The 118,775-nt window shown below is 42.4% G+C and overlaps 1 protein-coding gene across 1 annotated transcript; it reads right to left on the reverse strand.

Moving 5' to 3' along the window:
• Positions 1-36,613: 36,613 nt before the first annotated feature.
• LOC117504384 (sodium/potassium/calcium exchanger 2-like) lies at positions 36,614-107,401 on the reverse strand. The gene is made up of 13 exons (XM_034163857.1): positions 106,450-107,401; positions 96,744-96,893; positions 95,792-95,900; positions 92,632-92,638; positions 83,028-83,031; positions 74,710-74,760; positions 74,308-74,350; positions 66,171-66,248; positions 54,425-54,600; positions 50,201-50,446; positions 46,371-46,460; positions 37,208-37,374; positions 36,614-37,070 (listed from the first exon to the last, which is right to left on the reverse strand). Exons 1-13 carry the CDS (start codon positions 107,374-107,376, stop codon positions 36,821-36,823), a joined length of 2,298 nt encoding a protein of 765 aa, XP_034019748.1. The 5' UTR covers positions 107,377-107,401; the 3' UTR covers positions 36,614-36,820.
• Between the last annotated feature and the right edge of the window lie 11,374 nt (positions 107,402-118,775).

Below are 118,775 nucleotides of genomic sequence, written 5' to 3' on the forward strand. Positions count from 1 at the left end.
TATAAGATGTCTGAAATTCATTTTGCGTTTATTAAATTCCATGCAGCTTAAACGTAGCAGACACAGATTATTTATGTGGAATATTTGTTTTAGCAAGTGTTCAGGGTCTCTACTGCCATCTATTGGCCAGTAGTGTTCATGGCAGTATTGAGCATAAGTATTGAGATATCTCAATATCCTTTTCACGCCAGAGAGTTGTTGCAGCCTCTTGCTGCAGCTGATGAAAAGAAATAAAAATGTACATTTTGGTTGTACAATGTTAATTTACAATTGTCATCACGTTTTCTCTCTGTGCTGTTTAAACCATAGCAACTTTCTGGTGCACAAAGGATTATGGGTTAGGGTCTGAGAGTTTGGGTGCCAGTAGATGGCAGTGTTTTATGCATTTTGACCCCGCTTATATCAGATGGTTGTCTAATCACAACTTGACTTTTGGCTTTTACAAATGGCTTTTTTACATATAAAAAATGGCATATTTTACAAAAGCACATTTATATGTAAACACCAACACACATCTCACATTAACGTGTTGATTTTTACATAGAATGAATGAGTCAAAAAATCAATGTTAGCGGAGGCTCATTTTACCCATAATCCCTTTGGCATCTGTCCGTGTTTGTTACAAAACTTCAGAATTAGTGCATTATTTAAAATTAAAAGATATGTGTTATATTTTAACTTTGTACAAATGCCAGAATTGACATTAATGGAGTTATTCTATCCAGATTAATTTGTTTTATAAATCAAAACCATAAGTCAAAACTGCTATATTTTCCAAGACCTCTGCCTCATGACAGAACTGCTATATATTGTTAAGGAATAATGATGTGTGTGTGTGTGTGTGTGTGTGTGTGTGTGTGTGTGTGTGTGTGTGTGTGTGTGTGTGTGTGTGTGTGTGTGTGTGTGTGTGTGTGTGTGTGTGTGTGTGTGTGTGTGTGTGTGTGTGTGTGTGTGTGTGTGTGTGCGTGTGTGTGTGTGTGCGCAAGTGAGGGCATGGGTGCGTGCATGCGTTTGTGCGTGTATGTGTTTTCCATTGTTTCCCTTCCCTTTCCCTTCAATACCAAATCATCAAGACCCAAGATATATGAGATATAATTTCATGCCACAAACCTCCAGGGCACCAACCATGACCTGACAATAACAAGGTGGATTCAAGTGTTAGCAAGTACCCAAATACCTGTGTCTGCCAATACTAATTTGGGTACTTTTCCCATCTTCTGCTATGAAATATACACTTCTGACATATACACACACCCCCAGTTTCAGCAAATTTGTCTGAGGTGAGTGAATAATCTAAAAATTAAACATTATGTCACTGCACCACTAAAGTTTATCAGCTAACGTTAGCATTAGCATTTAAGTGCAGGATGCTGAATCAATCACTCTGTTGTGCTGAGTGAACGTTTTATATTTAGAAATTGTTCAATCTATTTAATTTTTACGAAATAAAGCTACACAGTTTTTTCATAGTTACTGCTGTGACGACAAGAACAGTCTCAACTTTAAATAACCTCTGACATACTTTCACTTTTAATGCTCTGTGTGCTTCTTACCCTGTGAGCTGTGAAACACACACACGCACACTCATCTTCAATCGCTTAGTTCAATTAAGGGTCGTGGGGGGCTGGAGCCTATCCCAGCAGTCATAGGGCATGAGGAGGGGTACACCCTGGACAGGAAAACTAGTCAATCACAGGATCACATGTAGACAAACAAACACATTCGCACACACTCCTACAAACAGTATTTAAACTTTCCAATCGACCTAAGTTGCATGTGGGAGGAAGCCGGAGCATCCAGGCAGAACCCACGCAAACACGGGAAATACATGCAAACTCCACACAGAAAGGCCTCAGGTGGGAAGCGATCCCACGGCCTTCTTGCTGTAAGGCAGCAATGCTAAGTAACCACTAATCCACTGTACTGCCAGCTACTTTATCAATTAAGTGGGAACAGTGGGAAGGAAAAACTCCCTTTTAACAGGGAGTTTTTCCTTCCCACTGTTGCCAAGTGCTTGCTCACAGGGGGTCGTTTTGACCGTTGGGGTTTTTCCGTAATTATTGTATGGCCTTGCCTTACATTATAAAGCGCCTTGGAGCAACTGTTTGTTGTGATTTGGCGCTATATAAATAAAATTGATTTTTATTATTTTTTAGAAGTAAAATTTCTGGATACCAGTCCTTTAGGAATGTCTTCTTCATGATGCCTTGTCACCCTGTTATAACAACCCCAATTCCAATGAAGTTGGGATGTTGTGTAAAATGTAAATAAAAACAGAATACAATGATTTGCAAATCCTCTTCAACCTATATTCAATTGAATACACCACAAAGACAAGATATTTAATGTTCAAACTGATAAACTTTATTGTTTTTGTGCAAAAATTTGCTCATTTTGAAATGGATGCCTGCAACATGTTTCAAAAAAGCTGGGACAGCGGTATGTTTACCACTGTGTTACATCACCTTTCCTTCTAACAACACTCAATAAGCATTCGGGAACTGAGGACACTAATTGTTGAAGCTTTGTAGGTGGAATTCTTTCCCATGCTTGCTTGATGTACGACTTCAGTTGTTCAACAGTCCGGGGTCTCCTTTGTCGTATTTTGCGCTTCATAAAGTGCCACACATTTTCAATGGGCGACAGGTCTGGACTGCAGACAGGCCAGTCTAGTACCCGCACTCTTTTACTATGAAGCCACGCCGTTGTAACACGTGCAGAATGTGGCTTGGCATTGTCTTGCTGGAATAAGCAGGGACATTCCTGAAAAAGATGTTGCTTGGATGGCAGCATGTGTTGCTCCAAAACCTGGATGTACCTTTCAGCATTGATGGTGCCATCACAGATGTGTAAGTTGCCCAATGCCATGGGCACTAACACTCCCCCATACCATCACAGATGCTGGCTTTTGAACATTGCACTTGTAACAATCTGGATGGTCTTTTTCCTCTTTTGTCCGGAGGACATGACATCTGAAGTATTCCTGAGCCCACGCGGTAAGATCCTTTACAAAATGATGTCGGTTTTTAATGCAGTGTCACCTGAGGGATCGAAGGTCACGGACATTCAATGTTGGTTTTCGGCCTTGCCACTTATGTGTAGAAAGGTCTCCAGATTCTCTCAATCTTCTGATTACATTATGGACTGTAGATGATGGAATCCCTAAATTCCTTGCAATTGACTGTTCTTAAACTGTTGGACTATTTTTTCATGCAGTTGTTCACAAAGTAGTGATCCTCACCCCATCTTTGCTTGTGAATGGCTGAGCCTTTTGGGGATGCTCTTTTTATACCCAATCATGACACGCACCTGTTTCCAAACAGGTGTTCTTTGAGCATTCATCAACTTTCCCAGTCTTTTTTTGCCCCGTCCCTACTTTTTTGAAACGTGTTGCAGGCATCCATTTCAAAATGAGCAAATATTTGCACAAAAACAATAAAGTCTATCAGTTTGAACATTAAATATCTTGTCTTTGTGGTGTATTCAGTTGAATACTTCATTGGAATTGGGGTTGTAGTCATAGTAACATGATTTTGAGTTTTGACTTGTGATCTTGATTCTTTTACATTTTTATTGTAAATGTGCACTGTGATGTTGTGTACCGAGTTTCATTTTAAATCTTTTGCGGGTTCTGATCTGTTCAACACTTTGAAATTCTCTGAAACTGCTTTATAATAATAATAACTAGAATAAGAATAAGAATATACTTCATGAAAATGTTGATAATATACATTTACTTCTGTAAGAACAGAAACACAGGTCCATAAGTATTTGGACAGTGACCCTACGAAATTTTACGCCCAAACCTCACCACAATTAATTGAAATCAACCTCAGTATGTGGTTGTATTTCAGAATTTAAGCCGTAATTCAAGGGTTGTATTTAAAAAAAAAAAAAATCACATTAGCCATTTACAAATTACAGCCGACACATACAAATGGAAGCTCAGACATATCACACGTTCTAACTCTAAACGGAGTTATATGACCAATAATGGTCAAATTTATCCTCACAGATGCTGCTTTGTATGAGTCATTCAAAAGGTTTTAGCCACTAAATCAAACAGATGTCTCGCCTGACAAATGTTTTCCCGCCTTTTCACTAATTCCTCATATTGTTAGCTAATCGGCTCAGCCAAAATTAAAATGATATCAACATCCTGTCTTTTCAACTCCATTATATTATGTTCAATTGTTCAAATCTCCAACTGTCTTAATCCTTAACAAAAGAATTCCTTTCCACACAACAATAAGGATATTAAAGAACTGCCACGTTTCCTGTCCCCCCACAGCTTTATATTAGAGCAGAAACACGGAATGTAATCTGTTTAAATCATTAAACCCCCAATTTTTTGTGCAGAAATATTAGGCATATTTTTTTTAAATGTCCAGATATTGCTCCTTTAAACAAATTTATTTCAAATAAATAAATGAATATGTTTGTAAAAGCACTTGACCACAGAATGCAGTTGCTAATGACTGTTCAAAAATATAATTGGTGTAAACACCCGATGAAATAAATTAAATATAATAATAATATTAATAATAATAATTTTACTATAAATTGCAAGTGACCACCAAAAACAGTTTAACTGAAAAATATCTATTTCTGAATTTGAAAACTGATCACACATATAACATATTTGCAAACATACAGTGGATCCGGAAAGTATTCACAGCGCTTTGCCTTTTCTATATTTTATGTTACAGCCTTATTCCAAAATGGAGGAAACATTTTTTTTGGCCCTCAAAATTCTACTCACAACACCCCATAATGACAACATGAAAAAAACTTTTTTTTGATATTTTTGCTAATTTAATAAAAATAAAAACTGAGAAATCACATGTACATATGTTTTCACACCCATTGCTCAGTACTGTGTTGATGCACCTTTGTCAGTAATTACAGCCTCAAGTCATCTTGAATATGATGGTACAAACTTGGTGCACCTATCTTTGGGCAGCTTTGCTTATTCCTCTTTGCAGCACCTCTCAAGCTCCATCAGGTTAGATGGGGAGAGTCAGTGTACAGCCATTTTCAGATCTCTCCAGAGATGTTCAATCAGATTCAAGTCTGGGCTCTGGCTGGGCCACTCAAGGACATTCACAGACTTGTCCTGAAGCCACTCCTTTGATATCTTGGCTGTGTGCTTAGGGTCATTGTTCTGCTGAAAGATGAACTGTCACCCCAATCTGAGGTCAAGAGCGCATCTTCTGCTCAATCTTGACTAGGTACCAAAGTAAATATACCATAATTTACTTTAGTACGTTGTGCGGTCTTAGTCTGTTTTTATGTTACTGGGACTACGGATGAAAATTAGCATCTTGCTACAATCTGGCAGATTTACATGTAACTATGGCCATTAATATGCACTGTCCCATTTCAAATAAACACATATATATATATATATATATATATATATATATATATATACGAGGTCTATTAGAAAAGTATCCGACCTTATTATTTTTTTCAAAAACCATATGGATTTGAATCACGTGTGATTACATCAGACATGCTTGAACCCTCGTGGGCATGCGAGAGTTTTTTCACGTCATTCGCCTGTGGGCAGTCTTTGAGTGAGGAGTCGCCCACCTTCTCGTCGATTTTTTCATTGTTTAGGAATGGCTCAGAGACTGCTGCTTTGTTTGATCAAAATTTTTTCAAAACTGTAAGGCACAACTGAGTGGACACCATTCGATAAATTCAGCTGGTTTTCGGTAAAAATTTTAACGGCTGATTAAAGATTTTGGTCTGGTAGTGTTGCCGTAAGGACGGCCCATGGCGCCTGACGGCGATCTGCGCTTCGAGGCGGCAGCGTCTCACCGTTTCAAGTTGAAAACTTCCACATTTCAGGCTCTGTTGACCCAGTAAGTCGTCAGAGAACAGAGAACTTTCAGAAGAAGTCGGCATGAGGAGTTTATTCGGACATTCCATTGTTAACGGACATTTTGTAATGAAAGAACGTGCGGGCAGAGTCGCATGTCAGGCCGGACCCGACGGCGGGGGGTTGCGACAGGAAAAACACCTCCGTTGGAAACCTTAACGGACAAGTTGGAACATGCCCAAGCTGTTAAACAATTTCTCAGTTACTCACTTGTTGAAAGCCATCAAAAGCCGCCTGAATTTTACAAATGGTTTTCAACACGGAGGTGTTTTTCCTGTCACGGCGCACACAGATTCACCGAGCCGTCACAGAAACGACTCGGCGAATTTGCGTGCACGTCTTTCATTACAAAATGTCCTTAAACAGTGGAATGTCTGCATAAACTCCTCATGCCGGCCTCTTCTGAATCTTCTCTGTTCTCTCACAACGTCCTGGGTGAATTAAGCCTTAAATTAGGATGATTTCAGCTTGAAACAGGCCGACGACGGCGCCTGGAAACGCTGCAGGACGTCCCGCTCCGTGGGAAGTCCTTACAGCGACAGAAACACCCCATAAACTCTCATCAGCCGTTAAACTTTTCACCGAAAACCAGCTGAATTTCTCGAATAGTGTCCACTCGGATATTCCTCACAGGTCCAGAAAAAAGTTTGATCAACACACGCCGTCTCGAGCAGCGTGTGAAACAAAGGAATTCAGCCGAGAGGGCGGGACCACATCTCACTCAAGGCCTGCCCACAGGGAAATGACGTCACCGACACGCGTGAAAAAACTCACGCATGCGCACAAGGGTTCAAGCATGATTGGTGTAATCGCATGTCAATCAAATCCATATAGTTTTTTTTTTTTTATAAAACTGCCGGTTAGTTTTATAAGATACCTTGTGTATATATATATATATATATATATATATATATATATATATATATATATATATATATATATATATATATATATCTCCCAGTTCCTGCTGTTGAAAAACATCTCCTCAGCATGATGCTGCCACCACCATGCTTCACTGTAGGGATGGTGCCTGGTTTCCTCCAAAGGCCCTTCTCTCCCAATCACTTTAGATGAGTGGCCAGCTCATGGAAGAGTCCGAGTGGAGCTGAACATCTTTCATTTACATATAATGGATAAATAAATTAATAATAAATTTTCAAAAATATAAAAAAAAAAATCACTTTGTCATTATGAGGTACTGTGTGTAGAAGTTTGAGGGAAAAAATCTATTTCATCCATTTTTGAATAAGGCTGCTACAAAAAATGGAAGAAATGCAGCACTGTGAATATTGTCTGGATGCCAGTTTTTGTTTAGTTTTATGTTTTGTTTTGTTTTTTCAAATGTTTCCGGAGCAGTCAATTGGTTAAAACTAACTTTCAGCACACTGTTCAGCTTCAGTTTTTAACTCTTGCACACAATTATGTCCCTTTTAAACACTATTTTATGACATTTATTGGGTTGAAGGTTAACTTTTCGTCGTGGTACCTGTGATTTGGATGGTGTTGTGCACCGGGTAATGGGAAGGACGCCGGTTGCCGTCTTATGTCAGCACGGCGGTGAGCTTATTGTTCTGCTCTGGACAAGCGTCAGTGGGGGATTAGCAAAGTGGCGGCACATGTCACGGAGTGAGAGTGTGGACCGGATTGTTGCTGACACACGACTCAGCGTGATTCATCTCAGCATCAAGGACAGAGCAGCCCGACTCTTAAAGAAGAGTTCTGCTTGTACAACATAGGAGTTATTTCTAAATGTTTGGTTTGTCATGTCTGATGATGAAGAAGTTTATTTTTTGGGATTTCTGCACTGGGATTTCTGAAATCCCAGACCTCCACTGTCTGGGATTTCTCAGATACCAGATCAGTCTAAGGATCTTTACTTGTGTCCAGTGTGTTTGTCATCAGTGTGCAATGAAATTCCCACATTAAACAAACCCGCACATCAGCATCTGTAGATCGACCCTGGATGTGCTGAAGAATCCCATCCGGGAATCGACCAAGAGACCATTTTCCTCGTCACCGAGGGATTGAGATGACAATATCAATAGTTAAGTGTTTTCCACTATTGTTGCAAAAATAAATAAATAAAAAAAAATAAATAAAAAAAATTAAATCCCTTCAAAGCTCTTTATTTCAACACGTGTAATCTAAAGGATTATTAGCTGAGCATGAAGTCTGTACGGGAAAATATCAGACTGAGGTGTTGACAGTACGGACCGAGCAAGTGAGGTTATTAATTTGTTTATTATATGGCTGTTACATATAAACATGCAAACTTACAGAATCACCTGAATATGGTGCTGATGGTGTTGGTCTCATTCACTTTCTTCACCTCCATGAAGAACCAGTGTTGTATAGTAACGAAGTAAAAATGCTTCACTACTGTACTTAAGTACGTTTTGGGAGACTTTGTACTTTACTTGAGTTTTTTAAATTTAGCTTACTTTCACTTTTACTTCACTACATTTCTGACCTTAATTGCACACTTCTACTCTGATACATTTTCTATGCACCATGCCGTTACTCGTTACAAAAAAACACACACACACACACACACGAAAAAAGTCATTTTTTCACCCAGAGACACCACTGATTACTAGTGACTGCAACGAAGTCAGGCCGATTTGTCATGAGGCATGTCCGGTAGGCTTTTTTGCAATTGCGCACTTGTGGGGTGTTTGTCAGGAAAATAATCATTTCTCTGCATTGATTACAGACCTGCAGCGGGTCTGTAATCAACTTTTCTGCAGCGCTGCTTTGCTTTGAACCTTGATCCAATCGAAGCAGTGCTTCGATCTACGATTCGTAGATTCATTGTTTAATTTCGCTTTATCCTAATTTTTTCCCCTCTAAAACCCTGAAGAGCATATGTCTGCGAGTAATATATATATATATATTTTTTATGTTAAACCGACCTGTTATGGTCTTCTGAAACAGTTGACAGATGTATTTTATAACTTAAAAACGGGACCGATGCTAATGCGTTAGCATGTCTATGGTGTTTTCAATGTTAAAGTTAGCATTAAGCTGTTCGCATCAGCACGTTTGTGTTGATTTGTTTTCTGTATAATTAATGGCTCAGCGTTCGTTGTCATAAGAGTCAAATTGTAATTTCTTTATTTTTATTCATATATTAATAATAGCAACAACAATATTTATTGTTCATAAATGTTCATTTTTAAACAAAATCTGAACAACAGACGCTCATAATTACAATTAAAAGAAAACAAATATTTCCCAAACAGCTCCCAATGCCAGCTGATTACCACCTACATATTTCAGTAGAAACAGTTCAACTATAACACAACTCAGCCACTTTCATCTAATACATATCTGGAGAATACCATTTCTTTGTATAAATATTTGAATCGGTTGATATCTGGACATCACTTGAGTGTCTCAAGTAGATTATTCCATTTTTTTAGGACCACAAATGGAGACACAGAAGCATTTCCTGGTCATCCTACTGCCAGCAATTTTAAAACGATACAAACACCTTAAATTATATATTCCTTCTCTTTGCGTAAAATATTCTTGAATTCTAAATAGTAATTGTTTATTTTTCACTTTATACATCAATTGAACAGTCTTGAATGAAATCTTATCATAAAGTTTTAATATCTTAGATTTAAAGAACAATGGATTGGTATGATCCCGATACCCTGCATTGTGAATTATTCTTAATGCTCTTTTTTAAGGATGAATAATGGTTGCACTGTAGTTTTATAGTTATTGCCCCAGACTTCAGCACAGTACGTCAAGTAAGATGCAATCAATGCACAATACAGAGTGTGTGGTGATGTTCCATCAAGAATGTGCTTTGACTTATTTAATACTGTAATACTTTTGGATGCTTTCTTTTGAATATGTTGAACATGCTTGGTCTGCAGCCAGACTTTTGACACAAAGCAGAAAGTTTGACCATGTTACACCCATTTTGGCATCCCTTCACTGGCTTCCTGTCCCAGTGAGATCAGATTCTAAGGTTCTGCTACTAGTCTATAAAATTGTTCAGGGACTGGCACCTCCCTACCTAGCTGACCTAATTAAACCTTACGTACCGGCCCGGGCTTTGCATTCTCAGGGTGCAGGACTACTTTGTGTCCCTAGGGTGAATAAGAAGTCTGCGGGTCACATAGCTTTCTCTTATTGTGCCCCTGTTCTGTGGAATGATCTCCCTGCATCAATAAAACAGTCAGATTCTGTAGAGACTTTCAAGTCCAGACTTAAGACGCACTTATTTTCTCTTTCGTATGGCTATCATACTGGCATAGTGTAGTTCTGCACTTTTTACTGTTTTAATTCATTTTATTAGGAAACAGAGTGGGCCGCGGCCTCAACTTTACCTAAATTCTTTTAGTGAAGCTCAGGGCTAGTGGCTGGCGATCACCTTAGTATTTCTTCTGTTTTTCTTGTTGCTTAATGCTGACAAATTATACTGTATTTCTTGTCTTCTTGATGCCTGATTCAGTTTTTTCTCTCTGTTTAAGGTGCAGCTCCATCCAGAGATGGGTGTGGTATTTGTGCTGGAGACCCTCCTGTCCTGTGTACCAACAGCATTTCCTGGATATTCATTTGTGAATTGTCCTGTAAATTATGTTTGTAGCATGGCCCAAGCAGAGGGTCACCCCTTTGAGTCTGGTCTGCTTGAGGTTTCTTCCTCAGAGGGAGTTTTTCCTTACCACTGCTGCTCTTGGGGTTAGTAAGGTTAGACCGTATTTGTGTGAAGCACCTTGAGGCAACTCTGTTGTGATTTGGCACTATATAAATAAAAATAAATTAAATTAAATTCATTAAAAGAGTAAAAAGCATAGTAGCATACTATGCCAGTATGCTAGCTATACAAAAGGGAAAATAAGTGTGTCTTAAGTCTGGACTTTAAAGTCTCTACAGAATCTGACTGTTTATTGATGCTGGGAGATCATTCCACAGAACAGGGGCACGATAAGAGAAAGCTCTGTAACCCACAGACTTCTTATTCACTCTAGGGACACAAAGTAGTCCTGCACCCTGAGAACGCAAAGCCCGGGTCGGTACGTAGGGTTTAATTAGGTCAGCTAGGTAGGGAGGTGCCAGTCTGTGAACAGTTTTATAGACTAGTAGCAGAACCTTAAAGTCTGATCTCACTGGTACAGGAAGCCAGTGAAGGGATGCCAAATTGGGTGTAACATGGTCAAAACTTTCTGCTTTGTGTCAAAAGTCTGGCAGCAGCGTTTTGAACCTTTTGACTAATTGTGTTTTTAGCTTCCTGCTTTTAAACAAAAATACGCATTGCGAACTGATTGTCGTGGTGATCGGTCCGGATATGGGAAAATATCCAACCAGTAATCAGCCAATCAGAGCACACATAGCATCGTAGCCATATAATAATGTATTTTGAAACATGTTTGCTGAAGGGGATGATGGCAGCAGACGCTCCATAAAGCATCTGAGCAGACTTCCATTTTCTCCATCATGGCTTAAAATGTGAAAAATGGCCACATGAGGAAAACATGATTTAATAGTGATGAGAAACAATCTATAACTAAAGACAAACTGACTCTGTGGCAGCTCACTGAATCATGTAAATGTTATATTGGTCTTTATGACTGTGATCAGAGCAGAATTTAGTTCAGCAAAGTTCACCTGACTGCAGTTTTAATGGATTACTTTCCACAGCAGATTCACACAATAAAAACTTTCTCGACCTGTGCAACCCAACATCCTCAGTAGGTCTGTGGTAATCCAGGCTGAAGCCGTTTAATCAGGACGGGAACTCGAGCTGTCCCTCACCAGCTTGCTGTGGCCTCACTCATTATCTTACCTCCCTTTGTAACTCGCTGTAATTCCCCCTCTCATGATTGATGATGTCGCTGTCTGATTACACCAAGACAAAACCCATCGAAGATCATCTTTCCCTCCAGCGGCCAACTCCACGAGCTCCACGAGGCCTGCTGGAGATGACGATTGGGTGTTGGTGTGCAGCCATGATGAGTTACTGCCACATGCATGAGATCTTCACATGATACAAACACACAAACAGAGTATAGACACACCTCAAAGACAAGACGTTGGCATCATGTGTATGTTTGTGTCCAATCACGACTCAAAACCTATTCTGTGACTGCAGCTTGATGAGCCATCGTCAACATTTTGAGCCTCATTGACTATTTTTTTTAACCTTTATTTAATCTTGTTCCTCCCACTGAGATCGAGACCTCTTTGGCAAGAGAGACCTGGACAATTATAAAGTATCCAATTCACCGAACCTGCATGTCTTTAAATGTGGGAGGAAACCGGAACACCTGGAGGAAACCCACAGAAACAAAGGGAGAACATGCAAACTCCACACAGAAAGGCCACAGGTGGGAACTGAACCCATGACCTTCTTGCTGTGAGGCAACAGTGCTAACCACTAAGCCACTGTTTGCATGTGTAAAAATATGGAAGTAAATCTGTGCCATCAGTGTTGGAATTATAATTTTTAAGGCTGAATGTTTTGAGCAACAAAATCAGAGTTTGAAGTTGAATTTCTAAGGTTGAATTTGTTTCTCATCAAAATCTTCAGCCTCAAAAATGTCAACCTAAAAAAAAAAAAATTAAACCTAAAAAAAAACCCAACCTCAAAAAATTCAAGCTAAAAAAAATTCAACCTAAAAAAATTCAACCTATAAAAAAACCCAACCTCAAAAAATTCAACCTCAAAAATTTGAAAAGCAGGGAGAAGCAATCGATCACTGTCTCAATTATCCAACGTTTAAGTATGGAAGTAAATCTGGGACGTTGGATGATTGAGACAGTGATCGATTGCTTCTCCCTGCTTTTCAAATTTTTGAGGTTGAACTTTTTGAGGTTGGGGTTTTTTTAGGTTGAATTTTTATTTATTTATTTTTTAGGTTGATTTTTCGAGGTTTAAATTTTTTTTTTTTAGCTTGAATTTTTCTCTGTTGCATTTTTTTTTTTTTTTTTTGGTTGAAGTTTTTGAGGCTGAATAATTTGATGTGAAAAACATTCAACCTTAAAAATTCTAATTCCAACTCTGATGGTACAGATTTACTTCCATATAAAAAGGGGTGCAGACAAAATAGTTCCCTCAAAAAAGTGCATGTGGACTTACTCATGGTGCGCACCGAGGACTGTGTATTTCCAGTGCACAAAACAGCATGTACCACCAGTTTGCCTTCATGAATATGCAACGTGGAGTGTGTCCACCAGAGTGAGCAAAATCATGGTGGCCATGTAACTAGGTGAGGTTTGCACGCACAATGAGATTTATTTAGATCAAAAAGAAATTTAGCAGGTTCTTATTGAGTCTGTAAGCTGCACATTTGAAACCTGTGAGTTAACTTACTGTACTTGACAGAGTTGTTTTAGAACTTGAGATATCAATTCTTACTCAAAAACAGAATAAAAAACTTTCATTGGAAATGTCTGGCACAATGGAAACAGTTTAAATAAAGCTTTATGTTGTGCTTGTTTCATTAAGAACAAATTCTTCATGAGGTCACAAAGTACATTTCTGTGCAACAGTGCTGTACTTGAAGATCACTTTCACATGATGTCTTTCATGATAACTGGTCAAAAAAATGTGTTTCTCCAATTTGAAGATAATTTATTAATACAATTTACAACTATAATAATAATGAAATGTTTGAAATAGCAGGCAGTACAATGACGTAGTGTTTAGCACTGTTGCCTCACAGCAAGAAGGTCATGAGATCAATTCCCACCTGTGGCCTTTCTGTGTGGAGTTTCCATGTTCTCCCTGTGGTTGCGTGGGTTCAAACTTCAGGTGGGCTGCCATGTGCTTTTTACTAAGGAGTGGCATCTGTCTGGCTGCTCTACCATACAGGCCTGATTAGTGGATTGCTGCAGAGATGGTTGTCCTTCTGGAAGGTTCTTCTATGTCCACAGAGGAATTCTTGAGCTCTGACAGAGTGACCGTTTAGTTCTTGGTCACCTCCCTAACTAAGGCTTTTTCCCCCCAATCGCTCAGTGTACGGGCGGCCAGCTCTAGAAAGAGTCCTGGTGGATCTGAACTTCTATTTACAGATGATTGAGGTCACTGTGCTCATTGGAACCTTCAAAGCAGCAGAAACGTTTCTGTACCCTTCCCCAGATTTGTGCCTCTGTTGACCTCCTGTCTCAGGGGTCAACAGACAATTCCTTTGACTTCATGCTTGGTTTGTGCTCTGACATGCACTTCATATGTTGGTGATTCTTAGACTACGGGCACTTATTATGTCCTTTGATCATGCTGTATGAAAAACAAAAAAAGGGGGAAATTTCACACTTTTATAGTTATCTTTACAATGAAAGTGTTTTAAGAAATTTGTTCTAGTAGTCTATGATGACTTTTTCACCTTTTTTCAGCATCATTATATGCAAATATTGCCGTTTTGTGCTTGTCCCACACCCAGACTTTTGATCTTCAATGATAAAAATGAATGGTAAAAAAACGTTTTTTCTAATGTTTTAAAATATCTCTGAATAAAATATCAGTAAAATAATCAAAACATAATTGGGGTATTCAATGTCATACAACTGTTGTGATTTTTTAATCAAAATGTAGTTGTCCCACACTATTGCCGTAATTTCCACCACAACACTGTAATGTCCCTTTAAACAGTTTGTATGAAAGATTGTTTGGGTAGTTTCTATGGAGATAAACAGTGACATCAGAGCACATGTATATAGCGCCAAATCACAACAAACAGTTGCCCCAAGGCGCTTTATATTGTAAGGCAATGGTGTGGTGGAAATTACATTTACAAGGCCAATAGTGCCCGTAGTTAAAGAATCACCCATGTAGACAGGTGTATGTCTTTCCAAATCACATTCAATCAACTGAATTTACCCCAAGTGGACTCCAATTAAACTGCAGAAACATCTCAAGGATGATCAATAGAATCAGGATGCACCTGATACACATGATTTTTTTTTTGTTTATTTTTAATAAATTTGCAAAAATCTCAAAAAACGTTTTTCACGGTGTCATTATGGGGTATTGTGCATAGACTTTTGAGGGAAAAAAATTTATTTAATCCATTTTGAAATAAGGTTCTAACATAAAAATATGTGGAAAAAGTTGAGCACTGTGAATACTTTCTGGATGCACTGTATGTAGATTCTAGCATGTTTTACACACATACAAGGCCATTTTCAGTCAAGTGGTCCCATTTGTGATGGAGACTCCTGTTTGATTGAAGTGAATCTATCGACATGCAGCCACCAAGACACTGATCAAAGTGTTTGTGAGGAGCTTCAGTGTGGAGCTGCACAAACACTGGTATAAAACATTAAGGTCGAAGGCTCCTCTGGTTCAGATCATGTCCCCGGCCTGTTTGGGACAAATCAGGCCGGGGACAAACCCTATGCTCTTTTTAAGAGAGACAGTGAGCCTCAACTCTCCGTGTGGCAGGTGGAGAAAGATCCTTCATTATCCATGCCAAGGTGGACAAAACAAGCCCAGGAGCTGCTGCACCTCCCCTGGAGTTTTGTTTCCTATGTGCCAACACAAGGCAACATGGGAGCATCGCCGTGCTGCGGCGCTCATCTCTGACCTCAGTGAGTGCAGGTCGCTCGCAGAGTCACATTAAACTTTCAGAGGGCCCAAAGGTCCCTGTCAGGAGTGTTAACAGCACCATTGTCCCAACTCTCCTGACTCAAAGGGCCAAGTGTAACGAGGCACCTGCACCTTCACCCCCCCCAGTGTTCACGACCGCCCTCCTCGACCCACAGATACAGTGACACAATTCTGCAGCTCTTGGCTGTCTGTGTCCGTTAGAGAAGACAAAACAAAGAAGCTCATATATAAGCAAACTCAGGAACTTAATCACACACAAGTGGGTTTTTTTTATGGAAATCCTTCATAAGCATTGTATTGATGTTATAACAAAACAGATGAATTTGGATTGTGCCTGGGTGATACGTCAGACATACGGAGGACAGGAAACCGAACAGGACCGACTTGAATGAGCAGCAATTCTGACTTGAAATCCATTGGTGAAGCTTGTTTTTTTTGTTTGCTTTCTTCCAATGAGATGTGAGATGATGAGCTGCTGGTGTGCTGTGACAATGCTCCAGGAGGATGCTCTCTTCCATGGTTCAAATTATTCAAATAATTCAAATTATGGGTGAGGGTTCTGACCCCATAACTAATAACTTAAGAAAGGCTGGATGGACTTTCACAAAATGAGGTGGGAATATGATTTGGGCTAGTGATTTCAGAACCTGAAGTGGCACAAAATTAATGCGTGCCAGGAATTTTGAACATTTCTAAATTCATGCACAATTTACCAGTTTAGAAGGAGTTTGCTCATTACACACAAATTTGTGTGCCAGTGTGGGGATCAAATTTGTGTAAGTGTCAAGGTGCCTTAAGTTTCATCCACATCTGGTCCGTATTGTGGATTTAGTGGGTATTTGATTTTAATATTGAAAAGCCCTTTTGATCTATATTTTGTTATATTTTAGTTTCTGCAAAGTCACTTCCAACAGGTCTTCGACTTTGAAAATTGTTTTGAAGGTAAAAATTTGTGGAATTAGAATGTAGTGTCAGAAGCACATGTTCGGTGGACATGAACTTCACTACCTCATTCATCTGGAACTGCCTTTGAATGAACAAGTAAAATAACAGCATAATGCAGCAACAGTCCTAAAGTGGTGTGATGCACTTTGCAACACTTTAGCAGTTTGCTTTCTATGATAAACCTTTAACTTGTAGGGGAAACCGGTGCATGGTGAATGACGTGGCACGGTGAATCAGTAGCTATATCTGCAAAACTATATTTGCAGCAGTTATGCCATATTTTTATGCATCCTTTAAGGGTAAAACTAAGTGGCAAGTGAAGTCAGTTTTTCCTATCAAAAGTAAATTTTGTGGATGTCAGTGTCTATGTATTTATTTCTCACAACAGAGGAAAGGTGGCCCAAAAAATTGTTTAGTTAGAAGACTACCCCGTCCAACTGATAACCATGTGTTATGTCTTCTCCAGACTATTTGATAACATGACTCGTGTGTGTCACATGCACCCGGGGCACAGTGAATCAGTCCAGAAAGTGATTTACTAAGCCCCAATATCAGGTGGATGACAAATATTACTTCACTTTGTACGCCCTGTTTACACCAATGTCCAGTGGTTGGAGTTCTTTTGTTAGTCCTCCCGGAATGATGGCAAACTCCAAATTAGTTTTCTTGACGTGGTTTTTCACAGTAGCGGTAAGATGGGTGGGCATGGAGTCGCAGATCAACAGGGACAGTGATGCCTGGAAAAAAACATCCGGTCTCTTTACATACACTTCTCTCAGCCACTCACTCATTTTCTCCTCATCCATCCAGCCCTTTTGATTGGCCTTAACGACGACTCCGGCCGGAAACGTTTCTTTTGGCAGCATCTTTCTCTTCAAAATTACCATGAGTGGTAGTTTCTCTCCATTACCATGGCAACCAAGAACAACAGTGAAAGCCGACTTCTCATGGCCTGTGGTGGGTATGGATACCGTGCTGGTCCCCTTCTTTTCCACAGTATGGTTCATGGGGATGTCAAACGTGAGGGGGACCTCATCCATGTTGGTGATGTGGTTGGGCTGGATCTTTTTTTCGGTAATCTTGTGTCTGCAGTAGGTGCGGAAGATGGCCAGCTTTTCTTTGTAATCCGCTGGGAGTTGCTGCGCCACGGTAGTCCTCGCGCGGATAGAGAGCTGATGCCTTTTCATAAAACGAAAGCACCAAGACGGACCTCCGTCAAAGTTTTCAATGTTCATGTCTTGTGTTATCGTTTTTGCCTTCAGCCGAATGGTGACTGTAGAGACACTTCTCCCGGCTGTTCTTTGTTCAATGACCCATTGCTCGAGTTGGTCTTCTAACAGTGGCCACCTCACTTTGTTTCCACGGAAACTAAGATTGGTCTTTTTAACTTGGTGCAGTTCATTTTCTTGTTTCCTCTACTTTCGTACCATAGATTCATTGATCTTGAATTCTCTCGCAGCTGCTCTATTCCCATGAACAACCACGTAACTGATAGCCTGCAGTTTGAATTGTGCCTTGTAAGCATGTCTCTTCGCTGGCGCCATTTTCGGGGGTCCTTAGACAAACAAATGTTGTTTTGCAGGATACCTGTAGTATACCAGCACCTACCAGAGGAGTGGCGGAGGTAAGTGTACATACCATGGACTCTTCTCTGATTGGTTTATCGCTGGCAATTTAAGGGTTTTAGGTGGGCCTTATGGTGCGGAAAATACAATACAATATATATATATATATATATATATATATATGTTGTAATAGATTGGTAAAACAGGTGCATTTTCATTCCTTCTTATGAGTTAGATAATGTATCTGCAAAATTATGTTTTTTTATAGATGTAACATCTCATCATAATCTAATTTCAGGTTCAGAGGCCCTGCACGCAATGACACGCATTGACACACAATGTTTTCGAATAGGTTCCACAAAGTTCAGGACTAGATCACGCAAGTGGCACAAAATTAATGCGTGCCAGGAATTTTGAACATTTCTAAATTCATGCACAATTTACCAGTTTAGAAGGAGTTTGCTCATTACACACAAATTTGTGTGCCAGTGTGGGGATCAAATTTGTGTAAGTGTCAAGGTGCCTTAAGTTTCATCCACATCTGGTCCGTATTGTGGATTTAGTGGGTATTTGATTTTAATATTGAAAAGCCCTTTTGATCTATATTTTGTTATATTTTAGTTTCTGAAAAGTCACTTCCAACAGGTCTTCGACTTTGAAAATTGTTTTGAAGGTAAAAATTTGTGGAATTAGAATGTAGTGTCAGAAGCACATGTTCGGTGGACATGAACTTCACTACCTCATTCATCTGGAACTGCCTTTGAATGAACAAGTAAAATAACAGCATAATGCAACAACAGTCCTAAAGTGGTGTGATGCACTTTGCAACACTTTAGCAGTTTGCTTTCTATGATAAACCTTTAACTTGTAGGGGAAACCGGTGCATGGTGAATGACGTGGCACGGTGAATCAGTAGCTATATCTGCAAAACTATATTTGCAGCAGTTATGCCATATTTTTATGCATCCTTTAAGGGTAAAACTAAGTGGCAAGTGAAGTCAGTTTTTCCTATCAAAAGTAAATTCTGTGGATGTCAGTGTCTATGTATTTATTTCTCACAACAGAGGAAAGGTGGCCCAAAAAATTGTTTAGTTAGAAGACTACCCCGTCCAACTGATAACCATGTGTTATGTCTTCTCCAGACTATTTGATAACATGACTCGTGTGTGTCACATGCACCCGGGGCACAGTGAATCAGTCCAGAAAGTGATTTACTAAGCCCCAATATCAGGTGGATGACAAATATTACTTGTTGAAGAAAAGGAAAGCAGCTGGTGCAACACAGAAGTAGGTGCTGAAAAGTTTAATAAGGTGCTGAAAACATAGATAAAGACTAACGTTTCGATGTGCAAATCACATCTTCATCAAAGCCAATTATCAGAAAATCCATTTTTGCTGGTGATGCGAAACCTTCCTTGGATGGCGATCACCTCTTCTCTTTGCTCTCAGCAGTCCCATCTGCACAGCAACCTGCAGGAGCGTGTTCAGAGAACCGTGAAGAGCCAGAATCCCTCAGGTCCTGCACGCTGCTCCGACTACACAAACATATTTACAGTGGGGTAAAAAAGTATTTAGTCAGTCCCTGATTGTGCAAGTTCTCCTACTTAGAAAAATGAGAGAGGTCTGCAATTTTCATCATAGGTACACTTCAACTGTGAGAGACAAAATGAGAAAAAAAACAAATCCAGAAAATCACATTGTAGGATTTTTAAAGAATTTATTTGTAAATTATGGTGGAAAATTGTCAGGACTCATGGTCGCGTGACACAGAAGGTGTTTGGACACAAATGCAAACTGTCGGATGATACGGTGTAATAATAATCTTTATCTTACAGACAGTCCAGGGTCCGGTACACAGAAAGGCATGCCGCGTAGCAAAGGTACAGATGAGGGCAAGGCAAAATACATGGTCAGGAACAGGCTGAGGTTGAAGGCACAGTGAGACACAATTTCAGAGTCAGAGGCAGAGAGCAAAATCCGGAAAAGCAGAACGAGGTCAAAAAACACTGAGGTATACGAGACGAGAACAGGGCTGGAACGAAAATACGAAGATTAACGAGCTGGCACCACGGTGAGGGAAGTGAGCGCTAAATAACAGGTGATGAAACAAGGTGCACGTGTGATCGGGTTCTGGAAGGAGGTGTGGCTGGATGCAACAAAGATGAGGGAAGCAGGTGCAAGATAGTGCAGTGGAGACAACACAAAGTGGAGTGATGTAAGATGCAAAGACACGTGAGCCAGAGTAAGGAGCGTGAGTGGATAAATACTCTAAACAGACAGAATGAGTGAGGGATGATGACATGAGACAGGTCCAGTGACGTGGAGTGAAAACGAAGCAGATCAAAAGCAAAAGGAGTCAGTGAATGAAAACCAATGGTGAAAGTATAACTTGCCCACAGACCAACAAAAGGAAACGTGAATCGAATAAAGGGCAAACTAGGAACTAGACCTAAAAATAGCACAAGAATAATAAGACTAAAAACACCACTTGAACTGAATCTCAATCTGCTATCACAGACAGAGGAAATAAGACAGAACCGATTAGAAGAAGAACAGAAACAAAACCAGAACCTACAGTAAAACAATGGAAAGACTAGAACCAATGATCGCAGAAATCAAAAAGAATACAACAAGATAATAAAACACCAAAGATACATAATAAATGCAACCAGAAAAAACATAATACAAAATGATCAAAAGGGTAACTAAAAGAATCAAATCCGGGGAGGCAGATGACAATAGGGTAAAACCCATAACCTCGCCCTGAGCCCGGACCCACCCTGACAGTACCCCCCCCCCCTACGGCCGACACTGATGGCCGAGAGACCAGAACCCCCACAAACCCCAAAGGGGAAAACAGAAACACAGAAAAACCCCGGCGGACAAAGTCGACCAGAGGCCAGCAAATGAGACCAACACAGAACACCCCCCACCAGCACCGCAGGGGGCAACCAGAGCCCACCAAATAAGGGAAGGTGGAGGGGGACTGGCAGGGGGGCCACGGAGGTCGGAGGACGACCACGCAAGTGGACACGGACAGAAAAACCATCGGACATACAACTGAAAACAGAGACCCCGGGCAAGTCAGGAGGTCGGCCGTGGGGAGACAGCGGGAACCTGGCAAAAAATGGGTGAGGACACAGGAAACAAAACATCAGGAACACAGCGCCCCTGACCAGGAACCAACTGCCGGTGATCGGTGCAGCAGAAGAGACACATCGAAGTAAACAAAGAACAAATAATCATGCGGGCGTGTACAAGAAAGGACCACAAAAATCTGATGATCCAACAAAAATACATTCCAACCAATAAGAACCAGACAAACCAAGAAAGCAACCACGCAAACGACGAATTGATGAGGGGAACAAAAAACTCCAAACCACTATTACCAGAACCTAACAAAGGAAAAAACCAACATAAGGACTTATCCCGGAGGTAAATAGTCGTAAACAAACCACAAAATGAACAGGGGGGAAAGAAAACAGAGAAAAGGCATGAGTAACAAACTGACTTAAGAAGGGAGCAAAGAAAGTGAAGAAACCAACCAAAAAAGATGCTGTCAGCGCAAAAGAACCTAACCAGGCTAGTAAAAGAATAGGGGGAACCATACTGTGAAAAAAATCAGCTGTAGCCGGAGAACCATCCTATCACACCATACTAGGGGCCAAACAAAAATGGAAAAATCACAAAAATAAATGGGGAGAAGGCCAAAATGGAACCTTAGCCTGAAATAGGAGTATGACCAATGAAAAAAGATTAAATGAACCCCTAACAACACCCTGAAAACCAGACAAACAAACACAAGAACTAACCAGGGCCCAAACCAGAAAGGCAAATGAATGTAAAAGACGAATAAACCATGAGAATGTGCTCTGGAGGTGGCAAAAAATTGGTAACTTATATAAAGACCTTAGGGAGACTTTAACAATACCATAAAGTGGGGGAAAGACCCTTATCATTCTTAAACGTAGACAGACCAATATGGGGGTCCTAATACATAAAAACAAGGAAGTGATGGTTACTGAAGTACCAAAATTATTCAGTGAAAACAAAACTGGACATTGATCACAGACAATGAATGGTCTACTTTTCAGGGAAAAAGGAAAATAACACAACCACAATAATAGTCCAAAAATAAGAAAGGAAAAACTCACAGTCCAGATGGAGTCAGAGGGCCGTTCTGATGCAGACTCTGATGAGCAAGAGGGCAAAGGAGACTCAGAAGGCATGTCCTCGGACGAAGACCCCTGTGGAGAGCATGCTGGAGAGATGATCTGGGGTGTGCACGGAGTTGATCCCACCGATGACGATGATGAAGCCGTGTGTGTAATTACCACTCTGATTGGTGACGTTGCTAACTGTGGAGCAGCGCGTGCCATGACTGCGTCATCCGGTGCCGTTATCAGGTGAAGAGCAGCACGCACCGTGATTGCGTCATCCTGTGCCGTGATCAGATGAGGAGCAGTGCGCACCGTGATTGCATCGTCCTGTGCCATGATCAGATGAGGAGCAGTGTGCACCGTGATTGCGTCCTCCTGTGCCGTTGCCAGATGTGGACCAGTGAGCGGCGTGACCACATCCTCCTGTGCCATGATCAGATGTGGACCAGCGCGCGGCATAACTGCGTCCTCCTGTGCCGTGATCAGATGTGGACCAGCGTGCGGCGTGACTGCGTCCTCCTGTGCCGTGATCAGATGTGGAGCAGCGATGCATGCTGGAGCCGGGTCTGCCATCCTCACCGATGCATTAGCAGGGGGGGGTGTCACCGCAGTTTCTGTAGTGCGCCTCAGAACGGAAAGAGCCGTTCCTGATGGCTCCTCCAGCAACCCAGGACACGAGAACGCTGGAGGGCAGTCAGGCAACATGAAGGCTTTGGACACCAAGAGTGCTTGTGATCTGCGTGGTGCAGGGACCGGAGGCAAACGGGGCATGGAGTCCGAACATGGCTGTACCGCTGCTCTGGTTATGAGACTTGGCACCGCCGACTCCCGTACCAAGATGTGCCGTGGAGCTAGTTTAGGTAGCATGTCATGTGTACTCGGCACGGATGAAGGAAGCTGCGGGGCCTGTAACGTCAGCGGGCGTGACGTCACCGATGAAGGAGCAAAAATCTGAGGTGGCGCGACTGCCGCAGGGGATAATATGATGGTCTTCGGCGTGTTTGACAAGGCATCATGGATTTCGGGTTCATATAAAAAGTCCATTGGGTCTTCCACACATGGAGGAATTTGACCTCGCTCAAACTGGGCTTTAATATCTGCCAGTTCCGGGAAGGCTGAGATGATATTAGGCTCCGCTAGAAGTAACTGATCGAGAGAGGAAAAAATATGTTGCTTGGGTCGCTGTCCTGATTTGCCCAGAAATTAAAAAAATAAGTCCTGTATTTTAAACAGCGTCTCTGCTGTGGCCTGAAGCGCAAATCCCGCCGACTCAGATGAGGACTCATCGGCGTCACAATCTTCATCCTCCTCATCCTCAATGTCCTCCCATTCCAACTCACTGTCAGGAGGCGGCAGTGTGGCCGACAGATATGCCTCAGGGTGTTTCACCCAATCAGGAAGTCTTTTTTCTGCAAATAAATCGTCCACCCTCGAAGGTCGGGGAAGACCTTAAATAGCCATGAGTGAGCCTCCAGTAACTCCCAAGCTTGATCCAAATAATCAAACTTTTCTCTCGGGGAGAGGACGCCATGAAAGCACACACACAAAAAATTTCAGATCAGCAAAAACCTCCTTGATAGTGGAAATGTCAGAATCCGTCAAGGCTAAGTTCATAACCAGGTGAGAGCCTGCTGCGTCCATGTTCAGGCCAGCTCGTTCTGTCAGGATTCATGGTCGCATGACACAGAAGGTGTTTGGACACAAATGCAAACTGTCGGATGATATGGTGTAATAATAATCTTTATCTTACAGACAGTCCAGGGTCCGGTACACAGAAAGACAGGCAGCGTAGCAAAGGTACAAATGAGGGCAAGGCAAAATACATGGCCAGGAACAGGCTGAGGTCGAAGGCACAGTGAGACACAATTTCAGAGTCAGAGGCAGACAGCAAAATCCATAAAAGCAGAACGAGATCAAAAAACACTGAGGTATACGAGACAAGAACAGGGCTGGAACGAAGATACGAAGATTAACGAGCTGGCACCACGGTGAGGGAAGTAAGCGCTAAATAACAGGTGATGAAACAAGGTGCACGTGTGATCGGGTTCTAGAAGGAGGTGTGGCTGGATGCAACAAAGATGAGGGAAGCAGGTGCAAGATAGTGCAGTGGAGACAACACAAAGTGGAGTGATGTAAGATGCAAAGACACGTGAGCCAGAGTAAGGAGCGTGAGTGGATAAATACACTACAGACAGAATGAGTGAGGGATGATGACATGAGACAGGTCCAGTGACGTGGAGTGAAAACGAAGCAGATCAACAGCAAAAGGAGTCAGTGAATGAAAACCAATGGTGAAAGTATAACATCAATCAATCAATCAATTTTATTTATATAGCGCCAAATCACAACAAACAGTTGCCCCAAGGCACTTTATATTGTAAGGCAAGGCCATACAATAATTACGTAAAAACCCCAACGGTCAAAACGACCCCCTGTGAGCAAGCACTTGGCGACAGTGGGAAGGAAAAACTCCCTTTTAACAGGAAGAAACCTCCAGCAAAACCAGGCTCAGGGAGGGGCAGTCTTCTGCTGGGACTGGTTGGGGCTGAGGGAGAGAACCAGGAAAAAGACATGCTGTGGAGGGGAGCAGAGATCAATCACTAATGATTAAATGCAGAGTGGTGCATACAGAGCAAAAAGAGAAAGAAACACTCAGTGCATCATGGGAACCCCCCAGCAGTCTAAGTCTATAGCAGCATAACTAAGGGATGGTTCAGGGTCACCTGATCCAGCCCTAACTATAAGCTTTAGCAAAAAGGAAAGTTTTAAGCCTAATCTTAAAAGCAGAGAGGGTGTCTGTCTCCCTGATACGAATTGGGAGCTGGTTCCACAGGAGAGGAGCCTGAAAGCTGAAGGCTCTGCCTCCCATTCTACTCTTACAAACCCTAGGAACTACAAGTAAGCCTGCAGTCTGAGAGCGAAGCGCTCTATTGGGGTGATATGGTACTATGAGGTCCCTAAGATAAGATGGGACCTGATTATTCAAAACCTTATAAGTAAGAAGAAGAATTTTAAATTCTATTCTAGAATTAACAGGAAGCCAATGAAGAGAGGCCAATATGGGTGAGATATGCTCTCTCCTTCTAGTCCCCGTTAGTACTCTAGCTGCAGCATTGCATTGCAACATGCCCACAGACCAACAAAAGGAAACGTGAATCGAATAAAGGGCAAACTAGGAACTAGACCTAAAAATAGCACAAGAATAATAAGACTAAAAACACCACCTGAACTGAATCTCAATCTGACATCACAGACAGAGGAAATAAGACAGAACCGATTAGAAGAAGAACAGAAACAAAACCAGAACCTACAGTAAAACAATGGAAAGACTAGAACCAATGATCGCAGAAAACAAAAAGAATACAACAAGATAATAAAACACCAAAGATACATAATAAATGCAACCAGAAAAAACATAATACAAAATGATCAAAAGGGTAACCAAAAGGATCAAATCCGGGGAGGCAGATGACAATAGGGTACAAACCCATAACCTCGCCCTGAGCCCGGACCCACCCTGACAAAAATAAGTATTTGGTCAATAACAAAAGTTCAACTCAATACTTTGCAACATAAACTTTGTTCGCAATGACAGAGGTCAAACGTTTCCTGTAAGTCTTCATCAAGTTTGCACACACTGTAGCTGGTATTTTGGCCCATTCCTCCATGCAGATCTCCTCTAGAGCAGTGATGTTTTGCGGCTGTCACTGGACAACATGGACTTTCAAGTCCCTCCACAAATCTTCTATGGAGTTGAGGTCTGAAGACTGGCTTGGCCACTCCAGGACCTTGAAATGATTTTTATGTGACACCCCTTCATTGCCGAAGCGGTGTGTTTGGGATCACTGTCATGCTGGAAGACCCAGCCACATTGCATCTTCAATGCTCTCACTGATGGAAGGAGGTTTTGTCTTAAAATCTCATGATACATGGCCCCGTTCATTCTTCCCTTAACACAGATCAGTCATCCTGTCCCCTTTGCAGAAAAACAGCCCCAAAGCATGATGTTTCCACCCCAATGCTTCACAGTAGATATGGTGTTCTTGGGATGCAACTGAGCATTCGTCTTCATCCAAACATGACTCATTGAGTTTTTACTAAAAAGTTCTGTTTTGGTTTCATCTGACCACATGATATTCTCGCAATCCTCTTCTGGATTATCCATATGCTCACTGGCAAAACTCAGATGGGCCTGGACATGTACTGGCTTAAGCAGTGGGACACGCCTGGCACTGCAGGATTTGAGTCCCTCTCTACGTAGTGTGTAGCCTTTGTTACTTTTGTCCCAGCTCTCTGCAGGTCATTCATCAGGTCCCTCCTTGTAGTTCTGGGATTTTTGCTCACCGTTCTCATGGTCATTTTGACCCCACGGGATGAGATTTTGCATGGAGCCCAAGATCAAGGGAGATTATCAATGGTCTTGTATGTCTTCCATTTTCTTACAGTTGCTCCCGCAGTTGATTTATTTACACCAACCTGCTTGACTATTGTAGATTCACTCTTCTCAGCCTGGTGCACATCTACAATTTTCTTCCTGGTTTCTTCGACAGCTCTTTGGTCTTGGTCATGGTTGAGTTTGGAGTCTGACTGTTTGAGGATGTGGACAGGTGTCTTTTATACAGATAACGAGTTCAAACAGATGCCATTAATACAGGTAACAGGTGGAGGACAGAAGAGTTTCGCAAAGAAGTTACAGGTCTGTGACAGCCAGAAATCTTGCTTGTTTGTGGTTGACCAAATACTTATTTTCCACCATAATTTACAAATAATTTAAAAAAAAAATCCTACAGTGTGATTTTCAGGATTTTTTTTTCTTATTTTGTCTCTCAAAGTTGAAGTGTACCTATGATGAAACTTACAGACCTCTCTCACCTTTCTAAGTAGGAGAACTTCAATCAGGGACTGACTAAATACTTTTTTACCCCACCGTACCTCACAAAGAGATGCTTTCATCCCAATGTCTCTCTCAGGTGTTGGACGTTCTAGATTCTCAGGAAACGTCTGCACACAGCTGGACAGTCTTTGACTCCCCAGAGATTTCAGTTAAAGCAAAACTAGAGCTTCCTCCAGCTCTGCGTGACCAGCCACTGCTCTCCTGTCAGTCACAGCCTCCACAGGCATCTGTGAGATGTGAAACATTTTAAATCTCTCACGTGCCTGTGTCAAAGTGTTAACCAACATTTTTCAAAGTCTCGCGTCATATCAGAGAGAGGTGCATTCTGGCCATGTCTATAGTACTATTTGCCCAACAAGCACAATTTAGTGCCCTATTGGGATATCCCATAATCCCTTGCATGTCATTGCAGTCAAAACAACATAGAGAAACCACATGGCGACACATGCAAATGAACATTATACTACCAAAATGTGATTTGTTATGCTTTTCATCATGTTAATAAGAGACTGCCTGCATGAGACCCTGAAAACGTGCTAAAACAAATATTCCAAATAATCCGTGTCTGCTACGTTTAAAATGCATGGAATTTAATGAACGCGAACCGATTTTCAGACATTTTATACAGATATATATTACTCTGGCACAAACTGGTCAGTGTTGTAAAGGACAATAAGCAGGACGTTAAAGAGCAAACTTCACTTTCTCCCGGAACAACATGAACATGAAGCAATCGCCGCTCACAGCAATTCCCACTGAAAATAATGGAGAAACAACCTGAGCTTCTTGCATATTTACATAAAACAAACACAATAACAACATCTAAAAACCCAGACAATATATTCACCAGAGTTTTAGGCACAATATACAAAGAGTTTTATGTTGCAATGTTAATGCTGTTGTCCATGTGCAGCAGTTAAAGTGCAGCCTGATCAGAGCGTCTCAATGCATTTCTCAATGTTACTGACATCTCGAAGCGCGGCAAACTCTCTGAGGTTTTGCGAGATTTGAAACCTCAATTGGGCGAATACTAATATTTTTCACATCAAAGTAGTCATTAATGGTATTTCTGGAGAGCAGTTTATGACTACAATAGGGCAGCACAGTCTTGTTTGGGGGCAGGCGCTAAAGTGGTAAAATATGACACATGAGTGTCATAGTGCTTATAGTTAGGGCTGGATCAGGTGACCCTGAACCATCCCTTAGTTATGCTGCTATAGACGTAGACTGCTGGGGGGTTCCCATGATGCACTGTTTCTTTCTCTTTTTGCTCTGTATGCACCACTCTGCATTTAATCATTAGTGATTGATCTCTGCTCCCCTCCACAGTATGTCTTTTTCCTGGTTCTCTCCCTCAGCCCCAACCAGTCCCAGCAGAAGACTGCCCCTCCCTGAGCCTGGTTCTGCTGGAGGTTTCTTCCTGTTAAAAGGGAGTTTTTCCTTCCCACTGTAGCCAAGTGCTTGCTCACAGGGGGTCGTTTTGACCGTTGGGGTTTTACATAATTATTGTATGGCCTTGCCTTACAATATAAAGCGCCTTGGGGCAACTGTTTGTTGTGATTTGGCGCTATATAAAAAAAAATTGATTGATTGATTGATTGACATGATGTAATTTCTCTACTTCCTGGATACAAACCACACCCTTTTCAATGGGGTTTTGGGCAAATTACACACAAAGTGAAAATGCAAAGAAAAAGTGACAATGCGGTGGGAAAGTGGACATGTGTTGCCGTTTGTTTATGATCCGGAGCACAAACGTGTTGAGGCGGTTTTGCAGTTGAGAGAACAGAGCTACCCTGGTTAGCTGTGTAGGCTAACACTTACCGACATAACGTCTCCTACCTCCTCGCCTTTTCTTCTCCACCGGGAACTAAAAAAAATAAAATACTTTTCGCGACTGTTTCAGTGATTGCAGCTGAACACAAAACCGTAGTTATGTTTTGCATATAAAAATGGAGGTCCCCCTAAGTGGTCAGATCCCGCAATATTACAGAGGGTTCAAACGAAACTACGATCTCCTACTGTGAACCAAAATTGGTAATCGTAATAAAGCCATTCTTGTTATTTTTTCACTTTTGTCATTGTTTCATGCAAAACTCTGGTATTTTGTACAACACTTGTGGCATATCTATGGATGGGTGATCAGTAATTCTGAGCAAAATACACATCATAGCATAATGGACAGCACGGTGGCTTAGCGGTTAGCACTGTTGCATTACAGCAAGAAGGTCATGGGATCGATTCCCACCTGTGGTCTTTCTGTGTGGAGTTTGTATGTTCTCCCCGTGTTTGTGTGGGTTTCCTCCGGGCGCTCCAGCTTCCTCCCACATCTAAGAACATGCATGTTAGGTGGACTACAAATTTCAAAGCTTGTCCAGGTCTCCCTTGTAAAAGAGATCTCGATCTCAGTGGGACTAACCTGGATATATAAACACTTAAAAAAATGAAAACAAATCAACTTAATTTACCTTCTTTGTCTTTTGGCTGTTCCCATTAGGGGTCACCACAGCAGATTAATCGTTTCCATCTCACCCTGTCCTCTGTATCTTCCTCTGTCACACCAACCACCTGCATGTCCTCTCTCAGCACATCCATAAACCTCCTCTTTGGCCTCCCTCTTCTCCTCCTGCCTGGTGGCTCCATCCTCAGCATCCTTCTCCCTATACCCTGGGTCCCTCCTCTGCACATGTCCAAACCATCTCAATCTCGCCTCTCTGACTTTGTCTCCAAACCGTCCCACCTGAGCTGTCCCTCTGATATGTTCATTCCTAATCTTGTCCATTCTCGTCACTCCCAAAGAATCAACTTCATTTACCATTAAAACATATTTAACTGAATTCGTAAAGGGACGTGTACTCACTGCAGTCAAATTAACTGCAAGATTTACTGTGTACATGAAAAATGCTGGTAAACAGATTGAAAATTAAAAAACAGATTTGTTTCGTTATGATTAGGTGACACAATTTTTATAATTACTATTTTTTTTATTATTATTATTTTCCATCCAAGCTTACTTCTAACATTGAACTTAGGCCAGATTTTTTTTTGTTTAAATATTTAAATATTGTGGATTTGAGAATAACACAATTTTTAAAAGGAAAACTGATATATTTTTATAGTCATTGCAGTGGTTTGGTTTAAAATTAGGTGTACTGATTTAACTTACATATGACACTGTTTTTTTTTTTACAAATATATTGTAAAAATATAACACAACTGGGATACTTATAATCTGACTGTTGGGTCGGTGTTTATTATTAGTCTTGTGTTTATTTCTGATTGCTAAAAATGACCAGCAGTAAAAAAAAAAAAAATTAAGTATGCCTGATCATCGCTCTCTGCTGCCTCCTGTGGGCATGAAGGGAACAAACTGCAGCATCCATCCTGTACAGTGAGACTTTGGCCACGAGGAGGCAGCAGGTAAATTGTTGTCCTGTTGGATGCTGACTGTATAAGCCATAAAGGAACTTTGGCACATTTAATGAAATTGCATTAGATTTTAGAAAAAACAATTCAGGCTTCTTCATATCAAAATGTCTAAAATTATACTTAAACTCACAGTGAAAGTCATCTCGAGTATGTGACATGAATAATATCAAAGCCAAACAATGGGATTTTTGGCGCCATCTTCTGGTGAAAAATAAGTATTGAACCATTGAACCAGTTCATACACACGTGGACAAAATTGCTGGTTTCCCTTGTATTTTATGTACACATTTTAAAATGTGGTCACAAATAAATGCAAACAAAGCAGTTTTGTTTGAGCAAAACATTTTTTTAAATGTCCAAAGTCGCTTGGCAACAAGAACAAAACAAAATCTGCACAATGGACAATTTCTCCCATCCCTGCCACGGGAGCCTGTCACTTCTTCAGAGTTGTCCAGGGTGTCTTGGTGGCTTCCCTCACTACTCTCCTTCTTGCAGGATCACTGTTTTTCACAAGTGCCTCATCCAGGCAGATTTATCACACAGAACCATACTGTTTGTATTTCTTAACGATTGATGTAAATAACATTCAAGATATATTTTGTGACTTGGAAATTTTCATGTATCCATCCCTTGTCTTGTCTAAAGAAAACTGTCTGTAAAAGTGATGATTTACTATAAATTCATCAAGCGGTGCCAATAACTGTGTCCAGTATAGATTTTATGTCAAGAATTTTCATGGCAGAAGCGCCTTAGTCAGGGAGGTGGCCAAGAACCTGATGGTCACTTTGTCAGAGCTCCAGCATTCCTCTGTGGAGAGCGGAGAATCTTCCAGGACAACCATCTTACCAGCAATCCACCAATCAGACTTGTGTGGTAGAGTGACCAGATGGAAGCCACTCCTTAGTAAAAGGCACATGGCAGCTCACCTGGAGTTTGCCAAAAGGCACTTGAAGGACTCTCAGACCATGAGAAACAAAATTCTCTGGTCTAATGAGACAAAGATTGAACTCTTTGGTGTGAATGCCAGACATCATGTTTGGAGGAAACCAGGCACCATCCCTACAGTGAAGCATGGTGGTGGCAGCATCATGCTGTGGTGATGTTTTTCAGCAGCAGGAACTGGAAGACTAGTCACCATTGAGAGAAAGATGAATGCAGCAATGTACAGAGACATCCTGGATGAAAACCTGCTCCAGAGCGCTCTTGACCTCAGACTAGGATGACAGTTCCATCTTTCAGCAAGACAATGACCCTAAGGACACAGTCAAGATATCAAAGGAGTGTCTTCAGGACAACTCTGTAAATGTCCTTGAGTGGTCCAGCCAGAGCCCAGACCTGAATCTAATTGAACATCTCTGGAGAGATCTGAAAATGTCTGTGCACTGACGCTCCACATCCAACCTGATGGAGCTTGACAGGTGCTGCAAAGAGGAATGGACAAAATTGCCCAGAGATAGGCGGGCCAAGCTTGTGGCATATTCAAGAAGGCTTGAGTAATTGCTGCCAAAGGTGTATCAACAAAGCATTCAGCAAAGGGTGTGAATTTTTAGGTACATGTCATTTCTTACTTTTTAATAAATTTGCAAAAAAAAAAAAAACATTTTCATGTTGTCATTATGGGGTGTTGTGAGTAGAATTTTGCACGAAAAATGAATTTACTCCGCTGTAACATAAAATGTGTAAAAGGTGAAGCGCTGTGAATACTTTCTGGACACAGTGCGTCTGTAATATGTTTTATATTTGTGACAACAAACTATATTATTCTGATACATCAGATTTGACACCATAAATGAAAGTGACTGTAAGGTTGAAGTGGTTCATTATGTGTTATGAATGTGTTAAAGCCACTCATGTATTAATGTAGTTATTTTACTTATTCAAAGTATCAAAGTAGAGGAAAAGACAAAAAAAGTTCACCTCTGCAACAGCGACTGTGATCTTGGGTTCGATATCCATCATCTGACCTCAGCCTGTTTGAGTCTGACGGGTTTAAAACAGTCCAACATGATGGCAGTGTTGCCTCTTGGTAGTATATTCTCTTTGACAAAAGTACATTTTTGCACCCCCCCCCCCCCCCCCAAAAAAAATAAAAAATAAAATAAAATAAAAATAATTGATCTGATACAAAATGAGCATTTTTTTTTTAATCATCGTTAACACATACAAATGAAAATTGCAGCTGACATCTTTTGAACTCGGTCACAAATGTCTACACTGTACACCTAAATCAACCATCATATTGTTTCAAAACTGGAATAAATCACAGTTATCAGTTTAAAAAAATAATTTATTGCAGCATGGAGTTTCGCTGTGAAATACTGTTCGTGTCTATACATGTCTGCATCCAGTTTAATCCATCAAGATGTTTTCCCCCTTTGCAACTAAAACAGTCCAACACACATCGTTAAACATATGGACATGATGAAACATTGTTTCGTCACTAACACCACGTTTTTTCACACACTGATCACAAACAACTATTTGAGCGAATATTGGAAACAGTTTGAGGCGGAACAGATCACAAGATACAAACCTGGAGTTGTATCGCACAGTTTATAAGGGACACACAGTGAATGTGCACCGTGAGTGCGAACACTGACACAGTTGACCTCTTACAGTCGTACCTGGAATCTTCCAGAAGCATCATGATCAAAGACTGAAGGAAAAGTCCACCCGAAAGACATGGTTTTATCAATGCACTTGCTGTGCCGTTATGCCTTTATGCCCAATTTGACATGATGTCAAACTACCAGTTTGACATCACAGTCAGCTACGAAATTCCACAGAATAAAAATACTTAAAATATGCATTTTAGTAAATATATATACACACACATACTTTTTTTTCTTTTGCTTTAAAAAGAATTCCTTCTACACATCTTCTGGTAAATTTGCCTGAAACAAAATGACTATCTAACTAGTTCCCCCCCACCCCCAGACAAACAGTCAAACCAACCAACATATAACAAACACAAACTTGGGTGTCATAAGAATTATGGTATAGATGCTCCTTTAACTGCCATTGATAAAAACAGTGTTTGGACACTTCGGGTCTTATTCATAACCATTGTTTACACACAAAATGCGAGCTAAAAAAGGTCCACGACAATTTAAATGTATACACTGTGACATATAAAAACAAACTTGACTGTAGAATGTATGTATCAGTGCAGAAACTATGACCCATACATTTTGGAGATGGTGAAGTCTGAAAAATACAAGTGGCATCATTAAACGGATAATGATGCTGTGTGCCAGTGAGTCATAACTCAGACATTTAATTTCACTTATACATCTACATTTATAAAAATAATAATAATAATTCATTTAAAAAAAAAATCAGTGACACTGATTGTGATATCATTCATGATACAGTAGTGTTCAGAATAATAGTAGTGCTACGTGACTAAAAAGATTAATCCAGGTTTTGAGTATATTTCTTATTGTTACATGGGAAACAAGGTACCAGTAGATTCAGTAGATTCTCACAAATCCAACAAGACCAAGCATTCATGATATGCACACTCTTAAGGCTATGAAACTGGGCTATTGGTAAAAAAAAAAGTAAAAAAGGGGGGTGTTCACAATAATAGTAGCATCTGCTGTTGACGCTACAAACTAAAAACTATTATGTTCAAACTGCTTTTTTAGTAATCCTGTGAATCACTAAACTAGTATTTAGTTGTATAACCACAGTTTTTCATGATTTCTTCACATCTGCGAAGCATGGAGTCAACCAACTTGTGGCACCTTTCAGCTGTTATTCCACTCCAAGATTCTTTAACATCATTCCACAATTCATTCACATTTCTTGGTTTTGCTTCAGAAACAGCTTTGATGTCACCCCACAAGTTCTCAATTGGATTTAGGTCCGGGGATTGGGCAGGCCACTCCAAAACATTAATTTTGTTGGTTTGGAACCAAGATTTTGCTCGTTCACTAGTGTGCTTGGGGTCATTGTCTTGTTGAAACACCCATTTCAAGGGCATGTCCTCTTCAGCATAAGGCAACATGACCTCTTCAAGTATTTTGACATATCCAAACTGATCCATGATACCTGGTATGCGATATATAGGCCCAACACCATAGTAGGAGAAACATGCCCATATCATGATGCTTGCACCACCATGCTTCACTGTCTTCACTGTGAACTGTGGCTTGAATTCAGAGTTTGGGGGTCATCTCACAAACTGTCTGCGGCCCTTGGACCCAAAAAGAACAATTTTACTCTCATCAGTCCACAAAATATTCCTCCATTTCTCTTTAGGCCAGTTGATGTGCTCTTTGGCAAATTGTAACCTCTCCTGCACATGTCTTTTATTTAAAAGAGGGACTTTGCGGGGGATTCTTGCAAATAAATTAGCTTCACATCTACAATGATCTCCAATGCTTTAAAATGGACAAAAAAACAGAGACGCGTGGAAGAAAATGGAAAACAACCATCAAAATTCATAGAAGAATAACCAAAATGGCAAAGGCTCACCCATTGATCAGCTCCAGGATGATCAAAGACAGTCTGGAGTTACCTGTAAGTGCTGTGACAGAAGACAGCCTATAATTTTTTGCACCTGCGTTTAAGTTTTTCCCTCTCCAATCAACTTTTTAATCAAACTACGCTATTCTTCTGAACAGTGTCTTGAACATCCCATTTTCCTCAGGCTTTCAAAGAGAAATTCATGTTCAACAGGTGCCTGCTTCATCCTTAAATAGGGGACACCTGATTCACACCTGTTTGTTCCACAAAACTGACAAACTCACTGACTGAATGCCACACTACTATTATTGTGAACACCTCCTTTTCTACTTTTGTTTACTAATAGCCCAATTTCATAGCCTTAAGAGTGTGCATATCATGAATGCTTGGTCTTGTTAGATTTGTGAGAATCTACTGAATCTACTGGTACCTTGTTTCCCATGTAACAATAAGAAATATACTCAAAACCTGGATTAATCTTTTAAGCACATAGCACTACTATTATTCTGAACACTACTGTATATGCCATTATTCCATACAAACTGTGTAAATGTAAAATACAGAAGCCAGCTCAGTCATTTAATTAAACTACACTTTTAGCAAAACTTAAAGCAATATGTCTCAAAAATCGAAAATGCACAACAAAACAAATGAGGAACGAATGGGAGGAAACTGGAGTCAACGTCTGTGACCGAACTGTAAGAAACCGCCTAAAGGAAATGGGATTTGCATACAGAAAAGCTAAACGAAAGCCATCATTAACACCTAAACAGAAAAAAACAAGGTTACAATGGGCTAAGGAAAAGCAATCGTGGACTGTGGATGACTGGATGAAAGTCATATTCAGTGATGAATCTCGAATCTGCATTGGGCAAGGTGATGATGCTGGAACTTTTGCTTGGTGCCGTTCCAATGAGATTTATAAAGATGACTGCCTGAAGAGAACATGTAAATTTCCAGTCATTGATGATATGGGGCTGCATGTCAGGTAAAGGCACTGGGGAGATGGCTGTCATTACATCATCAGTAAATGCACAAGTTTACGTTGATATTTTTGACACATAGGGTCAATGTCATGGCCTGCAAATAGTCCAGATCTTAATCCAATTGAAAATCTTTGGTGGAAGTTGAAGAAAATGGTCCATGACAAGGCTTCAACCTGCAAAGATGATCTGGCAACAGCAATCAGAGAAAGTTGGAGCCAGATTGATGAAGAGTACTGTTTGTCACTCATTAAGTTCATGCCTCAGAGACTGCAAGCTGTTATAAAAGCCAGAGGTGGTGCAACAAAATACTAGTGATGTGTTGGAGCATTCTTTTGTTTTTCACGATTCCATAATTTTTTCCTCAGAATTGAGTGATTCCATATTTTTTCCCTCTGCTTGGTCTAAAAAAGTAACCGTTACTGACTGCCACAATTTTTTTCCTGATTTCTTATAGTGTTTCTTAAAGCCAGAAAGTTGCCATTTGAAATGACTTTAGTTTTGTGTCATGTCTGTGATCTGCTTTTTTTTCTACAAAATTAAACAACTGAATGAACATCCTCTGAGGCCGGTGATTCCATAATTTTTGCCAGGGGTTGTACCCTCTTCTCTGTTGGTCATTATTACCTCCCATCAGTCAGAGGAGGCAACACATTAAAAAAGTAAAATAAAACAAAACTGGCAATGCCATAACCTCCTATGAAGGTTCGCCAATGACTCCATTCCTGCCTTTGTAAATTGTATGAAAAGTTGTACATCAATCATGACAGGTTGATGCTAATCATAAGTACCAGAAGTCTATGCTGTAAGAAAATGTGGGCTCAACCACACGCCTCTAACCATGTGGCAGGTCAACCTTCTGACATGAAGCTTTTACCGTCGAACACAGTCCGGTCGCTATTCCTGCATTTTTCGTGTCACCTCAGATGGAAACGGGGCAGATGAGAATTCGCTCTTCCAGCAGGACGCTGAGGATGAGGAAAACAAAGTACAGTACAAACATGGTAAGGCCCAACTTCCTGCTCATCCTCCAGCGACAGGCGGCGATGGCGATAATAACGAAGAGCAACATGAGAAAGAGAAGCACGATGGCGCAGAACAGGCCATTGGAGCTGACAGTTACCGGCTCGCCGTTATGGATCAGTGTGTAAATGAGCCATGGAATTGGCAAGCTAAAAGGAGAGAGGAGATGTGATGTGTTTCTGTCTGTTACTGTGTAGAAACACCATAAGTCTTTTGGAATCATTTAGAAATGCACTTCACAAAATGATTTAGTTTGATTGTTTGCGTCTCTCTTTCTGGCACTCACCCGACAGTGATGTCAAAGATGTTGCTGCCCACTGAGCTGGACACGGCCATGTCGCCGAGGCCTTTGCGGGCTACAATCACACTGGTGATGAGGTCGGGTATGGATGTCCCTGCAGCCAGAATGGTCAGCCCCATGATTTCTTCTGAAATGCCCACAGTTTCACCCACCTGCACGGAGACACGGGAACACACAATATCACCTCAGTCCAGGATTACTGTATTATTGTCCTCGGCGAAGCTTGTGTCTGTCTACATCTGTGCAGAGCATATAGTGAACTGGTAATATTTATTCATTTACGTATTCAATTTTTCCAATTTATTTAATCTTTTCCCCTTTACATTTCATGGATTAAACTGGTCATGGGCTTCTGGGACCCTTAAGGTACCATTAAAATCACAAAATATAGTACACTGAAAAAAGAACCAACTTAAAAAGCATTGTAATTGGTAAAACCTGAATGAATTAAGTTGTTTGAAATTACGTTTACGTTTGTAACTTAACTTGCAAATTTAAGTTCAAACAACTTAATTTTTTTTTTTTTTTTTAGAAACTGTAACGCTTTTTTAAGTTGGTTCAACTATTAGTAGCAGGTAGTAGTAGCAGTGGTAGTAGCTGTAAAAAAGTAAACACTTTTTCAGGGAGAGACCCAAAACACTGCACATTATTTTACATTTTTAATAAACATAAAAAATACTGCAGTATTCTGAAGTATGTCAGCCTCCCATCGTGCCTATAGCTAGTGGACTGTTATTAGTTTCTATGTATTATTAGTTGTAAGGGCCGGTTGTGATTCCTTGTGGAATCAATGGATATCCGATTGCTGCACTTGAGAAACTGCACACGGAATTCGAGTGTCTGGGTTTGTGATTGTCCTACATCAAGAATAATATCCAAGGATTCAGTATCTTTCTGGACTTGGCCATCTAACGTGTATCTGTATGTGGTTAAAGTGTTAAACTTCTAGAGACATTCACTCATCCTGGCAGTCAGCAGTGACATACATGTCTTTCGGTCATCTGCCTTTGAGACTGAGATGTACATGGGAAGGCCTTATGGAGCCATGAGGTTGCTGGACAGAGGTATTTGGCGATGCCAATATCTTTGCAGGAGAATGAAGGTACCAGTCTTTAGGGTGCCTGTGCTTCATGTCTCATTGTATGGGTGTGAGACTTGGATGATAATGAGTAAGTCAAGGCAAAGGCTAGATGTCTTTGATACTGGGTCTCTTTGAAGGATCCTTGGGTCCCACTGAAATGACTTTGTGTCAAATGGGTGGATACTCTGTGAGAGTCAGATGAGTAGTATCACTCGTATTGTGAAGGAGTGTCAGTTAGGGCATTTTGACCATGTGGCATGAACTCGGGTGCCTCGGTGTTGATCCCAGCAGCTGGAGAAGGCCAAGGGGATGTCCACATTTCACTTGGCTGTGGCACATACAGAGTTACTTTTGAGAGGTGGGGGATCTACCGGTTGACTGCCTGTGTTACTGCTGTCCAGGAGCCGAGGCGGGTCCATGATGTGGTGAATACAGCAACATGGAGCACTAGTGCACGCTCTCAAACCTGACCTGCTGGTAGCTTTTATATTACATGCATTCATTCACTCTATTTGGGGCTGTATAGTGTTTTATAAATGATTGTTGCATTGTGCTTTACAAAATCAATACAAAAAAGCAGTTAAAGCACATAAAATGCAACTGTTCACGTGAAAGGCCCACTGATGGCGTGGGCGACCCCTGTCTGTGGCACTGACACCTGTGCGGCTACACATATGAGTGCAAATGAAGGTCAACTATGCTTGAAGACTGGATCTGAAGACCCATATATATATATATATATATATATATATATATATATATATATATATATATATATATATATATATATATATATATATATATATATATATATATATATATATATATACGAGGTCTATTAGAAAAGTATCCGACCTTTTTATTTTTTCAAAAACCTGATGGATTTGAAACACGTGCTTGCATGAGCAAACCTTGAACCTTCGTGCACATGCGTGATTTTTTTCATGCCTGTCGGTTGCGTCATTTGCTTATAAGCAGCCTTTGTGTGAGGATGGGTGGAGTCTCTTGTCGTTTTTTCTTTGCAAGGAAATGGCGGAAGACTGGAGCAGCGCGACCATCAAATTTTGCCAGAAACTGGGCGACAGCCAGGTGGAAACCATTCGGATTATTCAGACGGCTTTCGGTGACAATCCTCTGGGCATCACACAGATTAAGGAGTGGTACAACCGGTTTAAAGACAACCGCACAACGGTGGAGAGCGCGCCACGCTCCGGGCGGCCATCAACATGCTGAAATGACCAGATCATTTCCAAAGTGAACGCTGTGGTGATGTGGGACCGTCGTGAGACTATCCGAGAAATTGTGGAAGAGGTGGACATCAGCACTTTTTCGGCACATTCCACTGTGACAGAAGATTTTGCCATGAAAAGAGTTGCAGCGAAATTCATGCCGATGGCCTTGGCACAAAGCTGATGGTGGAGCAAAAGCGCCTTCGTGTTAAAGTCTCACAAGACATGTTGTGACATGCTCACCTCTTCCACCATTCGGACGATTCAGACGGCTTTCGGTGGCTTTTCAGTCATGTGACTATCCGAGAAATTGTGGAAGAGATGGTGAATCACAGGGCACAGTGTAGCTATATCTGCAAAACTACATATACGAGGGCTGTCAATAAAGTAACAGTCCTTTTTATTTTTTTCAAAAACTACATGGATTTCATTCATATGTTTTTACGTCAGACATGCTTGAACCCTCGTGCGCATGCGTGAGTTTTTCCACGCCTGTCGGTGACGTCATTCACCTGTGAGCACTCCTTGTGGGAGGAGTCGTCCAGCCCCTCGTCGGAATTCCTTTGTCTGAGAAGTTGCTGAGAGACTGGCGCGTTGTTTGATCAAAATTTTTTCTAAACCTGTGAGACACATCGAAGTGGACACAGTTTGAAAAATTAAGCTGGTTTTCAGTGAAAATTTTAACGGCTGATGAGAGATTTTGAGGTGATTCTGTCGCTTTAAGGACTTTTCACGGTGCGAGACGTCGCGCAGCGCTCTCAGGCGGCGTCATCAGCCTGTTCAAGCTGAAAACCTCCACATTTCAGGCTCTACTGATCCAGGACGTCGTGAGAGAACAGAGAAGTTTCAGAAGAAGTCGGTTTCAGCATTTTATCCAGATATTCCACTGTTAAAGGAGATTTTTTTAATGAAAGACGTGCGGACGGATCCGCGCGTCGGGACGCAGCCGACGCGGTGCGGCGGCACAGGAAAAACACCTCCGTGTTGATAACCATTTGTAAAATCCAGGCGGCTTTTGATGGCTTTCAGTGGAGTGAGTATATGAGAAATTGTTTAACAGGCAGGACATGTTCCAACTTGTCCTTAAGGCTTTCAACAGAGGTGTTTTTCCTGTGGCGGAGCGTCGCGGCGGCTGCGTCCCGACGCGCGGACCCGTCCGCACGTCTTTCATTAAAAAAATCTCCTTTAACAGTGGAATATCCGGATAAAATGCTGAAACTGACTTCTTCTGAAACTTCTCTGTTCTCTCATATATATATATATATATATATATATATATATATATATATATATATATATATATATATATATATATATAATAGACCTCGTATATATATATATATATATATATATATATACACATTGGTGGGCACAGTTCTGATAACCGATAATTATTGAAGATAATGTTTTCATTATTGGATTATCTTTTTAGATAACTTTAAAAAACATTATCGGGCTAATGATCTCGCGATAAATTTTTGTCCGATAATTTTTAGTCCGATAACGTGGTAAATAAAGCTGAACAGCTACAAACATTTATAAAATTTAAAATAGGTTGAGCACCTCCCTGTTAAATGTTTCGTAGCAGATGTGTAGTTCTACCCTCTACAAAACAGAGGAGCGCTGCTTTATCCTCTGCTGCTCCTCTGCTGCTTTTTTAAACTGCTCTATCCTCTACAGGCAAAGGAGAACTGGTCACCAAAAAAAACTAATTTCTTTTAACCCCATACTGATACGCAGGCAATATCACCCAAGTCATCCAGAGGCATACATTTTTAACTTATGGTTCAAATAATAACCAAACTAATTTCGGACATCCATCCATCCATCCATCCATTTTCTTCCGCTTTTTCCGGAGTTGGGTCACAGGGGCAGCAGCTCAAGCAAAGCTGCCCAGACCTCCCGATCCACCTCCCCCAGCTCTTCCGGGGGAACCCCAAGGTGTTCCCAAGCCAGCGGAGAGACGTAGTCCCTCCAGCGTGTCCTGGATCTTCCCTGGGGTGTCCTCCCGATGGGACGTGCCCAGAACACCTCTCCAGCAAGGCGTCCAGGGGGCATCCGGAAAAGATGCCCGAGCCACCTCAACTGGCTCCTTTCGATGTGGAGGAGCAGCGGCTTGACTCCGAGCTCCTCCCGAGTGACTGAGCTCCTCACCCTATCTCTAAGGGAGTGCCCAGCCACCCTGCAGAGGAAACTCATCTCGGCCACTTGTACTCGCGATCTCGTTCTTTCGGTCATGAGCCAAATCTCATGACCATAGGTGAGGATCGGAAAGTAGATCAATCGGTAAATCGAGAGCTTTGCCCCCCTACTCAGCTCTCTCTTCACTACGACAGTCCAATAGAGCGACCGCATCACTGCAGATGCTGCACCGATCCATCTGTCGATCTGACGCTCTATCTGTCCCTCACTCATGAACAAGACCCCGAAATACTTAAACTCCTCCACTTGAGGCAAGGACACTCCACCAACCTGAAGAGGGCAAAGCACCTTTTTCCGGTCGAGAACCATGGCCTCGGATTTGGAGGTGCTGATTTTCATCCCGGACACTTCACGCTAGGCTGCAAACCGCCCCAGTGCATGCTAAAGGTCCTGATTTCACGAAGCCAACAGTACCACATTGTCTGCAAACAGCAGAGTCGAGATTCTGTGGTTCCCAAACCAGACCCCCTCTACACCCTGGCTGCGCCTAGAAATTCTGTCCATAAAGACAATGAACAGAACCGGTGACAAAGGGCATCCCTGGCGGAGGCCAACGTGCACTGGAAACAGGTTTGACTTACTACCGGCAATGCGAACCAAGCGCCTGCTGCGGTCGTACAGGGACCAGATAGCCCTTAGCAAAGGACCCCAGACCCCATACTCCCGGAGCACCCCCCACAGGCCGCCCCGAGGGACACGATCAAAAGCCTTCTCCAGATCCACAAAGCACATGTGGACTGGTTGGGCGAACTCCCATGAACCCTCGAGCACCCGATGGAGCGTGTTGAGCTGGTTCAGTGTGCCGCGACCAGGACGAAAACCACACTGCTCCTCCTGAATCCAAGGTTTGACTATCGGTCGAATTCTCCTCTCCAGTACTCTAGAACAGACCTTACCGGGGAGGCTGAGGAGTGTGAGCCCCCTGTAGTTGGAATACACCCTCCGGCCCCCCTTCTTAAACAGAGGGACCACCACCCCAGTCTGCCAATCCAGAGGCACTGTCCCAGACCGCCACGCGATGTTGCAGAGGCGTGTCAGCCAAGACAGTCCCACAACATCCAGAGACTTAAGGTACTCAGGACGGATTTCATCTACCTCATGAGCCTTGCCACTGAGGAGCTTTCTAACCACCTCGGTGACTTCGGCCTGGGTAATGGATGAGTCTGCCTCTGAGTCCCCAGTCTCTGCTTCCTCTTCGGAAGACGTGACGATGGGATTGAGGAGATCCTCGAAGTATTCCTTCCACTGCCTGACAACATCCCCAGTCAGGGTCAACAGCTCCCCACCCGCACCATAGACAGTGCTGGTGGAGAGCTGCTATGGACACCCTTGTGCTCGAACATGGTGTTTGTGATGGACAAACTCTGACTAGCACAGAAGTCCAACAATTGAACACCACTCGGGTTCAGATCGGGGAGGCCGTACTTCCCGATCACCCCCCTCCAGGTCTCACTGTCGCCGCCCACGTGGGCGTTGAAAACCCCCAGGAGAACAATGGAGTCCCCAGTCGGAGCGCTATCTAGTTATTTAAATTAACGTCATGTCTGAAGTTTTATAAAGTGAAAATATCAGATATATGTTTTAGTTTTAAAGTAATGTGCTAGTTTTTAAGGTTTTATTGTGGACATGCTGTGTCCAGGTGCATTATGGGTAAGATAGGGTAATCCCAGTTCACGACATGAGAAATGCATTTCAGACACTCTGATCAGGCTCCACGGACAACAGCATTAAACTCTACTGCCTAAAACTCTTGTGAATATATTCTCTGGGTTTACATTGTCATTGCGTTTGCGTTTATTAAATTCCATGCATCTTAAATGTTGTAGACACGGATTATCTGGAATTTTGTTTTGGCAAGTTTTTACGGTCTCTACTTTAATTTACATTTCTTATTTTTTACAAAAACTCTCGATGGAAGACATCAAAGTTTAAAAAAAAAAAACATTACAAGACAGGTCTGCGGTGTTTGCACAGGCACAGTGCGAGAGGTTGGACGTTTGTAACTCTTTAGCAGCGGGATACCCTCATGACCAATATCAAACAGGTTTGATTTTCATCTGACCATACGATCCCCGATCAGGCGGTGGTCGTGAGTTGTTAAACGCAGCTCGTTACTCCATGTATACTAAACGATGCAGGACGAGCGATTAACCTGAAACTCAGTGCGATCCAAAAAATCCTCACACAAATGATAAATCAGTTGAAAAAGGGTCAAAACTCGCACAGCGTAAACCCAGCTTAAGTACTGAACGTCTGGCACCAGTAGATCATGGCAGTGTTCTATTTATTTTTGACACCGGTTATATCAGACGGTTATCTAATTACAACTTGGCTTTTTTTTTTTTTTTTTTTTTGAAAATGCCTGCTTTTACAAATAAAAAAATGGAATATTTTACAAAAGCATATTTATCTGTAAACAACACATGACACACGTCACATTAATGTGTTGGTTTACATAATGAATGACTCAACCAAATCAGTGTTCGCGGGAGGCACATTTTACCCAGAATCCTTTGCGATCTGTCTGTGTTTGTTACAAAACTTCAGAATTTGTGCATTATTCAACATTAAAAGTTATACGCATGGCTGCATGCAAATGAAAAGTTTTTGACTGAACATTTTCCGTGAGTGGACAGACTGTGCGGCAAAGCCTCAAAATCATCTATGGGGGTCCGGGGGCATGCCCCCACCCCCCGGAAATTTTGAAAAAATGGTGCAATTTGGTGCATTCTGAGTGCAATTTGGACAGTTTTCCTTTGCCTAAAACAGTGCTATTTGACTCTTATCATACTGCCAAAAATGACTAAAGTGTATTAATTTCATCACAATTTATTTACTATTTTGTATGACAGTATGTGTACGTAATAAGTTAATCAAATCCTAAGTGTGTCTTACAAAATAAATAAATTATTAGAACCTTTATGCTATTACCTGGTAAAATAAATAATACACTTAAAGACACTAAAAGGCATGATAAGTATTGCCAATGAAAAGTCTTTTTCCCCGTTGTTGAAGCTTATCTCTTCTTCTGTCATGTAGGGCAAATGAAGTTCCTTCAAGCGGCATCCCACTTCCTTGGTCATAAACTCCCACACTTCTGGCAAATACTGGTCATCAACCCTGTACATCTTCACCTCTCTCCAAAGACTTGGTGTGCGGATGGATGGCATGTGGCCGTAGGCCTTCTCCACATTGAGTAGGTCCATGATACCTACATACTTCAGCACCTCAACCTGCAGTTCTACTGGCAGCAAGTCCATGGCTGTTATTAGATAAAAAAAATGGAAGTCTATGGTGGCATTCTGCATTCATGTTATCTGTGCGGCACTGCTGAGTTTTCTTTTTTAATGTTTTATTTAATTTGGAGATCACTTTTTGGGGGAAATTGTAAATATATTTAGGTATTGTAAATTAACTGCAGTTGTATTTACTGTCAATTAAGCAACCACTGAAGATATGTGCACTGGGGTGGGATTTTTACTTCTTCCCACTCCCTTTCAAACTTTCTTGTCATTTTTTGTTTTGCTTCTTTTTTGATCTTGTTTATTTTTTCATATGAGTGTAGAGGTACAGAGAGTACAAAGAAGCTTTGTTCATTTGATTTGCTTATATTGTTAACTGCCATGATACTGGAATTGACAACTAAGTTCGAAATAAAAAAAAAAAAGATTGATTGATTGATTGATTGATTGAACCACCAGACCAACTGAATTTGAAATAAAGTCTTGTGAAATACTGTCACCACAATCCAGCACTTTCAAATGCCACAAGTTTTAATATAAATGATAAAAATCATAACCAATGAACACTTTTACAGTATTAGCATTTATTTTACTTCAAAATATTTTATTTTACAAAATATATCTTGTCATTTTTGAATCGATTAAAGAGTAAAAACTTAATAAATCCGTTGTAAGTACTAAAAGAAGTTTATGTAGAAAGCAATTTAGCCAGAAAGTCGAGAGGGGGAAGTGTTGACTTTTTTAAGTACTTGAAAGACACTGGACTCATCGAGAGGATTTAGTACTGCTATAATGGACTGATGCAGCAGGTGGCAGCAGTGCGATGCCACTAAGCGCCGTAGAAGAAGAGAGGGGTAAGTTAGATTTCATCACCGGGACACGCGTTTGGAGAGGGGTGCGTTTCATGTCAAAATAAAGCTATAAAGTGTGAAAACAGTAAACAGGAGCTTCCAGCAGTGGGCAAGATGTTCAAAGACAGAAGTGCTGGCTCCTTGGGTCTGTTGTCGCTTTTGATGCTACCAGAAGCGATCGTGGTGTTAAAACTGTAAATCAGCTTGTTAGTAGTTGCAAATGTACCAGAGACAATACTGGAATTTATCGGTTATCTGTAACTTCCGATACTTTTTTGGGTGATTTATCGTTTTATCTTTATCAAAGATAACTTTTCAGTTACCTGATTATCTGTTGTCAAAGTAAATTTTTTGGTTATCTGTGCCCACCACTGTATATATATATATATATATATATATATATATATAGCTTGTTTGTGAACAAATGATTCACTGTGTTCTGACAGTTGTTTTGTTTTACGTTACGACGTTACACTGACACCCATAAACCACTTATAGAGCAGGCGGAAACTACTGTCAACAGACTCTGAAGTATCTACTGACCTGATGAGCCCACCACACCATCAGGTAGGAGAACACTGCAATCCACAGGATGGAGCCAATAAACGTGATGGCAAAGTACCTCTTAGATGCCTGTAAAAGGCAAACAAAGTTCAGAAAAACAATAAAATATCTGAAAGCACATCATGAAAGTGCTCTGCAAAGGTTTAACTAGGCCTGGATGATATATTGATTTTATCGATTAATTTGAGTTTTTTGTTGCGGATGATTTAAAAAAAAAAAGAGTTTTTTTCTCCTCTTACTGCAGCGCACCTTTTTGTCCCCAGGACCTTCTGTAGCTCCCCTCTCCCCATCCTGTTTCCTTCACACAATAACAAACATGACTAACCCTGAATGAAGAGCGAGTTTCGTTAGTGGTTTGGGATTGCTGCGACAGGCGTAGAACAAGTGACTGCAGGCTGCAAAGTTTGTCTAAAGCCCATTGCAACAAAACACAGCCACACAACAAACTTATTCCAGCATCTAAAACAGAGGCATCCAGCCGCGTGGGAGAAATGCCACACTTTACGGGGGGAACAAGAGCACAAAATCATTTATACCAGGCAGCACTGTGGTTTAGTGGTTAGCACTGTTGCCTCACAGCAAGAAGGTCCTGGGATCACGTTCCACTCAATCTTTTCTATGTGGAGTTGGCATCATCGCCCAGGTTCCCACCGGGTCCTCTGGCTTCTTCCCACTTCCAAAGATGTGCAGGTTAGTGTGAAAAGCTAGTATCTCACGGAGCGGTGAATGCTGTTGGACGTAGCAAATCACGGGTTTCGTCAGTGCTTGAAAAAATGTTGCAAAACAGTTTTTCATGTCTCAAAGACTTTGAACATGTTCAAAATTTTCTTTTAACATGTTCAAAATTTCTTTGCAAATTTATTTTTCCGCAAAGAGCTGTAAATGTTTGCAAACAGTTGCAACACATGTCGCTAAAGTTCTTTTTGGTTCGCCAAGCAGTCTTGACATCCCCGTCTTTTCTTATTTTCTTCCTCTTCTTTTGCAGCCAGACAAAGCAATTCTTCCTCAAGAGGAGCAAACCGTTGTGCTTCTTTCTGACAGGACGTCATTTCCATATTCTAGAAATCCATCTTGTAGATACGAAGCATCAACAGGCAAGTCTTCTGAGCTCCGTCGTCCACAGTGGTCAGGAGAAATCTGAATGCTGGAGAGGGTTTGCTTATAGGGGTGGTTCAATTCCAAGATTCGCCTGACATTCGACTGGTATTTTCAAAGGAGTTAGCAAAAGGTCCCAAACATTCCCAAACAGCAGCAAAAGACTGGCAAATAGTTGGAAATTGTTGCAAACACTGTCGCTACATTTGCTAACAGTTGCTAATGTTCACCAACCGTCTTTCGCAAACACTTTTGCAAACATTTGCGCAAATGTTGCTAATTGCCACTAAAGATGACAGAATGTCACTAATGACAGAAGCAAACCCTGATTTTTGCTAGCATTCATCAGAAAGGTTGGCAAAACCAAAAATCTCAATGTTCGTCGGCATTCGCTGCTCCGTGAGATTCCAGCTTAAAGTGACTGTCGGTGAAAGTGACTGTGTGAATGTGTTTGTCTTTCTACATATGTGCCCATGCGATAGACTGCTGTCCTGTCCAGGGTGTACCCCATGTCTCACCCAATGACTGCTGGGACAGGCTGCAACTTGCCATGACCCTTAGTTGGAATGTTTATACCATTAATTCTCAAAAATGTATAGCAGTTTATTTTTACATTAAAACAATTACAATCTATTTTACAACTGCTCCACTGGTCTAGTCAGTTTCTGAGTCAAAGACCAAGTTAGTTTAGAAATAAGCTTTCCATAGCACTATATTTATTACTATGATTAAGGATACAAAGGGTTCAGATGCAAAACCAGCATCTCAGTTGTTTTTAAACGGAGAAAAATGCCGTTTCTATGGGGATTTAAAGGAGAACACATTTGAAAATGCACGTCTAATCAACCAAGTGCATGTTGGCCTTAGTAAAAAAAAAAATAGTAGTTTTGGAGGTGCTGGGTTTTGCATCTGAAGCCTTCATATGTTTAATGGAACTTCACTGCTGGAGCTCACCTTACTTCCTGTAAATGAGGTGCATTCAAAACGTATCCAACCTTTGGCCGCGATTATGTAACATGAGTTCAATTCTTGCTGGTTGCTGTGTGCTAGGCCTGCTGTGCAATGGTGTTTTCAGCTTGATGTTCACTACTCACTAACGACAGTACTGATGGCAGTAAGGCCGGACGTCGCCTTCAAATGTTAGAAAACTTTTGCAATTTCCATTGCTGTGACTGGACAGAATAACAAACCTTTCATGGTTTGTGGCTCTGAAGCAGGGCAAAAGACTGCCTTCCAAACTGCATTCAGGTGGGAACAACTCCATTGCCGGGAGTGCAAATGTTGTACATGCCTGAAGGCAGCACGAGTCTGTGAGACCTCCTCCAACACCGAGCATCCACTGCCGAATTATTGCCCCAGTGTTCACTTGAGCATTCAGAAGTTTGTAAATCCGTATGTAACCGATGGCAGCAGTATGTTGCAATAATAAGGTTGCAAAGATCTTGAGAGAGACTTTGCTTTTGCTCATAATGAGATGTATCTTGTGTGACACATTGGTAAGTAGACACCTGTTAATAGGCCATCAGTTGGGACTGAACCAGCCGATATTAATTTGCACTGACAAGGGGCAGGACTGCTTTATAATTACTGATAGATTTCAGCTGTCTTGGCATGTCTTTTTGCACCTTCTTTTCTTCAGGTGTTCAATACTTGTTCCCTGTGTCATTTCACATTATTATGTATAACTTAATTTATGGACATCTATGGTATGATTTCTTTGTATGTGTGGATTGTTCCCGACATCTGGTGAAAAGTTCATGTCAGTAGCACCTTTAAAAATATATTTTCTGAGAAAAATGGTGACGTGTTCAATGCTTAATTTACCTGCTGTATAATAAAGTACTACTTTAAGAGCAGGAAACTGACAATGTGGATAATAGCATTTGTTTAATTTACTCTCCGATGACACTGCGACAACAACAGACAATCCTAGTCTTCAGGGGCATCTTGTCCTGCACATTTTCCATCTCTCCCTGCTTTTCCAAAAGCTGATGAGTTTCTTTCGGTGTTTGGTTGCTCTTGATTGGCTGAGCCCACTTGAATCACCAAATTCACCTGAGGACAGTGGTTAGGAACCATCGTGGACATTACAGTAGACTGCTGGAAAAGGATGATAGTCCAAGCTACAAAATTCATAAATGAGGCTGGAAGCATTTCAAAAAATATATAAAATGATTCATACGTTTTTTTTTCCTCTTTATGACGCATTTTTGGACAGATGTGACTAATACTCCGGTCTGACACATAGTCTGGAAAGTACAGTAGTTACACTTGCTGATACACAAGCTGATGTTTAGTGGAATCCATTCTGCCATGCAACCGGAGAACATAAATAATCCACACACACGGTCAAGCTCTTCCAATGCGTTTCCTACCTGCTCTCAGTGACACTTAGACAATGGAAAGACTGAAAACGCATTGCCTGGTCGAATGAAACTCACTTTATTGCTGTGCCCTTCAGATGGCAGGCTCAGTAGTTTGGTGTCAGCACAGATCCAGCCTGCCTTCTAATAACAACTCAGGCTGTTTCTGGTGGTGTATTATGTGACAGCTGTCAGTCATGTGATGCTTTGATTGCAATACTGACTAAGATCACCTTTCTGAACCTACAACATGAAGAATAAAAGGCAATATGAAGGGAAATGGTCGTCCAACGCAGTACTAAGATAATACTTGTTGTGCAGTTGCCGTGGCATTGTCAGGGCGGGTCTTACAGGATTACGGACATCAGGTAACGTGAGCCATAACGGAAACATGATGGGCAGCAGGAAGAGGTAGGTGGCCTGCTTGCGACTGGTTTCTGGCCAATCTAAAGACAGCGGCTCATTCTCCTCTTCTTCCTCATCCTTTTCCTTTTCCTCCCCATTCTCGTCATCACCGCCACTCCTGCTCGAGTCACTGCTTCCCTCATCGCCACTCTCATCCTCAGTGTTGTCGCCTGAGCTCTCGGAACCTGATGGCTGCAAAACAAAGCAAACACATGCTCAGGAAACTGTGTGTGTAGGTGCGTGTGTGTGTGTAATTCTACATAAACTAATTGTTATCTCAGCATACTATGAAAGCAGCTTGACTTGTTTAAGCTCCGCCCCAGTCAATCAGAAACGAGGAGGCCTGACAGACGAGAGGTGAAACATCGAGAAACTCAAGCAAGTCAGATGCCTTATATCCATTTACATAGTACAGCATGACCTGGACGGATAAGAATCATCACTCTTTACCAAAGTATTCATTCATTTTAGGGGCTGAATATACTTTTTAATCCAAAATCACAACACTAATATTCAGTCTCAGATGTTAAAACAGATTGTACAAAGTATCTAAATATTTTATATATTATATTTCAACTAAATATAAATAAATATTTTAATTGTCCTGGTTACTTAGTGTATCATAACAAACAGCACAGCCCAAGCAAACATAAAATCCTGCAGCAACAATCAGTTTGTTTGCAAAAAATCTAATTTATTTGCCTGCCACACCCACCCTGCAAAAACCAGTTGCTCCAGTATGTCACACCTGAATCACACCATTCATTCATTCATTCATTCATTTTCTGCCACTTATCCAGGTCCAGGTCATGGTGGCAGCAGACTAAGCAGCTCATCCCCACACTTCCCTATAGGGCTGCCACAATCAATTATTTTTGTGACTAGTCGAGTAATCGGATCATATGTAAATTGCGGCCTATCGCACCAGCATGCAGCTGCTCTTATATAACCATCATTAACTTCAAGCTTGACGTGTTTAAGGTTTGTGCCAACTAAAAATAAAGACAATTAAGATGACAGTTCATTCAACTATTATTTGGAAACAAAGTCGTCCACTGAAGAGGAACATATTTTTTTTAGCACTGTAACGTAGCATTATAAAACATCAGCGTCATCACATTTCCTATTCAAACATGACATCACTGTTATAATGTTACAGCAAACACACAACATATGTGTGCTAAAGGTGCTCTGACACGAGCATGCCTGTGGCTCATGCAATACCATGAACGTCATTGTAATGATTCCACCCGCTGTGTTCACAGCTGGATGTCATTCTTTGTTCTACCGGCTGCCATGCGCTCTACGCTGGATGCTGTGTATACAAAATAATTATTTTGTGGCACATTAATCATTTTTTCTGCAAATTGGCCGTTGAAAACGGCTCTAATCACTTCCTGAATCACAGAGGAGTCTGCAGCCGGAGCCGTTCACGCGCGCAAGCATGCACGCACCTAACAAGCTGCAGAAAGCATTTGGAGCTGTCAAAAATGGTAATTATTTGTCATGTTTACCTTGTCATGGCTTGATAAAACAGTTGCATATACTTTCCTTCTTGTGTGCAGCTGTTAAAGTATGTTGATAACAGATTTAACTTCTTGTTATAATCCTTCAGATGAGCTGCGCTCTGATGCGACCCGCTGACATCACTGCTCGCTCTATTCACTTCTTGTTTACTCCACATGATGAACTGCACGTCATGATGGAGATTAGATCGCGCCACATAGCACGACATTTGTGCGTGAAAGATTTTTTGAACATTTCAAAATTCTCTGTGCGCAATAACACGCACAGGCGCCACTCTCGTGTCCTGTCTGCACACGTTAAAGACGAGTTTACTCTCCAGCACAACACAGGTTGTGCTGTTGTGTGAATCAAAAACATGCGCTCGTGTCAGGGCACCTTATGGCTAATGAAATCATCATTGTTAATGTTTACAGCTAAGTAAGTAGCTCAGTATAGGCGTTAATGTTAGCAGCTAACTAACCAGTTAGCTTACTGAGACGACTCACTTCATGAGAATCAGCAAACAACGTGTTTCCTTCTCAGATGCTCCTACATCACTGTTGTACTGCTGTGGAAAGCAAGTTCTGCTTTGCAGATTTTGCATGTTTCTCTTTAATTTGGTTAAAATGCTCCCAAACGTTTGAGCTTCGTTGTCGGCTAGCCCTGATATTCTTTGGGCATACGTTTTCCAGTGATATCACAGCTGACCCAGATTACCACGACTGCACATGTGCGTCAAGGACAAAAACTCAGCGGAAGATACAGCAGCAGTTTTGAGAGAAAAACAAAGCTTAAAAAAATAAATAAATGATGTTGATTATTAAATTAGTCATCGACTGTTTTGATAGTCAACGTAATTGCGACTAATCAACTAATTTGGCAGCCCTACTTCCCGATGCAAAGCCAAGTCCGCTAACTCTTTCTTCCCAAGCAGCTCGGCAATATAATTCCTTCAGCATGTCCTGGGCCTTTTCCAGGGTCTCGTCATAGTTGGACAGGCCTGGACAGGCCTCCCTTGGGAGACAATCATGGGTCATCGTCAACAGATGCCCAAACAACTTCAGCTGGCTCCTCTCGATGTGATGAAGCAGCTGCTCTACTCTGAGTGCATCTGGGATAGTCCTCACTAGGGCTGTGGCTACCAAATATTTTTGGAATCGAGTGTTATATTAATTATTTTATCGATTAATCGAGTAATTGGATAAAAAGTACTTTTGTTTTTAGTACTTTTAGTTTTTAAATATCAACAGCGGCAGAGCTCTCCCTAAGCAATGGCACAATCTTGCTGTGCAGAAGTTTAGAGCATTCCTTCTCTGTTTTCCTGGGTAATTTTTTTTTTTTTCACGTCATTATGAGTTTCTGAGTTTTTTCAGTCTGTGAAATCCTAAGTTTGTGGACAGGCTGGACACCAACAAAGACAGTGAGAGGAAATAATTTTTTTTTTTTAAATTGTAAAAAGTAAGCAAAAGAACACAACAAAAATATGCTTTATAAAGAAGGTGATCATGATGGCGGCGGTAATCAGAGAAATATGCAGAGTTTTACACAAGTTAAGGTGTTTATTGAGGAAGCGCAAATTACATCAGTGTACTTGTGCATGTGTGAGGGAAAGCTATAAATCTACATGCAGGTTGAATGATTGTGAGGATTTGCATCATAATTGTCACCTAGCCCCCAAACCAGGAGCATGCAGGGGGCCCGAAGCCACGGCAATCACCACATGGCACAGAGCATGCCGGCCCCTGTGAGAGAGGACACGCACTGCAACGTGACCAGTGCCATGCACTACCACAGGCCAAGGCATGACCACAGGGACCACAGAGCAGCTATCCCGTGAGGGTGCAACCAACCAGCCAACAAGCAGGAGCTAATCTGTGAGCATGAGATACAGGACACAGGCCCACCAGACAGGAACAAAAACTCTATAGAGGAAGTGGGGCAATACCCCATCTGGGACTGTTACCTGGGCAAGAACCAGAGGTGCCTCCAGGTACTGCTGCGCTGCACAGATTACAGCTCCCTGTGTCAGAGCCAAAAGGAAGGCTCCTGCTGGCTGCTGGTGCCTGGCATGCACCGATTAAAGCTGCGTAGGAAACAAGAAACTCTCACACTGTTCGGGGGGGGGACCCCCCCCCCCAACAGCTGCCAGACACACCATCCAGGCCAAACCGCTTTATGACTTATACATACGCTGACTAAAACCTTTGTATCTCGTAAACTGTCTAACTCTGCATTAAAAATGCCTCCATGTAACCTTGCAGCTGGAAAAACACACCGTTTCTGCTTGGTGTCCTCCTTTTTTCCTCCCTAGCAAAAACTGTGCTAGCATTCTCTGTTCAGCGAGTGTTTTCATTGGAAAGGCTGAGATGTATTCATGTGTGTGTGTCTGCTTGCTGTGCCCCTGCCCTAGCTGGTGTGCAAAAGAGCACCTTCAGAACTGCTCTGGTCACACACTTATTCAAAATCCTGCTGTGCTGACTTTGACTTTGCATGTGTCTTTGAGGCCTCGAATTAAAAGCCTGTTATTTAGAGAATCAGTCAATTCGACTTTTCATTTCCACAAACAGCCTCAGACAGTCTAAAGTCCTTTTTTGCCTCCACACCGCCCATGGACCCAGCAGGCCCACTAAATGTCAGGCATTGGGGGGGCGTATCTCAGCTTACCTTTGTTGTTTCTGCCTGGTCAGCAGGTTTTTCAGTTTTCTCATCATTTTTTGGAGGCTGTGAGGTGGAGGCCTCAGCAGCAGCGCCCCCTGGTGGACCAGTAGAATCACTTGTCTGCTCAGCCTTTGGCTTGAGCTCACCATCTAAAAGAAGAGGGAAGAACACAAAGCCAGAAATTCAGTGCAGGGTAAGCAAACACGGAGTAAACAAGTAAGACTCCATTTTAAATCCAGTCAATGTCTGTTTTATTTTTAACTTTTGAATGAAGTCAGGTCAGATATGGCAGCATACATTGGTGCTGTATGTTGCCATATTCCCATGAACAGAATTCCATTTGGTCCCAACCTTGAGACCAAAAACAATGTTTTTTTAAGGATTTCTTGGTCCTGACTGTCTTCTTTTTGTAATTTAAGTTTAAACACATAACAATCAACCACACAACCAACTGCTTCACTTTGGAATGATTCCAAAGTGAAACGGTTGGTTGTGTGGTTGTGATGCATCTGTAGAAGGTCTGTGATTTTTAAAATGGTACATCTGCATAAGTGGGCCATACGACGAATTTGAATTATTTTAATATTGTGAACTTTTTATAAAGTTTTTGGTCTTGACAAGATGTATGAACTCTGACTAATCTTCATCTGTCAAAAATCATCTTGAAATGTTGACAAAAATGATTAATTATAGATGGATCTTTTTATCAGAGCATTTTAGTAGTTCATCTTGTAATCACAAAATATTTCCATCAAGATTTAACAAAAAAATGTAATAATCCATATCAACAACATCACAAGCTGTTTGACAAAGATAGGTAGTCAGGTCTAGGGGCATGTGCTGGTTCTGGGCAGTGCCACATCCATCAAATTATAGCACCACCCTGGGTCATAATTGGTTTGAGTAACTACCCAGGCAGTCAACCGGTTCATCCACACTTACCAAATATAGCCATCTATCTGCTACAGCTAGATGATACATGGGCATTACCTTGGTCTTTTCAACTTTATCGGGTTCTCAGCATTGAAATGCCTGCATACTGGATCATACTCAGGGAAGCACACCACATGAACATGGTGTCAAGCTGATGATCCTTCACAATGCAAGTAGCACACCTCACTAAAGTCTCCCTAAGAAACCATTTATTTGACACAAAGTAATTCCAGCTCTACCAAGGGTCCTTCAAAGAGATTTAGTATCAAAGACATCATCACCTGAAATGACTGGTTACCATCCAGGTCTTACAACCACACTGCAAGATTGGAAGCACCAGGACTCCAAGGAAGTGGACATTTGATCCCACAAACAGATACACTTTTAATGGGTGAGTCCAACTAGTCATCCAAAGTCTGGACCTTAGTCTTGAGCCAGGACAATGACAAACCCACACATTCAGCCTCATAAGTGCTGCAATCAGGGCATCCACTGATTCAATAAAGATCAAAGCATCTCATCGACAATAGGACCCAAGTCGTTGGACTCCATGGTCTTACCCAACACTTAGTCCACACAAGCCCTAAAAAGAGCTGGAGCCAGAACACGTGTCTGATGAATGCCAGAAATAAGTGTGAGGAAGTCGGAGATTCTTCCTTTTGTTAATCCAGGTGATCCACCCTTCCTTTTGTAGCATGGTGGCCTTGATTAGACCTGATTAAATAAAATATATTAATCCTCTCTCAACCACAAAAACCCAATGATGCAGAGACTGCATTTCCACCTCAGTGGAGAAATTCCTATGTCATCTGGAGATCTTCAGATAAGTTTTGGAGACATCACCCCATGGTCTAACACTGCCTTGCAGAGAAAAACAAGGTTGTAATTCGTGAACTACATGACATGATAATGGCTTAACGTCAGAATCTGAAGCTCTCCAGGACAGGAGATACCCAAACTTTTATGGTCAAGATAAGACAGGACCTCTCCTCATCCGGGGGGGGAACCCTTCCCCCACGACCAGATGGCCATAAATCGTTGATTCTTCACAACTAACTTTTATCTTGAGTAAAACAAAGAGAAGACCTTTGGTTTGAAATAAGAATTTACATCAGTATGTCTCTCATTTATATCTAAAGACTTATAATGTTGTTGCATTTATTCAAATGAAATGCCTTGCATGTAGTCATTCCATTTATTGATGTGCTCATGTTAACTGATGTGTGTGTGTGTGTGTGTGTGTGTGTGTGTGTGTGTGTGTGTGTGTGTGTGTGTGTGTGTGTGTGTGTGTGTGTGTGTGTGTGTGTGTGTGTGTGTGTGACCTTTCTGCAGCTCAACAAAAATATAAACACAACACTTTTGGTTTTGCTCCCATTTTGTATGAGATGAACTCAAAGATCTAAAACTTTTTCCACATACACAATATCACCATTTCCCTCAAATATTGTTCACAAACCAGTCTAAATCTGTGATAGTGAGCACTTCTCCTTTGCTGAGATAATCCATCCCACCTCACAGGTGTGCCATATCAAGATGCTGATTAGACACCATGATTAGTGCACAGGTGTGCCTTAGACTGCCCACAATAAAAGGCCACTCTGAAAGGTGCAGTTTTATCACACAGCACAATGCCACAGATGTCGCAAGATTTGAGGGAGCGTGCAATTGGCATGCTGACAGCAGGAATGTCAACCAGAGCTGTTGCTTGTGTATTGAATGTTCATGTCTCTACCATAAGCCGTCTCCAAAGGCGTTTCAGAGAATTTGGCAGTACATCCAACCAGCCTCACAACCGCAGACCACGTGTAACCACACCAGCCCAGGACCTCCACATCCAGCATGTTCACCTCCAAGATCGTCTGAGACCAGCCACTCGGACAGCTGCTGGAACAATCGGTTTGCATAACCAAAGAATTTCTGCACAAACTGTCAGAAACCGTCTCAGGGAAGCTCATCTGCATGCTCGTCGTCCTCATTGGGGTCTCGACCTGACTCCAGTTCGTCTTCGTAACCGACTTGAGTGGGCAAATGCTCACATTCGCTGGCATTTGGCACGTTGGAGAGGTGTTCTCTTCACGGATGATGCGAAGGAGATGTGTTGCACTGCATGAGGCAAATGGTGGTCACACCAGATACTGACTGGTATCCCCCCCCCCCCCCCCCAATAAAACAAAACTGCACCTTTCAGAGTGACCTTTTATTGTGGGCAGTCTAAGGCACACCTGTGCACTAATCATGGTGTCTAATCAGCATCTTGGTATGGCACACCTGTGAGGTGGGATGGATTATCTCAGCAAAGGAGAAGTGCTCACTATCACAGATTTCGACTGGTTTGTGAACAATATTTGAGGGAAATGGTGATATTGTGTATGTGGAAAAAGTTTTAGATCTTTGAGTTCATCTCATACAAAATGGCAGCAAAACCAAAAGTGTTGCGTTTATATTTTTGTTGAGTGTATTTTGCCGGAGTACTGAAACAGTAAACAATGAACAATTTTTTTGTTTTTTATTTTTTTACAGTTAAGTACAACAAATGTATGCAAAATGACTGTAAGACATTTGCACAAGATGTTCAACAATATTGCACATAACGCTGAATAACTCTGTTCATTATGTATTCATCCTGCAGAAGGGTGAGGAATTACAGTGAGGAAAATAAGTATTTGAACACCCTGCGATTTTACAAGTTCTCCCACTTAGAAATCATGGAGGGGTCTGAAATTTTCATCTTAGGTGCATGTCCACTGTGAAAGACATAATCTAAAAAAAAATCCGGAAATCACAATGTATGACTTTTTTAATAATTTATTTGTATGTTATTGCTGCAAATAAGTATTTGAACACCTGTGAAAATCAATGTTAATATTTGGTACAGCAGCATTTGTTTGCAATTACAGAGGTCAAACGTTTCCTGTAGTTTTTCACCAGGTTTTCACACACTGCAGCAGGGATTTTGGTCCACTCATCCATACAGATCTTCTGCAAATCTTTCAGGTTTGGAGTTTCAGCTCCCTCCAAAGATTTTCTATTGAGTTCAGGTCTGGAGACTGGCCAGGCCACTCCAGGACCTTGAAATGCTTCTTACGGAGCCCCTCCTTAGTTGCCCTGGCTGTGTGTTTGGGGTCATTCTCATGCTGGAAGACCCAGCCATGACCCATCTTCAATGCTCTTACTGAGGGAAGGAGGTTGTTTGCCAAAATCTTCCAATACATGACCCCATCCATCCTCCCTTCAATACGGTGCAGTCGTCCTGTCCCCTTTGCAGAAGAGCACCCCCAGAGTATGATGTTTCCACTCCCATGCTTCATGGTTGGGATGGTTTTCTTGGGGTTGTTCTCATCCTCTAAACATGGTAAGTGGAGTTGATTCCAAAAAGCTCTATTCTGGTCTCATCTGACCACATGACCTTCTCCCATACCTCCTCTGGATCATCCAGATGGTCACTGGTGAACTTCAAACGGGCCTGGACATGTGCTGGCTTGAGCAGGGGGACCTTGGTGCCCTGCAGGATTTTAAACCATGACAGCATCATGTGTTACTAATGTAATCTTTGTGACTGTGGTCCCAGCTCATTGACCAGGTCCTCCTGTGTAGTTCTGAGCTTTCTCAGAATCATCCTTACCCCACAAAGTGAGATCTTGCATGGAATCCCAGACCGAGGGAGATTGACAGTCATCTTGTGTTTCTTCCACTTTCTAATAAATAATAACAGTTGTTGTCTTCTCCAAGCTGCTCGCCTGTTGTCCTGTAGTCCATCCCAGCTTTGTGCAGGTCTACAGTTTTGTCCCTGGTGTCCTTAGACAGCTCTTGCTATGGTGTACAGGTTGGAGTGTGATTGACTGAGTGTGTGAACAGGTGTCTTTTCAACAAGTAACAAGTTCAAACAGGTGCAATTAATACAGGTAAAGAGTGCAGAATAAGAAAAATTAACAGGTCTGTGTGAGCCAGAATTCTTGCTGGTTGGTAGGTGTTCAAATACTTCTTTGCAGCAGTAACTTCTTCTTCGTCTTTCGGCTGTTCCCGTTAGGGGTCGCCACAGCAGATCAATCGTTTCCATCTCACCCTGTCCTCTGTATCTTCCTCTGTCACACCAACCACCTGCATGTCCTCTCTCAGCACATCCATGAACCTCCTCTTTGGTCTCCCTCTTCTCCTCCTGCCTGGTGGCTCCATCCTCAGCATCCTTCTCCCTATATATCCTGGGTCCCTCCTCTGCACATGTCCAAACCATCTCAATCTCGCCTCTCTGACTTTGTCTCCAAACCGTCCCACCTGAGCTGTCCCTCTGATATGTTCATTCCTAATCTTGTCCATTCTTGTCACTCCCAAAGAGAATCTCAACATCTTCTGCTCTGCCACCTCCAGCTCTGCCTCCTGTCTTTTTGTTAGTGCCACTGTCTCTAAACCATACAACATAGCTGGTCTCACTACTGTTTTGTAAACTTTCCCCTTCACTCTTGCTGATATTCTTCGGTCACAAATCAATCCTGCCACCTTTCTCCACCCACTCCACCCTGCCTGCACTCTCTTCTTCACCTCTCTACCACACTCTCCATTACTTTGAACAGTTGACCCCAAATATTTAAACTCATCTACTTTCACCACTTCTACTCCTTGTAACTGCACTATTCCACTGGGCTCCCTCTCATTCACACACATGTACTCAGTCTTGCTTCTACTGACTTTCATTCCCCTTCTCTCCAAAGCATATCTCCACTTCTCCAGACTAGACTCAACTTGCTCTCTACTTTCACTACAGATCACAATGTCATCTGCAAACATCATAGTCCATGGGGACTCCTGTCTGATCTCATCTGTCAACCAGTCCATCACCACTGCAAACAACACCTTGAATGAGTCTGTCATTCCGACTGCGCATCTCACCGCTGTCACACTATTCTTGTACATGTCCTGCACTACCCTAACATACTTCTCTGGCACTCCAGACTTCCTCATACAATGCCACAACTCTTCTCTTGGCACCCTATCATAAGCTTTTTCTAAGTCCACAAACACACGATGTAACTCTTTCTGTCCTAATCTGTACTTTTCCAACAGTATTCTCAGAGCAAACATTGCATCTGTAGTGCTCTTTCTCGGCATGAAACCATATTGCTGCTCAGATCTTCACCTGTTTTCTGAGCCTAGCTTCTACTACTCTTTCCCATAACTTCATGATGTGGCTGATCAGCTTTATGCCTCTGTAGTTACTGCAGCTCTGCACATCACCCTTGTTCTTGAAAACAGGAACCAGCACACTTCGTCTCCACTCCTCAGGCATCCTCTCACTTTCCAAGATTTTATTAAACAATCTGGTTAGAAACTCTACTGCCATCTCTCCTAGATATTTCCATGCCTCCATTGGAATACAAATAAATTATTTTAAAAAATCATACATTGTGATTTCCGGATTTTTTTTTTTTTTTAGATTATGTCTCTCACAGTGGACATGCACCTAAGATGAAAATTTCAGACACCTCCATGATTTCTAAATGGAAAAACTTGCAAAATCGCAGGGTGTTCAAATACTTATTTTCCTCACTGTATATAGTCTGATTGCCACAGGCAGCAAAGACCTGTGGCATTCTGTGGTGCACCTCGGTGGTCTCAGTCTATGGCTGAACGTGCTCTGACAGGATGTCAATGTGGCATGCAGGGGGTCGGAGATGTCATCCAGGATGCTGAGCAGTTTCCTCAGCATCCTCCTCTCTGACACCTCCACCACAGACTCCAACTCAATCCCTTACAACACCAGAATGGCATTTCCACTTGCCTGAAGATGTTCAGCCCTGACACCACAGTTACCTACAACTTTACCTGTCCTCAGCTATTTACACCACTTTTGCAATCACACGGTGATTAGTTATTTACAACTGATGTTTGGATGAACCATCAGAACTCTGGCACCAGAGATGTCCATTCTGCATGGGTGTTCAATGACTTCCCATGATAACACAATCTCTTTATCTATACTCCTGGTATTAGCCACAATCAAACAACTTGTAACCCCTGAGTTGTTGTAATATCTAGGACATTGGGCTATTTACACCATAGCTGCCACATCCATGGAGACCAATCACCCACAATCACAGAAATGTTACACTGGGGGCGTTTTCAATCATCAAACAAAGCTGTGAGCAAAAAGTCTCTCTCACTGAGATATTCCTGAAGGCAGTCAGAACATATCATGAGAAAACAGACAAAGCACTCAAACAATCCCAACAAGAATGCCTTAAGTCTGACCTCATAATGTGATCATTGATATGGGTGACATCTGACACCACTGGAAGGAGCTGGTCTGCCACAGAAACTGCTAATCTCTCAGTGCTCTGGAGTGACCACACAAAAATTAGATGTATCCACCAAGGACAGTATCTGTAGGCAGCCAAATCTGCAGACTACAGAGAGTGCTGCCACTGCAATGTGAAGCCTTCCAAGCATTCAAAGCAAGTTCCAGGTGACAGTCCAGTTGATCCACCTTAAAAACGTACAGCCTTTGGGTTTCTTAAAGATTTAAGTCCTAAAACGCATTTCCTAAAGTCCTAAAAAATTTTATTTGTTAGCTCACGTCCTGTGCACCAGCATGGACTCCCAAAATTTCCTGTATATTTGTATTTTCAACTGTGTCGGTAGCATGGCCCAAGCAGAGGGTCACTCCTTTGAGTCTGGTCTGCTTGAGGTTTCTTCCTCAAATCATCAGAGGGAGTTTTTCCTTACCACTGCCGCCTGTGTGCTTGCTCTACGGGTTGGTAAGGTTAGACCTTATGTGTGAGATACCTTGAGGCAACGTTGTTGTGATTTGACACTATATGAATGAAATAAATTGAATTGATAGCTTTTAAATCAGGGATTCATGACATGACATAGCCAATATAGTCAATACTGATGTTGTCTGGAAAAAAATGAATAATGAATATTTCGCCTGAAGGGAAAAAAATTCACACAAATAGACAGACTTGAACTACTATCTTCAGTGACCCATACAGTCGATGATAGCGACAACACAGATCACGTGGAGGTTTCCTTTGACTTGCACAAGAGATGCTGGGAGGCACACGGTGACAGCCAATCAGAATAGAGAGACATGGTGACATCAGCTAGCTGCTCGCTGGAACAAAATAATAAAAAGTGGTGGAAAAAGCTCTGAAACAGCTTAAATTTGTTTAAATCTAATATGTTTCTCATATACTTTGTAAACATTTGTAAGAAATAAACACTTCTAAATCTAAAAACACAGTTTCTGCAACCAGACAACACCTCTGATGTGATTCACAAGACATCTTGTGGATGTAGTGTGCACGCGCTGTGCACACAAGGCCAAAGGTAACTTCCAGTAATTTCAAAACCTCATGCATATACACACACACACACACAATCAATCAATCAATCAATTTTATTTATATAGCGCCAAATCACAACAAACAGTTGCCCCAAGGCGCTTTATATTGTAAGGCAAGGCCATACAATAATTACGTAAAAACCCCAATGGTCAAAACGACCCCCTGTGAGCAAGCACTTGGCTACAGTGGGAAGGAAAAACTCCCTTTTAACAGGAAGAAACCTCCAGCAGAACCAGGCTCAGGGAGGGGCAGTCTTCTGCTGGGACTGGTTGGGGCTGAGGGAGAGAACCAGGAAAAATACATGCTGTGGAGGGGAGCAGAGATCAATCACTAATGATTAAATGCAGAGTGGTGCATACAGAGCAAAAAGAGAAAGAAACACTCAGTGCATCATGGGAACCCCCCAGCAGTCTACGTCTATAGCAGCATAACTAAGGGATGGTTCAGGGTCACCTGATCCAGCCCTAACTATAAGCTTTAGCAAAAAGGAAAGTTTTAAGCCTAATCTTAAAAGTAGAGAGGGTGTCTGTCTCCCTGATCCGAATTGGGAGCTGGTTCCACAGGAGAGGAGCCTGAAAGCTGAAGGCTCTGCCTCCCATTCTACTCTTACAAACCCTAGGAACTACAAGTAAGCCTGCAGTCTGAGAGCGAAGCGCTCTATTGGGGTGATATGGTACTATGAGGTCCCTAAGATAAGATGGGACCTGATTATTCAAAACCTTATAAGTAAGAAGAAGAATTTTAAATTCTATTCTAGAATTAACAGGAAGCCAATGAAGAGAGGCCAATATGGGTGAGATATGCTCTCTCCTTCTAGTCCCTGTTAGTACTCTAGCTGCAGCATTTTGAATTAACTGAAGGCTTTTCAGGGAACTTTTAGGACAACCTGATAATAATGAATTACAATAGTCCAGCCTAGAGGAAATAATGCATGAATTAGTTTTTCAGCATCACTCTGAGACAAGACCTTTCTAATTTTAGAGATATTGCGTAAATGCAAAAAAGCAGTCCTACATATTTGTTTAATATGCGCTTTGAATGACATATCCTGATCAAAAATGACTCCAAGATTTCTCACAGTATTACTAGAGGTCAGGGTAATGCCATCCAGAGTAAGGATCTGGTTAGACACCATGTTTCTAAGATTTGTGGGGCCAAGTACAATAACTTCAGTTTTATCTGAGTATCTGAGTGAGTCACACACACACACACCCTCCTGTAGAGTGCATTAAAAAGAAAACAAACTATTGATTATGGAATTCCGCCCCAGGTGAATATGTTAACATCATTAAAATAAGATGCAATTTTGCAACACGTTTCAAAAATAAAGCTACATTATAATGTTTGTATTTCAGCAGAAACTAAATTTAGTCCGTTTTGTGGAACGTAAAAGGCCATACAGCTTTAAGTGTGGAGGTGGGAGTGGACCACACTAGGCACCGGCGGTGTTTCTGGAGGGTGGTGCCGCACCGCCCTCCAGAAACACAATTCTTGGTGCTCCCCTGTAGTTGCAATGGATGAGATTCCAAACGGCTTTCCTCCATCCACTTCATAATGTAGGCTGGCTGCTCTCCAAAAAAAAAAAAGGCAGCACCAGAGAAATTCCCAGTGTGCAGAAACAATAGATCATTTTTGGTGTCAACTTTGTGAAGACTTTTATAGTGGCTTGAGTACCTAACCCACCATTAACTCTTAAATAGGGAGTTATCAGGCTGGAGGACTACCTACTGTGCCAGATGCAGTTTAATGCTGAAACATACTAAGATATAGGTCAGATTATTGCCTGTAATACAATATGTACCTTTGTCAGCAAAGTGCATATATTCGTTGTTTTGCAGTTGTGAATCTTGCGCCATCTCGCGGTCCGTGACTCACGTGAGAGGTCAGTTTCAGCAGTGTTCCATTTCAGGGCACAATATAAACAAACCTCGTAAAGTGTGGACAACGGCAGAAGTCCATCACAGGTGCTACACCTCCTCTAGATAACCCTCTCAACTTGGGAGAACATGTCATCATAATCGCCCGTGAACTCGCTGGATCAACACCATCCACATCCTCGCTAACAACTGTTTACATGCGATGTCAGACGCTGGAACTCTGCTGGCACCGTGGTGCATTCTGGGAAGCGCAGGGGGCCGCCAGGGGGATTATGGGAAACAAAGAGCTGAATTATGAAAATCTCGGAAAGTGAATACAAATTTCGAGACAACAAAGACCAAAAAAAAAAAAAAATTTTCTACAGCTCTGGATTTTGCAATACGTCTTTGATTTTCATCCCTTTTTTTCTCTCTTTTGAAGCTCTGAATGTTGATTTTGGTGGTGAATTGGTTTTGAGTCACAGCATGTTACTGATACTAGGGGAGCTATGACCACAACCTTTGCACCCCACTAGGACTAGACCAAACCAACTTTTTTTAGGTTCCTTAGATGAACACAATCAGGATGTTCCCAAAAATAAAAACTGGCCTCAAGCCTGTTATCCAAGATGGCGTCCAAGATGGCCACCAAAATAGGGCTTTTTCACTAAAACACCTTTAAACAATATATAAACAACTTCCTACTATGTATTTTAATGATGAGAGTCTATTGGTGGCCATTTTGGTCGCCATTTTGAATCTTAAACGCATGAATGAATTTAGTTTCGGCACAAATACGTTTGCTGTGACCTGCAATGGTCTTCCCATTGAATCTCTGTGATATTTAAGTTGTTTATAGGTGTTTCAGTGAAAAACCCCATTTTGGTGGACGCCATATTGGCTAACTGGCTTGAGGCCAGTTTTTATTTTTGGGAACATCCTGATTGGGTTTTGGGGTCATCTAAGGAACCTAAAAAAGTTGGTTTGGTTTAGTCCTGTGGGGGTGCAAAGGTAGTGGTCGTAGCTCCCCTAATATGACTAAACCTGGCGGACTGTCTGCGGTGTACCTTGGCTCTCGCCCAATGACCACTGGGATGAGCTCCACCCCCCCAAACCTGAATAATAACAATTCATTGTAAACATATTTCCAAACACATTTCCATCCATGAAGAACTAGCACATTTCCATTTCTCCCACAGATGTTTCACTGATATAGTTGCTCACAGAATTAATTTTGTTTTCATCGTTACTGTTAAAGCAAATCAACATGGACTCTGAATGACAAAAATGATTATGCTGTGGGGCCAATACGAGTTGAAGTGCGAGTGATTGGAGTGTTTGGAGATGAATGCCACCCAGCTGAGGGATTGATTTAGCCTCATTGAGGACACTTCAGGCTCTCCACAGGCTCGCTTCTCTCTGTGACCGACTCTGAAGCAGCTCATTACTACAGACTGTGACGCACCAACATTCTTGATTATGGTGATTGTGGAGAACAACATCCTTCAACTACGACCTTCGACGAGACCAGCAGCGAACACAGCGACCGGTATTTACTGCATGCTGAATTTGACCTCGGGATATTGTTGCCGTCGCCACTCAAAGTGTCCGCGCTGGACTCACCTTCAGAGTGTCGGCGCTGTGACTTGCGGTCTGATTTCTCTGTGACGGAGACGTTCAGAGGCTTTACTTTGTTCATCACTGCAATTAAGAGAGAAATCACTCACACAAGTCTCATGTGACACTTTTCTGAAATGACCGGATACTCTTCTGAATGCAAAGTTTTGTGGAAACAAATCACATATTGTTAACTGCACATTCACAAACTGGCCCTTTATTTATATATATATATATATATATATATATATATATATATATATATATATATGAAGATTTGCATTCTACATCAAACTGCTGTTAAGAGAAAAGCTGTTTGACAGCATAGAATATAGTAATCTGCCAAATTCTTGTCATCAAATATGTACAAATATAAAAAATAGGGCAGTCTTGTCCAATTTTTTATACATAGGACAATTTTCTGTACTCTTTACAACGACAGGAGTGCAGCTGGATGTAGATCTTAGAAACAAACATACCACATTCCAACAGAAACACCATCCCAGAGGAACACAAACGTGCAAATATTCCACAGAAACACAGCATGATGAACCACGATGCATCCCACACAAACATGCTACTATCCCACAGAAGCAGAAATATGACTCTAGGATACAGAAACCTATCACAGAGAAGAAACATGACATGACCCCATGCAAACAGAAGAATGACACCATCCATCAGAAATAGTGTTGTCCCACAGAAGAAGAAACATGCCGCTACTACAGCAAAACACACCAAGATACCAGAGAAGAAACAGCACTATCCCAGAGAAGACTAAACATGACATGATCCCAGCAAAACACATCATCTTCTCACAGAAGAAGAAACACAGCATTATCCCAGAGATAAACAAACATGGTTTATCTTTATTTGATTCTATACCAACAAAACTGTTTAAGGACCTGTGACCCACTCTTGGGCTGACTGTGCTGGAAATTATTAATCTCTCTTTAACCTCTGGATCTGTTCCTAAATGTTTAAAATCTGCAGTGATTAAACCATTACTTAAGAAACCTAATCTTGACCCTAGTGTATTGAAAAATTATAGGCTGATATCAAATCTATCATTTTGCTCTAAAATTCTGGAAAAGGTGGTTTCACGGCAGCTCGTGGACTATCTTACTGAGAATAATCTCTTTCATTCACTGCAGTCTGCTTTTAGAAAATATCATTCCACAGAGATGGCTCTCACTAAAGTGGTGAATAATATTCTGCTTGCAATGGATTCGGACACCACTACGGCTCTGGTGCTGTTAGATCTCAGTGCTCCATTTGATACCGTGGATCATCATATTCTACTTCATAGGCCGGAGAATCATTTTGGGATTACTGGGAGTGCCCTTGCATGGTTGACATCATACCTGACCAGTCGTTCTCACTGCGTTTTGTACAATAACACTACCTCTAACCTTAGTGACATGAAATTTGGGGTTCCACTGCAGGCCCCCTGCTTTTCTCCCTTGGGCACATATTGCGGCATTTTGGGATTACCTTTCATTGCTATGCTGATGATACTCAGTTATACATGCCGACAACTGCTGGTAATCTCATCCACATAAAATCCTTAGAAGATTGCCACAGCACGACCCCAAAGAAGAGCACAGCACTACCCTCAAAAGCTGAAATATGACACTAACCCAACAAACCACAGCCCTATCCCAAAGAAATGTGTCACTATCACACCAAAACACTATCCCAGAGAAGCACATCATTATCTCAGAGAAGAAGGAGCATGGTACTGTCCCATGTAAACACAGCACTATCTCAGAGAAGAGACCCACAGAAGGCAAAATATTGCACCACTATCGCACAAAAACACACCACTATCCCAGCGAAACACAGCACTGTCCCACAGAAGAAGAAACACAACACTATCACAGCAAAACAGCACTATCCCAGCACTATACAACACACTAGAAACAAGACATTATCCCAGTGAAACATATCATTGTCCCACAGATAAAGAAACGTCACTATCTGAATGGACTGAATGGATCGGACTAGCACACCAGCACTATCCCACAAAACCAGAAACATGACACAATCCCAGTGAAGCATATCATTGTCCCACAGAAGAAGAAACATGTCACTCTCACAACAAAACACATCACTGTAATACAGAAAAAAAACATGATACTATCCCTGTGAAACACATCACTGTCCCACAAAAAAGAAACATAACTCTATCACAGTGAAACGTATCACTGTCACACAGAAAAAGAAACAGCAGCTGTAGCTGAGTGGACTACACCACTCACCCAAAAGGAGGTGTAGAGGTTCCTGGGATTTGCTAACTTCTATCGGAAGTCCATTTGGAATTTCATACGCTTACTTCACCTTTGCATGATTGTACCTCTCCCCACAGCGCTTTGGTCCCCTGAGTGTGATGCAGCCTTTTGTGAACTCAAGCACTGTTTCACTTCTGCTTCGGTGCTCCCAGATCCCAGTCAGCAGTACGTGGTCAATGTGGATGCCTCAGACACTGGGGTATGGGCAGTCTTGCCACAAATTAGCCCCGCTGATGCTAAGGTCCATCAGTGTGCATTTTTGTCCAAAAAATTTTCCATCGCAGAACAGAATTATAACATTGGTGACCGCGAACTGCTGGCCATCAAGGTGGCCCTGGAGGAGTGGCAACATTGATTAGAGGGGCTCAAGAGCCATTCCAGATCTGAACAGACTTTAAGAATTTAGAATATGTAAAGACTGCAAAACATCTGTATGCCAGGCATTTTCTTTAGCCGCTTTGACTTTGTGCTGTCCTATCACCCCGGTTCCAAGAATGCTAAACCAGACTCGCTTTCTCGCTCATTCAACCCCGATAATCTCACCAATGAGCGTAAAACCATTCTGCTAGCTAAATGTTTTATCTCTGTTCTCCCCTGGGCTATTTAAGCCAACATCAAAGCGGCAGCTGAGACCATCTCCCCACCTTCTGTTTGTCCTCAGGGGAAATTTTATGTCATGAGTCATTAAGGAGGGGAGGTTACTGAATGGGCTCATACCAACAAAGGTTCATGTCATCCAGGTATCAACAAAACACTGTTGTACAGCAACAGTTTTGGTGACCATGTCTGTTAAAAGATGTCAGGGAGTTTGTGAATGCACATCAGATGTGTGCTATGTTTAAATCATCTAATCGGAACTCACAGGTTAAATTATCACCACTGTCTGTACCCAAGCAACCACGGACCCATATAGCAATAGATGTTGTGGCCGATTTTTTTAAGATGGCACATTTTATTCTCTTGCCAAAGCTTTCTTCAGCCAAAGAAATGGCCAAGGCAGTTAACGCTTCTGTTTTCAAGGTACCATGGTTTCCCTCTAGACATCGTGTCTGACCGGGGCCCAGAGTTCATGTCCCAGTTCTGGTCAGAGTACTGCAGACTCCTGGGACCTACTGTCAACCTGTCCTCCAGCCATCACCCCAGTCCATGGTCAAACAGAACACATCAACCAGAATTTGAAGAAGGAACTCCGCATCATGTCCTCCCAATATCCAATGTTCTGGTTGGAACATCTACTCTGGGTGGAATTGGCATATAACACCTTACCATCTTCTTCTTCAGGTTTCTCACCATTCCATATTGTCCATGGCTTTCAACATCTCTATTTCCTCCCACAGACTCTGATTCCTCAGTCCCATCTGCATTGGCCCTGGTGAGGAGGTGCAGGAGAACCCGGGAGCACGCCCGTCGAGCCCTCAACAAGTCATTGGTGGTGTACAAGATGTCTGGGGATCTCAAAAGGACTCTCACTCCATCCTACAGCCCTGGCCAGAAGGTCTGGCTATTGAATAAGCACCTGCCGCTGTGTTTGGACTCCAGGAAGCTTGCTCCCAGCTTCATTGGACCCTTTCCTTTCCCCAAGGTGGTTCACCCAGTGGCTGTCAGGCTGAAACTCCACAGGTCCATGCGCATCCACCCTACATTCCACATCAGACATGTCAGTCCAGTGAAGTACAGCATGCTTTGCCCTCTGGCCAAGCCCCCCCGCCTGCCTGGTTCAACGACAGCGGTCCTGCATTGACTGTGCGGTGGCTCCTGTCTGCTCATCGTCTGGGCTGGGGGATCCCGTACTTGGTTGACTGGGAGAGGTATGGTCCAGAGAACAGTCATGAATCCCATCTCATTTTGTTTTGGACCCTGGCCTCATTCAAGATTTCCTCACCCTGCACCCTGACGCTCCTGGGCCATCGGGGGCTGGCCTTTAAAGAGGGGAGTGATGTGACTGTGTTCCTGTTTGGTTGTTGTATTGTTTGTTTTTGGTTTGTGTTCATGTTCGCTGTATGCTCTCATCTTGTGTCTAGGTGTGATTTTGCAGCTGTTTGACACACCCCCTTCCTGAATTTTCCCTCACACCTGTCCCTCATTTTCCTCCATCACCATCTGCACTATTTAAGCCCTCTGTATTCCTCATGTGTTTGCCAGATCATTATTCCTTTGTGTCATTATTCCAGCCTTCCTCATAGTCCTTGTTTTGCCATTTTGCCACACCATGTTTTTGGACCTTTGCCTGTTTTTTGACCTTGATTCTTGTCTCACGATTTGGATACTTCTGCTGTTTATTACCCGCCTTCCCGTGTGCCGACCTTCGCTTGGCTTTATATTAAACCCTTGTTCTCACACCACGCATCTTGATAAGTCTTGCAATTGCGTTGTGGATTTTTGTGCCCAAGTTCATGACAAACATAACACTATCATAGCACAACACAATCCCAGTGAAACATGGCACTATCTCACAAAACCAGAAACATGACACTATTCCAGTGAAAAATATCAGTCTCTCAGAAAAAGAAACATGTAAAAATCACAGCAAAACACAGCACTATACCACCAAAGACGAAACGTCAATAATACACCAAAACATACTGTAGCACCATGCCACAGATGAAACATGTCACTATCCAAAATAAATGTAACACTATCCCACAGAAACAGAATAGCGACACATCCAGCAGAAATATAGCACAATCCCACAGAAACACACATTATCCCACAGAAAAGAAACACCCTATCCCACAGAAACACAGCAAAGTGCCACCAAAGAAGAAACATGAGACTATCCCACAGAAACACCAAAATAGCCCACAGAAGCAGAAACATGAAATTATCCCACAGAAACATGAAGCTATCCCACAGAAGCAGAAACATGAAGCTATCCCACAGAAACATGAAACGAACCCACAGAAGCAGAAATATGAAACTATCCCACAGAAACATGAAACAAACCCACAGAAGCAGAAATATGAAACTATCCCACAGAAACATGAAGCTATCCCACAGAAGCAGAAACATGAAGCTATCCCACAGAAACATGAAACTATCCCACAGAAGCAGAAACATGAAGCTATCCCACAGAAGCAGAAACATGAAGCTGTCCCACAGAAACAGGAACATGAAACTATCCCACAGTGGTCCAGATTTGGAGTAGGATTGATGTGCAAAATTAGCCTGAGTATCATTCAAACCTATGTTTCAGGTAACTGATTGAATATTTGATTAGTTTGAAGTAGATTATTTTGAAAATCCTACATAAATTACATGAATGTTATCCTGTTTAAATTTACAATATGAAAAGTAGCATAATTTTGCATTTATTGATACAGCCTAATGATATAATTAAGAAAAAATATACCCTAATAGGGAAATGTGCAGTGGGTATGTCAGACACCAGTGTGTAATGCAATACCTAACACCCCCAAGAGGTATGCACTGTGGATGAGGTGTAGTTCAATAATGTCAGGTATGGCAGTAGAGCAGGTCGCTGAGTGGGCTACCAATTTGTAGACTTGGGTTTAATTCCTGAGCACTCAGACCAGATGGTTCATTTCCATTGTCATCTCTCTAGTTTTCCTTCCAAAACAAAAATTTTGTTCCCAGTTGTCGATTGCGATCTCCTGATTGGACATGTATGGGTGGGGTGCAAAGTTTATCTGATATTTTTGAGGCATTATTTATTTATTGCGATTCATTCTCTTTGTGACACATGCTAATTTACACACACAAGGAAGTCAGCAGGTTAACATGTCATTTACACATTTATTTGGACTGTTTTGTAAACCTGGCATAGCACGTTCATACGAAGCCATCGTATCGAAGAAGGTGCCAGAAATTTAAGAGGCATTTACTCGTTCCCATTGTAGCATTCTTAAATTATGATTTGATTGTCAGAATTAAAAATATAATGCCTTGCAAATACACTCGGCCGTATGAGCATTGTGTTCTTTATCATTTGAAGTTGTTTAATTGCTAATTAAGATCCTATTGTCTAACATAAAATTTGTACGTTCAAATCAAAATCATTTGTTCATGTTGTGCAAATCGAGGAATATTTGTAGATCACCGTCTGTGCATTTGCAGTTATTAATGAGACAAATTTAACTGCACAGGAAGTTAGCTTTGAGTGAGCGAACGTTAGTGTGCCAGCTAATGTCCGCAAATGTCTTATAAAGAAACATGACTTCAGAGGTGTTATCAGGTTACAAAACAGCATTTTCAAATTTTAGAAGTGTTTATTTCTCGCTAGCTTTTACATAATATACCAGAAACGAAGCTGTTAGCAAGTAGCTACACCAGGAAGTGACATCACCATGCTAACCTCAGCGAAATGTCTTGCAAATAAGTTCAGAGGTGTTATTAGGTTCTAAAAACAGCATATTCTGTTTTAGAAGTGTTTATTTCTCACTAGCTTTTACATAACATATGAGAAACATACATATATTAAAAACATGGAAATATAGACCTGGAATGGACGTGCGCGCCTCAATCTATTAGCGTCGCTCAAGACAGGAAGGCGCCAGTGGAGATGTGGAGATCATAAATAATAAACTGACCGCTTTTTTGCACTAGCGTCACTATTTCTTAATGGATTTTAATAAATGTAGGCTTGTTTTAAAGCCCTTTTAAAGCTCTTTCCAATGAAGCTATGCATGTGTGGGTGAAAAAAAACCTTTATGTAAAATGCAAAACTGTGCTGTGAAAAAAAAAAACCTTTATGTAAAATGCAAAACTGTGCTGCTTTTCTCGCTCTATTGTCGCTATTTGTTAACAGATTTTAATAAAAGTAGGCTTGTTGTAAAGCCCTTTAATTGCTCTTTCTAATGAACCCATACATGTCTGGGTAGAAAAAAAGTGTTTTATGTAAAGTGTGGAAATTTGGGGAAAAATATACCATTCTGTTCATTTACTGTGATGTTTTTTTTCCTGTCATCATAATTCTCAATGGATTTTTATAAATTAAACCTTGTAAGTTGTATTCAAGCTGATTAAAAGCTCTAATGAACCCATACATGCCTGGATAAAAAATCCTTATGTATTAAAATATAAATCTGAAGTATGCCTTGCCATTGTGCTCATTTACCTTGCTGCTTTTGCCACTGTAATATTATTGCCAGTCTGTTAATGACAACAACATATGATTTTTACTAACATTTTATTCCAAGTAGATATAAAGCCATTCAGAATTTATGACTTTTGACCCTCAGTCAGGGTAAAAAGTACCTCCTCCATCCCCTCCAACCAACCACACTTAAAATTTAAATGTACATATCATATTAAACAACACTACAAGTATATATACATAAATAATAAACCGTTTTTGTTTCCGTATTTGTATTCATGTGAACGCAGCTTAATGAAAAAACTTATGGCGTCGAATTAACGTCTCAGTATATCGATATTAAATTATGACTTTAAAATAGACTTATTTTACAGAATTACATTAAGACTCTTGTATAGTTCATTTTAGTTTTCGAGAATTTGTTTTTGTAGTTGGTGCAGTTGATGGTGAAGCACTGGCTGCCTTTTTTCCCCTCATTTCACTTCTGTTTAACAGGTGCCTTAACTGGCTCAAGGCGCTCTCTCCACCATTAGTAATGGCCGCCGTGTGGCACACCGCTAGTCACGTGACATCCATTCCAGGTCTACACTTCCATGTATATAAACACACAAAACGAAGCGGTTTTGAAGAGACCAGCAACTGACATCATGGTGCAGCTCTACTCTGATTGGCTGTCACTCGCGTCACTCAAAAACAAAATGGATCGGACTGAAACAGAATGTGACTTTTTAACCTCTTAAAATCGGTCAAGATTAGCCATCTTTGAACTTGTCCAACGTCTGTGTCCCGAGAATGTTACCTGTGAATTTGAAGAGTCTGGCACGAATAGTACTGGACTTATGCTGAGCACAGACAGACGGGACAGATGGGACAGACACATGGACGGAGGAAAAGCCTTCTCAATACCCAACAGACATATTTGATGGCCTCGGTTAAAGAACTAATTTTCCAACCTTTTAACCGCAACAGAAACACAATGATATGACATCAATAACATAGAACCACCTGGCACATACATGCCACCATCTGACAGGAGAAAATCACCTGGCGATCCCACAGAAACAAAGTCCATCATCAAACAAAGAGAAACATACAACGCACTGCCATCTGACTGCAACATCCAAAATCACTTCATCCATCATATTTTCAAATGCCAACTAAGCAAACAAACGAAAGCATGCTTACAAAAAGACCCGCTTACCTTTCCTCTGCACTGACCCCTCCCCTCTGACATCACCGTTAAAGCATCTCTCTGCAATGCAGCAATAACATTTCACACAGTAAGTCTGCTGCAATTAGAAGAACAAGTGAGGACAACGGACATGGGTGGGCTTGAACTTGGGACCATTTTGCTATGAGAAAAGTGTTATGCCCTAACATGTAAAATGACCCAAAAAAAGAGGATGAAGGAAAATATTCATGCCTTCTGACCTACAGCACAAACCTGAATAAATTCAATTTATAACAACATAAACACTGCCAATCATACCATATGTGAAGCGTGAACTATGAAAAGTTGCTTTGGTAAATTATTGTCTTCATCAATTAGCTGAACTACAGAAAACTGACAGCTAGTATGATAACCAGTAATTGAACAAATACCATACAATCCCTGGTTCAGGGTTTAATTATTTATTTATTTATTCACACAAGAGGAGTGGAATCCATATTTCTGCAATTATTGCAATGTTACAACGTACCTCATGACAAAAGGTTTGTGTGGAACACACACAGAGAACTGTGCACACAGTTGTCTGCGTTCAACCAGCAGAATGCAGCATAATTATTCACCAGTTTGCTAAAACAACATGGATGAAATGCAACAATAAATGTTTGAAATATTCACTCTTTATATTGTATTCTCGCTTTTTTCAATAAAGGGTTACAAGGGAGCTGGAGCCGATTTGAGTAGCTATGAGGTCCTTCAAAATAGGTGTTTGATGATGCTGCGATCTCTTTGCAGAAGAATGAAGTTCCGAGTTGTTGGAGTCCTGGTGTCCTGCTTCCGCCGAAGGCCAGGCAACCTTTCTGTCCCTTGGTCTCCAACATGCATGAGCTCCAACAGCACCCCAAGCCCCACAAGCCCTCCTTGTGCAGGTGTGACATGAATGGAGAAGGCCCACCCAAGGGGAACACAGACGAAACACCAACCCCCACCCAAAAGCTCTAAGAGCAAGGAAGCCACAAGAGCCCTCATGAAGGGTACAAACAGACAATGGTGGACTCCCAAGCACCAGAGAGCCCACAGACAGCAACCCAGCACTGCAGAGGAGCACACAAGAGAGGCACCAATTGATGAAGTCACAAACACAGCATGCCCACCAGGGGGATGGGGGACAGGGAAACCCAGCCTACGGCCAGAATGGGGACACAGTAAGAAATGGCAATTGAGAGGCCAGCCAAGCCCCACCACCCCACAGTGACGTGGCTCAACACCAGCCACTGGACTGAATAGCAACCCAACTGGCCCAGCACTAAAGCCCAGGCCCCTGAGGGCACCCAGAGCACACATGAATAACCAGGCCACACCCCTTATAAGTGTGACACAGGCCCACCCACTGCAGGGGAATCAGAACCCACCCAGTGCATGAGCCAGCAGCCAGCAATCCCCAATTTAGCCCCCAGCACTACCATATAAAACAGCAACTGCCCAGGACACATCCTGACACCAACCTGGCAACAGACCCAAGAAGTGCGCCTTGACCATCTAGGTCCCACACCGTGGCACATCGCCACCCAGAGCAGTTCAACTCTGTGCCAGTTAAAGTTCTCAAGCTACCAATGCCACATGACATGACAACAAACAAGTCATAAGGCAGCAGTAACAAGATCCAGGACACATACAGCAATAGAATTAGGACTGGAGTAGCGCAGTAAGTACAGAACACAACACTTGATGTTCCTAAGTCCATCTCTTTTTGACTGCAGTCATCTTTTCGGCAGATTGGAAATTAGCAAGAAGGTTCTTTCCTCCTCCCCTCTGGCCTCCAGAAACATTCTCCACATCTCCTTCTTTGCGCAACAGCAGCTCAATTTCTGCTGGCACCGTGTTGGACAACAGCAATGGTGGCAATCACCAGGCATTGACTGATCCAGACTGGAATTTGGATTTATCATCTGCATGTTTGGTTGCCGTTTCTGACACAAACCCTGGGCTTTGGACCAGTGCTCAGAATGCACCGACACTGAGTTATAAGACTGATATGTTCCATTAATTTAACCCTCTGGCTGGGACCAAGCTTTACTAAATTATAAATAACTTTTTAATGATATGAGATAGAAACTTACTTTTTTTTGTTGAAAAGTTAACTCTGCAGACTTTCAATCCACCATCGGCCATCTTTGTACTCCTCATAGAAGCTGTGTGATGATGTGCGCAATGTGAGTGTCCAAACGGAATTGGTTCACCATCACATGGTTTTCCAAAATCCAGTCGTAGGGCAGATTTACCTCACGTGATAAACCAAAGATCATTTTCAGGAGTGATATGTTACTAGTTGGCCCGTTTGAATAGCCCCTAACTCCTCCTGCGCCATTACACACAGCGAAAGTGAAAGCAGACGGAGAGCCTCGCATGACAATCTCATGTGCTCAAACAAAGAGTGTGTAACCATCAGGATTGCTCCAATAGTTTGCATTTGAATGTTACTGGATTACTCTGTGGCTCTCTCCTTCTGGCGTAAAGCATTGTTTACCATATCAATGGGGTGAGGGAGAGGGGCCACTCCTCAGACAGGAGCAAAAACGCATAGACCATTTTGAATATATTGTTCAAAATGTGCATTTGTGTTTATTGTTTGAACTTTTTTGTTGTACAGTCTTTCACACAAGACCCCAAATTACCTTTATAAAGTGTCAAAACAGTTGTTTATTATAGTTTGTTGTGGGTTTTGAATAAATGTGTGTGGAAAATTATTTTTTGCTTCACTTTTTCCTTTATTTTTGATTGTACTCCTTTATTACACTTATAAAACACAACACAAGCATATATATAATGAAAGAACAGGTTGTCCTGAAAAAAAAAGACATAAAACTTGATTGTGGGATGCAGGAAGAGCTGTTAACAGCAATAATAAAGCATTTATGCCAGGCGAGTGAACTGTCCAAAAAATGCCCTCGGACCCCAGAGGGTTAATTTGACCATCAATCAATTTGTGCAGGTTCAGAGAGCACTGAACTTTAGACCTGGCTTTTGCTGGTCTAAACGCTTTCTGGTGATGGAGGATAGGAAGCTCTGTGCCCGACCACACGCAGAGGTGCACAAGTGGAATATTATTACATAAAGGACTGCTTAGGCTGGAAATTAGCAATGATACATGCTTTGGCCTTTGTTCTGCTTTGTGCAGTGTGTATATGATAGGGACCGTTTAATCCTTTAAAGGTGTAAGCCTTCTCTCCACCTGTAAGTCTAAAAACTGGATCACAGCTCACAAATGCACAAACCACAATATGATGTTCCACACCTGAATTTTAAAACAATGAAAACTTTAATGTCGACAGCGCCGAAACCTTACGACAGTGTGAGGACATGTGATCCTGCTGTACAGAGGACAGGTTCCACTGCCTCTCTTCTTCTGCAGAGATAAAGCTTGGCCTGCTGGCTCTTATCCAGGTTTTATGAGCATGCATTGAAAAGCTGATTAAGGATCAGCACCGACAACATGCTGTGAGAGTGAGGAACATGACATGGTGAAGCAGAGGACAGCCTGAAGGTCGCTGGGATTCATTACCCTTGTGTGAGAGAAATGGATTGATCACAACTCAGACTCCATCAACGTCTCTTCACCCAGCAGTTTAATGGAGCATGACACAGTCAACCAAAACAACAAAAAAAGACAACAGGCTACAGGTAGATGTTTTTTCTTAGCTTTAACAGCAGCGAACTAGAGCGCCGCGCCCATAGAGCGCAAACCTCCGCCAACACTAGATTGGAATTCCACAAATTTTTACCATGGAAAAAATTTTCAAGGACAAAGTCCTGATAGAAGTGGCTTTTCAGAAGCTAAAATATAATACAAAATATAGATCTAAAGGGCTTTTCAGTGTTAAAATCAACTATCTGCTAAATCCGTAATACGCATCAGATGCGGATCAAACTTCTTCTATTCATTGAGAGTGCCAGTTTGCACCTTATTGTCACAAATGACAGTGACTGAGATATAATGTAAAATATACATTAAATAGGGGTTTCTATGTTACATTTTAAATGGTCACAAAATCTGTAATCTGGATCAGATCCAGATTAAACTTTGTAAGACAATATTGAGTGTCAGTCTGCACCTCACTTTCAAATATGAGAGTGATTGGAGCGTGTTTGTTGCAGATATAATGAAAATATACATTCTAATCCAGTTACATCTGTTCCGTAAATCTGAATGGTTAATCGTGTGAGATTTCTGACCATAAAATATTGCATTGACGGTGGCAAAATATTCAACCGTTTCAAGTTGGATGTATTACTCCGCGCCCTGGTTGCGTTGCTACGCAGATGTCAATAATGGCGCTGTCAGCTGAGAGCGAGAGAAACTAGTGCAGCGAAGACGATGCCGAAATGGGTGAATTTAATCTATTATCCGAAAGTATTGATGGGGATTCTGACACAGAATTACTCAATGCAGTTGACGAGATGGAGAAATCTGTAGGTCTGCTCACAGAATTTTCAGTTTGGCATGAAGACGCTGTTGCTATGGTAAGCTTTGCCAACCGAATTACTTACAGAAAAATAAACCGTGCAAACTATGGAATTGGATTAGAATGGGAAGAACCCTGTTGTGTTTGATGATTTGCGGATGTTAATGCTGGATTATGGTCCCAAATATCCGGTAAAACTCAATTTGCGACTTTAAATCCAGCATTAATGTCTGCAAATCATCAGACACAACAGGGTTATTCCCTAATTAAATGGGGTTTTCAATGTTAAATTTAAATACCCACAAAATCTGTAATCTGGATCAGATCCAGATCAAACTTTGTCAGGTGATAGTGAGTGCCAGTCTGTACCTCTCTTTCAAATATGAGAGAGTTTGGGGTACGTTTGATTAAGATACAATGTCAAATATACATTAAATAGGGTTTTCAATGTCAAATTTAAATGGCCACATAATCTGGATCAGATCTAGAACAAACTTTGTCAGTTGATAAAGGATACCATCCTACATAACACTCTTAAATATAAAAGAAATGTGAGCTTTTTTTGTCAGATATGAATTTTTGAAAATTCATTCAATGTTAAAAATAGGGAATTTTCCAAGTTTCCAAGATTTTTCCAAACTTTGCCCTTTAACCTATGGTAAATGGACTGCGTTTCTATAGCGCTTTTTCCATCTGCATCAGACACTCAAAGCGCTTTACGCATCAAATACCTCACATTCACCCAATATCAGGCTGCTGCCATGCAAGGTGCCCATTACACACCAGGACTAACTAGGGGATTAAGGACCTTGCCCAAGGCGTTGGGAAAGTGTAGTGACACGGACCCACAACAGGGGGCGTAAATGAACGGACAATGGATAAGCCAAAATACAACAATTTAATGTTGTGAATGTGCACAACGGAAAAACAGACAAATACAATTTAGAATAACAGTCAATAATACTAGGTGACGTGTGGGCAGGCTCGAGGATAGAAGATGCCTGTCCAGAGAAGAGCCGGGCCCCACACGCTTTCCACTGCCAGCGGATCTGGAGCACACCGGAGCCACCAAGCGCTGAGTCCCCAGGTGGCCACTGCCTCCTCCGACTGTCAGATCTGGTACTGCTGGCAGGAAGAACAGGACAGGTGATGGTGGGTGCGTGAACACCCAGCAAACAGTCAGAAGAGGGTGGGAAACACCTCCACCTCTTAATCACAATATTCCAGAATTAAGTGCAGATCCTGTTGGTATACTTAGTAGTCCCCAACCGAGGAGCGGAGTACGTCAACTCCCCAACACACGACTACTCCTTACGTACAAACAGGTTCGTCTGCAAAAGTAATGTTACACACAGAAGCAAAGATGTTACTACTGTTGTGTTTACTCAGGCTGAGCGGTTTACCTGACGGGTAGACGATATCTCGGCAGGGAGGTGGAGTTGCTGCCCGGCTTATATGGGATGTGGTGATGAAGTGGTGATGAGTGACAGCTGTCAGGTGGTAATGAGTGGCAGCTGTCATTCCCGGCTGCACCCTCTCGTGCCTGAAGCCCGCCATTCAGGCAGGACACCCTCTGGTGGTGGGCCAGCAGTACCTCCTCTTCAACGGCCCACACAACAGAACCCCCCCCTCAACGGGCGCCTCCCGGCGCCCGACCAGGCTTGTTAGGATGTTGTGTGTAGAAGTCGGCCAGGAGGGCCGGGTCCAGGATGAAGCTCCTCTTCACCCATGAGCACTCTTCGGGTCCATAACCCTCCCAGTCCACCAGATACTGGAACCCCCGGCCCTTTCGACGGACATCCAGGAGCCTGCAAACCGTCCATGCTGGCTCCCCGTCTATGATCTGGGCAGGAGGCGGCGCGGGTCCGGGGGTGCAGAGTGGTGAGGAGTGGCAGGGTTTGATGCGTGACACGTACAATACGGGATGAATCCACAGTGAAGCTGGTAGCTTCAGCTTCGCAGTGAAGCTGGTAGCTTCAGCTTCACTGCGGCTGGACTGAGGACTTTCAGGATGGCATATGGTCCAATGAAACGGTCTTTCAGCTTTTGGGATTCAACATTGAGTGGGATGTCCTTGGTGGATAGCCAAACCTCCTGCCCGGGCTGGTATGCAGGGGCCGGGGAACGCCGGCGGTCTGCATGGGCCTTGGCCCTCGTCCGGGCTTTAAGCAGAGCAGAGCGGGCAGTACGCCACACCCGACGGCACCTTCTTAGGTGGGCCTGGACCGAGGGCACGACGACCTCTCCCTCAATGAGCGGAAACAATGGGGGCTGATACCCCAAACATACCTCAAACGGGGAGAGGCCGGTGGCAGATGAGACTTGGCTGTTGTGAGCGTACTCGAGCCAGGCCAGATGGTTGCTCCAGGCCATCGGGTGCGTAGAGGTCACGTAGCGGAGGGCCTGCTCCAAATCCTGGTTCGCCCGCTCTGCCTGTCCGTTTCGTCTGGGGATGGTACCCGGACGAGAGGCTTACGATGGCCCCCAGTTCCCTACAGAAACTCCTCCAGACTTGTGAGGAGAACTGGGGACCCCGGTCAGAGACAATGTCAGATGGAATCCCATGCAGACGTACGACATGGTGGACCAGGAGGTCTACTGTCTCCTGGGCCGTCGGGGGCTTCGGGAGGGCCACGAAGTGGGCCACCTTGGAGAACCGGTCCACTATCGTGAGGATGGTTGTCATGCCCTGGGACGGCAGGAGGCCCATGACGAAGTCCAGGCCAATGTGGGACCAGGGGCGATGAGGCACAGGTAATGGCTGGAGGAATCCCTGTGCTCGTTGATGGTCAGCCTTGCCCCTGGCGCAGGTGGTACAGGCCTGGACATACTCCCGGACGTCGACTTCCATGGATCCCCACCAGAAGCGCTGCCGGACCACTGCCATGGTTCTTCGCACCCCTGGGTGGCAGGAGAGCTTAGAACCATGACAGAAGTCCAGGACTGCAGCTCTGGCTTCTGGTGGGACGTAGAGTTTGTTCCTCGGGCCAGTCTCCGGGTCCGTGTTCCGTGCCAGGGCCTCCCGGACGGTCTTCTCCACGTCCCAGGTGAGGGTGGCCACTATAGTGGCCTCGGGGATGATGGTTTCTGTTGGATCTTACAGCTCGGTTTTGACTTCCTCTTCATGTACCCGGGACAAGGCGTCGGATCTTTGGTTCTTGGTCCCGGGGCGGTAGGTGATCCAGAAGTCAAAACGCCCGAAGAACAGTGACCAGCGGGCTTGCCTGGGGTTCAGACGCCTGGCAATCCGGATGTACTCCAGGTTCCGTTGGTCCGTGAAAACCATAAATGGTACTGCGGCTCCCTCCAACAGGTGTCTCCACTCCTCAAGAGCCTCTTTCACCGCTAGGAGTTCCCGATTGCCGACGTCATAGTTCCTTTCTGCCGGGGTCAACCTGCGGGAAAAATAGGCACAAGGGTGGAGGACCTTATCGGACTCCCTGCTCTGGGACAGCACGGCTCCGATCCCTGAGTCAGAGGCATCCACTTCAATGACAAACTGGCGGCTAGGATCGGGCTGCACCGGAACTGGTGCAGTCGAAAACCGGCATTTCAACTCCCTAAACGCGGCTTCGCACTGATCCGACCAGGTGAAGGGGACTTTTGGGGAGGTCAGGGCTGTCAGGGGACCAACAACCTGACTGTAACCCTTAACGAACCTCCTGTAGAAATTTGCAAAGCCGAGGAACTGTTGCAGTTTCCTACGGCTTGTCGGTTGGGGCCAATTTCTCACCGCCGCAACCTTGGCCGGATCAGGAGCGACGGAGTTGGAGGAGATTATAAGCCCCAGGAAGGACAAAGAAGTGCGGTGGAACTCGCACTTCTCGCCCTTCACAAACAGCCGGTTCTCCAACAACCACTGCAGGACCTGACGTGCATGCTTGACATGAGTCTCAGGATCCGGGGAGAAGATGAGAATATCGTCTAGATATACGAAGACGAACCAATGCAGGAAGTCCCGCAAGACGTCATTTACCAATGCTTGGAACGTCGCGGGGGAATTTGTGAGGCCGAACGTCATGACCAGGTACTCAAAATGACCTAACGGGGTGTTGAATGCCGTCTTCCATTCGTCTCCCTTCCGGATCCGAACTAGGTGGTACGCATTACGAAGATCAAGTTTTGTAAATATTTTGGCTCCATGCAGGGGCGTGAACACTGAATCAAACAGGGGCAATGGGTATCGGTTGCGAACCGTAATCTCATTCAGCCCCCTGTAATCAATGCATGGACGGAGTAAGCCGTCTTTCTTGCCCACAAAAAAGAAACCAGCACCCATCGGGGAGGTGGAGTTCCGGATCAGCCCGGCAGCTAACGAGTCCCGGATGTAGGTCTCCACTGATTCGCACTCTGGACGTGAAAGGTTGTACAGCCTGCTGGACGGGTACTCGACGCCCGGGATCAAATCAATGGCGCAATCATACGGACGGTGTGGGGGAAGAGTGAGTGCCAGATCTTTGCTGAAGACATCAGCAAGATCATGGTACTCCTCAGGCACCGCCGTCAGATTGGGGGAGACTTTAACCTCCTCGTTAGCGGTCATACCGGGGGGAACCGAGGATCCTAAACACTCCCGGTGGCAGGTTTCGCTCCACTGAGCCACAACCCCAGATGGCCAATCAATCCGGGGATTGTGTTTTATCATCCATGGGAAGCCCAAAATAACGCGGGAGGTAGAAGGTGTTACAAAAAACACAATCTCCTCCCGATGATTCCCAGACACAACCAGTGTTACAGGCTGTGTCTTGTGTGTGATTAAAGGGAGAAGGGTGCCATCTAGTGTCCATACCTTCAATGGTGAAGGAAGGGCCACTAGAGGGAGCCCCACTTCCTTTGCCCATCTGCTGTCCAACAGATTCCCTTCTGACCCCGTGTTCACCAGTGCTGGGGCGTGAAGGGTTAGATCCCCACTCAGGATCTTAACTGGGAGTCGCGCAGATTTATGTGCACACCCCTCGTGCGTGTTATGACCCGCCCTTAGCCCAGTTTCTAAGGGCGAGTGTTGTCGTTTTGGCCGTTTGGGACAGTTTTTCTGTATATGCTCTTTTGAGCTGCAGAGAAAACACTCCCCGCGGGCCAGCCTCCTCAATCTGTCATCTGATCTAATTTTGGCCCTGCTCGTTTCCCTAACATCAGCAGGGGGAGCTGTTGCCGCACGGAGCCCTCTGGCTGTGGAGCGTGGAGAAGACGGCTCCCTTTGGGACCTGGAAGGAAGAGGGACGGCTCGTGCCTGACCACGCCCTTCGCCCCGCTCCCGTCGACGTTCTGCTAATCGGTTGTCTAACCATACTACCAGGTCGATAAGCCCGTCTAAATCCCGCGGCTCGTCCTTAGCCACCAGGTGCTCCTTAAGGACCAGAGACAGTATGTTTACAAAGGGTGGGTGATCGAACACCAGTCTGGAGGAGTCTGCCTCACCTCAAAGCAGATTAATAACATAAGCCACCCGGCTGGAGTCTGACGCGTACATAACGGGACGCTGTGCAAAGACGAGCGAACACTGCATCAGGAAGTCTGCGCACATCTCTACACAACCTCCGTACGGCTCCGGAGGGCTTATGTATGCTTCAGGGGACGGAGGGGGGGTTCGTTGAACGACCAGTGGAATATCTGTATTCGGCGCCTGAACAGCAGGAGGAGGTGCTGCAGCAGCGCCCTGCGTGCACGCTTCCACCTGGGCAGTGAGAGCCTCCATCCTCTGATTGAGAATAACATTCTGTTCGGTCACCAAGTCCAACCGAGCAGTGAAGGTGGTTAAGATTTGCTGCAGCTCACCTAATACACCTCCTGCCGGCACCTGTGCACCCTGCGTTTCCATTGGTGGTTCACTCGATGATTGACGCCCCTCGGGATCCATGACATTGGCCGAGATATCCTGTTGGGAAAGTGTAGTGACACGGACCCACAACAGGGGGCGTAAATGAACGGACAATGGATAAGCCAAAATACAACAATTTAATGTTGTGAATGTGCACAATGGAAAAACAGACAAATACAATTTAGACTAACAGTCAATAATACTAGGTGACGTGTGGGCAGGCTCGAGGATAGAAGACGCCTGTCCAGAGAAGAGCCGTGCCCCACACGCTTTCCACTGCCAGCGGATCTGGAGCACACCGGAGCCACCAAGCGCTGGCCACTGCCTCCGACTGTCAGATCTGGTACTGCTGGCAGGAAGAACAGGACAGGTGATGGTGGGTGTGTGAACACCCAGCAAACAGTCAGAAGAGGGTGGGAAACACCTCCACCTCTTAATCACAATATTCCAGAATTAAGTGCAGATCCTGTTGGTATACTTAGTAGTCCCCAACCGAGGAGCGGAGTACGCCAACTCCCCAACACACGACTACTCCTTACGTACAAACAGGTTCGTCTGCAAAAGTAATGTTACACACAGAAGCAAAGACGTTACTACTGTTGTGTTTACTCAGGCTGAGCGGTTTACCTGACGGGTAGACGATATCTCAGCAGGGAGGTGGAGTTGCTGCCCGGCTTATATGGGATGTGGTGATGAAGTGGTGAAGAGTGACAGCTGTCAGGTGGTAATGAGTGGCAGCTGTCATTCCCGGCTGCGCCCTCTCGTGCCTGAAGCCCGCCATTCAGGCAGGACGCCCTCTGGTGGTGGGCCAGCAGTACCTCCTCTTCAGCGGCCCACACAACACAAGGGCCCTTAGTGATTTTCGGGCCAGGCTGGGATTTGAACCCAGGAACCTCTGGTCTGAAAATGTGATTACGTCTTGCCTATCAGGATATGATTCTTCAGTAAAAATGTCATAATGATATATACTCAACAAAATATAAACGCAACACTTTGGTTTTGCTCCCATTTTGTATGAGATGAACTCAAAGATCTAAAACGTTTTCCACATACACAATATCACCATTTCCCTCAAATATTGTTCACAAACCAGTCTAAATCTGTGATAGTGAGCACTTCTCCTTTGCTGAGATAATCCATCCCACCTCACAGGTGTGCCATATCAAGATGCTGATTAGACACCATGATTAGTGCACAGGTGTGCCTTAGACTGCCCACAATAAAAGGCCACTCTGAAAGGTGCAGTTTTATCACACAGCACAATGCCACAGATGTCGCAAGATTTGAGGGAGCGTGCAATTGGCATGCTGACAGCAGGAATGTCAACCAGAGCTGTTGCTCGTGTATTGAATGTTCATTTCTCTACCATAAGCCGTCTCAAAAGGCGTTTCAGAGAATTTGGCAGTACATCCAACCAGCCTCACAACCGCAGACCACGTGTAACCACACCAGCCCAGGACCTCCACATCCAGCATGTTCACCTCCAAGATCATCTGAGACCAGCCACTCGGACAGCTGCTGAAACAATCGGTTTGCATAACCAAAGAACTTCTGCACAAACTGTCAGGAACCGTCTCAGAGAAGCTCATCTGGCATGCTTGTCGTCCTCATCGGGGTCTCGACCTACTCCAGTTTGTCGTCGTAACCGAATTGAGTGGGCAAATGCTCACATTCACTGGCGTTTGGCACCTTGGAGAGGTGTTCTCTTCACGGATGAATCCCGGTCACACTGTTCAGGGCAGATGGCAGACAGCGTGTGTGGCGTCGTGTGGGTGAGCGGTTTCTGATGTCAATGTTGTGGATCAAGTGGCCCATGGTGGCGGTGGGGTTATGGTATGGGCAGGCGTCTGTTATGGACGAAGAACACTAGTGCATTTTATTGATGGCATTTTGAATGCACAGAGATACCGTGACGAGATCCTGAGACCCATTGTTGTGCCATACATCCAAGAACATCACCTCATGTTGCAGCAGGATAATGCACGGCCCCATGTTGCAAGGATCTGTACACAATTATTGGAAGCTGAAAATGTCCCAGTTCTTGCATGACCGGCATACTCACCGGACATGTCACCCATTGAGCATGTTTGTGATGCTCTGGACCGGCGTATATGACAGCGTGTACCAGTTCCTGCCAATATCCAGCAACTTCGCACAGCCATTGAAGAGGAGTGGACCAACATTCCACAGGCCACAATTGACAACCTGATCAACTCTATGTGAAGGAGATGTGTTGCACTGCATGAGGCAAATGGTGGTCACACCAGATACTGACTGGTATCCCCCCCCAATAAAACAAAACTGCACCTTTCAGAGTGGCCTTTTATTGTGGACAGTCTAAGGCACACCTGTGCACTAATCATGGTGTCTAATCAGCATCTTGATATGGCACACCTGTGAGGTGGGATGGATTATCTCAGCAAAGGAGAAGTGTTCACTATCACAGATTTCGACTGGTTTGTGAACAATATTTGAGGGAAATGGTGATATTGTGTATGTGGAAAAAGTTTTAGATCTTTGAGTTCATCTCATACAAAATGGGAGCAAAACCAAAAGTGTTGCGTTTATATTTTTGTTGAGTGTATGAAAAATTGTGGGTTCTAGGCTGTTCACAATCAGATAATTGGCTCCCAGTCACATTTAGGATTGATTTTAAGATCCTGCTGCTTGTGTTCAAGTGTTTAAATGGTTTGGCTCCCGAATACCTCTCTGAGCTTTTGACTCCTTATGTTCCGGTCAGATCAGTGAGGTCAGAAAGCCAGCTTTTATTAAATGTGCCCAGATCTCGATTAAAAACTCGAGGTGATCGGGCTTTTTCGGTGGCTGCGCCTAAACTTTGGAACAGTTTGCCTTTGCACATCAGAGCTGCTCCATCTCTAGAGTCTTTTAAATCTGTTCTTAAGGCTCATTTTTATGCTTTGGCTTTTAATACAATTTAAGCTGTGTGTGTCTGGTTTTATGTGTTTTTGTATATTTTGGAATTTTAATGCTGTTTTTTTTTGTGTGGTATGGTTTTTGATATTGTTTTTACTGTGAAGCACTTTGGGCAGCTGCTGTTGTAAATGTGCTGTATAAATAAAATTGACATTGACATAAACAGACAGACAAACAAACATGAGCAATAATAACCTCCTCGGCCTCACAGCAAGTAGGTCATGGAATCGATTCCCACCTGTGGCATTTCTGTGTGGAGTTTGCATGTTCTCTCTGTATTTGCGTGGGTTCCCTCCAGGTGCTTGGGCTTCCTCCCATATTCAACAACATGCAGGTTAGGTAGATTGGAAACTTTAAAATTGTCCGTAGGTTTGCATGCGGGTGTGAATGCATTTGTTTATGGCCCTGCGACAGACTGGCAACAGACTTCACAGAAGAATGAAGGTCCAAGTCTTTAGGGTCCTGGACAAAATCTGGCATCGCGGTGTGATTAAGTACCTGCATAAGAAGGGGTTAAAGCCCAAGGACATTCATGCAGATATGGTTGCTACATTAGGGGATGAAGCTCCCTCCATATCTACAGTGCAGAAGTGGGCAGATGAATTTAAGAGGGGTAGAGAGAGCCTTGAAGACGACCCAAGGTCTGGGCGGCCTGCAACAGCCACAACCCAGAAAAACATTGACCTTGTTCATGAAATGGTGATGGACGACAGATGATCGATGATTAATCAGCTAGCAGATGCTGTGGGAATATCCTGTGAGAGAACTGAACACATTCTGCATGAAGAACTTGGAATGTCAAAGGTGTTAGCTCGGTGGGTGCCACGTCTTCTGATGCCTGATCAGAAACGCACCAGGCTAGTCACATCGAAGGCAAACTTGGCGCAATTTGAAGAGGATCCAGCCAATTACATGGAACGTTTTCTTACCCAGGATGAGTGTTGGGTTCACCACTTTGAACCAGAGACAAAAAAATAATCAATGCAGTGGAAACACCCAAGGTCACCACCTCCAAAGAAGGCCAAGGTCGTTTCGTCTGCGGGGACGGTCATGGTTTCAGTTTTCTGGGATGCCAAGGGCATTGTGTTCCTGGACTATCTTGAAAAGGGACAAACCATAAATGGACAGTACTATTCTAACCTACTGAGACAGTTACGCGAGGCTATCAAAAAGAAGCGACCAGGAAAGCTGACGAAAGGGGTGCTGTTCCATCAAGACAATGCCCCAGCTCACAATTCAACAGTGGCCATGGCCACTATCCACAAGTGTGGATTCGAACTGGTAGATCACCCACCATACTCCCCTGACTTGGCACCCTCGGACTTTCATCTGTTCCCAAACCTGAAAAAAAACTTGGCTGGGAAGCACTATCGGAGCAATGATGAGGTGATGGCTGCCGTTGAGGACTATTTTGACTCTCAAGATGAAAGCTTCTATGCCAAGGGAATCGAAGCACTCAAGCACAGCTGGAAGAAGTGTGTGGAGTTACAGGGAGACTATGTAGAAAAATAACCCTGAATTTGTTCAATTCGACAACTGCATCATAGTCAGCCTTAGAACTTTTCAGCCTACCCTCGTACTGTATGGTTGTGACATCTGGACGCTAACCAGTGAAATAAGGCAATGACTGGGTCTTTGGTTCCAGGTCTCTTCGGAGAATCCTTGGGTACCACTGGAATGACTTTGTTTCAAACGAGCAGTTACTTGGAGAGACCCAGTTGAGGACTATTACTTGCATAGCGCGGGAAGGTCAGCTATGACATTTGAGCCCTATAGCTCATTTTTGTGCATGATCCAGCATGTAGATGCCTCACTATTGAGGACTCCAGCGGCTGGAGAAGGCCAAGGAGACACCTATGCTTCACCTGGCTACAGCAGGTATGTGGTTATTTTAGGAATGTTAGGATGGACCAGTTGTTTGTCTGGGTGTATACCATACAGGCACCAAGGTGGGCCATCGTGTTGTGGATGCGGCGAAGTGTGGCACCAGCTCATGCTCTTAGACTTGGCTTAAGAAGGGATAGACCAGTTGTCTACCTATGTGAGTTCCATCCAGGCCCCAAGGTGGTTCCTTAGTGTGGGCGATGTGGTACCACGTGGCATCCAACACATGCTCCCAGACCTGACCTGACAGATCCATGCCAGGAAAAGGCGAATCTCTTACTTCAAGCAGACATCTTCATTTTGTGATAACTTGACAACTTGGACGATGAAACAAAATGTTTCATATGTTTTGTTGAAATCCTCAGACATTTGTTTCTGTGTGAACAATTATTTTTGCTGGGTTAGTTGGAGTGGTGGTGGTGGCATGCTGGGGGCTAATGAGTGTCACTCTGTGGGTATTAAGAACCCCCCGGATGGCTTAAAGTCGATACTGGCAACAAGAGAATGCGTTGCCAACTCTTGCCCTGGTGGGCCATCTCAGGTGGGGCATTGGACTAACGCTTTGGGTGTCTGTCCCTCTTTTGGACTTTGGGTCTGCACTGCCATGGCAACATGAATGTTCTGCCTGTGATGATTCCATGGCTGGGGGTTCCTTGTATGGCACTGATGCCCTCCATGCAGTTTGGGGCCTGTGTGGTACTGATGTAATTCTTCTAATTCACATTATCACAGGCCTCATTCTATTTATCACACTTACTTCAACAGTCTATTACTCTCTGAGATTTATAGCTCTCGCCACAAATATGCACATATATGTAACTCATATTTACTCAATGTACCCCTTATATATGTACAACTCTGTATATTTCTATGATTACCATTATTGCCATGACCATCTCCTCTGTTAAACTGTTTCTTTCTTTCTTTGTTTTTTTCTTTAAACTAGGGATGCACCGATCCACAATTTTTTCACTTCCGATCCGATCCTGATACCTTTTTTTGGATATCTGCCGACACCGATGCTTTTCTGATCTGATACTAATGCTCTGTTTGCTTTAATATTACTGTCATTATTGTTGATTTTATATGAGGATTTTCTTAAAAAGGAGACCTGAAAGTTGAGCTACAATTTGCCAGAAGGTGCATCTACAGTGGGGCCAAAAAGTATTTAGTCGGCTCCTGACTGTGCAAGTTCTCTGACTTAGAAAGATGAGAGAGGTCTGTAATTTTCAACATAGGTACACTTCAATTATGAGAGACAAAATGAGAAAAAAAAAATCCAGAAAATCACATTGTAGGACTTTTAAATAATTTATTTGTAAATTATGGTGGAAAATAAGTATTTGGTCAAGAACAAACAAGCAAGATTTCTGGCTCTCACAGACCTGTAACTACTTCTTTAAGAAGCTCTTCTGTCCTCCACCTGTTACCTGTATTACTGGCACCTGTTGGAACTCGTTATCTGTATAAAAGACACCTGTCCACAGCCTCAAACAGTCAGACTCCAAACTCAACCATGGCCAAGACCAAAGAGCTGTCAAAGGACACCAGGAAGAAAACTGTAGACCTGCACCAGGCTGGGAAGAGTGAATCTACAATAGTCAAGCAGGTTGGTGTGAATAAATCAACTGTGGGAACCATTGTAAGAAAATGGAAGATATACAAGACCATTGATAATCTCCCGCGATCTGGGGCTCCACGCAAGATGTCATCCCGTGGGGTCAAAATGATCATGAGAACGGTGAACAAAAATCCCAGAACTACATGGAGGGACCTGATGAATGACCTGCAGAGAGCTGGGACCAAAGTAACAAAGGCTACACACTACGCAGAGAGGGACTCAAATCCTGCAGTGCCAGGCGTGTCCCCCTGCTTAAGCCAGTACATGTCCAGGCCTGTCTGAAGTTTGCCAGAGAGCATATGGATGATCCAGAAGAGGACTGGGAGAATATCATGTGGTCAGATGAAACCAAAATAGAACATTTTGGTAAAAACTCAACTTGTCGTGTTTGGAGGAAGAAGAATGCTGAGTTGCATTCCAAGAACACCATATCAACTGTGAAGCATGGGGGTGGAAACATCATGCTTTGGGGCTGTTTGTCTGCAAAAGGGACAGGACGACTGATCCGTGTTGAGGGAAGAATGAACGGGGCCATGTATCATGAGATTTTAAGCCAAAACCTCCTTTCTTCAGTGAGAGCATTAAAGATGCAACGTGGCTGGGTCTTCCAGCGTGACAATGATCCCAAACACACTGCTCAGGCAATGAAGGAGTGGCTCCGTAAAAATCATTTCAAGGTCCTGGAGTAGCCAATTCAGTCTCCAGACCTCAACCCCATAGACAATTTGTGGAAGGAGTTGAAAGTCCGTGTTGCCCAGTGACAGCCCCAAAACGTCACTGCTCTAGAGGAGATCTGCATGGAGGAATGGGACAAAATACCAGCTACAGTGTGTGCAAACCTGGTGAAGACGTACAGGAAACATTTGACCTCTGTCATTACTAACAAAAGGATATGTTACAAAGTACTGAGTTGAACTTTTGTTATTGACCAAATACTTATTTTCCATCATAATTTACAAATAAATTCTTTAAAAATCCTACAATGTGATTTCCTGGATTTTTTTTTTCTCATTTTGTCTCTCACTGTTGAAGTGTACCTACTATGATGAAAATTACAGACCTCTCTCATCTTTCTAAGTAGGAGAACTTGCACAATCAGGGACTGACTAAATACTTTTTTACGTAATTGTAAGATGAAAGCCTAGTTTTGATGTTTTGGTGAAATAATTAAGTACTTTTATTTTTAGAGACTTTTATAGTCTTATTTTTATAGACTTAAACAGAAATGACAGCACTCTCTGTCTGTCTCTTCTTCTCAATTTCAGTGGAGCTTTATTGACATGGGAGACAAATGTTTACATTGTCAAAGCAAGTGTTACAGAGTAAAAAATTAAAAAATTAAGTCCTCTCCCTCTCTCTGTCTGTCTCTCTCTCAGTGTCTCTACCTCTGCCTGTCTCTCTCCGTCTCTTTGCCTCTCTCCCTCTTTCTGCCTGCCTGTCTCTCTCTCGCTCACTTGCTCTCTCCCTTCGTCTCTCTCTTTTTCTTTCTCTCTCGCTGTTTTCGTGCTGCGCAAACTTTGAACTTTTTGGAAACACGAAGCTTTTCAACTGTAAAATAAATGTATCATCGACACTCACGCTCAGGATTATAATGGAGACTTTTTTTCCCTTTCAGTGGACAGAATCTCTGTTCGGCTCCTCCTCGGCTGCACACTGAGCTGGCTTTTCATAGCATTTGATGGCCTCGGGACAGTGAAGCGGCTAACTTGTCAGCACACATTTTCAGCAACAATTCAGCTAATTTTTTGGAAAATCTGTGCTTGACGAACAGACCATTTGAACCCAAGAGCCGGGCAGAAATTTGCCACAAACTACAGCTAGAACACTGCAGAATAGAGCTCTCTCAAACTTCGCAGCTTCAGAAAACCTCCCCCTCTCCTCCTCCCGCTTGGCAGTAAACAAGCAGGGAGCAAACAACAGCAGTTGAGAGGATTCACAGCAGCTCTTCTCCAGTATTGGAAAACATCACGGGTTGGATCGGTATTTTCCGATACATGAACCCGATACTAATCCAGGATCGGATTGGCCCCATCCCTGCTTTAAACCACAGAAGAAATAAGCAGAAAATTTAGAAATTTAGGTTTTCAACAGATGACAAACCCAATATTTCCAAAACCACAGATTTTTAGTTGAGAGCAACATACACAATTGGCTGCTTTGGTAACAATCATTATGCAAAATATTAAAAAAATGTAATGCCTAATTTTCATTTGATTCCAGGAAATCTGCATTTTCTAAAGTTTTTTTTTCACTTAAATCAGTACTTTAAACTGCATTTTTCTCCATTCAAAAAATAGAGAAACTAGATTTTGCACCTGAAACCTTCAAATGCTCCCAGCAGCAAATGCTTCTCACCTCACAAGATAAACTAACAAATGCACATTTGCATGTTAATAATTTAAAACTAAGTGCCAATCTTAAAAAAGGCATAATTTTCAATAATGAGAACTGCGGAACTGCGCCCTAATACCTTAAATAGATATCAGTATATTTCTATTTACATTATCGGACATACAACTCCAATTCCAATGAAGTTGGGACATTGTGTAAAATGTAAATAAAAACAGAATACAATGATTTGAAAATCCTCTTTAACCTATATTCAATTGAATAAACCACAAAGACAAGATATTTAATGTTCATACTGATAGACTTTGTTGTTTTTGTGCAAATATTTGCTCATTTTGAAATGGATGCCTGCAAAACGTTTCAAAACGTTGGGACATGGCAACAAAAGACTGGGAAAGTTAATTAATGCTCAAAGAACACATAATTGGAAACAGGTGAGTGTCATGATTGGGGATAAAAGGAGCATCCCCAAAAGGCTCAGCCATTCACAAGCAAAGATGGGGCGAGGGTCACCACTTTGTGAACAACTGCAAGAAAAAATAATCCAACAGTTTAAGAACAATGTTTCTCAAAGTTCAAATGCAAGGAATTTAAGGATTCCATCATCTACAGTCCATAATATAATCAGAAGATTCAAATAATCTGGAGAACTTTCTACATGTAAGCGGCAAGGCCGAAAACCAGCATTGAATGCCCGTGACCTTCGATCCCTCAGGCGGCACTGCATTAAAAACCGACATCATTGTGTAAAGGATCTTACTGCGTGGCCTCAGGAACACTTCAGAAAACCACTGTAAGTTAACACAGTTCGTCACTACATCTACAAGTGCAAGTTAAAACTCTACCATGCAAAGTGAAAGCCATACATCGACAACATCCAGAAACGCCGCCGCCTTTTCTGGGCACAAGCTCATTTGAAATGGACAGACGCAAAGTGGAGAAGTGTGCTGTGGACTGATGAGTCCATGTTTCAAATTGTTTATGGAAATCATAGATGCTGTGTCCTCCGGACAACAGAGGAAAAAGACCATGCAAATTATTAACAGCGCTAAGTTCAGAAGCCAGCATCTGTGATGGTATGGGGGTGTGTTACTGCCCATGTTATAGGCAACTTACACATCTGTGATGACACCATCGATGCTGAAAGGCACATCCAGGTTTTGGAGCAACACATGCTGCCATCCAAGCAATGACTTTTTCAGGGACGTCCCTGCTTATTTCATCAAGACAATGCCAAGCCACATTCTACACGTGTTACAACAGCGTGGCTTCATAGTAAAAGAGTGCGGGTACTAGACTGGCCTGCCTGCAGTCCAGACCTGTCGCCCATTGAAAATGTGTGGCGCATTATGAAGCGCAAAATACGACAACGGAGACCCTGGACTGTTGAACTGAAGTCGTACATCAAGCAAGAATGGGAAAGAATTCCACCTCCAAAGCTTCAACAATTAGTGTCCTCAGTTCCCAAATGCTTATTGAGTGTTGTTAGAAGGAAAGGTGATGTAACACAGTGGTAAACATACCACTGTCCCAGCTTTTTTGAAACGTGTTGCAGGCATCCATTTCAAAATGAGCAAATATTTGCACAAAAATAAAGTTTATCAGTTTGAACATTAAATATCTTGTCTTTGTGGTGTATTCAATTGAATATAGGTTGAAGAGGATTTAAAAATCATTGAATTCTGTTTTTATTTACATTTTACACAACGTACCAATTTCACTGGAATTGGGGTTGTACTTCAAAACCACAGGTAGTATTCTAAACTGCCATTATTGAGATCTGATCTTTAATATATCTGGAGAAAATGGTGAAAATATAACAACAATTATGAATCTCACATTGTAAAAAAAAAAAGTTCAATATTCAGCTCGTGCCCCATCCCTACACAAGGTTCAGAAAAATCTGCAGTTTCTAAGTGAAATCCAAAAAAATGGGGCACAAAACATCCTCCTTGTTACATGAACTGCAATTAATATATCAATTTAATATGACACAGAGATATATTTGTTTTTTTGTACACAGTGTTGCCCTCCAGTGGACGTTACCTTCTCCCAGAGGCTCCAACGTGTGGATCATCAGCTGGAAGATGGTGCTCCTCAGGGACGTGTTGTGGAGGGAGGCTGTGCTGCCCCCTCGCTGCAGGGTGGGACGCACCTGAAAGTCACAAAACACATCAGCATCGCAAACCACCACAAATCTTGAAGAAGCTTTCAGAGAAAGTAGAAGTTAAAACTTTTGAAGGCTGAGACCAAAGACGGTGCCAATAATGAAGTTGCAAATAGTGAGAATTTCCTGCTAAAAACTAGTTTTTAAAACTTCAAATTGAAGGCTGTACTGCCTGAAAAAAATATTCAAAATGTTTTGGGGGGTAAAAATCCTGAAAAACACTCTTTTTAGATTTGGTTTGTGCAATTTGTATTTGTGTTTTTGTTCTCTGTTTTTTAATGCTTGTAAACTGTGAATGTCTTGATCTTGTTATGTCAGTTTCTCTTAATTCCCAATACTGGGTCATTATAGTATTCTATGTGCATGGAGACCATAAGAAATACAGCAATCTGACATTTGACCCGAATGACTTTGACCTTTTCCCAAATGTTATACCTCTGGCTGACCTTGCCAGGGCATTTCTCGAATCCATATCTGGGTTGAACATCAAATTCCTTGACCTTGACCAAAATTAATTCCTGAATGAGAATCTGAATACTTCAATGATCCCGAGAGGAAACTGAGTAATGGCAACTTTAGGATCAACCTTCACTCATAGATCAACTTTGGTAGAAATCAGCAAAACAGGGCAGGGAGACCTGACCTTGGCCTTCAGTCAGCAGGTAGGAAAATCAGCAGCAGGTAATTCAGTCACTATCTGCAAATGTTGTTTCGAGCTTTAAATCTAAAACCCTTCTGGTTCTACCAAGCATTTGTTGATGTGACCATGTGCATAAAATATACAGACCAAAACACAGTCTCCTTGTTGCCGCTAAACAATTGTTTCTATACCCTCAGTTTCATTTTGTTGTCCTGTGATTCTGACGGTGTTTTGCTGTGCTGAGGGCTGCCAGGGTGTGGTGCAGGTTCTGGTTTGTTTTCGGGAGGTGGAGCAGGAGGAACTGGAGCAGGAGGAACTGGAGGAGTTGGAGCTTCTCTCTCCTGCAAATCAAACAATGTGTCAGTTAGTTGGAGAACCACCGAGTTCAGTTGATGTGCATGAATAAGTGCATGAAAGTTTAAGTTTTTGAAAAAAGTAATTTAAAAAAAATCACAGAATGAATGCTGACAATTTTTGTTAAATGGTACACGTGTATATACAGATCCAATCACAGCTCTTTTGTTTTCTTTTGCTGCTCATCTCCATGCAAGACCTTCAATTTGAGCATCTGTTGATGTTGAACTTGGCGCAATATTTATTAAAATGTCTGTAACAACAAAATCATCCAGTGTGAAACCTTTCTAAGTGATTTCCTACTGTATGTACGTATGTCTATATAGACCTACTTGCTTCTAAAGCAAGTCTGGTCAGGTTTAGGAACATGCACGTTTCCACCCTGTCATCCTCGAGAGACTGCCCCAGGAGCAAGCTGGCAACCATCTCTTTCTCCTCAATCTTGGCATTTTATTTGTTGACTTGCTAAACAGAGTATATTCAGTGTTACTGTCACTGAGAAAATAGATTATATGAAGTTGTAATTGCCAACAGGTGCTACAAGCACTTGCTTCTTTCATTCATTCATTTTCTGCTGCTTAGGGCCCCTTCACACATAACATGATTGAAGCCGACTGGTGCATGAAGGAGGAATTGCATGCCACTCGTGAAAAATCTCACCCACCTCAAATGCCTCGTACAGCTGTCACCACAACCATTCACACACACCGACGGCTGAAAGACAGCGAGTGTCCTGCGACCTGTAGCTGTTCAGATATCTGTGCTTGCAAGTCACAGCTGGAGAACACCTGTAGCGGCTTGTAGAATAAGACCTCGCATAACTTTACCGTGAGGCACGGACGTTGGCATGCTGTCCTCACGTGGAAATAAATATATCACATATCGCCTCTCAGCTGACTGCTGCGTCAGCGCACCGCAACACTGGACACCACCACGAGGTGCATGTAACTGCAAGATTTTCCCACATTGTAATAATTAAAACACATATCACATTTGCAACGCTGTCACCAGCGGATCACTGCGCACTGGACACGCCATGCTGACTGATGTGTTCACGATGCGAGAGCGGGCTCTTCGTAAGACGAGGGCCTGGCTGTTGTCTTCATGAGACGAGCGCATGAAGTAATTCATATAAAACATAAGAAGAAGAACAGTAATCCACGTCATTTCATTACTTCCTGGTGTACATCTAGGCAGAGGCTAAGTCTGCTCTTTATAAAAGGAATTAAGTATTATAAATTAATTTTTTGTTTGCAGATTTTCATCTGGTTTCTGCTTCTTTCGCCCAACTTATTGTGTGTTACATGTGAAGGGGCCCTTATCCGGGTCTGGGTCACGGTGGCAGAAGACCAAACAGCTCATCCTACGTACATGTCCCTATCCATGGCCAAGTCCTCTTACTCTTCCTGGGGGATTCCAAGGCGATCTCAACCCAACTGGAAAATATAATCCCTCAAGTTTGTCCTGGGACTACCCCAGGGCCTCCTCCCAGTTGGACATACCTGGAAGACCTCCCTTGGGAGAGGACCAGGGGGTATCCTCACCAGATGACCGAACCACCTTGGTTGGCTTCTATCAAAGCAAAGAAGCAGCGGCTCTACGTATGGTCCCTCATGGATATTCTAGCTTCTCACCCTGCCCCTGAGTGTAAGCCCAGTTCATGACCATAGGTGGGGACAGGAGTGTAAATTTACTGGTAAATCAAAAGTCTTGCCTTTTGACCCAGCTCTTTCTTCAGCACAATGGTTCATTTCAGCATCTGTAAAACATGAGACACCGATCCAATCCATCTATTGATCTCATGCTCCAACTTACTCCCATTCGTGAACAAGACCCTGAGATACTTGATCTCCTCCAGTTGGAGCAATAACTCTCTTCTGACCCAAAGTGGACAATCCATTCTTTTCAGACAGAGGACCATGGTCTCAGATTTGTAGGTGCTGGTCCTCATCACAGGCACATCGGAGATCACTGATGAAGCCAGTAGAACAACATCATCCTCAAAAAGCAGAGAGGTAATTCTAAGTTCACCAAACTAAACCCCCTCCAGTTCATGACTATGTCTTGAAATCCTTTCCATGAACATCACAAACAGGATGTGTGACGAGGAGCAGTCCTGGAGTCCCGCAGTGCTCAGGAACAGGTCTGATATAATGCCGAGGATGCAGACGCAGCTTCTACTTTGGTCATATAGAGACTGGATCATGTGCTGCATCGTGTCTGGCATCCCATACTCCCACATAACCCACATAACGTACCACAGGGCACTTTCATTGGCCAGTTAATTTGAAAACTTCAATTTCAATACAAACAAAACATTTAAATGCAGTTTTCAACCACAGCAGTTCATGTGACATGAGGCTGAATTAGACCCCAAAAATAGCTCTGGTGCACATTGTCTTACAACTGAAGCAGTGAGGCTCAGAGGCATGAAGGGCGGGACTGGAAAACCACCCAATTCAGTGCTCATGGGGTCCAGCCTGGTGTGGGGTTCATTTACAACCGTTAAAACAGGAACAATGCTTTGGTCTTTGGTTATATTTGTTTCAAAGATTTTGGAGAAGCGAAGTTTGATTTCAACAAGCAATTAAGTGGGCACATCTCTGGCAAATGAAATGGTAAATGAGCTGACTATTGAAAATACACAAAGAATTATGAAAATACTGGTGTATTGTGAATTTTTTGATGACATATTTAGCCATAAACATGGGAAATTCCATTGGGAAGTATCTCCTTTTGAATTCTACTTTGTTTACATACAAAGCTATGTGGACCCGAACCAGTGCCAGGCAGCAGAATGAAATCTGCAAAGACAGGAAGAGTAAAATCACTGGGATGCAGTTGTCTTTCAGGGTATGTATTTATTACTACTTTGTGCTTATTCAGATGTATTTCATGCTGTTTTTTTTTCTGAATACACTGTGGGTTAAAAAGGAGACAGAAGCGGAAATACTTTGATCAGCAAATACCAGAATTTTACTTGAAAGCCATATTACATTTGTGTACAAAAATCAACCTGGTTTGACTGCCTGTGCTGACGTAAATCCTCGATGATCTTGGTAAATCTAAGAAAAAATATTAAGTATATTAATCCTTTCCAAATATTTTTAATGAAATTTACCAAATAAATTAAGTATATTTCATAAAATATAATTTGTTAAGCAAATTCTCATTTATTTCAATGAAATAAACTCAAATAATAAATATGAAGTTAAGATCAAATTAAGTGTTAAATTTTTAGGAATTTCATTTGGAATATCCAACTCAAACAATCAATTGAATGCGTTTCAGAGATTTTATTAAGTCAGTATAGCTGTCCAATTAAGGGTCGCGGGGGGCTGGAGCCTATCCAGCGACCCGATCCTGGATAAGCAGTTGAAGATGAGTGAGTGAGTGTGAGTATGGCTGTTTCTTACCGGATATATAGAAAGCCACTGAATTACTTTTTAGAGTGTGTGAGACTCAACTGTCGGGAGCAATTTGGCGTTAAAAACCTCGGCCAAGAGCCCCAACTGATTTATGATCAAACTGGGATTTGAACAAAGGATCCTCTGGTGTCAAACCCACCACTTTAACCTTTTAAATAACCACCTGCCCAGCACAAAAACCATCACATGACTGAATCACTGCTCCCCTAAAGGACCAGCACGGCCAAACCTAATTAGACAAAACACAAGAGGATGTAGACAAAACGGATACGTGTCTGCAGAAGCAACTTCTGTTGACACGCAGTGTGTTTTCTCTCCTTTCATCTGCTCACAGTTGGTGCTGATACAGTGAAAGAGGAAGGGCGATTTGTCTGAGCAGGTGACCGTGCACGATTGTGTGGTGTCCTTTGATGATGCTGAAAGGATCCCAGGTGTCACGGACGGCGTGACGGTGACGTACAGGAAGCACGGTTTAGTTTCTGCTACAGAGCTGAAATACCAGCATGGAGCTCGTGTGGGAACGGATTTAAAATCATGAGGAAATGCAGTTGTGTATTTTATGAAAGGTTTCCCACTAAATTGGGAAAGTGACTTAGTATATGTAATCTAAGTAAAGTAACTTAGCATATGTAATCAAAAGCATTTTTTTGTTTGTTCCTCAGGATGAGGCGGCTGTTACTGTGATCACCTTAGATTCTTCAAACTTAAGGGCCCGGTCCCACTGGCGTTTAGGAGGATTTGCGTATGGATTGCACACAAAATTGGCCCATATTCGCCAAACATCCGCAATATCCATGTAACATGCCTGTATGATCATCCGCAGAGGCATGCATGTCCGCAGCCAGGATTTTTGAGCTGTTCAAAAATCTGGATGTGGATAACATCCGCCTTACATACTCAATTCATACTCACTCTATGCACTGTGTATCTGCCGTTAACCGCTGATATCCGCAACTGACGGGGATTTGCGGCTTGACAGCGGACTGGGACAGTGTGTAAAACAGATATATATCGTGCCCATCATGTCCACATCACAAACTAAAATAAGTTGTAGCAAATGCATACAGATTGGCCACGACTAAAGTGTTTTTATTACATGTGCTTTGCAGCTGATTTGCGGACAATCTGTGAATGCATAACAAACACGTCACGTAAACCCAAAGTACTATATGTGGCAGAAAGCGACATACCTGCCAGTCAGCGCCGGTCCAGCTGTGTAGATCCACAACGACGTAGCTGCTGCAATCCAGGACTTTTATTTAACACCAACAAAAGGAAGAGTTGCTGTTTAGCCACAACTCACGCTGAAGTCTGTTTTCTGTGACACTCTCAAAAAACAAAAAAAAACACAGTCTCACACCCAAGCGGCTTCCCCCCTCCCGCTCCCCAAACTCATGAACAGTTAACCCTCGCATGACAAAATGAACATTAACTCTGTGATCAACTTGTAAAGTCCAGCAAATGCTCCAGAGGCTGTATTGTGTGAATAGTGACGCCGACAGCCTGAGTGAGCTTATTTTATGACTGCAATGCAGATGCCGTGCACGCGCAACACGTGCGCGATGCATTCAGAATACACCCGTAATACTGCCGTGATAATCTCAATGTGTCGGATCAGTTTCCTCACTACATGCGTTATATAACCGTGATTGTTCATCATATATTTGCTATATATTATTAATATACTCAACAAAAATATAAACGCAACACTTTTGGTTTTGCTCCCATTTTGTATGAGATTAACTCAAAGATCTAAAACTTTTTCCACATACACAATATCACCATTTCCCTCAAATATTGTTCACAAACCAGTCTAAATCTGTGATAGTGAGCACTTCTCCTTTGCTGAGATAATCCATCCCACCTCACAGGTGTGCCATATCAAGATGCTGATTAGACACCATGATTAGTGCACAGGTGTGCCTTAGACTGCCCACAATAAAAGGCCACTCTGAAAGGTGCAGCTTTGTTTTATTGGGGGGGGGATACCAGTCAGTATCTGGTGTGACCACCATTTGCCTCATGCAGTGCAACACATCTCCTTTGCATCATCCGTGAAGAGAACACCTCTCCAACGTGCCAAACGGCAGCGAATGTGAGCATTTGCCCACTCAAATTGGTTACGACGACGAACTGGAGTCAGGTCGAGACCCCGATGAGGACGACGAGCATGCAGATGAGCTTCCCTGAGACGGTTTCTGACAGTTTGTGCAGAAATTCTTTGGTTATGCAAACCGATTGTTCCAGCAGCTGTCCGAGTCGCTGGTCTCAGACGATCTTGGAGGTGAACATGCTGGATGTGGAGGTCCTGGGCTGGTGTGGTTACACGTGGTCTGCGGTTGTGAGGCTGGTTGGATGTACTGCCATATTCTCTGAAACGCCTTTGGAGACGGCTTATGGTAGAGAAATGAACATTCAATACACGAGCAACAGCTCTGGTTGACATTCCTGCTGTCAGCATGACAATTGCATGCGCCCTCAAATCTTGTGACATCTGTGGAATTGTGCTGTGTGATAAAACTGCACCTTTCAGAGTGGCCTTTTATTGTGGGCAGTCTAAGGCACACCTGTGCACTAATCATGGTGTCTAATCAGCATCCTGATATGGCACACCTGTGAGGTGGGATGGATTATCTCAGCAAAGGAGAAGTGCTCACTATCACAGATTTCGACTGGTTTGTGAACAATATTTGAGGGAAATGGTGATATTGTGTATGTGGAAAAAGTTTTAGATCTTTGAGTTCATCTCATACAAAATGGGAGCAAAACCAAAAGTGTTGCGTTTATATTTTTGTTGAGTATATCCGTAATTCATACTTGGACATTTGTCATTTTTGGCCATTTTTGTTGCGGACGACAACGAACGCCCGCAATTTGTATACTCAATTCATGTGCAATTAATCCTCTCCTCAGTGGGACAGGGCCCTAAGGCACAGGAAGTACCTACCACCAAGGGAACACAAACCAATTTTTTTTTGCACAAAGTTCCCCATCGGTGACCAAGACAAAGGTCAACAACAATCATCATAATCCATATTGATTCCACATGCTGCCAGATATCATTCCTGACGTAACTCCAGGTATACACGGAAAATAAGCATTGTGGACTTGCTGTGGCACCGTGACAAAAATGGAAACCTTAAAGCTGTACTGCCATTCAAATTTCACAAAACTGAAAGAAAACAATTGTTTCTACCCAAATCCAAGCATTATCATGTAAGTTTATTTCTGTCCCTTGTTTTTGCACTAGGGACCGCCACAGCAAATCCAAGGTGGATCTGCATGTTAAAATGGCACATGTTTTACACCGGGTGCCCTTCATATTACATGGAGAAATGTGGCAGGAGCGGGGTTTGAACCGGGAACTGTCCGCACAGAAATGAAGCGCACTAACCCCTTGTCCACAGCTCATTTAAATGAAGAGAACATTTTTACCTGGGGGGAATTCCATGGTGAATATTGTCTCTTTCTTTTAACGCCATCATGCAGAGTTTGCAGGAGGAAATGCGTGTACGCATGCGTGAGGTTTTGAGATTATCTGTGACCTGACCCACGTTCCCGGTACATGAAAGGTAACATCCATAAGATGTCTTGTTTATCCCTTCAGAGGTGTTAAGTGGTTATAAAAACATTTTTAGATTTAGAAGTGTTTATTTATCCCTAACTTTTACAAAATATATAAGAAATACATCTATCTATAAAGCAAGAAGCGCCTGTGTGTGTGTGTGTGTGTGTGTGTGTGTGTGTGTGTGTGTGTGTGTGTGTGTGTGTGTGTGTGTGTGTCTTGCATATCTCTCTGACTGTTTGCCAGATCGGCCTCAGCTTTGGACATGGTTTACACATGGCACGACGATGTGCATCCTTTATTCTGAATTTTTTTTTAATTAATTTTAAAAACCTTTATTTTGACATTAAACCTTTATTTTGATGTCGAACATTAGTATTTCCAAGATGGCGCCGTCTGTGGCATCTCTGTCCTGCAAAACCTCCATTTGTATATGGATTTCCGTCAAAATTAAGTTAGTGGTATATATATATATATATATATATATATATATATATATATATATATATATATATATATATATATATATATATATATATATATATATATATATTATGGCTTTATTTTGACACGAAATGTGGCCCTTTGAAAAGGTGACCCTGTGGTTAAAAACGAGCACATCATTTCTTCTTCTATGGCATTTGATGGCAGCCGGTGTCCTTATTGTTGCATTGCTGCCACCTTCTGCATCAGTCTGTAATAACAGTAGTAAATCTTCTTGAGTCCAGTTTCTTTCGAGTATTTAAAAAGCCAACACTTCTCCCTCACTTGGCCTTATGGCTAAAATACTTCCTACAGAAACTTCTTTCAGGCCTTACAATTGATTTCCTTCAGTTTTTACTCTTTAATGATAAACCATTCAAAAATGACTAGATATAGTTTGTAAACTAACATATTTTGAGGGAAAATTAAAGCACTGTGCTAAATACTGTACAGGTATATCCATTGGTTATGATTTTTTATTATTTATGTTACAAATGGTGGCACTGAAAGTGCTTCATTCTGGTGATGGCATTTCCAAACACTTTATTTAGAATTCAATTACTCTGGTGGTGGTATTTGGCAGTATTATGTAGTATTGATCTGGTGATGGTCTTTTTTTTTTTTTGTTAATTAAATTTTTTTAGCTCCCAATTTTCTGTAGGAATACAAACTTCCTACAGGCACTGCACTAGATTTATACAGAAATAAGCTGTCATGTAGCATTTTCAGCCATCTTGATTTACTTTTTAGGGCAAGTAGCCCCCTGACGTCATGCTGCCTTTCTTTACTCTGAATGGCAATCACCATGTTCTATAGGTCACAGCAACTGATAGCGTGAATTTCTACCCACCGGGGATCAAAATTCTAAATTGTTTCCTGACAGCGCAAATTTGTGGTCGTACTGGCAATATATTTTGAATCCCTTATTTAAATGCCGAGGAATGAAATTATAATGGTGCCAAAGAAAATTTGTTTTGACTTTCATCTTTAAAAACACAAAGGCTCTACAGCTTTAAAAGTTACTCTAAAAAATAAATAAACAAACTGATTTGTTTGTTGCCATTTTACTGTTTATACGTATGTTATCTCTTATTAATATCATAAAGAAAACCACAAGAAAATTACCAAAGTTAATTAAAAAAACGTTTTGTTTTCTTAATTTTCATATAGGTAAAAGAAAAAATGTGTGAAATTTCCAAATCTTCATTTTCAAACAAAAATGTTTTGTTTTTTTTGTTTTTTTATTAAACAAAGTAAATAATAATTAAAAACTGCATCACTTTGATGGTTTACAAAGGTTTGCCAACACATTGTAAAGACAACAAGTGATACAAATCAGTGAATAATGATTTGCTTAATACGAGGTTTTAGTCAAGCAATCAATCAATCAACAACTTTATTAATCCCACAAGGGGCAATTTCATTTGAGTAGTCTGTTAAAAAAAACACAATAACATAACATATAACAACAATAAATAAATAAAAAACATGGCAGACCTACGGAGCATTTAAAAGTCGAATCACGGAAGGGATAAATTACTTTAAAAACTGGTTGGTGGATGAACTTTAGGATGAACGGTCCTAAAATGTTTACTTAATTTAATTCAATTCAATTTATTTAATTTATATAGCACCAAATCACAATAAAGTTGCTCCAAGGTGCTTCACATAAGTAAGGTCTAACCTTACCAACCTCCAGAGTTGCTGGGTTATCAAAAAAAAAAAAGTTTTTCACACCATGTTTTCCTTGACCTTTGACCAAACTACTCCAAAATCTAATCACCTGTAGATATCTATCCAAGTAATATCCCCCCCAAGTTTGAAGGAAATCTGTCTGCTTATGAGTTTTTTTTCTCCACACACACATTTATAAAAACAATACTCTGCTATCTCCGATTTCCTTGATGTGCAGGGTAAAAATCGATGTCACCTTTTTCATACTTTCAATACAGTAACTTTATCCATTGCTATAAATTATTGTCTGCGGCTATGTTCGAAGATTTACGGCAAAAACTACAAGCCGCGAGACTTCCTCAACAGTGACATCCAACTATCACACCGACTGACCTTCTCTGGCTCCTCGGCTGTCCACACTTTGACGATGCTCATGTGCTTGTTGAGCCACGTCTTGACCATCTGCTCGATCTTACTGTTGAACTTCATGAAGCTGACGTAGCCAACGTAGCCGAGCACCAGCAGGATGCTCTCCCACCACAGAATCATGTTGTCCACGAAGAACACAATGAGCATGATCAGGTGCACGATGTAGAAGGTGACATCCCGGAACAACGGCCACCAGGTTAGGTTCAACATCTCCCGCGAGAAGATGGCACACATGCCAATCACAAACAAGATGTTGAAGACTGCCGATCCCACGATAGTGCCAATGCCCACGTTGCTGTGGGCGATGAACACACCAATCAGGGAGGTGAAGAGTTCAGGGGCCGAGCCTCCAGCCGCCATGAAGGTGGCCCCGGCGACATCATCAGAAATGTTCAGTTTGTTAGTGATGACCTCCAGCGCGGGAACAAAGAACTCATCACAAACGATAGCCAAGGCAACAAACATGTAGGTCATACCTATGATGTGCAGGATCACCCAGCCTTGTCGGCGCTGCTCCACTGAAAAGATGTCCTGGGGATACTCGCCCTTCTGGTGTGGGGATTGGAAAGGTGGAGCCGTGGTGATTGATGCCGGCGGTGCAGTTGGAGGGACTTTGGGAGGCTGAGGATCCACATAGATACATTGTTCAATATCGGTCCTGTTGACAATCAACACTAGCGAAGGTTTGGTGCCATCGGGTGAAGCATCAACCTCCTGCTCAGTCACGTTGACCTCCCTAATGCTGACCTCCATAACATCACCGCCATCCGCTCTGCGTGACGGCTTGACATTCAGGGTCAACGTGTAGAAGACACACAACAGCAAACCGGAGACGAAGAAGACGACACGACTCCTCCTGAGCCTCGTCCTCAGAGGCGAGCGCGCGTTCATCGCCCTCGTAGTTTCAACTCCAAAAAGGGGGTGGTGGGGGGGGGGGGGGGGCGTTATGTCAGATGCATTGCTATTCTCTGACCAATCCAGCACCATTGCATGGTGTGAAGACACCGCTGACATGGAAGAGACACACACAGGAACACCCAGCAGGTTTCATCTTTGACAGCAGGCGTGAAGGCAACCAGCTGGCCTCAACCTGACACAGGGAACATAAAACAGGAATCACATGAACGTGTGTGTGAGAAGATTTCTGCATGAAGAAGCTGTGTGTGTGTGTGTGTGTGTTTGGCTGGATGGGTGGATGCAGATACCCACCTGTTGCTATGGCTACATAATCACAGGCTTTGCTGTCTCATGAGCAAAACTCCATTTATTAACACACACAAAGCACATAAATTATTAAGGGGTGAAGAAAAAATAAATAAGTCAGAGCGACATCACAATTAAACCCTGATATTTATCCTGATTACCAGTCAGCGTGCGCGCTAAGGGAAAAAACCCGCGAAAAAAAGGCGCGTATTCACCCTTCACAGCAGCGGGGCTATAAAAAATAATAATAATAATAATAATAATAAAAAGAAATCAGCGTTTATCTTTAAGTGAGGACACGCAAGGTCGACAATAAAGGTCTATTTGGTCGAAACGATGAGAGGAGTCTTACCTGTAGCTGCTCGCTCCATCGGTCCAGCTGCGCGCCACAGATATGCTGACGCCGGTTTTTGGGAAGGGACAAGGGCGCACCGCATGTCAGGGTTTGGACCAGGCTCAGCACAATATGCTGCTAAGAGGATTAGAAGCCAAACAGGTCTCACCTTCCCTCACCACGCTGCGTCAATACAGCAACGTTCACACAGCGTGCACACGCTCATTCTGTGCCGCCAGTTTTTACATGCACAGGCGCAAACTAATTCCACGTGCACCTGTTGCAAACGCTTTTTTTTTTTTTTTTTGAAATCCAGTGGCGGCGACAAGGGGGGCTTGGGGGGCTTAAGCCCCCCCCCCAATAATGAGCCAAGCCCCTCCTCCCAATAATTCTGCCAATAATGTGAATAGCAACTGACATATTTGTGGATCTCAACTGCAGTTTTGCACTGAGAATAATACAATAACATGCTTTTGGAGGGCGGTATGCATTTTCAGAGGCCCGACGTTCAGGCGAATATCTGTCATTTTGGGGGACTGGGCGTGAATGTCGGGCCTCTGAAAATGCATGCCGCATTACAACAGCATGTTATTTGCATTATTATCACTTTTTACTGAGATACACAACACGCAACGCGTACATAAAAAGTTGGCTCACTTAACATTTGTCGTGTCAGCTAGCTGGTGCGAGCTGCTCTCCAAATTTGGCAGTGCGTCCTCATCAAGCTGGCTGCTTTAGCTGCTGTTCATTGGCGTACTATCCATGAGAAAATCATCCAGAATATCCATATTGGGACCTAAACACACTTCTCGCCTTTTCATCTTTTCCTCTGCGGACAGTTCCCCCCCCCCCCCCCCCCCACCCTCTGCGGACAGTTCTTGGGCTGCGCATGCTATGACGTCATTTGTTTACGCACAGCGGGCGGGTATAGCCAGATACTGTTGACGTAAATCTACGATACCGGCCTAGCAACGCCCGGTAAAGTGATAATAATGTCTCAATATTGCATAACTGAGTGACTAAATGATGAATGTGTGTGTTCGGTGATCCACCAATACTGAATCACCCTTCACAAACAGAATTTTCAGTTTTGCAAATAAACATTTATTTGTAAAACCCACACACAAGTTACAAAATGGAAATTTGTGTTTGTGGATCACAAAGCACGTACAAATTAAAGGATATTTGTAAATCACCCTCTGTGCATTTGCAAGTATTAATGAGACAAATTTAACTCCATACTCCAAAAAATTAAGGTTCCCTAAATATTTATTAGGGCCACTCTTAAAACTTTACTTATCTTTATAATTTTATTACTGGTAAATTCTAAGTGATGTGTGTGTGCATTGATACCACATTTTAGAGGAGCACGGGTGACTAAAACATATACCTTGGTATTTATGAAGCAATTTACTACATATTGTTCATTCCAACAACATTTTGTGGAGCCCCTCCAACTTTTACCCCAGCCCCCCCACAAAAATTTCCTGGCGCCGCCACTGCTGTCAACAACTTTTACATTTTTTGTTTGCGCCTACTGTGTGCTTTTTATATCCTGCTGTACACTTTTTATTACACTAATAAATGAATTCTAATATATATTTTTATTATTAGTGCAGGTTGTGGTTACTGCATTTGATTATTGCAAATTTCTTAAATTTTTGATGGCCAAAACATAAGAATAAAGGTCATTCTCAAAAAATCATATACAATTCGCCCCCTTATGCCCGTAAAATCCATCAGTCTGTATTGTAGATGTTATTACACAGGTGAATAATGACTGCATGGACGAACCACTGTTGTAAAAGTGGTTATTTGTGCCTCCAGACAATCCTGTCTTTGAGGTCTACAGACAATTCCTTTGACTTCATGCTTGGTTTGCGCCCCGACATGCACTGTCAACTGTGGACCTTATACGTAGACAGGTGTGTGTCTTTCCACATCATGTCTAATCAACTGAATTTACCCCAGGTGGACTCCACTTAAGCTGTAGAAACATCTCAAGGATGATCAGTGGATACAGGAGGCACCTGAACTCAATTCTGAGCTCCATGGCAAAGGCTGTGAATACTTAGGTACATGCGATTTCTTAGTCTTTTTAATTTTAATAAATTTGCAAAATCTAAAAAATAATAATAATAAAAAAAATAAAAAAATCTTGTTTCAGATTGGCAGTGTGGGGTATTTGTAGAAGTATGAGTGAAGCAGTGTGAATACTTTCCAGATGCATGTAAGTGCACATTTAGTATACTTTTTAGGATGCTTCCAAGATATGTCGAGACCTTTTCAAGTCACTGATTATGTCTTAGGGCAGCACAGTGGCTTAGCGGTTATCACTGTTGCCTCACAGTGAGAAGGTCATGGGTTTGATTCCCACCTGTGGCCTTTGTGTGGAGTTTGCATGTTCTCCCCGTCTTTGTCCCCTCCGGCTTCCTCACACATCCAAAGACATGCAGGTTAGGTGAACTAAATCTTTAAATTGTCTATAGGTGTGCGTGCAGGTGCGACTGGTGTCCTGTCCAGGGTGTACACTGCCTTGCGCTCTGTGACTGCTGGGATAGGCTCCAGCCCCCCACGACCCTTAATTGGACAAAGCGGTTGAACATGAGTGTGTGTGATTATGTCTTGGACTTAACTTACCATAGTTAGGCAGTATGTGAGGCTTCGTGACTGTGTGTCTGCAGCATGGGGCTCCCCAGGTTACAGTCCTCTCTCCATTCCTCTTCATGCTGTACACAGACTTCAGCTAACACAGCTGTCATCTCCAAAGGTTTTCAGACGACAGTCATCGTTGGACATGTGTCTGTGGTGAACAATCTGGAGGTCATCACCAGTTTTGTGGCCTGGTGTGAACAGAACCACCCGAGCATCACCGGCAGCAAGACAAATGAGGTGGTGATTGACTTCAGAAGGAAGGCTCCTCAGATTGTGCCTGTTAACATCCAGGACGAGGAGAGATGTGGAGAAGTAATATTACCTGGGTGTTCACCGTAACAACACACTGGACTGGACTCACAACACAGATGTCCTGTAGAAATAAAATCATCTTCAACTGCTGAGGAGACTGAGGTGCTTTGCAGTGTGCAGGTCACTGCTGGGAAACCTTTATGACTCTGTGGTGGCATCATCCATAGTTTACCACATGGTCTGCTGGGGCTGTGGAAGCTTTTGAGAGGGACAGGAAGAGGCTCAACAGATTAGTCAGAAGGGCCGTCTCTGTCCTGGAATGCACTCTGGACCCCATAGAGGTGGTGGGTGAGAGGAGGATGTTAGCGAAGCTGACATCACTTGTGGACCACCCCTCTCACGCTCTGCATGAGACTGTGGGAGCTTTAAGTAACTCCTTCAATAAGACTGCTGCACCTCGGTGCAAAACAGAACACCTCCGCAGGTCATTCATCCCAACTGCAGTTAGACTGTATAATACAGTAGTGTTCAGAATAATAGTAGTGCTATGTGACTAAAAAGATTAATCCAGGTTTGAGTATTTCTTCTTGTTACATGGGAAACAAGGTACCAGTAGATTCAGTAGATTCTCACAAATCCAACAAGACCAAGCATTCCTGATATGCACACTCTTAAGGCTATGAAATTGGGCTATTAGTAAAAAAGTAGAAAAGGGGGTGTTCACAATAATAGTAGCATCTGCTGTTGACGCTACAAACTCAAAACTATTATATTCAAACTGCTTTTTTAGCAATCCTGTGAATCACTAAACCATTATTTAGTCGTATAACCACAGTTTTTCATGATTTCTTCACATCTGCGAGGCATTAATTTTGTTGGTTTGGAACCAAGATTTTGCTCATTTATTAGTGTGCTTGGGGTCATTGTCTTGTTGAAACACCCATTTCAAGGGCATGTCCTCTTCAGCATAAGGCAACATGACCTCTTCAAGTATTTTGACATATCCAAACTGATCCATGATACCTGGTATGTGATATATAGGCCCAACACCATAGTAGGAGAAACATGCCCATATCATGATGCTTGCACCACCATGCTTCACTGTCTTCACTGTGAACTGTGGCTTGAATTCAGAGTTTGGGGGTCGTCTCACAAACTGTCTGTGACCCTTGGACCCAAAAAGAACAGTTTTACTCTCATCAGTCCACAAAATATTCCTCCATTTCTCTTTAGGCCAGTTGATGTGTTCTTTGGCAAATTGTAACCTCTTCTGCACGTCTTTTATTTAACAGGACTTTGCGGAGGATTCTTGCAAATAAATTAGCTTCACACAGGCGTCTTCTAACTGTCACAGCACTTACAGGTAACTCCAGACTGTCTTTGATCATCCTGGAGCTTATCAATGGGTGAACCTTTGCCATTCTGGTTATTCTTCTATCCATTTTGATGGTTGTTTTCCATTTTCTTCCACGCATCTCTGTTTTTTTTGTCCATTTTAAAGCATTGGAGAGCATTGTAAATGAACAGCCTATAATTTTTTGCACCTGCGTATACGTTTTCCCCTCTCCAATCAACTTTTTAATCAAACTACGCTGTTCTACTGAACAATGTCTTGAACGTTCCATTTTCCTCAGGCTTTCAAAGAGAAAAGTATGTTCAACAGGTGCTGGCTTCATCCTTAAATAAGGGACACCTGATTCACACCTGTTTGTTCCACAAAATTGATGAACTCACTGACTGAATGCCACACTACTATTATTGTGAACACCCCCTTTTCTACTTTTTTTTTTACTAATAGCCCAATTTCATAGCCTTAAGAGTGTGCATATCATGAATGCTTGGTCTTGTTGGATTTGTGAGAATCTCTTGGTACCTTGTTTCCCATGTAACAATAAGAAATATACTCAAAACCTGGATTAATCTTTTTAGTCACATAGCACTACTATTATTCTGAACACTACTGTACGTCAATGTTTTTAGCACTATAAACTAGGTCTATTGTGCTTTATCACATGCACATCTGTGCAATAATTTTACTTTATCTACATAGTTATACTCGCATATACTCCCATTTTTACAAAATCTGTTGCACACCAGCATTTTTGCATATACCAGCAAATATGGTATTACACTTAATAAACTTTAGCCACCTTTCTGTATTTTTTTTCTTCTTTTTTTACTACTGTATGACTGTGCTGCTACAACATGTGATTTTCCCCCATTGTAGGATCAACAAAAATTTATCTTATCTTATTAAGAAATAAGTACAAACAGCATGGAACTGTGGAAAATCTGTCTGGAGGCAGCAGTTCCCAAGAAGGTGACTATTGAGGAAAACCACCAAGACACCCCTAGAGAGGTTATCGGCTTCTGTGCCTTTGATTGGAGAAAGTATTCGTAGTGCAAGTTTGCATAACCAGTTATACAGCTTCATCATGAAATGGTGCAGAGATTTTCTTAAAAAGAAGACTTGAAAGTTCAGCTACATTTTGCCAGAAGGTACATGAGGGATTACAAGCCTCGATATGATCCCTTCTGTTGTATGGAAATTCTTTTCGACTCAACTCCACTATGAAGCAGTGGTGACCCCTTGCAAAAAAAAAAGGGAGAAGCTGAAAGATCGGATTAACATCACACTTGGACCAGATCTCGTTGGAAGTCTACTGTGAGTATCTGGGGGAACCTTAATCCATTTCCTTTCCAGATCTCTTCAGGGAACGTTTATCTGCTGAAGATTGGACCATCGCTGTTGTACATTAGTTGTTTTGTTGGGTTTTTTTAAAACCTTGTGATTGGGCACTAACACAGTCACATATTAAATTTAAACATGAAAAACAAAAATTAATGATTTAGTTGAAAAATTTTCAGCCAAAATGATAGTTACTTTCCCTCGCATTTCAACCATTGATTGTATACCCGATACTGTCAGATCTCAGTAGGTCACCTGCCCATCATGTGTATATACCATTCCTTCATCTGTATGTGGCTGCATGCACCTGCCTTGATTAAAAAACACTGCATTCAGCATGTTTCTTTTTTTCAAGTGCTTCACTTTTTTGCATGGCAGAACTGTGTGTTTTAAGTTGAAAATCTCTGAACTCAGGAAATGAATCAGACAGAGCAAAACTTGTTAGTCTCAAGGAAAGATATGTTTGTTTTTGTTGTCTCTGTCTACAGTCAGCTGATATTATGACACAAAATCTGTTATATAGAAAAAAAAAAATATCTGGAAGAGCAGAGTGGACAGATGTTAGGTTCCTGCTGAGGGTGAATGTTTTTTTTTAAGTTACTGTACATTAAAGCTCTGCTTTGCTGCTAATTGTTGTAATAGAAATAAATCCCACAAAGAGCTTTTTAATAAAGAGCTGAGAATAGGGATGACTGAAAAGAAGCATTTCTCAGCTCTGTCAATTCTATTCTGCGAGGGAAAAAAGTGCTATATGAACACAGGGCCTTAAGCAGTCAGTCGTGATTAATACGTGGCTGGGAGACTGCACCTGTTTCTGCAGGTAGAATTTCAACTGCATGTAGAAGTACATCCAGTGTAAAGCTTGTGCAGAATCTTAATGTTTTATCTTTGCCGCTATGCTAATTTCAAGCAACCAGGGCAAGCTGAAAGCACAAATACAGTTGTATGTAAAAGTTTGGGCACCCCTCATGATTTCCATGATTTTCCTTTATAAATCAGTTTTTCTGGATCAGCAATTTCAATGAAATGTATCATATAGCAGACAAACAGTGATATTTGAGAATGAAATGAAGTTTATAAGGTTTACAGAAAGTGTGCAATAATTCTTTAAACAAAATTAGGCAGGTGCATGGCTGCTTTCAAGCGGGGATGACTGGGTTGTCTGCCTGGGTGGTTATGAACCAAGGCCGTTGTATAGTATGATGAAGGCAGCAATGCACTGCACCAGTGCATGCTCCAAACCTGACCTTTGGCTCAGTTGCTTGGGTTGCTCTGAGCCCTCCTGACAATTCAATCTGAAATCATTTGATCACCTGGTTGGAACCGTCAAAGAAACTGAAAGTGTGGGGAGGTTTTCAATCTGTGAGTGTGTTAGATCAATCACAAAATCCAGGCTTTCAACATTATACCTGTATGTGAACACAGTGTTCAGACTGTTGGAATATTCACTTAGCTCGGCGGTTATGATCATGTTTCTTGAAGTTCAAACTATGAGGTCAAGAGATGTCTATGGGGTACCTGGAGAGAGATGTATGATGATAATAATTTTGAAACAGAACAAAAGTACTCTCCCGCATCTTAACAATTCCAGTCTTACTATAATGCTTGTGAGACCTGTTCACTATACGATGACACTGATATTATAGGTGCCAGGTCTTCTCAGAGAATTATTCCATATGATTAATATGACTGTGTCCAATGAGCGCTTATTTTGGAAGACCCAGATCAGGCAAAATACAACCCCAATTCCAATGAAGCTGGGACGTTGTGTAAAATGTAAATAAAAACAGAATACGATTTGCAAATCCTCTTCAATCTGTATTCAATTGAATACATCCCAAAGACAAGCTATTTAATGTTCAAACTGATAAACGTTTTTGTGCAAATATTTGCTCATTTTGAAATGGATGCCTGCAACACATTTCAAAAAAGCTGGGACAGTGGTATGTTTACCACCATGTTACATCACCTTTCCTTTTAACAACACTCAATAAGCGTTTGGGAATTGAGGACACTAATTGTTGAAGCTTTGCAGGTGGAATTCTTTCCCATTTTTGCTTGATGTACGACTTCAGTTGTCCAACAGTCCGGGGTCTCCAATGTCATATTTTGTGCTTCATAATGCGCCACACATTTTCAATAGGTGACAGGTCTGGACTGCAGGCAGGCCAGTCTAGTACCCACACTCTTTTACTACGAAACCACACTGTTGTAACACGTGCAGAATGTGGCTTGGCATTGTCCTGCTGAAATAAGCAGGGCCGTCCCTGAAAAAGACGTTGCTTGGATGGCAGCATGTGTTGCTCCAAAACCTGGATGTACTTTTCAGCATCGATGGTGCCAGATGTGTAAGTTGCCCAATGCCATGGGCACTAACACACCCCCATACCATCATAGATGCTGGCTTTTGAACTTTGCGCTGGCAGCAATCTGGATGGTCTTTTTCCTCTTTAGTCCAGAAGACACAACGTCCATGATTTCCAAAAACAATTTGAAATGTGGACTCAGACCACAGCAGTTTCCACATTCCGTTTGTCCATTTCAAATGAGCTCAGGCCCAGAGAAGGTGGCAGCGTTTCTGAATGTTGTTGATACAGTATTGTTCAGAATAATAGTAGTGCTATGTGACTAAAAAGATTAATCCAGGTTTTGAGTATATTTCTTATTGTTACATGGGAAACAAGGTACCAGTAGATTCAGTAGATTCTCACAAATCCAACAAGACCAAGCATTCATGATATGCACACTCTTAAGGCTATGAAACTGGGCTATTAGTAAAAAAAAAACAAAAGTAGAAAAGGGGCTGTTCACAATAATAGTAGTGTGGCATTCAGTCAGTGAGTTTGTCAATTTTGTGGAACAAACAGGTGTGAATCAGGTGTCCCCTATTTAAGGATGTAGCCAGCACCTGTTGAACATACTTTTCTCTTTGAAAGCCTGAGGAAAATGGGACGTTCAAAACATTGTTCAGAAGAACAGCGTAGTTTGATTAAAAAGTTGATTGGAGAGGGGAAAACGTATATACAGGTGCAAAAAATTATAGGCTGTTCATCTACAATGATCTCCAATGCTTTAAAATGGGCAAAAAAAAACCAGAGACGTGTGGAAGTAAACAGAAAACCATCAAAATGGATAGAAGAATAACCAGAATGGCAAAGGCTCACCCACTGATCAGCTCCAGAATGATCAAAGACAGTCTGGAGTTACCTGTAAGTGCTGTGACAGTTAGAAGACGCCTGTGTGAAGCCAATTTATTAGCAAAAATCCCCCGCAAAGTCCCTCTGTTAAATAAAAGATGTGCAAAAGAAGTTACAATTTGCCAAAGAACACATCAACTGGCCTAAAGAGAAATGGAGGAATATTTTGTGGACTGATGAGAGTAAAATTGTTCTTTTTTGGGTCCAAGGGCCGCAGACAGTTTGTGAGATGACCCCCAAACTCTGAATTCAAGCCACAGTTCACAGTGAAGCATGGTGGTGCAAGCATCATGATATGGGCATGTTTCTCCTACTATGGTGTTGGGCCTATATATCGCATACCAGGTATCATGGATCAGTTTGGATATGTCAAAATACTTGGAGGTCATGTTGCCTTATGCTGAAGAGGACATGCCCTTGAAATGGGTGTTTCAACAAGACAGTGACCCCAAGCACACTAGTAAACGGGCAAAATCTTGGTTCCAAACCAACAAAATTAATGCCTCACAGATGTGAAGAATTCTTGCTTGATGTACGACTTCAGTTGTTCAACAGTCCGGGGTCTCCGTTATCGTATTTTGCTCTTCATAATGCGCCACACATTTTCAATGGGCGACAGGTCTGGACTGCAGTGAGGCCAGTCTAGTACCCGCACTATTTTACTATGAAGCCACGCTGTTGTAACACGTGCAGAATGTGGATTGGCATTGTCTTGCTGAAATAAGCAGGGACGTCCCTGAAAAAGACGTTGCTTAGATGGCAGCATGTGTTGCTCCAAAACCTGGATGTAACTTTCAGCATTGATGGTGCCATCACAGATGTGTAAGTTGCCCATGCCATGGGCACTAACACACCCCATACCATCACAGATGCTGGCTTTTGAACTTCGCACTGGTAACAATCTGGATGGTCTTTTTCCTCTTTTGTCCGGAGGACACAACGTCCATGATTTCCAAACACAGTGGATGTTGTTGATGTGTGGGTTTCGCTTTGCATGGTAGTTTTAAACTTGCACTTGTAGATGTAGTGACGAACTGTGTTAACTGACAATGGTTTTCTGAAGTGTTCCTGAGCCCACGCAGTGAGATCCTTTACACAATGATGTCAGTTTTTAATGCAGTGCCACCTGAGGGATTTAAGGTCACGGCATTCAATTTTGGTTTTGGCCTTGCCACTTATGTGTAGAAAGTTCTCCAGATTCTCTGAATCTTCTGATTATACTTTGGATTGTAGATGATGGAATCCCCAAATTCCTTGCAACTGAACGTTGAGAAACTTTGTTCTTAAACTGTTGGACTTTTTTTTCCCCATGCAGTTGTTCACAAAGTGGTGATCCTCGCCCCATCTTTGCTTGTGAACGGCTGACCCTTTTGGGGATGCTCCTTTTATACCCAATCATGACACTCACAATTAGTATCCTCAGTTCCCAAATGCTTATTGAGTGTTGTTTGACGGAAAGGTGATGTAACACAGTGGTAAACATACCACTGTCCCAGCTTTTTTGAAATGTGTTGCAGGCATCCATTTGAAAATTAGCAAATATTTGCACAAAAACAAAGTTCATCAGTTTGAACATTAAATATCTTTTTAAATTAAATATAGGTTGAAGAGGATTTGCAAATCATTGTATTCTGTTTTTATTTACATTTTGCATAACATCCCAACTTCATTGGAATTGGGGTTGTAGAAGCACGTAAGGGAGCTTGCGGTACAAAATTGTGGTGTGTTGTGCCTTTTCGTATGCATCACCCTGCACACAAGTGCCTCACTACTGAGGAACCAGTGGGTGGACCACGCCCACGTAGTTCCTGGTTACTGTATACTGTTGATTACTTTTGGCAGATAAGGACAGACTAGCAATCAGCCAGGGTGGTTACCACTTAGGACTCAAAGTAAGTTCCAAGAAGTGGTAAATATAACAGCCCCAGTGAATTCTTCCAAGTACACAATTTGTTCAACA

The sequence above is a fragment of the Thalassophryne amazonica genome, chromosome 2 (genome assembly GCF_902500255.1).
Source record: "Thalassophryne amazonica chromosome 2, fThaAma1.1, whole genome shotgun sequence".
Lineage (NCBI taxonomy): Eukaryota > Metazoa > Chordata > Actinopteri > Batrachoidiformes > Batrachoididae > Thalassophryne > Thalassophryne amazonica.

Coding starts and splice junctions, on each gene's coding strand:
- LOC117504384 (XM_034163857.1), bottom strand. CDS start 107,376: ATGAACGCGCGCTCGCCTCTGAGGACGAGGCTCAGGAGGAGTCGTGTC. Junction 50,447..54,424: donor ACCAGGCAGAAACAACAAAG/GTAAGCTGAGAT, acceptor TTTGTTTTGCAG/CCATCAGGTTCCGAGAGCTC. Junction 46,461..50,200: donor TACCTGATGTCCGTAATCCT/GTAAGACCCGCC, acceptor TGCCTTTTACAG/GCATCTAAGAGGTACTTTGC.